General features: G+C 42.7%; 4 protein-coding genes and 1 pseudogene across 5 annotated transcripts; 2 read left to right on the plus strand and 3 right to left on the minus strand.

Moving 5' to 3' along the window:
• Positions 1 to 11,571: 11,571 nt before the first annotated feature.
• LOC142945217 (ornithine decarboxylase-like) lies at positions 11,572 to 16,217 on the minus strand (annotated as a pseudogene).
• Positions 16,218 to 18,390: 2,173 nt separating this feature from the next.
• Positions 18,391 to 36,532, minus strand: LOC142945219 (synaptic vesicular amine transporter-like). Its single transcript, XM_076086637.1, has 10 exons — positions 36,394 to 36,532; positions 32,125 to 32,301; positions 30,093 to 30,414; positions 29,938 to 29,996; positions 27,135 to 27,218; positions 26,843 to 26,935; positions 23,784 to 23,873; positions 21,172 to 21,253; positions 21,010 to 21,061; positions 18,391 to 18,423 (listed from the first exon to the last, which is right to left on the minus strand). Exons 1-10 carry the CDS (start codon positions 36,530 to 36,532, stop codon positions 18,391 to 18,393), a joined length of 1,131 nt encoding a protein of 376 aa, XP_075942752.1.
• A 9,617-nt stretch (positions 36,533 to 46,149) lies between these two features.
• On the plus strand, positions 46,150 to 50,556 carry LOC142945220 (ornithine decarboxylase-like). The gene is made up of 9 exons (XM_076086638.1): positions 46,150 to 46,171; positions 46,360 to 46,496; positions 46,620 to 46,793; positions 46,890 to 47,062; positions 47,153 to 47,369; positions 47,813 to 47,896; positions 49,577 to 49,720; positions 49,987 to 50,142; positions 50,293 to 50,556. Exons 1-9 carry the CDS (start codon positions 46,150 to 46,152, stop codon positions 50,554 to 50,556), a joined length of 1,371 nt encoding a protein of 456 aa, XP_075942753.1.
• A 4,723-nt stretch (positions 50,557 to 55,279) lies between these two features.
• Positions 55,280 to 102,510, plus strand: LOC142939546 (protein TANC2-like). Of its 2 annotated transcripts, XM_076082753.1 has the most exons (30): positions 55,280 to 55,615; positions 67,407 to 67,483; positions 68,009 to 68,119; positions 68,317 to 68,424; positions 77,055 to 77,194; positions 78,004 to 78,172; positions 78,267 to 78,587; positions 81,183 to 81,308; positions 81,403 to 81,669; positions 84,072 to 84,199; positions 85,566 to 85,797; positions 85,905 to 86,077; positions 87,017 to 87,097; positions 87,173 to 87,373; positions 88,158 to 88,292; positions 89,004 to 89,200; positions 89,293 to 89,401; positions 90,397 to 90,519; positions 90,594 to 90,731; positions 90,840 to 90,938; positions 92,577 to 92,744; positions 92,858 to 92,951; positions 95,704 to 95,837; positions 95,946 to 96,069; positions 96,801 to 96,976; positions 97,229 to 97,361; positions 97,884 to 97,975; positions 98,061 to 98,195; positions 98,333 to 98,433; positions 99,620 to 102,510. In XM_076082753.1, exons 3-30 carry the CDS (start codon positions 68,062 to 68,064, stop codon positions 101,463 to 101,465), a joined length of 5,808 nt encoding a protein of 1,935 aa, XP_075938868.1. In that variant the 5' UTR covers positions 55,280 to 55,615; positions 67,407 to 67,483; positions 68,009 to 68,061; the 3' UTR covers positions 101,466 to 102,510. The 2 variants fall into 2 exon arrangements, with proteins under 2 accessions (XP_075938868.1, XP_075938861.1); XM_076082746.1 differs by lacking the exon at positions 67,407 to 67,483.
• A 7,210-nt stretch (positions 102,511 to 109,720) lies between these two features.
• cyb561 (cytochrome b561) lies at positions 109,721 to 119,318 on the minus strand. Its single transcript, XM_076082764.1, has 6 exons — positions 119,242 to 119,318; positions 118,195 to 118,402; positions 113,466 to 113,564; positions 112,781 to 112,884; positions 112,285 to 112,442; positions 109,721 to 112,119 (listed from the first exon to the last, which is right to left on the minus strand). Exons 2-6 carry the CDS (start codon positions 118,397 to 118,399, stop codon positions 111,927 to 111,929), a joined length of 759 nt encoding a protein of 252 aa, XP_075938879.1. The 5' UTR covers positions 118,400 to 118,402; positions 119,242 to 119,318; the 3' UTR covers positions 109,721 to 111,926.
• Positions 119,319 to 128,723: the final 9,405 nt, after the last annotated feature.

Consider the following 128,723-nt stretch of genomic DNA (forward strand, 5'->3'; position numbering starts at 1 on the left):
CACCAGCAGATGACATGGCACCCCAAACCATCACTGACTGTGGAAACTTTACACTGGACCTCAAGCAACGTGGATTGTGTGTCTCTCCTCTCTTCCTCCAGACTCTGGGACCCTGATTTCCAAAGGAAATGCAAAATTTACTTTCATCAGAGAACATAACTTTGGACCACTCAGCAGCAGTCCAGTCCTTTTTGTCTTTAGCCCAGGCGAGACGCTTCTGACGCTGTCTGTTGTTCAAGAGTGGCTTGACACAAGGAATGCGACAGCTGAAACCCATGTCTTGCATACGTCTGTGCGTAGTGGTTCTTGAAGCACTGACTCCAGCTGCAGTCCACTCTTTCTGAATCTCCCCCACATTTTTGAATCGGTTTTGTTTCACAATCCTCGCCAGGGTGCGGTTATCCCTATTGCTTGTACACTTTTTTCTACCACATCTTTTCCTTCCCTTCGCCTCTCTATTAATGTGGTTGGACACAGAGCTCTGTGAACAGCCAGCCTCTTTTGCAATGACCTTTTGTGTCTTGCCCTCCTTGTGCAAGGTGTCAATGGTCGTCTTTTGGACAACTGTGTTGGGATCTGACCCTGCTGTCCTGGCTGGCTGAGACCTTCACACGTGCTTTTCAAACAAAGGAGCAGCCATGTTCCTTCCTTTCACCAAAACGCCTGACATGGGGTCTGCAAGAAACCTCATGCCGGATGACCACACCCCCCAGCTCCAGCAGAAACCTGATGCTGGTCCCTCATTGGCCAAGAAAGGGCCCCCCACTGGTTGTGCCACCTGGTTTATAAGCCTGAGCACAGCTAGAATTCTTTCTCTTCCGTCCAGACACCGCTGGTGTAAGGAGATTCACAAGGCTCTATTCACCCCGGACACGCGCTGGTGTCAGGAGGTCCACAAGGCCTCTTCACTCCGGACTCGTCCAGGGGACAAGAAGATCCACGAGGAACCGCGGCCTCATCAAATCCTATCAGGTCACATGTAACATTCGCTGGTCGAACAGACTGTGTTCTATTTTGAGTTTTGGATCCTGTAGTGCGAGAACGGATAACTCCTATGCCCCGTTCTCCCACCCTTTTTGTGTACACACCGCCGGCAGGAGGTAACAATCTTTCCTCGCCGAAGATTTCCAGGAAGGACGACCCAAACCTCGTCCCTCAGCCGAAGTTAAAAAGCCCCTCTCTGCAGCGAGGAGGCCGAGTCTGCGCCAGCCAGCCCTGAGGCCGCGCCACCGGGAGCCCTCATCTCTCGAGGACTGACTGATCCCCACCACGGGAAACGTACCCTACCGAACGAAGCTTCTACAAGTAAGAGTTACTGGTATCTGGGCCTAGCTTAGCTTAGCATTAGCTTAATTTAGCCTATTCGTTATGTCGTTGTTATTCCTGTATCTTGTTACGTTAAGTTACTGTCGTGTTATGGCGCAAGCATCGCGGACCACGGAGTCTCGTTATATTGTGTATTTCCTGCTGTAACTGTTTGCATTAGATCCGTCGCTGCTAGTGGATGTGGAGGTTGTGATTTTATCACTTCAAAGACCAAAACCACGGTGGCGGAGCCTCGTCTCGCCGACCGAGTTTCGGGGTGATACGAGAGCAATACTCGCATCTCACCGCAGTGATAAAGATGTGTTTTGTTTTGGGGATTATTTTATTTTGTTTGGTTTTATTCTCTGTTCTTTAAATCGGCTCTGTGAGTGAGATCTAGAACCGCAACTATCACCGTACAAGCGTGACCGGTCGGTTCAGAATCCGACCGCAGAGTTTACGAGTGATCAGCTGTTCCTCACATTCTCACTGCAGCGCTGAGCACCGCGCTCAGAGTCTCTCTCTCTCTCTCTCTCTCTCTACTAACCCGCACACACATAGTTAGATTCACTGATTTTGGGTGAACCTCTCAGACACGTGGTCGCGTAATCTATTGTCCCAACCCACATTGTGCGCCGCCCCACGTGGTTACACGTAGCCACCTCTCAGCTATCTTGTCGCGGGTCAATAGACTCCGCCATCTTTGCTTGTAGGCTCACACGCCCCTTTTTAGGTTACGTACCATCACTGTTTGAGTAGCCCCCCCCCCCTTCGTTTCCTCACACTCACACTCACACATGTACATATATCTATATACATATCCTTACCCCACTTTATTCATTTGACTTTAGGTATTAGACATATAATTGTATGATAGTGTTTGTTGATTTTGATAGTACTTGATTTGATCATTTATTATTTTGATTTAATAAACTCTGTTATATTTTAAAGAGCAGTCGTCTGTGATTACTTGTGCATATGTGTGTAATAATAACTGGATGTAGTGGCCTGTGCTCGAACTTAAACCTTCGCTTTCACTCTGAATGTGTAATAGTACTCAGACTGTTAACATTATGAGTGAACGCTAATTATGAGACTTAGTTTTATTGTTTGGTTATTGGTCCCTGTTCGCAGGGTGGTGCCCCGTTATTATTAATAATCATTAATTGTTACTGACATTAATAATTCTATTGATGTCAAGAATTTAGTTTCTTAGATGCTGATAACCCAAACACGCTCCTCTACGTTCCCAACACAGTGTACGACAGCTACGAACACTTCACTTCTGTTGTGGACAAGGTGGAGCGATGAGCTGTAGACACCCTGTATATATCTGTAAATACTCATGCATTGTAAATAGTTTAGATCTTCATGTACATATTGTAGTCTTCTATTTTATGACTACACTGTTTTTTCTGATTGTTCTCCATTTCATGCACTGTATTCAATAAAGTGTTAAGTGTTACAGTAACATCGAGTTGTGGAATATCAATTAATGAATGCAACAACAGGGGTGCGTTTGTTTTCATCAACAACAGGGACACGGATATATAGAGTTCCAGATTACTTGCATGTCAGTGCACATGCCTATATTACAATGATATCAGATCATTTTGCAATAGAAACATTAAACAGCCTCAGAAAATATAAAACTGCTTCTAATTAACCTCCCAGGTGTCATAAGGGAATTTAAAAAGACAGTGACAAACGGCATTCTCTCACATGTATAATTTTGATTTGGAATAAGATGCATTTTATTGAAAAAAGACCTGAATAAATGACATGAATTATGTAGCATTATGTAGACACAAATGTACTTGAGATTCTCTATTTATAGCGTCATTCTATTATAGCTTCAACAGGTATCACAATAAATAGCTAATTACAATCTGAAATGGACACTTTTACACACATGGAATCAATCCAGATGATGACAACAGTGTCTGCAACATCTACTTTGAAAGGAGGTGAGGCGTGTTCTAGACTCCTCCTGTGGACTCCTTCATATTCCACACGTGGGAATCTTGTGTGCATATTTTTCTCTCCTGTAAACACAAAGAAAGTCTTAAAGATCTTTACGTATGAAGGGACACGTCGAGCAGCTGGTGGACCAATGTGCAGATTTCTGTTTCCAGATCTTGTGTATTGTGGTACATGTATGACAATAATCATGAAAGAAGTCATTGTGATACACAAACTAACATGTACTTGGAGTAAATAGTGGTACATGATTCTGCTGCTGATGCCACAGTTTGACAACATCAGGGAGCAAATATTCATTCTACATTACTGATTCCACCGATATAAATTGACCACTTGATGGCGACATTACACATTCTTCAATTAACGCAGACTTTACGCATGCTTTGACCGCTGGGGGCGCAAATGTTTCACTTTCGCACAGTAGACTGTCGGCCAATAACGATTCGGGAGATTGCACTACGGTACGGCTCATCCCCACCAGCGGGGATGAGCTGTGTGGGCACATATTCCATCAGAGGGTAGAGTGGTGAAGGGAGGACTGCCGGCTGGTGTGGTGCTGGAGGGAGGTCAGCAGATGAGATGGAGGTGGTTTTCGTTACAGTGGAGGGCTGTTTGGTGGCATGCAGATTAAGAAGGCGCTCTTGACGTTGGATGAAGTCCCGTACTGTCTTGATGTTTATTTTAGGGAGAGGAATGCCTGCTTTGCAGAGGATTGGATCCTCCACCAGAATCCGATGCTGGATCCTCTCATAGGCCTTCAAGATGGTGCTCTTCTCAGGAGAGCTGCGAGACCCTTGAGGTGAGCGCAACCACAGCAGTTTCACCAGCGTGTACATCAGCCGGTTGTGGTGAGCACTGATGTCTTGTTGTGCTGGTGCGTATCGCTTAGCCATCTTTAGCCTCTGTATCACAGTAGCTTCAACAAGATCATCCCTCTTTGTGCGGCAGTAGAGGGTGTTGCCCCAGTGTGTCCTGTACAGCTGGTTGAACTGCTGCGGCTGCTTGTCGTGCTCCTCCACTTTATTCCAGGCTTCAAGGACCTTGTTCCTCTGCTCAGTGGTGAGAGTCAGCTTGTCCTCTGTCAGGCTGATTTCCACCAGAGCAGAACGTTTCCAACTTTTCGAAGCCAGGAAGGGGGTTTGGACTGCAGGCATCCTCCTGTTGAAAAGTTGACATATAAAGGCGGTAAGTTCAAATGTGCACATTGTCCAGCAATCAACGCATTGCATTTAATTCTACCAGATTTCACTCACAAAGGCCGGAGGGTGAACAGTGGAGGTTTCGTCGCTGGTGAGCATAATGTGGGGCACGGTGGCATCCAACACATCCACACGTGCCTCCCCGTCGCTCTGGTACGCCTCGTCGGCCTCTGGATCTGGATCGGGCTGCCCATGCTGAACCACTTCCTCCTCTGGACCAGGTCCATCGTTGACTAGGTCCTTGAGTGAGAAGGGTTCAGATTCACCCGTGCTCTGGCTGAACAGGTATTCCAACCCGAGCAGCTCGTTGGACGGAATATTGGCAGGGGGCCGGAAATTCTCCTCCACAGTCTCTCCAAACAGCTGCTGACAGCGGGTGTTGAGTCGGTCGATGAGCGGTGCAGAGTAGGTCTTGTGGTGCCGTCCTTTGCCACCGAACACGGCATCTGAGCTCCTGTCGGAATTCCACCGAGCAATGCCACTGATCAGGTAAACCTGATAGGGCCGTGCTGCACAATGGGGACCTGAGTCGAGTAGAACAGAGCAAAGTTAAGCTTTAATGTCCCCGAGGGGCAATTTGTATTGCAGACTACACATAAACATAAGTACACAGGTAGTACACATCACCTCTATGAAAGGATGAAGTGTTCCTTTATGTTTCATTAGTTAATTTGTCCCTTGTGCATTTAGTCTGTGCGTTCTCTCTTTCAGTGGTCAGGTTGTTGTTTGTTGAACGTCACAATGGGAGGTATTAGAATAATGACAAAGTCACATGATATGTTTGTTACAAGTATACAGACAGCACTTGGAATCACCTGGGATCATGTGTGGCAGAGATTTATGGAATCCCTCCAGACTGTTGCTTCCACGCAGACATTTGTAATAGGGCACATCCACAGTGTTGATGGTTGTGGTACGTGCCACCCTATACATGCTCATGCCTGGTGGATCCTGGATGCACTCCAGGTGTCGCTGCTGGCCTGCCCACATCTCATCCATGGCCTCTGTATATACACATGCATAAAGTGTGTTATGTTCACTTTGTATGCTACACTATCTGTATTAATGTTGTAATAACTATTTTTGTATAAGGTCTTTTGTACCAGGTGTTTTGAAGAGGCTCACTCCGCTCTCGTCCAGCCCAGCGGGACCTTTCAGCTCCTCAATGGTCAGGTGGATGAGTCGAAATGTCTCCTGAGCCCCGAGTGTGACCCTCCTCACGTGGTGTTTGAGCTGCTCCCTGGATATGTAGCAGCGCACCACATCCTTGTCTGAGACAGTCTTCAGAGTTGCCGGGTCCTTTGCTCTGACTGCTTTGATGAGCAGCTCCAGGTTGTCGGCCAGCACGGCACCAGCTAGAGCAGACTTGAACATAGCATACTTGCAGTGAGACTCTGTCCGTATGGCTGCGTCAAACCGGTGGATCCAGTGGAAAATGTCCAGGCGCACAACCATCCCATTGTCCACCCAAGGCTGGAACAAAGTCTCCACTGATGTTGGTCCCTGAGCCCGGCAACACCCACGGTCCACATAGAGGATCTCAGGGACAGGTTGATTGGCCAGCCGGAACCTCTCCATGACTCCATGGCACATCGGTTTCAGCTTCTGAGTTGACTCCTCACAGGTCAGCACAAACGAAACAATTTGTGAGTGCTCGTTCCCGATGCTGGTGAACCACTCAGCTGAGCCTCGACCTTCCCCAGAAAGCTTCTTCACCACCTGAAAACATATGTTGAGTTTGCATAATGTGATTAACTGTTAGATTCTATTGATATTGTGATTTTTCTGAATCATTTTACATCATACAGTACGGCATTATGGCATGTGTTTTGATTTACATACTTTCTTGGTGGAATCCATTTTCAGCACGGTGCCAAAAGTGGAGAGGATCTGGCTGCGGTAGTCCTGCACATTGTTGGCCTCCCCCATCAGGAAGGCGTGGCGCAAGAGCCACGCGGAGGGAAGCTCTCTTGGAGGAGGTGGGGCCTGGAATGAGTGTCCTAATGCGGAGACGATCCCTCCCGGTTCCACTATAGTCATGAGGAGTGTGGTGTACAGGTCCTTGCGTTGAAGGTACTCCTCAACGTGATTTTCCTGTACCTGCCTCCACACCTTGACCATAGTGTTCCCTTCGGTCCGGTCCCTCAGAAGGCGCACAACACTCCTATCCACACCACGCCTGTGAGTGTGAGGAGATTCACAATCAATATGGTGAGGTTGATAGAATACTTTCAAGTTGGTCTGTTAAATGCACATAATGTTCAGTAAACTCACCTGCTGGTGAGGATGGCAGGGAACTGAGCTTGATGAGCCTCGCTAAGTTGTGTTAAAATAGCGGGATCCCACGCAAGCCACCGGCCCACTGTTCCACCTTCTCCACTCCTGGCTGCCTTTGTGCAGGCTCCACAGCACAGGACCTCGGTGATCATTGTGTACCAGCTGGATCACAGATGTGACGTACCTAAAGTACATATTATATTATTATTATTATTATATATATATATATATTTATATATATATATATATCAAATCAATTAAGCGCCAATAGCAGCATTTTACTTTCTCTTTTTTCATGTTTACCTACACAGTAATAATGAAATGTAATGACACAAGTGAAGTGAGTTATACCCGGGTGTGGTAGCCAGACTTGTAGAGGTGAACGTTCCGTCCTTGACCCACACAGTCATCACCTCGAGGACACTTCAGGGAGTATCTCCAAACTCCAACAGGGCGCCACACAAAGACGCGGCTCCGAAAAAAGAGCTGTGGAGTTGGCAGAGCACCCTTGACGTAGCCAGGAGGTTCTGGTGGATAAAACCACATACGGTCTGATTTTATCACCCGTCGCCTCTTTAACTGACCAGTGATGTTCTTAAAGATTTGAACGGGGGTGAACAGGCCTCGTTCTGTGTCCTCTTTCAGCCAGGAAATGTCTGCAGATGGGACGCCATTGGGGTCTTCCCACGAACGCACCCAACCCTCCAGCTCCACCTGCAACACACATACAAAACTTTTGGTTATTATTGTGTACAAAATATTGTTAAAACATGAAACCAATTTAACAAACATGTAAAACTTTACATTGTTTGCATATAATGTCACTATCACTTACAGGAGAGTAATCAGGACCCCTGGTTGTGGACGGGGTATCTGTGGGCTGGCTAGTTGTCTCTGGCTGTTTTGGCCGGACGGTGGTCTCCGGCTGTTTTGGCCGGACGGTGGTCTCTGGCTGTTTTGGCCAGACGGTGGTCTCTGGCTGTTTTGGCCGGACGGTGGCCGTGGTCTCTGGCTGTTTCGGCCGGAAAAAGGTCCCTGGCTGTTTCGGCCGGAAAAAGGTCCCTGGCTGTTTCGGCCGGACGGTTGTCTCTGGCTGATTCCGCTGCTTGGTCCTGTCTGTGGGCCGGGAGCCCTGGGACTGGCTGCTAGTCTTGGGACATGCGGGCTCTTGGGACTTGAGCAAGTCTAAGAATTTACCAAACAAAGTAGTTTTGTATTGTATTGTATTATATTTTCTATTAAATGTTTTGCTGTCTATTAATTGTGTATCTAACTGACCTTCCACAGTCTGGCTTGCAGCAACCAGCTCAGCATCATCACCTGACCATGATGAGGGATCACACCTGGTGCTAGCCTGCTGGACAACAAATGTAAAGTTACTATCTACATATTATGACGTACTAGTTTTTAATGACCAAAAGCCAAGAAACACATTTTGCAGAGGTGGATAAAATATCAGTCATTTGAACAATTTTCCTTTATTATGCTATTCTGCTCTTCATAACATATGAATAATCAAATCAACACTCACTTGCTCCTTCTCCTTGATGTACTTTCTGAACCTCTTCATCTGTACACTTGTGATGTGGGTCACCGGTGTGTTCAGCCACCTCCTCACAGAACTGGAGGCCTTCTGTATGAGCTCCCTCTGCTCAGCACTGAACTGCTCTGGCCTGTCTTTTTGGGTGAGGTGCTGGCTGTAGAGCTCCCACATCTCCAGAAAGGTGTGGTGCTCAAACCCTCTCTGGCCATAGATACACCTGTCGATGTTGGCCTCAAGGAGACTGGAGACTTGTGGGAAGCTCTCTGCGTACTCATTCAGGTAGTCCTTCACCCACTGGTTCCCCACCTTCCCCTTTCTCTGTGGGTTTGTTACCTCCGCTCTGTGTTTGTCGAGCATGCTGAAATCATACACATCAACTTAGTATTGATGTCATTAATATCACTGCACTGGAGATAATGAGTAAAGAAACTTTGCAAAGATGAATAATAAACACTGATAGTTTTTGTGCAAACAGATATACAGGCCCATAAACATTGTATTTAAACTGCATAGCCTACAATGGTATTGATATAATAATGATAATATAACATGCTTACTACTTCATGTAGCCCACATCATTTGCCACAAGCCAGTGGAATGGAGCATTTTCATACTGGCCAAACGGAACCACCAGCTTTCCCAGACACAGCTAACGCGATGGTGCAGGGACACCCTCTGCTCGAAGGAGCTTCTCTGCGTGGGCCAGAGAAGAGGTCTCGTACAGCAGCTCCAGTGGAGGTTTAGGGAAGACCGCTCTCTTCTTTACATTACATTACATTACAGTCATTTAGCAGACGCTTTTATCCAAAGCGACTTACAATAAGTGTATTCAACATCGGTTTTCGAGAGAACAACTAGTCACCAGAAGTAATAAGTGCATGTCCCTACCTCAAACAAGCATCTAAGAGCATAAACCAGAGCCAACGTACAGTGCAGAAACAAAGGAATGCAATAAGTGCCACAAGCTAATATAAAAACAATAAGTGCAATAAGCTAGTATGAATACAGTAGATGCTAGGTAAGTGCTAAGCGGAAGGGTAGGCCTTCTTGAAGAGGTGAGTTTTCAGCCTGCGCCGAAAGATGGGCAGCGACTCTGCCGTCCTGACGTCAGTGGGGAGTTCATTCCACCACTGTGGGGCCAGGACAGAAAACAGCCGCGACCGGGTCGATCGGCCGCAGGGACCTCTGAGCGACGGGGCAACCAGTCGCCCCGAGGTAGCAGAGCGAAGTGGTCGGGCCGGGGTGTAGGGCTTGACCATGGCCTGAAGATAGGAAGGAGCTGTTCCTTTCACTGCCCTGTAGGCTAGCACCAGAGTCTTAAACTGGATGCGGGCTCTTACAGGTAGCCAGTGTAGAGAACGGAGAAGGCAAGTTGTGTGGGAGAACTTGGGGCGATTGAACACCAGGCGAGCTGCAGCTTTCTGGACAAGCTCCAGAGGTCTGATGGCCAGCGCCGGGGCTCCGGCAAGTAGTGAGTTGCAGTAGTCCAGGCGGGAGATGACAAGAGCCTGGATTAGCACCTGCGCCGTCTCATCAGTGAGGAAGGGGCGAATCCTCCTGATGTTGTAGAGCAGAAATCTGCAGGAGCGTGTAACCGATGCAATGTTTGCTGAGAACGACAGTTGGTCATCCAGGGTCACACCCAGGTTTCTCGCAGTCTGAGTTGGCGTCACCACGGTATCATCAATGGTGATGGACAGGTCTCGGTGCGGGCAACCCTTCCCCGGGAGGAACAGTAGCTCGGTTTTGTCCAGGTTGAGCTTGAGGTGGTGTGTCGTCATCCTCTTCTCCCTGTAGTCACGGGCTTCTTTGGTCGCTGTCACTACGGCCTGCTGACGATTCCCAGGGGCATCTGGGTTGATGATGCGGATTACGGGGGTCGCCATCTTCAAATGTAGCTGAAATACACTTGTAGAGTAACACCACAACAACAAAATATTATTATTATAATATTAGATATTGTTATATTATAATAATACTAATTACTAATGTAACAATGAACGTACAACGTATTCCTCTGATATTTGATCAATCGTTTGATCAACTATTTTGATCAACTAAGAGTATACATGTCATCGTGCCAGTAAGACATCAGAAATATGGATCTTCTATTATTCCATATTCCGTACCGTATACCAGTCATAACCACAGCAACGGAGACAAAAAACACGCTGACAGAAGTCATTGTAGTTCTTAAATTCTCTTGTCTTTGATAATATAACGTTAAATGGATAATAAACACACGAGCAAGAAGGTGTTTGTGACAGCACGTAAATTATTAGAAGAACGAATTTAAACTCTCAAAAACACTGTCTCTGGAACACTGGCTAATAGTTGGTTATCTATTGATGAATGAGTGACTGACTGGCTGTTTTTGGATGCAAAGAATAATTGGCATTCGTAATAATGATTTAAGAGGTTATATTTAGAGACGCTAGATAACGTTAACGTTATCTTACCGGACCCGGCCCGTACTCGAGCATCATGATTTGAACCGTATGCAAGGGTTAACGGGTTAACACAAGATAAAATGCATAATGACAAATCATTTTCAGTAGTGGTAACGTTATAACAAATGCGTTATAGTTTCAAAGAAGTCTCGCTGAGCGATGTCGACCGTTAGCCTTAGCTGAACACGTAAAGTTACCTGACCCAGCCGCACACTCCGAACACTTGCTGTTGTGTTGTGTTCGGATTTGAACAGTATTTAAAGGTTAACACAAGATAAAATAGATATTGACAGTAATACAATTTCAAAGAGATGTTATTGAGAGCTGCTAACCGTGAACTAGCGGCGAAGTCACCTAACCTGTTGAAGGAAGTCTTAGCTAGCTAGCTAACGTTAACACTATGTCCATTTTTTTCCAAACGACCAAAAGACAATTGTGCAGTATAAACAGTGTTTTGTAAAAATAATTATAAAGACAAAAATATTTCAGTCTTACCAGAATTACTGCAAGGTCAACGCTGTGGGTAGATTCGCAACTCTAACGTGACGTAGTCAAGATTTGCAGGTCCACTTGTGATTGGTGGTCTGCAGTCGGTTCCTCCGATCCAATTGGTAGTCCACAGTCAAACTGACCAATGAGGACGCGTAAATGTCTACAGTCACTGTAGACATTGCACGACTGTAGACTCGAGCTCTTCTGGTCAGTGGAAAGAATGCAAGTTTCCGACACCTCCGCATTGGCTTCGCTTTTCAGAAGCAGAGGTTGCTTCCACATCTTTTTTTAACAATCAATTCTTAGTTACTGTGTATGACGATGATATCAGGTTGGGTCATTAATATACAACCAAGTATCCCAAGCAATTATGTTAGTATGGAACAATTCCACAACTCAAGATTTATGTCCAACGCTAGTGCTCAGTGCTAATGCATGCACTGAAGTAGTGTCCTCTTTAGGTGGACAATAAGCATGTGGAGGTTGCAGCCTGACTGTCTGTCACAGACCTACAATTCATGTTGCCTTTCTATCAACCATAACCACAATCTTTCCCTTGTCATAACAAAGTGTGTTACTTGCCTAACCACAGATTATTTATACAACCACAATGGTTAGCTTGCTCAGATACTGTGGAACGCGAGGATTTTAAATCATTGGCATTGGACATAAAAATCCTAATCTAGTGTTTTGAAAAATCGTCCCATATTGATGTTCTTATGGGGTTGATATTTACCCTGTTAAGGTATGGTTCAACCTGGGTGTGGGCAGCATCATTGATAACGCAACTCAGGGAGCCATACACTCCATCATTAAGGTAGTACATCATTGTTCTGTCAGTTGTCCTTACCATCTGAAAAAAAAAATACAAGCAAAATAATTAAAGTCAATAAAATGGCAACTATGCAGGAATTTACAATGATGTTGAAAATAATAGAAAATGTATAATAAAAATGGTGCTTTTCTCTGTCCTTCCACCACATGCAACCAGGTGGTGGTTGCATGTGGTGCATGCAACCACCATGCACGTGGTCTTTTGTGAATGAACAAAATGAGTATTCATAACCCTGCAAGTCACTGCACCCACTCTGAGGCTTAGCATGGATGTCTCCTGAAGATGCTTCTCGATGTAGTGGTGCTTTGCCATGTGGTGCCATCAGACTCATCTGATAGCTGTCACCTAAACATTTAGTTTTGTTTTTCATCAAGAACATTTAAATACAATCGCACATTGTATAATTCTGTGTTAATACTGAACAGCCAGAGCGATATATCTATACATTTCCGTTATGTTCATCCATTACTCTTCATCCATTACTCTTCGCGATTACTCTTTTGGCAATGACATTCGCTGCAAGTGTGAAGGCTGAATCCACGTAGTAGCGGCCTGGTTCTGCAATAATCTGCACCCCTCGGGAAGAATTCCTCCAGTGCTCCGTTAATAACTTCTGAAAACTAGGAGAGGAAATCATGATGGGTTAATAGCATATTTCACAGGTATTACACCTCTAATGACCTCCATTCACCTTCTATCTGATACTTTATTACAAAGTGACCTACAGTAACCATTGTGGCTGGCATTACAGGCAACACAGGTAAGGTTTCTGCATGTGTTTCTATGAAGTACGAGCCTTGTAATTGGACGGAAAACCGGACACGTATTGAGAAAATAGTTTACATAATTAACATTAACTAACACTGAATATTTTCTTTCTTGTACCTCTTCAAATGCGACTTGACAGTCCTCTCTCCCAGAGAACCCTCCGCCAATATCCAAGAGACTCATCTGGGGGCCCAACAAATTCTGAAAAACACTGTCTAATAAGGCACGATTTATAAAGGTTTTACAAGTTTGGACGCACCGTCTAGGGGACTGCCCATTGTTCCGACGGCCCATTATTAACAAAAACCCAATAGTCCGAAAAGCCCATTTGTCCAAAGGCTGTTGTCCCAAAAACAAATGACCATTGTTTCTGAGGCCCACTGCCTATTGTAACAAACAGAAGCACATGGCTAATTATTACGCATAATGCCCATATCCTTTTTTCCTGCCATCAAAGGCATGACCCATTGTACTCTTCCTCTGATTACTCGTTGCCTTTGTTGGTTGGGTTGGTTAGGTTTAGGGTTAGAATATCTGGGTAGGATAACCAGAGGCAGTAGAGCGGGTCATCCCTTCGCCGTCAATCTACATATTAATTAGCCATGTGCTTCTTTTCGGTGCAGATGGGTGTGTACTTTTGGAGCAATGGGCCTTCAGAACACTGAGCGTTTGTTTTCGGGACAACGTGCAGTTGGACAGAATAAAGTTCTAACTAAAGAAAATGTACCAAAACAGAGGACTATAAAAGATTGTAGCCCATGCTAAAGCTAAAGCTAACAAGCAGCAAATGTTGATACAAGCTATTAGCATGCCTGACAACGAGATAACGGCCAAGACTGTAATGAAAAAAAACCTGTAATGGGCCAGTCATAAGAACATCACAAGCAGATGGACCACCTTCGGGCTAAATCTATCAAAAATGTGATTTTGTAATTTGTATTGTAAATGTTTAATTCAGCTTCAGGAATATATATGCTATAACATATTAAATACAACTCTGTAAAAGTAATTCATGTAAAATACAGTTGAACAATCACCTTTAAAGTTGATTAGCAAATTGGTTTTGAGACCTGTTTCTTGCCACCTGACAAATACAAGTCCGGTTATCCGTCTCCCTGATGCTCTGGTTTGATCTTAACCACCTCCTGATGAAAATATCTGTCTCTTTAGCTGCTAAATGCTCCACTATGTTCACCAGCTAGTCGCCATCTTTGTATATTTATTCCCACAGATCCTTACCAAGTGTAGCTTTCAATTTGTCACAAACCATTCTCATCTGTCCTCTGTCCTCCAGTTGGCTCAGAGGAAGATCCGGGACATCCTGACCCAGGTCAAACAGCCACAGAAAGGCGGGATGGGCTCGGGCCCCAGCCCTAACCCCCAGGGCTTCACAGAGATGGGCAGCCCCACGCAGGGAGTGACTCAGGACCACCAGCCGCGCAGGAAGTGAGGATCCCCCTGCCATCCTCCTCACATGCCGCGGGGCCCCCCACCGCCTGACAGAGAGACAGACAGACAGACAGACAGACAGACAGACAGACAGACAGACAGACAGACAGACGCACGCACGGATTGACAGACGGACAGACGGATACAGGAGAGCGACACATGGACCCAGCGATAGACAGGGAGAGACATAAAGAGGGAGGGAGTACGCCCGATAGCCGGAGAGAAAGATGTTTAAAATCAGAAAATGAAATGAATAAAAAAAAAAAATGAAGATTATTAAGATAAAATGTAACGCGAGAACAGAAACCAGATGCCAGGCCAGAAGAGAGACTGAGTGAGGATGGAGGGATGAAGGAAAGGAGGGATGGAGAGAGGGAGGAGGCGCCGTCCTCCTAGTGTGCCTCAGTAGGGCTCCAGCCAGCTCCTCACCCGCTGCAGCTTTCACAGATCCTGCATCGGACGGGTTTAACACTCGTCCGCCTGGGTCCACATGCACTGCGGAGACACACTAGCAGGGGCCCCGTTCGCTCCTCCGTTGTCCCCTACCGACCTCTCCTTTTTTCCCTTAAAAAAACATTTACATTACATCTAGATTTACAAATGTAATAGTATTTTGTTAGAAGGTTTGGTTACCTTTTCAATATCTTTACCTACCTTAGGAAATACAATGCAAACAAGCTACAACAAGCTACAACAGCTGTCTGATCTGATGGCCCATGAGCAGCTCTGTTGAAACAGTGCTGTCCCTTGTATTGACAATCAGACTCATACTCAGATTTTGTCTGGCCAACACTGCTTTGTTGAGATCGTTTTCATTCCTATTTTAATGCATCGCAACAAACCTGATAAATGGCTCTACCTCTATGTAAATGTAACTGTAGTTTTATAATATTCTATTGCTGTGACGATGACTTACCCCCATGTCAAAGACACGTCGAGCGTCTGCGATGGCCTGCTTGAACGGCAAACTTCCAGTGCACCCGCTGCCCACATGAAAGCTGACCCCAATGAGCTGACCCCAATGACCTCCAAGCCAAGCTCTCCAGCACGTCCCAGCAGCTTACCAACTGACTCCAGTCTGGCACCAAACTATCTTGGATGCAGAGTCATTCACTGCGATGCGGACTACCAATCTGGAAAAAGTGATTCAAAAGTATTAATCTGTAATTTGACAATAATCAACTAAACAAAGGAGCAAAAAATATCAGTAGTTGTTCACTCACTTGGCTTTGGCGTGACTAAGAGATATTTTTAGGAGTTCTTCCTCACTATCAAAAGTCATCATATCGACTCCATGAGTACAGGCATATTTGATGTGCGACAGTGGTTTGGTTGTGTGTGCGTAAATGATCTTGTCAGGTGTCACTCCGAGGGACAGCATCTGCTGGATCTCGACCTGTGATCGACCAAAGCGTGTTTCAAATGAGCAAACTGCTTCTCCACAATAAAGAAAACATAGAGCTGGATTCTCTTTGAAATACTTCATCGGTACCTTGCTTGCACAGTCGAAACCGGTGTCCAGAGCACTCATCATCCTCAAAACTGATGCATCGTTGTTGCACTTCACTGCATAGAAAGGCTTGACTCGAGGTAAGTTAGTACGCCACCTGAGGTGCCTTTCAAATATACTATCCAGACTTGCCACATAGAATGGCTCTTCATTGTCCTGAACAAATAGAGCAAAGTCAACATTTAGTTCACATCTCAAGAAAGCTCAACTATCACACGATACATGGACACAATTACACAGAGATTCAAAGTTAGGAAAGCTTAGGTGACATGATGTCTCTGATACTCACCGCTGAACCACGCTCTTTTATTTTATTGTCTAGGAAGTCTCTGATGGTCCTTCCATTGTCTAGAATGTCAATGCAACAGTTCTCAGGGGACAAAACATGCACAACTGATCCCTTCATAGTTACTGGTGCTGGGATGACTAGCAGGAAAATACTTATTTGTAGCTGTTTGTCTACATATTATAACACGCTAATACAGTTGTCAAAAGCCCAAACTGTAGGCACATATGAATATTATCATCACAGATTAAACATCTTACCATGGCCGATATGCGCCTCCATATGTTCCACCCTGGAAAAGTTAGTGTTATCGTAGCAATCCTGAGACAGACCTATTCATTTCCCTGTGAGAAATAAGAGTGATGAGAAATCTGTCAAATGCCTTTAAGTATTATGTTGAACAGACACTTGGAATAATTCAGCTGAACAGATAGAGCTCTTTCCTAACGGACGGTTCAGAGGTCTAATCAAGTCAAAGGTTTTACAGAGTATATATGCTTCACACAAACTGGAGCACATTATCTCGTCTGCCTGCAGGTGTCCTTTTTTCGGATGGCGTTGGGGAGGGTAGGTGCTGCTGTTTTCATGGAAGAGGGTTAGATGTGAGGTCAGGATGACACTAGTCAGACATGAGATACATTTATTGTTTGGGTTCGATCCCCGATCCCAGGTGGTCCTTCTGTTTGCACGTTCTCCCCGTTGCAGTGTGGGTTCCCTCCGGGTTCTCCGGCTTCCTCCCACAGTCCAAAGACATTCAGCTTAGGTTATTTGGAGACTCGAAATTGCCCGTAGGTGTGAATGTGAGCGTGAATGTTTGTCTGTCTCTATATGTGCCCTGCGATGAACTGGCGACCTGTCCAGGGTGAACCCTGCCTTCGCGCAATGTCAGCTGGGATCGGCTCCAGCGCCCCGCTACCCTGAACAGGATATGCGGTTTGGATAATGAATGAATGAATGAATGAATAAAGGTGTGACCTCTTACAGGGAGTGCCTGAGCTCAATTATACACCAAAAGGTTTCATCTGACAGGTTTGTCAATCAATGTAAAATAGTTGGCAACTTCATGAAGTTGGACGGCATGGGTCTTTGATGGGCAAAGCCATCAGGTTTGGAGGCCTCTGTTGGTGCCTTGAGGAATGAATCGACACACAATTAATAGTTTGTAGAATTTGGGCCATGTTCGGCCTGTGTGCTCGTCAGGCTGTGACAAGAGTTTGTAGAGATAGACTTGTCCTGTGTCTTGTCTGTTGATGAGGGAGAATGGCATGTGAAGTGAGACTGGCTCTTATCAATTGAAGCAGATGTCATCATGATTCTGTTGACTTATGTGCATAATATCAAGGAGCCGCAGGAGCAGTGATCCTGTCACAAGGGACATCACTGATTGTAGTTCAAGGATTCATGGATCATTTATTGTCGTTATGCAACACAGGGATGCACAATGCAATGCAGATGGAGCCCATTTGTAACACAACAAACACGTGACGAACAAAATAAAAACAGTAGTAAATTCCTGTAGTGCATTTTTTTAATTTTGCATCATAAGGAACGTAAACAGCAGGAGCAAAAACAATTCTCTGGGCAGATTATATGGCCGACATCTTCACAAAAGTTCAAACAGGAGGAAAATCATTGTCGATCATGTTTGACTGTGTTTGAGCACCGAGCATCATGATGTAAACACAGAGTCCACCTCCTCTTGTCCCACCGGAATCCCGCGCTCCGTCCTGCTGTCCGCCGGTCCAGCGCAGCTTGATCCTGGATGAGCGATGGAGCCGGGTCTCTGTGAAGATGTGGGCTCCACTGCCAACATCCTGCCGATAACGCCATATTGTTGAAGAAAGATTTCTTTCGGGTCCAATTCTGTGGCTGGTTCAAATGAGTTTCATTCACCGCGCAGCGGAGACAGAAGTTCACAACAATGCTGTAGAATTCTCTCTGACCAAAGTGAGTTCTGGCCATGATTATAAACAGGGTTACAGGAAATAACAAAAGGGACCTTTAAACTATCAGCACCGATGATACTCATGGGGAAAACACTTAATTTTAGGAAAATAACACTTGCCAAATACAAATATGGCAGAGCAGAACAAGTGCTTCAGACTCGTGGCTGTGTTGTTCTTAAATATAACGTCAGTTGTCAAGACATTCACTCTGCACCAAAGTGTTGAGCCAATGCTGTCATCAATAGGGCCTTGACGCTAGTGTGGGTCTTTCTCATGAAGAGGGAGGTAAAGGTGGAGATGGTAAGAATACTTGAAATGAAATCTGCATACAGTGGGATTCCAAGTTCTCAGGCTGAGCTTTCATTTTCTTTCACTATCGACTGGAACACAAGACACAACGATTGCATTAAGTACAACATCTACTTCTTTTAAGCAATTGTCACTGTTGTATGTGTAAGAAACAACCCAGTCACCGGAAAAAATGTTGGCATTGTATGCGTCTCCAAACCTTGGATACAATGAATGTTGATGTTTCTGAACCATGAATACGTTTCTCATCAGCCTCATATCGCTCTGAGATGCACAACACCACCTCGTTAGCATCGAGAAACAATTGGTTAGGTTTAGGCAATGGAATTGCTTGGTTGGGGTTTGAAAAAATGATCATGGTTTGTGTTAAAATAGTAAGGTAACGATGTAACGTAACAGCTGAAAAATTATTGTAAATAAATACAGTAAGCGCAACAATGCTTAGTCTTAAGTCTTAAGTGAACGCTTAGTTTTGGTTTAACACAGGATACACACAGCGGTCTCCTGGGTGAAAGTCCTGTGTTTGTTCGACCCCCTCCATAGTGGACTTTCTCACTCGTTATAGTCATTATTATACCACGTAACTGTCATATACGTTCGCTCAATAAACTATGTCACTTGCTTTGTCTCGTTGCACTACGTCACCGTCTCTGACCGAATGTAATAACGTAAATACATTGAATATGTATATGTATAATATCACTGGTTTGTGGAAACATACAATGCCAATATTTCTTCACTCGACTGGGCTGTAACAAATGTGTTTTTCAGTTGTTTTTTTCTCCCCAGCTCTCACCAAATGTTCCTCCTGCCGAGATGGACTGTAAAGGAAGATGCAGAGCGGAGCGAAGATTATGTTTACTGTTCCAATCATGGCCATGAGCCAGGGGAAGCCAATCGATGCCACTGTAGGACCTGCAATAGCTGGACCTTTGGGCAGAAGAGACAATATTCAACACATCGATAGAAAAGAAACAAACTTTCAGGCTTGTCGGGCTGTTGCTCATTAGCATAGCGGCAGTTTACTGCTTAATTAAGGTGGGTATGAACCTGTGTTGTTAGGACCAAATAAAATGGTCTATTAAACCCCAGTGCTGACCTGACCTACAGACATATTTCGACTGAGTTTTAAGATCATATATCTCAATATAAAGGCATATTTATAAATCTCAAATGTTATTAATATCTATCAAGGCAATAGTTTAACATTTTGAAAAAGGCTTTGCTTTCTTGCCGAGAAAGATGAGAAATGAAAGATGAGATGATCAATGCAACTATTATGTCTGTACGGCAAATACAAAGCTACCACCAACACATGGTTAGCCTAGCTTAGCACAAGTACTGGAAACGGAGACACAGCTGGCCTGGATTTTTTGTCCAGAGCTAACAAACTCCACGTATCAGCACGTCTAAAGGCCGTTAAACCATAAGTTACTTAAAAGAAGCTCTAAATCTCTTGAGTTTGTGGGGACGGCAGAGTCCGATAAATATTCTATGTGGCAACTGTGCTTACCCACGGAGTATCCGATGCAGATTGCAACATCAGCAATAGCATAAACTGTACCATATACCGGCACATATCTCAGATCTACCAAGTTACCCATGAGAGGCATCATTGACGAGTCCACTGTGCCTGATAGAAACAAGATAATCATTCATTATTTCAACCAACAAGAAATGAGTTAGTTAAAAAGACAATATTAGGCATGACTTATCAACTGAAAAGCCAATAATTGCATTCAGAACAAGCACATGATAGATGTTCTTGGAAAATCCAAACTGAAATTTAAAGAAAGACATTTAAAGTAAATCATGGATTGAAGCCTGATAAGATCTTAGACAGACGTTTCAACATTCACCACTCACATCTGGTAACTTTTTTACTGGTTTCAATGTCTTATTTGTTATGCGTACAAACACGTTTATGGTACAGCCTGTAAATTACAATCTAATTATCAAGTATACAGGGTGTCAATAAAATTTAAAAAAATACTGAGAGGTTAGGTGATAAGAGGGAAACGCATTAAATGTGTACATTTCAGGGTACATTTTTAATTTGATGCAAAATATCAGGGTAAACCAGGGAAGAACGGTGTACCTCTATAACTGTAGCTATAAAATAGTCTAATAGAATGTAAATGTGTTGTTCCTTCTACTTATTCACTTGTAGGTAGCAGTAGGTGCCCATGGTGGTATTTCTATCTCATTAGAATGTACTCACATTCGGGATCTGCAATCTAAAGCAGTCATTCCTAAAGACTGGGTCAGGACCCACCGGTGGGTAGCAGGAGATTTTTATCTCTACAGTATACCTTTAAGCCACCCGGGGGAGCCTGAATGTTCGTCTTATTCTGATAATTGTAGTCTACTTAGAACATTAAATCTAATATGAAAGGATAGCGTACATTCTGTTTGTTTTACTGATGAGAGGGAAAAAAAGAAAATGTTTGGTTTACCTATTCAAGATAATATGAGGTGATGGCAGTAAAAATGGTCAAGAACAATCATATGCGTACAAAATTTGCCCTTCTCACAATTTATAGACAAGGCCTACTGTGAATCGGGTGGAATGGATTGTCATTTTTTAAAACAGGGTCCCCAGAAAAAAAGTTTTAGAAACACTGATCTAAAGCGTTTACTTAATCTATGCAACTCACAGAAATGGTGGTTATTCCCGCCAGGATCATTCCAATACATGCACATAGCCAACTGTGAGAAGAGATTAGCAGATTAACAACATAGTATCACAGGTATATCTGGGAGCAAAACCATGAAGAAACTTAACAGGCCACTTAATCTTCAGACTGAGGTCAACATACCTTCCATTGTATTTTTGCGACAGGTAACCAAAGATGGTGGATGCAATGAGGTAGGATATGCTGTCCGTCAAGAAGACCGTCCCTGATACAAAGATACAGATTGTTTTAATAGCAAACGTCTTCACAGGAAAATAACTGACAAATACATGTCATGATGATATTAAATGATTGGTGAAAAGCTTCAGCTACACCCTGATAAACTCGTTGCAGCATCAATGCAAATACCTAGCTGCCATTTGCTTGCACACATGGTCTTCATCATCCAGATAGGAAGGGCTGCCTCTATTATGGCAATAACCAGAGTTGTCAAACATATGGCTCATGGAAAGCAGAGCAAATAGAATATATTTATTATTATGTCATTTAGTATGCTCCCAACTCTCATACCATTCCACAGAGCAACACAAGTATGTCATCGCCTACTTTTATTGTTATCAAACCAAAGTATTGTGTGGTGAGATTTTTTAAAGGGACAGTAGGATTTGGTGGCTTCTAGCGGTGTTGGTTGAATATCCGTCCGCTCACTCCTCGCTTTCCATGACTGCAGAAACGTCGGCAGCCGTGTGCAAAACTGTGGTAACGTCATTCGCTATGGAGTCATAGGAGAGGCACAACAAATAATACATCTGTAAAAGAATAAGAAAGTAAATGTGGAAATATAAAGAGGAATATAATTGCGGCTTTGGTGCGAGGTGTCCAAACTACGTTTCGAGGATGGTGTAAGACATCATGTAAAAAGCCCCAAGTTCAGTTAAGTTGGAAACATCTTCACACCTTCAAATAGAAGCGTTTAACAGATTTATTGAAGGTAAACGTAATTGAGATGCGAGGCTTGAGCTTCGTGTAGCTCGAATGAGTTGTGGGAAGCTTCGATAGGGAATCTGCCGTAGCACCCAGGCACGGCGAACCCCTTCAGAACCTCAGAGTGGTCCTGCTCCTACAATTCTGATAAGTATCTTCAATTCAAACTTCCAGGATCAACAACTTTTAACATTTATTTTGGAAAAAACATAAACAATTTTCGTTTTTTTCCCATTTTTTTTGGAAAACATTAAATCACGTCACTATTGAACAGTGTAGTCTCACCAAAACCACTCCACACATCAATGATGTTCTGGTTATACCACAGCGCTTTATTTGGAAAAATGTGCTTTTGAATAATTTTGGGGAATATATATTGCGGAAAGAAGTTGAATGTTTTATTCTTTGACAGATTTATTATTTGTTATGGCACTCCTATGACTCCTTAGCTTCAGGCCTCCGGAGCTGTCAATATGCAGCCCACATGGTTATGGACCGTTGGTGGTTTAAGACATTAGGGAAGACCCATTTTGTCACTCAGAAAGTGGAAGCTAACGAGCCTAGCTTCACTTTTTTCTTCACTGACAAGTTTAAGACAAAACCAAGCTATTCTCTCACTTACGGAGGAGTGGAGGGCTGAGTTTGGTATTGGAAAACCAGGCACAGTCAATACATGTCTGTGATGCGGAGACGAGCATGGAAGGCTCAGAACATACCAGTTGACATCATGGATGAGAAGTGGATACTCCCAGCCCTCGGTCTAGTCTCGGGCTCTTTCACATTAACGGAGGAAAGAAAATAACTCTGGATTCGACTATTAGTACATTTTATAACTTTTAGGACCTAATGTTTTAAATAGGGGCTATTCATGTGATGATACTGGGAATTTGATTTACCTAAAAAAAAAAAAGATCTGCTTAGTCACAGAAGTCTATTTCCCAATGCAAGTCTATGGGAAGTAGTCTTTTTGGACCCAATGGCATCACGTGACGGATGTATGTAAAATCTGCTTCAAAGCTTGGTGCTCTTCCTTGGGGCTTGGGGTTGACATACAAACTTTGTTTTATTTGTAAGCCATTGGCCATTTCTATAATTGAAAATACCAGCAGCAATGAGAATGTGCGGATCCTTCAGGAGAGTCAGCAGTGGAGTCCCTTTTTCCATCTGTATAGAAACATAAAACATCTTTTTAGAGAAGTAACAGTTCTAATGATAAACATTGTACTTATTAGCTTTTAAGACAAATTTAAATGAAATGATAATGAAATTAGCAACATACTGGTACTTCTACTACATTATCAAGGCTCATCAGAATCTTTTTTAAATAAAATGTATTTGTTTATTTATTCACCAATTTTCAGTTAAGTTATTTTACTTTGGCCTTTGTTTTGCCTTCTTATGAATAATTGTGCCAAGTTTCTATGGTTCAATGTTTACTTGGGTTGCCAATGGAAACAATTCATTTTCAGTTTTGCAATCCAACTGTTGATCGTTGACAGTTGGTAGAAAATGTTTTAAACATGTGTGAAAATGTTAATTGTATTTTTTAAAGTAGAATTTAACTGAGAAATTGTACACAGATCTTTCAAGAGTTCAATGTTTGATTTTCAAAACACAGGTGAGGTATTTCTTTGAATCAATATGTCACTGTACCTCTGTTTGCAGACATGATGGTTTAAAGATGAGGGCATGTAAACCTGTGTGGATAGGGATACAGGATAATCTGATGGACAAACAACACCACGTTCAACTGTTTCACTCTCTTTGAGGAGGATTAAATGTTTCATCTTATGTACAATATTCCACAGTACCTCCAGCCAACACAGCAATGACAGCCAGGACCAGGAATGGAGCCATTTTGCCAACAAACTGATACATCACACTGCCGAATGGAGCTCCCGCTTCGGCATACGAAAGAAATAATTGATAATTACAATGAAAAAGTTAAACAATGGAGTAGAAGCATGATTCGGTGTCTATGATTCAGACCGCCATGCTGGTAAATGCTCCATCCGTCTGAGTTGGAGGCTATCCCAGCATTAGAACTTTGTGGGCATGCTGCCAATCAATGCTTTTTGTCAATAATGTATTTTATTATTGTTATGGCATCAATGTGATGAAGTACCTTGTGATTTTTCCCAACATTCACTATATGACGATGTACAGTATATTTACTGTACATTGAAATATAAAATCACATTTACTGGAGTAGAATTTTATTCATATTGCCAATCCGAAATGTTTACAACTCTCTGGTTTTGTACATGTGCTTTAATACAGATCTCTTTAGTTTTGTCAATATATGTGGTTACATATGATTGGATAGATGCCATTTCAAGTTACTCGCCCTGCCTCATTTCCGCAACGCATCATTTGATTGTACAGATCACCTAAAAAGTGTTTAAAATGTCATGGTGTTTCAACCCGAGGTGGAAGAAAATAATGAAAATCTGTCATTCTGCAGACATTGTAGGAAAGGTTGTCATTTTCTGGGGCTTTTAGCAAATTATCTGCTAGTTCATCAGTGCAACCCATGTAAAAAGTTAGTCTGCAGCCCTGTTCAGCATTGTAATTTAAGTGGTCTGAGGGTAAACTAGACCTCCTTGCACCTCCTCATTGGCCAATCACAAGTTATTTCAGGGAGAGAGCGTTCCTGTTTCAATGGCGGAATTTGCAGAAGATTTGCTATACCAGCAGTGGCACTGCTAAACAGCCCCAAAAAGGAAGGCAAACTTATCAAAAAGAGTCTGACAGTATTGGTTTCAGTAAAGGAAGAGAAAATGTTCAAATGTTAATCGTAGCTCTGAGCGGTGAGCGAGCAGCAGCCGACTCAGCGGCGGCTAAGCAGCGGGCTAAATTATCAACAACCATATCTGACAGGCTTCAATGATATTGCAGCTCGCTAGAGCCTCAAATCACAGAATGTCATCTCAAAGGGCTTTACAGGGCCACGCATTTGCAAGGTATGACAGCCTCAGAGGCCTGTGGCCTTGGTCCCGCTGCCCTGGTACTGTGTGTATGTGCTTGTGTGTGTTGTAAATCCTTGGCTGGGTGGAGCTGAGGTACCATCACCCTAATCGGGCCTGTGTTCCTACAGCACTTCACCCCGCCTGCCCAGACGCCAGTGTCTCTTTCGGTCTACCAACCTGTTGCGTTCTTTTGACTTGTTTTAAATAAATTATTAGATTGTTACTGCAGGTCTGGTGTGCGTCTCAGGAGCCGGGTGTAACAAATTCCAGCGAGGGGAGTGAGGCGGAGGGACCGGGAGGGAGATATTTTTGTCTCATTTGTAGTCTGATAAACAGTAAATCCATCAAATTCAGTGCCCCATGCTATTTCGCTATTTCCAATTTACTGTAGCTACTTGTCATAATCTCTGAAGAAGTGTGCAGCTGGCTTCTAATTGCTGAAGCCTTAAGCCCTTTCTTTCTTCAGACCTTTCATCAATAATAAAATGTTTATTTTTACTATGAATGTCATTTCTATTTATTTTAGACAGAAAACGGTTGAGAAGCATATGCTCTTTTGTAAATAATAATAACCCATGATTATAGGCAGGTAGGCCTACTATGTTTAATTAATGGGGTCGTGCAAGTCACTGCATTTTTCACTGTACAGCAAATATTTCAGAATAAAAGCCTTGGGTTTACAATTGAAGGGATTCTTCAACAGAAATAATCTAGAGAGCTTCTACTTTGAAACAGAAATTGTAAGTGTTGAGTTAAAAATAAATAACTTTTTTTCATGTCCATGACATCTTCTACAGCAGGGGTCACCAACCTTTTTGAAATGGAGAGCTACTTCAAGGGTACTGAGTAGTACGAAGGGCTACTTGTTTGATACAAACTTCATGAATAACAAAGTTGCACAGATCACTTTTTAATAATAATAATAATATATGTGAAGAGACTGATCACATGTCAATGTTAATTATTCCTCACAATAATTATTAACAATGATTGTGTATTTTGTTCAAAATCGCACCCGTTATATTTTTGTAAAAAATAAATTAGGAAAATATTAACTATATCATATCTTCACATCAGGACTCGTTTGAACCACTACCTTCGTAACATTTTTGAACAAATCATGAACTCTGTCCCATGTTTATACAAATTATCAGTTATGTAGAATAAAAAAAATCAACTCTTTCACATGTTTAATTAAATGAATCCTATTACATTCGTACTAATCACCACATTTTGGGAAATCTGGGTCAACTTTGCATTGCGCAATGAAGCCTGCATGCCGGCCTGTAGTCTGTAGTCACCAGCTTTTTTTTGGGTACCTTTTTCTCCACGAAGAAACTAGTAAAAAGTCTCGTCTATAGCCGAGGGGGGATCCAACCCTCCGAGGCACGCGAGCGTCTTTGGTCGCCTGCGTTCAAACCTCTAGTCTGGGCCTTTTCGATCGTACTGCGTTGCCTTGCCTCTACCCCCGCCACCCACGAGTTGTTGCCCCGCGGCCTGTTCCGAGGACTGACGGACCTGACGACGGTGTGCGATCGCGGCGGGGGCTGCGCGTCCGGTGCCAACGGGAAGCGCCCGCCATTCGAAACCTGAAAACCTAGTGCGGTGCGGCGGCCTCTTCCTTTTAAAATCGACATGAATGCAAGCGTTTTTGATTAAAAAAAGAACAGAAACCACACTTTTTAGACGGAGCTCCATGGGGACCTAGTGCTATTTTTAGAACATGCCTTGCGGGCGACTCGCATGGTCCCTGCGGGCAACCAGGTGCCCGCGGGCACCGTGTTGGCTACCTCTGTTCTACAGATATAGACATCAAATGTGCATGTATAATCAAGCAGATTTAAAACACATTCACCCAAAAGCTCTTTATTTTTGAGTGTGCAATCGGATGCTCTACATACCCATCAATCCTAAAGCCAATCCAGAGAACGATATACCCATTGCACGCCCTCTCTCCTTGTCGTCTTTGTACTCATCAGCCAGCATACTCATTCCTGAAAAACAAAAGTAATACTACTAATATTAATAATAATATCATTAGTCGGATGATTAATGGGATCAATTTTTTTTTCTTTTCAAATCTTTTTGAACATGAACACTAAAGTCCTAATTAAAACCTTCAGTCGAATGTATCTGTTGTTTTTGTGTATTCAAGTCAATATTGTAAAATATTCAAAAATAAATATATCTGACCTGCCACAGACAAGCAGGATCCACCCACACCTTGCACTGATCTGGCCAGCAGCAGTAAGATGAAGCTAGATGAAAAGGCAAACACTTCCAAGGAACAAGTGAAGATTAGATTGATAATACCCAAGAAATAACTTTCTGTCTTTGTGGGAAAAACAATGTGTTCAGTTTTGACATTTTTGACTCTGTAGAAAGAATCAAATGTTTCTATCCATTCAAAAACTATATATATATATATATATATATATATATATATATATATATATTTTGGGGGGCCTTGATGAAATTGACCCTGGACAAGACGTCCAAAATATCTGGTTCAGAAGTTTATTTACCTTCTTGACCTGTTGCATTGATAAGCAGCATTGTATTTATTGTAGATACATTTATTTAGCTGAATTTCAGGAGCAGGACCACGCCTCAGCCACTCGCCCGCTTCCGGCCACACTCCTACAAATACCTACCCACTCTAAGCCTCAGCTTGCTCACGCTTTCCGCACTAGCAACCGGAACGCCACGCAGAGAAAACAAAACAAAAAACCTTACCTCGCCTAAAACATGGACCTGCCGTTCATCAGGCCATCCGACGACGACGACGACCAATTCGCCTCCCCAGAGGCCACCCGTACAGCCCAGGGAAGCACTCGACCTGCCGCCCACGAGACGCCGCCAACCGCCATCGAGAGGGTCCAGGCAGCTCAACGCAGCCAAACCCGCCGATCTCCACCACGCCGACCAGCTGCATCCACCCTCTAGAATCCGACAATACGAAGATTCAGACCCACGGCCGTCCTCCAATAACTCACATCTCCGTGGCAGAGGGAGACCTGCCACCTCCAGACGTAGACAACGGAAACGTAAATCTAGCTCTCTCCTTCGCTCGCTCCAAACCCAGCTCTCGGGAACGAGTCTCCGACGACTCCGGCTACCCGACACGCCACGCTGAAAGATGCCGCCACCGCTCCCGCGCTCCAGCCAGGTCCCCCATCGAAGACGCACCAGCTAAGATCTCCAACTGGACCATAGTCCGCCTGCTAAGAGCATCGAAAGAGATTCCTCACCACCGCTCCGACAACAAAGCAAAACTGTGCCAACTCCTCACAACTTTCCTAAAGTCACATCAGGCTAAAAAACACAAACGTACCTACATCCAAAACACACCGGCGTAACGCCAACGACCGTGATGCCACCACGCACCCCCAAGCTCCGCCCTCCAACCCACAAAGTTCCGGGTCGCCAGGTTGCAGCGCGTCACCTCTCATCCCCCTCCACTACCGCAACGAGATGCAGACTCTCTCTTCCTCCCTTCAATTTCCAGTATTCCATCGCACCTTCTGGCCGGATTCACCCGTCTGTCCCTTCGCTGTTCCCTTACACCACCCTTCTTCTGCCTATACCCAGGCACCGGGTTGCCAGGTCTTCTTTCCCTTGTCCCCCTCTCTAAGCGCCAACGGAACGCAACAACGGAACGCAGCAACGAATCGCAGCAACACAGCAACGCAACGACGCAGCCACAGAACGCAACAACGCAATGGAACGCATGAATGAATCACAGCAACGCAACGCAGTAATGCTAATGGTACTGGTTCTAAGTCTTTGCTAACATTACTGGTTCTTAAGTCTGCCAGTAATGCAGCTTTTTCACTTTCATATATACCAGCAACTGGTTCGATTAGTCTTTTGCCCCTATACCCAGGTCGGGCGACCGATTTGCACGTCAGGACCGCTACGGGCCTCCACCAGAGTTTCCTCTTGCTTCTCCCTGCCCAGGTGTAGTTCAACATCTTTCGGGTCCTATCGCACAAACTCACGCTCCACCTCCCCGACTGTGCGGGCGAGACGGGCCGGTGGTGTGCCCGACCCCACGGGGCAGGTATCCCATCTCACCGGGGCTTCACCCTCGTCGCAGACCCCTGACGCCTTTTACTTGAGCCGATCCCCGCCCAGGTGACGGGGCTGGGGCGCACTGAGGACAGTCTGCCCCGGTCGACAGTTGCGCCGGGAGCAGAGGGCCCCGTCCCTCCCCGCAGGGAGAGAGGGCGCAGTGAGCACTTAGTCCACGGCCCCGGGAAGTGGCGAGCCGTGAGCCTTTCCAAGCCGACCTAGAGCCGGTCGCAGCGCACTGCCACGGAGGATATGCGTCCGTCTTGAAACACGGACCAAGGAGTCTAACGCACGCGCGAATCAGAGGGTGAAGCAAACCCCGTGGCACCCTCTCAGTTGATGCCACGCCCCCCACGCCAGATCAGGGTCAAAAGTCTGAACTGAAAAAAATGATCTGAAAGTGAAAAAAAGATTTGAAACCGAAAAAAATAAGATTTGAATCTGAAAATATAAAATCTGAAAGTGAAAAATGTAAGACCTCAAATATCAAAATATATATGAAAGTGAAAAATGAAAAAAAATAATGTATTCCAAAAAATTCCAGAGCTGAATCATAATTACATTCAACCCAAAAAAACTTTTCATTCACTTATTTTTATTTTGAATACATTGCTATATTTTTCAATGTTCAAGACCACAACTTGAACTTCAGGTTCAAATTTTTTTTCAAATGATCAAAACTATTAACCTGGATTTGGCTCCATACATTTGTGGGGGCGTGTTATGTCACGTAGCCATTAGACAATGAAATACAATCCAGGAAGTCAAGTTTAACCAAAACCAAAAGACACCAGAACTCTGCACAGCTGTTTATATTACTGTTACTCAGGGTTTTACAAATCACTGCTGTAATATCTTTGTCTTTGAAGTGTTCACACAGTTTTTTACATGCAGAGCTGTTGCCCTCTAATGCAATACTTACAGGTAGTCGCAAAGAAGATTATGCAGAAACCAGCACACACTGGGATGTGATATCCAATCCTGTAAAATGTACAGTGCATAGGTAGGGCAAAGTGAGTCATGTATTTTGGAGCTTGATACAATTCTGCGTATTTCCCACAGATCAAAGTCACTCACCTGTCAGTAAGTGGCCCCATGAAGGGGTTAATGATGAGCTGTATGGTGGACTTGGAGGCCAACAGCAGTCCTACTTTGATGTTGACTTCATCCAGATGAGCATTTGAATAAGAGCAGTTTGACTTGGGGAATTTCTGGGCCTCGGTGGAATCACTGGAGAGAGCTGGGGTCTGGTGCGGAGGTGCAGATGTGGAGCCCAAAATCACTGATCTATTATTCAGTGACTGGTTGACGGGAGGATTCACTGTTAAGTCGGTGCTGTTCCCAGGAGTGATGGTGGGAGCCTGGCCAATCATGTACAGGTAACTTGGAAGGATGGGTACTGTCAACAAATAAATACACAACAAAATCTTCAACTCGCGGTTTGATACCTTCAGCAGCATTCCCAATAAATGACATGCAGCGTTGTTATCTCTGCCAGGCATAAACCTTGGGTGAGGTTCTATATTCGGTTGTGTGTGTGACTGTGTGAGTCTGATTGTCCGTTCGTGCACCTCCGTGTCTGTCCACGGCTAATCTTGCATTCTACTGTGGCAAACTGCATAATATTTGGGGGCCGCGTTATGGCTGCATGCTCAAGGACCTCTCGTGGTTTTGGTGACTTTGGCACTTTTTCAAAACACCCCTTATTAAAAGCTACCTGTTGGCTAACCGCTAATGGTACTCCCAGTGCACACACTGCTGCACCTCGCCGCCACTCAGCCACTGCTCAGCGGGCTTTACAGTTGGGTAAGTTTATTGTATGAAGTATATTATACGACGACTTCAAGCCCACTGCTTGTATAACGCCGCTGCTTGTTTTTTAGTTTAAATGAAATCTGTTTGACGATGCGTTGGTCGTTGCAGACACACCTGACAGAGATCTTCACTCTACTGAAGGCACCTTTCTTGTTCAGTACTGTTTTTTTAAAGGTGCCCATGACCCGTTTTACCTAGTTTGAATTAAATTGTTGAGTTTATGCAGGTAAGTCCCCTTTTATCCATCAACACATTATTCTACATCAATTTACAGGTATAGCAAGCTTCAAAATAATATAAATTATTAAGAATAAGCCATTGTCGTGGGAAAATACTGTATCCTTTACCTATTTATTGAACTAAAGGTAGTCAGATTTAAATATATTGAATCAAAGTATCCTGGAATTAACTCAAACTAAAAAACATATTTAATTTAAGTAAAAGTATTATATTTGTATTATTAGCAAAATGTAAAAGTATCAATAATAGTATTCATGCAGATAAATGGTCCCTGTTGGTGTTATACCATTATATTGTATTATATTTTTATCACCGCATCTCCTCACTGATACAATAATGTTTATACATGACATTTTGCATGTACCACCTAAATATGGAAAAGTAACTTCAGCTGTCGGATAGATGTAGAGGACTGGAGGAGAAGAGACAAAAAGTCAAAAGACAAAACAACAACAAAATTGAACTGTATCGGCCGTGATGGCTCATCGACAATTGGCAGTTGATATCGCTGTCATAAAAACAATCGGGGGCATCTCTAAAAGTTATAACATTATGTTTTATGCTGATCTGATCAGTGATTCAAAACAATGATAGCTCAGTGAAAGTGGAAATTAAAATTAATACATACAGTATTTTTATAGCAGTTTAAGGGAAAAATTAAGGTTTCAAGTTTAAGAGTTTTCTTTCAAATCTGCCACAGCACAAAAAATTTAAATACATTAAAATCATGTTTAGTATACAAGAAATAAAATCATTTTTTCATAAAGAAACAACAATGGCATTTTGTAAACAAGCTGGAATTAAAAGGTTAAATTTCTGAAAACAGATGAATTTTGGTGATGATTAAATATTTAACGTAATGGAAAATAATATTCATGCATATTATTTGGTAGCATTTTTTGACACTGACATTCTTGTCTACTAAGGACATGAGAAAATCATTTGTAAAGGAATGCACAAGGGTTAAGTACTGTAGGTATACTTAGCCACATTCCACCATTGGTTGGGTAAGTGTTGAGATTTATTGCACAACAGGCTGTATGTCTGAACCTACCAACCACTGACAGTAGCATATTATCCAGGAACAAGGTGAGGAAGACAATAACCAGGATCATCTTCTTCAGCTGGGCCTCCTGTCTCAGCCAGGTTAGTAAGTCTAGTTTAGACAACAAACAGTATTTGTCATTGTATTTCAGCTTCAAATTCCAATTCACTGTTGAAATCTTCTGAACTGGTAAGAGTCATTTATATAAATATGTGGTGTAATAATGTCCAGCGTGAATAAAGGTTCAAAAATCTGCCAGGTAATCGTGGTTTTCAGTTTTCTTTGGTATCAAAGTAATCCAGTGATAGCTTTCTTTACATCCATGAGTACATTGCAAATAGGAACTGCTTTTAAAGTCTTTGCTTTATTTCTTCCATCTAACACCCACACTCAATTTCTAGATAGAGATTTCAACAGTCAAATCTCTGTGTTAAAATAGGGTTAAGACACACTACAAAATATATATTTTACAACACTTAAATCAATTTCCCATCAAATTTTCACAAATAGGAAAGAAACAATAAATCTTCAAGGGGAAAATAATGTACTTATTTATTTGTGTAAGTAGAATACATCACAGACAACAATTTCAATAATAAAGCCCAGAAAGAAAAGTATAAGAGAATATAGTAGCGAAAACTTACCCAGTTTTACTTACTCAGTTTTCACAAAAGGTAGAGAACAAGATTTTAGTGTGTGACGAGCTTGCGATGTGTAGTCGGACAGCAAACTGAGATATCCTGTTGCATAGGCGTGACAAAAAACATTGGCATTAAAGCTTGACTGACCTGTTTCACTGTGTTTTAGAGACAGATTTTGACTCAGGCTTAGACAAAAATAATATTAATTAAAGCTGCAAGCAGCGATGTACGGGCCCTCGCACCTTCCCGCATCTCGGGGGTACTGGCGGGACGCCGGCAGAAGCGGCCATAAATATCTGCGACCATCAGACAGCATGCCCACAAGTTAGACGTATTTTTAATGCGTGGACTGTGATGCTGGAAATTATGTAGTTCAAATATTCCACCAGTTCCTGTATCCACTATGTGGCGCTAGAGAACACGCGCAAACATGCATTATGTTGCTCTACATCAAGTATAGACCACATCATGTAAATGTCATGTAAATCGGATTCCGTTTTTCACATAACGCTGTCTTCCTGTTGCCAGTAGGTGGCGCTATGACTTTGAGTGACAATTGGCTTGTAGACATCCTCAAGCCATGACTGTTATCAAGTATGGCAAGTTTGGGACAGATTTGAGCAAGTCCAGCGGAGTTACATCAGCTTGTTGTTTATCGGCGAATCACGTAAAATGGCCGCCACACCACGGCAACAGCGTTCCACGAAACATCAAAAGCTTCATGAACTGGCATTATGAACTTCTTACATTTGTGTGGAACTAATTTGATGTTGATCAGATTTACCTGCTAAGACAGGGGTCGGCAACCTTTTCTATCCAAAGAGCCATTTTGCTCTATTTTCCACCAAATAAAATTTGTCTGGAGCCGCAAAAGCTATTTGATATCACAGCTTATAAAGTTGTATATATAGTTATATTATATATACAAAAACTATAGTTTGTTGTATTTATGAAAATATAGAATAATAATAAAGACAATTCTTGACATTTTTTTGCAATTTTACCTGTTATAACAATATCAAACTCTGATGAAGAGGAGATTTTGCTGCAGCAGCTGAGTAATCGCTCTTTTTCACTCATCACCAGCGTGACACTTTTCAGCAAATGCTATGTGCTTGTTCTGGAAGCATACAGTAAGTCAGCATCATTGGCAGTGAAAGCAAATAAAGACGTCCACGCAGAGTTAAACTCTCTATTTTACTCCGTGACTTTTCTTTTTCTGAATTTATCTATTGATAGTTTACAGAGGGCGGGGGTCTGAAAATCATGATTGACCTGCAGGGAAAGGCACTTGACAGGGGTAGAGGATTTAACTGCCTGTGGCAATAATTAACATATAAGATTCTGTTCATTCTTGCTTATAAATATATTCTCTCTGAACACGTTTCTCTTTTTGGAGAGAGTCATGTGAGATAACTTCTTCGATTAGCGCAATTTCCCTGCTCTTCTTTCTATTTCCTCGTCTCAGCCCCGTGTGTCACGTGTGTGTAAACCTCGCTCGAGTGAGGAAACTTTTTCAGAATACCCATATTTGATTGGCTGAGCTGCATCACGTGATGTGATTTGCAATGCATTGGTCGGTGTGTTTCCTGCACCGCCGAACAAGTACCGTAACGGCTGAATAAGAGGCGCTGGTTAAAATTTAAACTCGGTGTCCAATATGTATAATTCCAAATTATCTATCGGTTTTTAGTTCCTGGGTCCTGATCCGGTGCGCCAGTTGTGGACCTCAGGGAGCCGCAACAGAGAGGCTAAAGAGCCACATGCAGCTCGCGAGCCGCATGTTGCCGACCCCTTTGCTAAGAGAAACAAGCCAAAGTATAAAGACTTTAACTTACTGTTACCAGTAAGTGGCGCTGTGACTATTATACAAAATTGACCTGTAGATGTCTTTAGGTCTGGAGTCTCATCAAACATGTGAAATCTGGAAAAGATCTGATGAGGTGGAGTCGAGTTACATCAGTTCATTTGTTCACGGCGAAGGATCAAAATTCGCCGAGCGACCACGAAATTCGCCGAGCCACCACAAAATTCGCCGAGCCGCCACGTCGCCGCCCTTCAACAAATACTTACAATCTTCACACTGAAGCATTATCAAGGTGTTAAGGCTTTTCTGACAAAATTTGAGAGGGATCTGAATAATCTGTGAGGAGCAGGATGTGAAAGTACACAACCTAGAACTTCCTGTTGCCACTAGGTGGCGCTATTACTATGATTCTAAATTGACTTATAGATGTCTTCAGGGTCAGGATGTTATGAGATATGAGAAATTTGGAGTAGATTAGACAATATATGGCCGAGTTACAACAACTTCCTGTTTCATGGCGAATAGTGTTTTTTTGCCACCAAGGATAAATAGTTCCATAACTTTTTGATCTTTGAGTAACTTTTCACTGCCACGGTCTCGAGAGCATACTGACCAAATCTGAAGTCAATCAGGTGAAATCTCTAGGAGGAGTTTGTTACAGTACGGCACCTTGAAATGGTGCAAAAATGTCATAAAATTAAAAATGGCCGACTTCCTGTTAGGTTTAGGGCATACCTCTTTGAGGCTTTTTTGTACATCCCATCACGTTACATATACCTACCAAATTTCATACAGCTAGGTGGAACCGAAAGTTGGGGCTGCACTCTAGGTGGCGCTATCGAGTCATTTTGTCCGACTTTAGCCCAACGGCCCAATTTCCTTGTTATTTTCAACAATCCTGAATTTTGTGCAAATTTTGAAGAATGGACGTGTAACCTAAGCACCTCTTTTTCCCCTTGAAAGATGTAGAATATGAATAAGAATAATAAACATTTGAAGAACAATAGGTCCTACGCTCCGACTACGTTGGTGCTCGGGCCCTAATAATTATTATAATAATGATAAGAACCACAACGAGATTTATATAGCACTGGAGCGATGATGAAACAAATAACAGACAATGTCACTCAGACATACGAGAAAGGATGGGGATGGAGAAGAGGTCAGGCATGGACTGTAGATTGAAAGTGGACGTAGTTGTCATGACGTCACCTTTTGGTTTGTGGACTGGAGTTTTGAAGGCGCCAGTTTGGCATTTTGGCCATTGCCATCTTCGTTTTTTGCAACCAGTGAACGGAAGTGACCATATATGGACTGCGGAGGAGTGGCGTAGAGACGCCGTATATGGCTCTGGAAGCAACCTGTCAATCACAAGGTTGGTCGCCCTAACACATACCACGCTACCAATAAAGCTGATTCTGATTCTGATTTATGGTCTTTTTGACTCTAAATGGGACCATAATTTACTGTATTGCAGAATAATTATAACTTGCGGTTGAGACCAAAATCTCATGTTCACAATGTTTACTGAAATCAAGTGAGAAGTAGAGTCATTTTCTAATAGTCTTCTATACAATCAGACTTCTTTTTCAAGCAGAGGAATCGCCCCCTGATGGCCAGTAGAGAGAATACAAGTTTTAGGGCACTTCCACATTGTCTTCACTTTTTGGAACTAGAGCTTGTCGCCTGGGGGGGAGGATGTGTGCAAGAAGTAGGGGGCCAGTTGGTGTGGGGCTTTGCAGGTGAAGACCAGGATTTTTTAGTTGATTCGGTTTTGACAATTTGGCGGATATGGGGGTCAAGGGAGGAGGGTGGGGTGAAGGATCACACCATGGTTGTGTGCCAGGGTGGAAGGGATGACAGAGGTGCCATCAATGGTGAGTATGTGGTTGTGGATTTTTTTGACCTTGGAGCCGATGAAGAGGAGTTCAGTTTTATCACCGTTGAGTTTGAGAAAATGTTGTTGCATCCAGGCTTTTATTGACGACAGGCACGAGTAAATATGGGAGAGGGGTGTTTTGTGGGGGGTATTGGTGCTGAGGTATATTTTATTTATTGGTTTATTTGATAAGGGACAGTGCATATTAATAAAAACATTGCTGTAAATGCGCCAGAGTTAGCCAAAAGGCTATTTTTCATCTGTAGTCCCAAGGCAGATGTTACAAAGTAAACCTAAAAACAAAGTTAACATAACAAAGATAACAAAGTTATGCAATATTGACCCTTTACAATGTGTGCAGAAACAATGAAAGAAGTGAGAATATTAATATAAGTAGTATCATCATTCAGGAGACTCTTATACTACATTGTCAAGTACTAACAAGACATGCAATACAGAGGCTCTCAAATTCAACACACACAAAGCAAATACAATGAGGAATAACAATGTTAAATAAAAACATGGACTAAAGACAATATTATGCTTCATTGTTACAAGATTATGTTGCATTGTTAGACACTATAAAATATCCATGTCAGAGGCACACAACATAAAAGCATGCAGAGTATGTTAAATTTAAAAGTCAGTCAGACACAGCTAAACAACAATAAGAGGCATGCGTGCAGGTAGATGAGGTCGACCAGCAATTTCAAGACAGACAGACAAGCGACAACACGAACAGATTGAGGACGGTAAGGAGCAGTTACATTCAAGTACTGACAGAGCTGGATACTAACTAACCATTTATTTAATTGAGCTTTAAATGAACTGTATGTTTGTAGTTCTCTAATGGTCACTGGAATGGAGTTCCAGTCTAGTGCAGCTTGTACAGAAAATGCAGACTGACGGTGAAAGTCATGGCGAGCAGAGGAAATTCAGAAGCCCCCGGCGTCATTTAAGTCGCATGTTTGGCTTCCCTGTTACTAATAATGATGGGATATGGGTGGTGGACAAAACCGTTACGGTATGTAGGCGTTGTTTTATTAAAGAGAAAGATAACGGCAAAACATCGGGCATGTCCACACATATGAAGCGCCACCATCCCAGTCTGTCAGCGACGGGTACCAAAGCACAACAACAACAACAGTAACTTATCACGGCAACATTTAAGAAAGCGTTTGTGGCAGAATCAGACCAGGCTATTACCAAATGTATTGGGGTCTTTATTGCTGCAGACATGAGGCCATCCAAAGGATTTCAAAATATGGTTAAAGTGCTTGAGCCACGTTCCGAAATCCCGTCACGCACCCACTTCAGTGTGAAGATCATTCTAGGCCTCTATGAAAAGGAAAACACTGTGACAGCTCAGTCATCATGGCGTAGTGGGAGATTCAAAGTCATGAGCCAATAAGAGAAGAGTCAGTTATCTGTGGAATGTTTTCTTATGGGAGTGCCTGTTTACCTTAAGCTATTACATGCAAGACAAATATTTGATGGCTGTAATTATCTGTGAGAAGTGGCCATAGTACTTGTTATAATAGTTTACTTCCTACCGCTGTATCTTAATCAGATTGACACGGTCATGATTTCACGAAGGGTCGAGTTCTTTAAATGTATTTGTTTGCTGCTTTGAGCACCATAAGCCAAGTGCCATATAGTCCCATTGTATTTGAGAGAAGGCAGACAGCTCTTCGGCCGATACCTTCAGAACTAGGCAACTCACACCAAAAATATCTAGATAAATAAAAGCACTTGTGAGGAATTTAAGTTTTAAAGCGCCCCTAGCGATGGATATTATGTGTTACAATATGTTTACTTGTAGAAGGTTTAAACTAAAGGTAGAGTTACTGAATTTGTTGTGCACTGTGAGAGAAACCAAAGAATTTATGACACCGCCATAAAGTCAGAGAGAGGGGGATGTTGCTAGTTTCTGAGCACAGCCTTCAAGAAGGGGGGTGAATTGGTCAAGGAAGTGGCTGACTGAAGTCCGAAGGGTTCAGCCAATCACTGAGCTGATCGATGGACTAAGGAATGTGTAATATGAGACATTTCAGAGACTTTGGAGAGACAAAGAAACTGTGAATCCCCGGAGAGAATCAGACCTCATCTGGACCATGAGGCGTACACACCAGTCTGTCGTGTGGTGCGGATGGGGCCTCTATTTCATGAAATATTACTATTGATAGTTAATTCAGTTTGTAACTGCATTTGCTTTTGTTAGTACATTAAATTCCTTTTGATTTAAACTTCAACCAGCTGATTTGGCCCTGCTTAATGATGGAAGAAAGAGAGCAAGGGGGGGGGGGGGGCTGCCTCTACTCCTCTTCATGCTTCTGCTCTGAACAAGGAGAGGGGGGCTTTTTCCTTTACATTTTGTTTGAGAAATTTTGAACATAACACACTACAGGTAAGAGGAAAAATATGTATTTTTGATTTTGGAGTGAATAATTCCTTTAAAGACAAAACCTGCTAGTAGAATCCATTCATTGTTGGTTTGGGTTTTTACATGGAAATTATACCATCCATCCATCCATCCATAACCAGATCCAATGGCTATTTGATTCCTGGAATGAGCCGAGCAGTTGATGCATGTTCGCCAGTGTGTGACTTGTTGCAGACTCAGGAGACCTCCAGAAGGTAAAAAAATTAGTGACCTTCCTGTAGAGCGTGTTGAGTCCTCCCCTCGACCCCTCACTGTGGATAACTTAAACAGTCCCGACAGCCTGGAACCACTCACCCCCAATCATCTGATCATCATGAAATCCGGAACAGCTCTTCCACCACCTGGAATGTTCCCCAGAGAGGACTTGTACGGAGTGAAAAGATGGGGTCGTGTACAGTATCTCGCCGAACAGTTCTGGAGTCGGTGGAAACGAGAATATCCTCACAACATCATGGCAAGGCAGCGCTGGCATCCACAAGAAATCTATGTGTGGGTGACATACTGATGGACATTGATGAACTGTTGCCCAGAGGTGAATGGAGAAAGGGTCTTAGAGACTCTCAGTGGTAAGGGAGGACTTGTAAGGAGAGTGAAAATGTCATTGGAAGATAAAGAACTGAACAAGGGTGAGCGCCTTGGAGGCCTCTCCATAATGGAGAGCCCAGTACAGAAGTTAGTTCTGTTGTTAGAGGCTTCTTCAAAAGGACATTGTCACTCCTAATGTGAAATTATTCATAGTTCATATGATGTAATATGAAACACTCATAATTTGGTGGGAGTGTAAGTAACCCAATTCCTGTATAGCAATCAATTTGTTGCCTTTGTTACATGTTTTTGCCTGTTTCCTATATTTGTTATGTTTTTCCTGTTTTTAGACGAAATGCTTGTATTTTGAAGGCAGCTTTCTGAGCTAAAAAAGGAAGTTCAACTGTGGGCATGGAAAAAACAGAAACAAAGTACGGAAAAGATAGTTTTAAATGTAAATGGTTAACGTATTAGCATCCCCCCTCACCGAGGTGACCAATTGCTTTTATAAAACAGTCATCATTCAAAGTTGTACTATTGTAAGTTCACATGAAAATAGGCCCTTCTTGGCTGGCTGCCTGCACATACCCAGATGGTTGCTATGGACGTTGCCTACACTAGCAGCTAGCACATTTCTTTTTTTCTTCACAAGTTAGCGTAACATTAATCTTATTATTTAGTTCTTTATTTGTATGTCGCCATTTATTGTGCAACCACTGAGAAACTGGCTCAGCAGCCTGAGCTTGATGCATGAGAATGTGAAAAATTGTCAATTGCGTGAGTCTCACCGTCAATGTGTGAGAGTTGGCAGCCCTGGAAACACAAAGATGTTCGAGATCTGCCTTTCAGAAACCACAAAGAAAGACAGGCGTTACTCAACAAGAGCTTAACTAACTGCCAACTAAAATGTGACCAACATAAGTCAGTTGTATGTGAAATGTTTGCCAATGGGTGTGCCAGTTATCTTAAGAAGCTATTGCGTGCCAGACAAATATTTGATAGCTGGAACTTTGTGAGAAGTTGACATAATAACTGATTGTTTACTTTTGAACCGTATTGTAGCACCCCGTTGCCACAGCGACCCGGTTCAAAACACCGTAAAGGCACGTACACACAGGAAGCAGTGTTATGAAAATATAAATCTTTTATTTGTACAAATATAACTATGTGGAGTAACAGCAGTGACAGCTGGTTTAGCAGGCAGGAGGAGTTCACAGACCAGGTGCCAACATAAGCATCACAAACAACTTAAAGCAAAAGAAAAGAAACAAAAGACCAAGGCAGTGTCTCACCAACTAGAAAAGAAATGAAAACAAAAGCATAAGTAATCACAAATAACTGCCAATAAACAGAAAACAAACCCAAAAGATTCTACTTCAACCCACCTACTGTTCAGCAAACCAGCCACCCCCACTTGGATTCCCCCCCAGCTACCATTGGGTGCACTGCTCAGGAAGCTCTAAAAAAACACGAATACAATATATGTCACGATCAGGCTTTGCCCTGTGTGTTCTGTGTCTGTTTCTTTCTGTAGCTCCTCACTCACCTAATCAGTTCATTCAGTGCACCTGCCAGTCACACTCACCTCATCAGCTCATTACTCTCACCTGTTCACTCTGCCTAGTCACTATTTAAACCCCTGCCTTTCACTCACTCACTGCCAGATCATTGTGTTTGTTTCCTACCTACCCGCCCGTTTTGCTCATCCTGTTCCCGGTTTCCCAGTCTGTCTGCTGTTGGGATCTGGCCCTAGTCTAGAAGCACCCATGCTCCTTCCTGTCATACAACGTCTGATGGAAAACTCCAAGATGAATGACTACACCTCCCAGCACAGCAGAAACTTGATCCTGGTCCCTCATTGGCCAAGAAAGGGCCCCCCACTGGTTGTGCCACCTGGTTTATAAGCCTGAGCACAGCTAGAATTCTTTCTCTTCCGTCCAGACACCGCTGGTGTAAGGAGATCCACAAGGCTCTCTTCACCCCGGACACACGCTGGTGTCAGGAGGTCCACAAGGCCTCTTCACTCCGGACTCGTCCAGGGGACAAGAAGATCCACGAGGAACCGCGGCCTCATAAAATCCTATCGGGTCACATGTAACATTCGCTGGTCGAACAGACTGTGTTTTATTTTGAGTTTTGGATCCTGTAGTGCGAGAACGGATAACTTCTATGCCCCGTTCTCCCACCCTTTTTGTGTACACACCGCCGGCAGAAGGTAACAATCGTTCCTCGCCGAAGATTTCCGGGAAGGACGACCCAAACCTCGTCCCTCAGCCGAAGTTAAAAAGCCCCTCTCTGCAGCGAGGAGGCCGAGTCTGCGCCAGCCAGCCCCGAGGCCGCGCCACCGAGAGCCAGCGGCTACTCGAGGACCGAGTGATCCCCACCACGGGAAACGTACCCTACCGAACAAAGCTTCTACAAGTAAGAGTTACTGGTATCTGGGCCTAGCTTAGCTTAGCTTAGCTTAGCATTAGCTTAATTTAGACTATTCGTTTATGTCGTTGTTATTCCTGTATCTTGTTGTGTTAAGTTACTGTCGTGTTATAACGTGTTATTACGCCAGCATCGCGGACCACGGAGTCCCGTTATATTGTGTATTTTCTGCTGTAACCGTTCGCATTTGATCCGTCGCTGTTAGTGGATGTGGAGCTTGTGATTCTATCACTTTAAAACTAAAACTACGGTGGCCGACTCTCGTCTGGCCGACCGAGTTTCGGGGTGATGGGGAGACAAACTCGCGTTTCACCGCAGTGACAAAGATCTGTTTGTTTTGGGGATTCTTTTATTGTGTTTTTGGTTTTATTCTCTCCTCTTTAAATCGGCTCTGCGAGTGAGATCTAGAACCGCAACTATCACCGCAAAAGCGTGCTGTTCCTCACTGCCTCACTACTGCGCAGAGCTCGATTTTCTCTCTCTCTCTCTCTCTACTAACCCGCACACACGTAGTTAGAGCTACTGATTTTGGGTGAACCTCTCAGACTCGTGATTACTTAATCTCTGACCCCTACCCACATGGTACACCGTCCCACGTGGTTCTAGCAGCCACCTCTCCGCCATTTTGGTCGCCGGTCTCTAGACTCACCATCTTGGCCTGTAGGCTCACATGCCCTATTGAGATTAACCACCATCACTGTTGAGTAGGCTCCCCCCTCCCCCTTTCTTTACACACACACACACACACACACACACACACACACCTACATGTGCATATATTGATACACATAGCCTTACCCCACTTTATTCATTTGACTTTAGGTATTAGATATATAATTGTATGATAGTGTTTGTTGATTTTGATAGTACTTGATTTGATCATTTATTGTTTTGATTTAATAAACTCTGTTATATTTTAAAGAGCAGTCGTCTGTGATTACTTGTGCATATGTGTGTAATAATAACTGGATGTAGTGGCCTGTGCTCGAACTTAAACCTTCACTTTCACTCTGAATGTGTAATAGTACTCAGACTATTGACATTGTGAGTGAACGCTAATTATGAGACTTAGTTTTATTGTTTGGTTATTGGTCCCTGTTCGCAGGGTGGTGCCCCGTTGTTATTAATAATCATTAATAATTGTTACTGACATTAATATTTCTATTAATGTCAAGAATTTAGTTTCTTAGATGCTGATAAACCAAACACGCTCCTCTACGTTCCCAACACTGCCCTGCCTTGTCCTGCCGGATTTTCCCCCTCGTCTTTTGTCTTGTCCTTGGATTACCTGTTTTTGTTTGTGAGCTATTAAAGACCTTTTTTCCCCTACTCTGACTGTCTGCGCTTGAGTCCTCATCATGCCCCGTGACAGAATGATCTGGCCCACAAGGGACTCAGCAGACCATGGGTTGGAGTGCCGTCTCCCTGAGTGGTATGAGCAGTTCATGGGAACCCGCCTGGCCTTTGGTGGGCCTCGGAGTGTCCAGAAGGCGAACCGCGACCTGATGGACTGCCAGCTCAACACTCGCAGGAGACAGACAAAGAAGGGTCAGACTTCCATCCCCGCTGGGCCGCAGCGATTCCCCGCTCCCGCTGGGCCGCAGCGATTCCCCGCTCCCGCTGGGCCGCAGCTAACTCCAGCTCCCCGTGTCCTGTCGGCGGTCCGACCGACTCCACCTCCCCGTGTCCGGTCGGCGATCCAGCCGACTCCAGCTGTCGCCTCGGAGCAGCAGCTATCCCCAGTCCGGGCCGCCGCCGTCTTCGAACCGCAGCGACCTCCAGTCCGGGCCGCCGCCGTCTCCGAACCGCAGCGACCTCCAGTCCGGGCCGCCGCCGTCTCCGAACCGCAGCGACCTCCAGTCCGGGCCGCCGCCGTCTCCGAACCGCAGCGACCTCCAGTCCGGGCCGCCGCCGTCTCCGAACCGCAGCGACCTCCAGTCCGGGCCGCCGCCGTCTCCGAACCGCAGCGACCTCCCGTCCGGGCCGCCGCCGTCTCCGAACCGCAGCGACCTCCAGTCCGGGCCGCCGCCGTCTCCGAACCGCAGCGACCTCCAGTCCGGGCCGCCGCCGTCTCCGAACCGCAGCGACCTCCAGTCCGGGCCGCCGCCGTCTCCGAACCGCAGCGACCTCCAGTCCCGGCCGCCGCCGTCTCCGAACCGCAGCGACCTCCAGTCCCGACCGCCGCCGAACCGCAGCGACCTCCAGTCCCGGCCGCTGCCGCCTCCGCGCTGCAACGACCTCCAGCCCTTTACCCCGCTGGGTCATCAGTCTATCCCCCTGAGCCCCAGTCTATGGACTCCGGTTGCCCGGAGCCTCATCTCCAGCCCCTGGAGACCTGTTCCCCGTCTGATCTCCAGCCCCTGGAGACCTGTTCCCCGTCTGATCTCCATCTTTATGTCTGGTGACATAAAAATAGTCGAAATATGCATCATACAAGAATCGAACCGTTGACCGACCCATGATGTCTAAGTGTCATCTGAACTACCACTGAGCCACGGAGCAAAGATAAATGTCGAAGTACTCATCGTGTAACATTCACATCATCACACAGTATCGCCATTCATTATGAACTGTGTTTCTTGTCACATTAACGTTAGTGCACGTAGCTCACGATAGGGAAATCTTAATTAAGTATTTGATTTGGGTCGGTCTAAATGATGATTTGGGTCGGTCTAAATGATGCAAGAAGAAAAGACAGCGAGTAGACTATATTGTAGATATATTACTATTTCCAAAGGTTACTATATTATATACGTAATCTGCTCAAGTTACAATTTTGTTATTGTGAAGCATTTACTAACTTTACACGATGAATACTTTGTCACGTATCTTTGCTCCGCTATTTTTATGTCACCAGACAACAAATCTTATTTTCGTAATGAAGATGGATAATTGGTCGTGGTAATGCTGTCGAAATCCTAAATTAATACTCCAACAAGCCTCTCCATCGTAATGTTTCAACAGACACCCTAACCCCTGCGTGTAGTTATTAAACCCTCTAGTAACAAAACGAGAGTTACCAGTCATGTCTAATCTGGATGAATGTGTGCTGCACAGTGTAGAATATAGTTAACATAAGATGCATGTCCGTAGTCTTTAATATAAAACATAAGCGATGTGAGAGCCTACAGAAGTTGAATCACAAGTTAATCTGGGTGGATCACAGCTTCCCACAGTTGACAGTCATCTGTACGCGGTGTTTGAGCTCATATGTTTAACTCACAGGCTGTATGGATGCACAGACAGGTACATCGGTCTCAAATCGACTTGACATGAGATTAATAACGATATATGATACAAATATAAGACGGACAACAGAGCGTTTCTTAAAGGATTTATTGACGTAAGTATTTTGTATTGACGTAAGTATTTTGAACAGGCATCGACACCTACCACCAACTTTGTCATTCACTCTGGTCCTCGTTATGCGAACGAGTAGTACATTTTCCAGCAAAGTGTTCCGTTTATATTCTATCAAAAGAAACCGTAGAAACTACGTGAAAGACAGAGGCGAAACGATCGAAATATTTATTTCCTGTTTATTCTACGTGGGTCCTGAAATGCCACTCCTACCACACATCTGCCTCAGGCACTCTCACATAAACCAGTTAATTCAAAACCAGTTAAACTCGCACACCGGCAAGACCGGCGGCGCGAATCATTCGCCTAATGTTGAGATGTGAACACAGCATTAGGGTTAGAAGTGTTCCCAGGCCAGACGAGATATATAATCTCACCAGCGTGTTCTGGGTCTACTCTGAGGTCTCTCACCAGTCGGGAATGCCCAGAAAACTTCTGAAGGGAGGCGCCCAAGAGGCCTGGGAGTCGGGGACATCATGGACAGGGGCCTCAGCTGGACATTCCCAGTACACCCTCAATACACGCTTGGTCCAGCAGCCTCTCCCTGCCATCTGATCCAACTCGCCACCATGTGATATAAAGAATGTAAGAATATATGCCGAAAAGTCCTATAACTTCCACACATAACGACTCAAATGATTAATAACCAGAATAAACAGCTTTTGTTCCACTCTGGCGTAATGCTGAACATATGATCTGTGTGTCATAGTATGAGTGGAGATTAACTATTCTAGAGAAATGTTTTCTTTAGGTAGAAAGTTTCTTGCTGGTATAGAAACCGTGGGAGGAGTAAAGTGAGGAGGGACGGAACAAGCATCCGTCCAAGCAGGTTCTTGTGAGTATAAATCAGATGTGTGTCAGTACATACTGTCAGACTTAATTCCAGGTCTGTTTCAGAGAAATACTGCGATCAACTCTAGTTTGAGACTTTTCCGACTTGCAAGAAATGGAGGAGCATATCAGCAATGGTAAGATGTTTAATGGGATCTGTGATGTTAATATTCATATGTGCTTACAGTTTGCACTTTTGACTACTGTATTAGTGTGGCACAATGTAGACAAACAGCTATAAACAAAGACAAAGCTGATTTCTATTGTGATCCAGCCTTATGTTATGTTTGTTAATTATTTTTATGCTTTTGTCTTTTCCTGCTAGTCATTCCAGCACCAGTAACTATGAAGGGATCAGTTGTGCATGTTTTGTCCCCTGAGAACTGTTGCATTGACATTCTAGACAATGGAAGGACCATCAGAGACTTCCTAGACAGTAAAATAAAAGAGCGTGGTTCAGCGGTGAGTATCAGAGACATCATGTCACCTAAGCTTTCCTAACTGTGTAATTGTGTCCATGTATCGTGTGATAGTTGAGCTTTCTTGAGATGTGAACTAAATGTTGACTTTGCTCTTTTTGTTCAGGACAATGAAGAGCCATTCTATGTGGCAAGTCTGGATAGTATATTTGAAAGGCACCTCAGGTGGCGTACTAACTTACCTCGAGTCAAGCCTTTCTATGCAGTGAAGTGCAACAACGATGCATCAGTTTTGAGGATGATGAGTGCTCTGGACACAGGTTTCGACTGTGCAAGCAAGGTACCGATGAAGTATTTCAAAGAGAATCCAGCTCTATGTTTTCTTTATTGTGGAGAAGCAGTTTGCTCATTTGAAACACGCTTTGGTCGATCACAGGTCGAGATCCAGCAGATGCTGTCCCTCGGAGTGACACCTGACAAGATCATTTACGCACACACAACCAAACCACTGTCGCACATCAAATATGCCTGTACTCATGGAGTCGATATGATGACTTTTGATAGTGAGGAAGAACTGCTAAAAATATCTCTTAGTCACGCCAAAGCCAAGTGAGTGAACAACTACTGATATTTTTTGCTCCTTTGTTTAGTTGATTATTGTTAGCTTACCGATTAACACTTTTGAATCACTTTTTCCAGATTGGTACTCCGCATCGCAGTGGATGACTCTGCATCCAAGATAAGACTCAGTTCAAAGTTTGGCGCCAGACTGGAGTCAGTTGGTAAGCTGCTGGGACGTGCTGGAGAGCTTGGCTTGGAGGTCATTGGGGTCAGCTTTCATGTGGGCAGCGGGTGCACTGGAAGTTTGCCGTTCAAGCAGGCCATCGCAGACGCTCGACGTGTCTTTGACATGGGGGTAAGTCATCGTCACAGCAATAGAACTCAAATTTAGTTATGTAGTTGGTCCAATAAATATTTCATTCATGAAAGCTTGATCATTTGATTTGTGTGTATATGAAATAATAAGTCACTGTACACCATGATAAGAACTCCATAGCAGCCCAGAGATTGAGACTTGAAGTTTTTCCTGTTTCCAAAATTGAGTATTGTCCTAAATTATTTTCTTTAAATTATTTTACTTGAACTCATTGTGTTTTATGGCTGAAGCCATAAAAGTGCCATGACTCTTTTTATACTAATTCATGGGTTTATGATTCATAATTAAGTTATTGATAACCATTATATTTGGATATTAATGAGTTATTATTTATTATTATTATATGCTACAAGCAATAGCACTACAGTAAGTACAGTATAACATTTTGAATTATATGACTGATTGATTAGAAACTTTTTCAGAATTTGCTGGGATTCCAGATGAGACTCTTGGATATCGGTGGAGGATTCTCTGCAATTGAGAGTTTTCAACAGAAATTTGAAGAGGTAACATTTTTCAAAAACATACAATACGAGTGCTCATTAATGGATGTCCTGCATCTCCATTGTCCTGGTAAAACAAGGAGCATAAACAACAAAATAGAATGACACGGATTACACAACCTTTTTCTTTCCATTTTTACCTGAAGGACTATGTAGACTGTCAAGGAACCTCTAAATGCATACTAAAGAGGCAAACTTAATAAGGAAATATTCGGAGTACTTGCACCTCGCTGCCCCTGAAGGAAGTCTCAGGTCCACAGTACACGTCGTTGCCCTTTCATTCACTCGCTGCTAGCACCACATTGTTTCTTTTGCCGTGTTCACACCTAATCGCGTCATTCACGCCGCCGGTCTCGCCGGGGACCATTTGTGTTCATTCGCGTGAATCGCGCTGGACGCGCCTGAGAGGGGGCATGGCTTATCGCCCTGAAAGCCGCCATCAACCATGGAAAAAATAACCTATATTTCTGCTTAGTACGTGTTGTGGAAGTCCCAGATATCACGGGAAACTAAACGCCGTCATGTCTTGGTTCATAACATTGTCCAGAGGAGCTCCGTCGATTTTATCGAGCTGTATTCACTGTTTCTAGCAAGCCACACGTCGGCTGTTTACTATAGCTGTATGAACACAAAATAAACTGATTTGGCTGTGATTTAACTACAATAAACCAACAAAGGGACTCCGAAATAACTACGTAATAATGCCGATTTGTAAAAAGTCTGAATTCATGTTTAGTTAGTTCTCTCCGCAAGACGACAAGCAAATAACTTTTAAAATACTTGTTTTCTCAATGGAGCTCGGATCGATCGGTGCTAGGCTAAGCTAACATTGTAGCAGCTCCTTCAACGCTCAAAATAACGTCATGTAGACGTAAATACGGCAGCGTCTATTCATTGTTTGTACCATATGGTTTACACACAGATGTATACATAGTTTGGTCGGGTCTCTATTGATATGAGGTATCATAGAGCTCTGTGTGAACACAGACGGCTACAGTATTTGTTTCCTGATTCAACAACGGCAGGACGTCAGTGATGACAGGAGAAACATCTCAACGCTGATAGGCTATCACGCCCTAGCGTCACGCCATTTTTCATATTTCATATTTTCATATTTAACCTTAATCTTTACTCACATACACATGTTGTTTGAAAGAGCAAAACTTCACGTTTCTATCTGTACCAATTATTAAAAAATTTCCAATATCACTGTTCTAACAGTTGCTCAGTTTCAACCTTGCTTTTAAAAATGCGACCATACATTTCTCAAAATACTGAATTGAGAATGCAGTTTAGTTGTATAATATGGAAATATAATTTAGTGTGAGTCATTTCCAAGCTGATGCACAAAAAGCTTGTTCAGGAATTATTAACTAACACTCCATAAAATCACATTATATGATGGATACCACTGCTTGAAGTGTCTGAAGCTTGATCTTTCAACCATTTATCCATTAGATTATATTATACACACCTGCATCCTTTCCATCATTAATGAGTGATATCTCTATCATCCTCTATTATCACCTCTTAAATTACACAGGTCGTACTTCAAAGAAACACATGCAGAAACCTTACCTTTGTTGCCTGTACTGCCAGTGATACTGACAACTGTAGGTCACTTTGTAAAAGGTGTATTTCATGTGAAAAATGCTATTAACCCATTGTGTTTTTTCCTACTAGTTTTCGGAGGTCATTAATAGAACACTGGATGAACTCTTCCCGCCTGACAGTGGGGTGCAAGTTATTGCAGAACCAGGCCGATACTACGTGGAATCAGCCTTCACATTGGCAGTGAATGTCATTGCCAAAAGAGTAATCGGTAATGTCTTTTGAAGCCACATGTATCCAGTAATAAGACATAACTTTGCTTGTATTTAAATGGATCTTGATTTTAAATACAAGGAGTGTAGGTGACAGCTATCAGAGGAGTCTGTTGGCACTACATGGCAATGCACCACTACATAAATATGTATCCTCAATAGACAGCCATGCTCTCTGCTCCTCTGAGTGAGCATAATGAGTTGCAGGGTTGTAGATAATCACTTTGTGCAGACCCACAGATACCAGGTTGCATCTTTATAAACATATAGCATATTTGCCATTTTATCATTTGCATTTTTTCAGATGATGAGGACCACTGCCCTGACAGAAAAATGACATACTACGTCAATGATGGAGTGTATGGCTCCCTGAGTTGCGTTGTCAATGATGCTGCTCACTGCAACCTTCAACCATATCTTCACCGGGTAACTATCAACCACATAATGTCACCACATAAGAAAGCAAATATTGGATGATTGCGCATGATTACGCCCAATGCCAACGGTGTATATACTGTGTATATATATTTATACATATGCATGTGAGCCTGCCTCACATTTTATATGGTTACACAGGTTGTTGAGAGCAGCGAGCAGAGATACCGGTCTGTTATCTGGGGTCCAACCTGCTCCAGCTATGACAAAGTAACCGACAGCTGCTGGATTCCTGAGCTACATGTGGGGGACTGGCTTCTCATCGACAACATGGGTGCTTACTCTGTTAGTTTGTCCAGCGAGTTCAACGGCTTTGAAAGAGCACACATTTACCCTGTTGTGACAGCCGAGACATGGCACACCTTAAACCTTTCGAGCTGTGGTCTGTTGTTTGATGTCATCTGACATGTCTTCAATTAGTGCCTAGTGTCATTTGACAGAGGTATATTTTTCAGTTCATCCTCTGCTGACATTAGCATTACAAGGCATTAACGCCAAATATTGTTAAGGAGTGTGAATAGACGGCACTCCGCTGCATAAAAAATCCCCTTCAAAATAAAAGCACAGAATTTTAAAAAAAATTCCCAGGCAAAGGCCTGCCACGTGGGTCGCGACCCACCAGTTGAGAATCACTGTTATAGAGAGAGGCTTAAAATTCTATTTTTTTTTATAAATACTCCATCTTTATCCTCAATGAATATTTTTAAGGCCGATAAGCATTTTTCTGTTGAAAAGATTTTTTAACCGACAATGTTGATTAAACGTTTTGACATATTTCACTGAAAGTTTTCATCCTTTACACTGTGCTAGTAATAACATATTGTCATTTTGGAGCTTCATTAAAAAAAAACACATTTCTTGATAGATGAAAGCCAGTATTGCAAATCTCGGTGAAATATGGTCTAAATGTGATGTTCAGTCTTCAAATAGCCGGAGAAAGAAAACGACAATTTTGAATAAGCTTTTCACCATAACCGTGTTTTAAATGCCTTTTAACCTGAAAAATGCTCACTCAACTTAGGAGATAAAGAAAACCATGTGACATAGACGGCAATTATTTTATTATTCTATTACGTGTTATGGCCACAGCCTCTCCCCACTAAAGAGTCACAAAGTGGGACACGTCATCGCTAACTGCTTAAGCCTCAAGAGCAAAGAGCAGCAGCAGTCTACACAAAGTGTGCCACCGCCAAAAGGTAAAGGATTGATTAAAGCCGAGCACTTGGCTACTGAAGTGACAATATTGATGCTTGTTTCCCTCCACCGCCGAGCAGGCTGCTTGTGGTTACGGGTTTGTATTTACGTGGTGGTGGATGGATTATACTCCCAGGCCAGTGCATCGTGTGCATATTTAAACTGGTCAATGGTTTCTTTCATTTTGCTGTTTCCCCCATTATTGTTAAATAAAGGTGTTACTCTTTTAATGCGCAATGACATTGCTGGTGGTAAAGTACGAAAGCACAGTGAAGCGTCTTGCTCAAAGCTGTTAATGAAACAGCTTCTTTTATTAAGTAAATGATGTTCCCTGACCAAGAATCGAACGCGATGGTGAGACCGCCGAATCCTAACCTTAAGACTACCAGGGAATGTGGTAACGGTTGTCCCGGTAACAGCCTTTCGACCTCTGTGCTCCGGTCTTGTGGTGTGTACGTGTGTGTGATGCCTTTCAAGTAAATTGTGGGTTTGAAGACTCGAAAGCTGATTGGTCCAGGTTCCTCCAGCCAGTGTCCTGATTGGGGGAAATGTTTTTGTTTTAGATAAGTGAAAGCCCAAACTTTTCATACCGTCTCTTTTGGTTATATTGGTATCTTTGATTGGACAACGGGTACTCTTTAACCCCTGTTGTCCCTGTTATATCTAATTCACTTATGTTTAACCAAAGAGCTCCTTTTATCTTGAATAAATGACTCTGTAAACCTTTAAACATCTGGTTTTATGTTACCTCCTTTTACTTAAACAAGCCGGGTGTAACATTAAGCAGCAATTTCAGCACAACATAAACAATGTTATTTGAATACAATTACAATAAATAGAAAAATACATGCTCGTTGACAGTCTTTCTTTAATTGTTTTGTCAAAGCCATCCAGGAGCCTGTTTCAAATGGTCTGGATTTCTGTCTTAATGTCTTGTAAAACTACTTTAATCCTCGGCCCACATTAACTTTTAAAGTGATCAGTTTTATGAAACATAAAGCACAAATCCATAACTTCCAACTAAACCCATTGGTCCCGACTGACTATGAAAATAATAAGACCATTCGTGATCCATCCTGAAACATTTAAGAATGGGTCATGTATGGTAATTATTATTATTTGAAAAGCTTCAGAAATATCCTAAAACAGCTGGGCTCTGTAGTTTGTTTACCAAACATTACTCTGTAGGATTACAAGTGTTTTTTGGGGAACTATTTTCAGATGTGGATTGATAAATAATTAGAGCACCAGTGAGTATTTACGGTAGCTAGATGGTTTATGTGGGATTAAGTCACAACTCGAGCTGTGACTATTGGTGAATTAATTGACTGGACGAACACAAAATGAATCAAACTATTTCAATAGACGATTAATCGTTTCCAGCTAGGGTGGGAAATGTATTTTCGCAAAAAAAAGAAAATGTGTTGAGATTCTCTTTACATCCCAACAGCAGTCAATAAAACAAACGTTCTGACATGTAAATGAATAAATCTGGGATCTGTCGCAGGACTGTAATAAGACCGTCCAAATAATGACAAAGATCACCCATGTCAATCGCACAAGCCTCTTGAGAACAAATCTGTTCGTACGGGTGTCTCTTGCATGAACCTGCAGTGTGCAGTATTTAGAGGGATCCACTGGCAGAAATGATATGTTTCCATTAATGTGCTTTTTCGTTACCTTAGAATGAGCCGTTTACATCTACATACGGAGTGGGGTCCTCTTCACAAAGCCGGCGGCCATTCCTCTGCTGTAGCCCACAGCGGACAAACCAAACACCTGCTCTAGATAGCGCCATGTGTGTGTTTCTACACACTTAGTACACAGGACATTTCGGTTGGTCGCAATCTGCGGCCTCAACCCATAGGTGTCGCAAAACCCATACTCACTAGACCTTTAAGAGAGTTTTCAATCAAAAAAGGCCAAAAATAATCACAATCAGAAACGGTTTATTGTCAAGTACGTTACACATTCAAGGAATTTGGCTTGGTGATTGGTGCATAACAATGAACACGGTGCAATAGTAAAATACATCATCTAAAATAGAAACATTTGCAATAAAATATGGTCAAAAATAGTCATAGGGTACTTCTCGTGTCTCTTAATTGCATCCCCGTTTCCCTCACTTGGGTCCTTTCCTTGCGTCTTAGTCCCTCCCACCAGGGATGCATGGAGGAAACCATGTGAGGAGAGAGGAACGAGGAAATATGTTTTAAGATACATGAGACGTCCTTTCCTCAGTTGCGTCACGTGAAGCGACGTCTGTTTCTGATGACGGAGGATCAGCTGATCACAGCTGGATCAGCTGTCAGTCGGCTTTAACAGCTGGAGAGACTTTTGTGTCTGTTCACATGATCACTGTACTTAATAATAGTAACTAATAATACTAATAACTAATAAAGACACAAAGTAATCATCAGTGTAGAGGTGTTTTCTTTCTGTAGTCTGTTAACAAACTGTGTCCTGTGTTCTGTTTATAAGCGCAGGATCCATTTCTACCGGCGGAATGCGATCGTCTTATTTATGAATTATTTGCGTCTGTACCTTTGAAATTGTGACTGTGGCGTCATTATTAAACAACCCAGAATATGATTATTGTTTCTCTTAAATGATAAAACTCAGCAAACACTCAGGAATGATGTAAAAAGTGTTTCGTCTCTCCAGCTCTCTCTGACTTTGTTTCCATAATAAAAGTTCAGATCACGAAAACACAATTCTTTCTAATAAATGAAGAAAGTTGTTTGTGGTCCTTTTGTTGTTCAGACTACAATGAACATTTATTTAAACCAGATGGTGAATCAGAAACCTAATCAAATATAAAGCTTGAGTTTATTCTGTGATCCGTCTTCACTCAAACTCCAGTCAGTCAGTCCGATCGGCTGCAGCGTCCAATCACATGACTGATGAACAATGAGGGGGCGTGTCGGCCGGTAAAAGACTTCCTGGAAGTCTGTTCTCGTGGTTCCTCGCTCATGGCTCCTCAGAGGTCCCTCCTCCGTCCTCGATCCTCGCTCCTCCGAGCTACATTAGAGCTTTGGGACGGCCGTCAATATGGCGGGGAAGAAACAACTTCCGGTTCAAGCGAGGATCGAGGAGCGAGGAAACGACAATTAAGAGACTTGAGAAGTACCCAGAGACGTGTTTCCCCGGCATCACATTCTGCTTCCTGTCCTGACAGGAAGTCTGTGCCCAGATGTCCAGATGCTGGAGGATGAAGTGATTGGCCATGTCGACTGAATCGCGCTCAAAAGACGACTAAAATATGATGTGAAGCCAGGGAACTGTGCCGCGATGGTTCCGGCTTCTTAATTGTAAAAATGTGCTGAGTTCCTATATCGTAGTAACTTGACAGTCTTTAGACAGGTTTTAGATTGGTAATTGGACAAAATGAGACATTCGATAAAATCACCTTGGGCTGTACGAAATAATAATAGACCTTTTTTCGGGATGTCACCCAGTGCAACAGTGTGGCTCATTGATGTGTTTTTGGACAACAATAGAAAAGGAATAAGATTTACCAGGCTTTGTATACACTTTATTTAGGAGGGATCAGTTGTTGTTGTTTTGGTCTTTTAATACGAGTTGACTGTCTGAAAAACATAGAATGTGACCAGACTTATTCTTTAACTGTAGTATTTTTTATTTGATTCACCTTTATTCAACCTCACTCCTTAGTCGTGTCATCTTCATTTTCTTTTTATTAATATTTGACGTCATTTAGCCCAGGCCTACGTAACACAGTACTTGTACTCCGATTCTTGCTGCGAATACTAGGTGCGAGTTGTCTTCTGTCCACTAGATGTCCTCCTGCATTTGGTGACCGCTTCATCATGACAGTTGCTGTGTGGCCGGGGCATTCTGTTGTTGTCTGTAGCATGCTCACACACACACTCACACGCGCATAAGCACATTGAGTTTATTGGCCACGCCCCTCACGTGAATTATGCATCACCTCCCGTCGACCGGAGGAGACTCGTGCCTCCCGGAGCAGCTCGGACGTCAGCTCGTGCTCACCGGTGGAAGGAGAATAACGGTCACAATATCGCCACTGTCTGATAAAGGAGCTACCGATAACCCGGTAATGAATGGGGGATTGGGGAGAGTCGGAATCCGCCTCGCGCACGACGACTCCGTTGGTTTCTACCGGGGATTTGACGGAGGAGGACACACCGAGGGCTTAGAATCAACCCGGCCGTGACCGACCCATTATCTGCCGGCCTGGCGTTGTTCTCATCGCCGGTGATATTTGAGGGTGAAAGAAACAGCCAAGGTACGTTTGTCGTGTTTCCCGTGTGTATTCGTGTGTGTGTGTGTGTGTGTGTGTGTGTGTGTGTGAATGCGTATGCTCGCGCGCGCGCGTGTTTGTGTGTGAGCAAGGGAAGAAGAGATAGATGCTGTAGTAAGATGGTTTGTGTGTGTACGTGTGTGAAGGATCACTAATCGATCTCCTACCAGCCATATCAAAGAAATCAATAATATATATATATATATATTATAATATCATTATCTCCTACCAGCACAGCCATATCAAAGAAAGTAATGGATGTCCTCTTATAATGACTTTACTGCAGAAATATTGTGGTGACACCATAAAACATCACTTAAAAATCTTCCTTAAATACCACAGAGACGCTTTTCCATCTCGTCTTGATAATGTCACAGGCACCGCTGTATGACGCAGTTCACTAGTGATCGTAAGTCAGACACCTGCACGGCGTTGTGGTCATACTAGGATGAGTGGGAAAAAGACAAGTTAGAACATAACAATATAGTAAAGGGAGCGTGGTTGTAGGAGAGGAACAGAATCCCTGTGTGTGTGTGTGTGTGTGTGTGTGTGTGTGTGTGTGTGTGTGTGTGTGTGTGTGTGTGTGTGTGTGTGTGTGTAAGGATTTCATTCTTACTGCCCCTCTCTGTCTGTCTCCCCCTTCTCGTTTCTGCTCCGTTTTCACCCACATTTTGGTCCCATTTCAAATTCCCACCGTCTGTTGGTTAACAGTTGTTTTGTCAAGAAAAACCGAAATCCTTTGTGTGGGAATGATGGGATTATCTCTCACAATACTGCGTCCATTATTAATCTGTCGTTGGGCCAGATTTGCATGTGTTTGTAGAGGCTGTAGTAAAGTCAAATCTGTCCGTCTATCTATCTGAGCTAGCTACAGTTCAGGCTTCCGGAGGCCTGAAGTACAGATCTTTCTTCTGAAAACTTTGAACGTGTTTGTTCAGTTTGTGTCACTCTGACCAAGTCGTTTCTTTGTCATATTTTGTTCCCAACCCCCCCCCCCCCCCCCCCTCGTGGCTTCTTTTCCTAGACGGTGGCGGTGCAGATGGGTGTAATCCCATGTTTAATCTGCCTAACCCTGTAGTCATAGTCGGGGTTTAACACTGCTCTGATTAGAATACCCCTGCCCCCTCACCAATACAGTCATTAGGTTAATGAGATCACTCACACGGCATCGCTAGTGCTAATTAAAGGAATACAACACATAAGCAGCATCTTTTTGCCCGTTCCACAGATTCTGTATTCATTCTGACACTTTGTACATTCACTTGCCAATTCAAATAAATCAGTTTTTCACTCCCATCTCGACCCAATAGTGATAGGGTATTCATCTCAAAATAATCCTGTGTTCATGTGAGCACAGTTCATCATTCGGACTTGCTGTGGGAAGGAAGTGTCCCGGAAATGGGCAGTGCATGATTTAATGCAGCCTTATTGTTTTCCATGCGGCCGGAGTGAGAAGAGCGAGCGTGGAGCGCCTGGCTGGTGTTCTTGATGATTCTTTCTTTTGTGCTCTCCATTTAGCAGAGGGCAACGCACCGATCCTGCAAGCAGTCCGGTTTGCAATGCGTTGTAATGGGTATGTGGTAATGCTCCCGGTGTGGCAGTGATAAAGGCCCACCTTTTGGTGACAATTAACGGTTTTAGTGTAAACTAGCTCATTCACAAAGAGTTTTCCTTTTTAATGAACACGAGAATGGTTGTCCGTGGCATGCGAGATTTTGCCGCGAGTCAGGGTTGATCACTTGGAGCCAAATAAAATACAGAATAACGAGACGTTAATAACTTCTTAAAGCCACTTTCCTGATATTTAACGTTAGCTAAACTAGCTAGCGTTAGCTAACTTTGTATATTTCTATTTTTTGCTACTTTATGCTTCTAATCTCATACATCATAGAGGCAAATACTGTACTTTTGTTTTTATCAGACAGCATTAGTGACTTGTTTCTTTGCATATTCAGATTAACAATACAAAATATAATCGATAAATATATTATGGTATTTGTATATCTGTACGGCCCCCAGAGAGGAAATTCACAAGCTGCCTAGTGGCATGTAAAGTAATCTTTTAAGATACATATGAATACATTTGCAATCATTAATAATAATCCAAAATATAACATATATTGTTGTGCAATACAAATTATTTGTTCATTAAAACAAGACGGTTGCTATGGAATGTATCCTAGCTGCTAGCATATTTATTTTTACATTACAGGCTTGCGCTATATTGATTTTGCTCTTCATTTACATTATTTGTTTGTTTCCATATATTTTGCAACCACTGAAAACGTTTCAGCGTCAGTAGGAGGACTTCTGCTTGTACTAGGCTTGCCCTTATTTTTCAAGTGGAGCTGTGTTGCTTGGCGTGGCGAGGATGTTGCTCCACTTTCTCCGGTCCCCGAGTTTTGTTTGCCAATAGCTGTGGTGAGAGGTTTCACACTTGTGGCCTCTTAATGGTAATAATCTCTCTTGTGTCAAGACCCGCATCCCTTGGTTTGTGAATCGCGGTGCTGCGGAGGCAGTGGTCACCTCTCAGATTATGTTTCCTCATGTTAAACCAGCCAAATGGCTGTCCAGCCATTGGGGACTGCTATTGATTGAAAAGGTGTGCTAAGTGCTAAAATAATTGTTCCTCCATCCTGGTGACAACGCCCATCATGTGTACATAAGTGAATACATGTGCTTGCGAATGGACATGCAGTACATTTAAGAGTCCCGGTTTGGGTGTTTTGGAAAATATGGTCACTTTACAAAATGTAGCCCAGTATGCTAAAGCCAGCAGTCGGGTCCAGTTGAGTGTCGACAAATGGCTAACGCTAGTATATAGTACAACACAGTTTCACGGCAGTTTGTTAAATAGTCACAATTGCAATCTATGGGTGTTGTTTACAGGGACACAAATTGTCTATTTTTTGTGTCTGGGAAAAAGCTGGGTGTGCAGTTTTCACAGTTGTGACCCCAATAACAAAGTACCACTGGGCCCATTTGACCAGACTATCCCGGCTCAAACACTGATTTATGCTGAGGCGGCAGTTTCCACTTGCAGCCTGCAGGGGCCGCCATGTGTGAGTCGGCCTCACGACAGCTTTACACGAAGAGTGTAAAAGTGCAACAAGTTTACAGAAAGAAGAAAGGGGTAAAAGTTGATCATATCAGCTGGTCCTTTTGTTTGTGAAGTTTTTTTTTGGCTTTGTTTTTCCACGCGCACACACTCTTCCTTCCTGTATGCGGGCAAGCTGAGGGAGTCCTTAGCGATTACAGGAAGTTAGCGTTGACTTCTCTGGGGAAGAGAGATAAGAGTCTGGCAGAGTGTGTTCGTGTGTGTGTATGTGTGTGTGGATTCAGCTGAAAGCAAGGCCATCTGCACTCAGCTATTGCTAATAACAAAACACACGTACAGTCACACAACCAAGCCTATAGTCAAACAAACCAACCCTGGGTGTGTGTGTGTGTGCTCTGGGTTTAGTGTGTGTAAGTGTGTTTCTGAATGTTGTGTGAATGACAACAGCCATTCCTCTGCTGATGATGGCAAGCAGCAAATTCTTTGTGTGGTTTGTTAAAAGGAGAAGTGAGCTGCGCACACACACACACACACACACACACATAGATAATAGATATTTACCTGGGAGCAGGTGGAACAGGTAGTATCATTTAAATAAAATGTGCATGTTGTTCATGTCTACTGAAGTTAGTACTGCAGATTATAGTCATCCCACCTACAAACCAACCTGAAGGGTTGATCACACGATGACGCGTTGCTACAGGTGCGACCGCTTCAAAAAAACCTTGGCAAAGCAGTTAAAGGCAAAACAGCGTAATGCGCCTGTGGAGCGGGGCCGCGTGCACCCGATCCTGTGTGATTAACGGGAAATGGACTGGACATGAAACTATCACAACATGAGATATGAATTCCCCCTTCTTTCTCACGTACTCCATAGCTGTCTCACAGCCCAACAGCTAACTAGCTAGCTAGCCCTACCACATCTACCAGCCACAAAACAGGAAGTAAGTGGTAAAGTAGCAAAGCCCGCCTCTTGCTTGATTTGATTGAAATGTGCTACCTCGGGACTGGCGCTTAAAAGTTGAGAAAATTTTAACTTTTGTGCACGTCTAAAAAGCTGCTAGGAAAATGCGGCGCAAGAGAAGTGAACGGCAGGTGCAGCCTACGCGTTGCTAGTGACGGATCCCATTCATTTTCTATGTAGAGCAAGAGAGCCGGCCGCGAGTTGCACGATGGATATGACGCGGCGACTTTTACATCAAATTCTTCAACAGATATTCAACAAAGTTGTTTTGAGTGATGGAATTACTGTTTTTTTGTAAGTAGGGAAAAAAGTAAATTTGAACTGATGTTTAGGTATACGTATGATAACAATAGTAGCCTAATGATATGAGAAGTTAATATTAAAAAGGAGTAATTGGGTTGTCCATCTGTGCTGTTTATGCGTGTCCTCTTGTGGAAATATAATGGAGCCCAGGCAGCAACCTCCGGTCCTGCCGACTGAAGCCGATGCAGAAGTGTCTTAAAACCTGCACTCTCTCTACTGACCAGCAGGGGGCGACCCCTCTGGTTGCAAAAAGAAGTCAGATTGTATAGAAGTCTATGAGAAAATAACTTACTTCTCTCTTGATTTATTCCTTCAGTAAACATTGTAAACATGAGTTTATGGTCTCAATCACTAGTTTCAAGTCTTCTTCAATACAGCATGATGTTCATTTAGTAAATGATTGTCCATTTAGAGTCAAATAGACCATAAAGAGGGAGGAGTATGCTTTAGGGCGGGGCTACCTTGTGATTGACAGGTCTCTACCAGAGCCGTATACGACGACTTTACATCACTCCTCTGCATTTCAACTATAGTAACTTCCGTTAATTGGTTGCCAAAAAACAACATGGCGATGGCCGCAATCCAAGATGGCGATCGGGGAATCGACGAACTTGAATCTTCAAAACGGCAGTCCACAAACCAATGAGGTCACGACGACTACGTCCACTTCTTATATATATATATATACACAGCCTGTGATGGAGCTACTATTCTGTCGGTGAATGTGCTAGCATGATAGCAGTGGTACGTTTAGGTTTTAATAATTCTAGCTTCCAACATGGCTGCTACCGTACCTAAACTTTGTGTTCTGCTGGACCGATGCATGGACTATATAGTATTCATTTGTTTTAGGTACAGCCAAAAGAGTATGTAAAATAAATACTGTAGAGATACAAAGGTTTAGTTTTCTTCATCAACAGGTAGTTCTGCTCAACAGTAAATAACACTAAGCTAAACACAGGATGTGGGATTTAGCCAAACTGAATACCCTGTATCTTTCATGCTGTTTTGAGTGTTTACGACATAAAAAGTTAGAGGAGGTCAGATGGAGCTGTAACTGGTGACAGATGGTGTGTGTGTGTGTGTGTGTGAGTGAGAGAGCGTAAGAGTGTGTGAGAAAGAGAGAGAACGAGAGAGTCATGCAAACACCACACTTACTGTATCTCTCTATCACCACGTCAGCGCTGAGTCACGTTTACCGGCTGCAGACTGCCATGAGTCAGTTTCTTCATCATTTCCCACATCTCTTTTCATTTTGTATGTTTGAGGAATTTAAAACTTGAGTGATAAAAAGAAAGAGAGACATGGACGCCATAAACATATGCAGTAAGGTACACACCGGTGTGGTGCCCTGTTGTATTATGTGAAATGTGAAATCAGTTGCGCATAGTGATGAACCCACAGTCAAATAATCACCCAGCTCTGCACCTCCCCTCAGCTCTACTTTATAGCTTTCAGCTTGATGAGCCTCATTCACAAACGGTACGTACACAAAAATCTGTACTTAAAGAGCGTGTACAAAGGTTTTATGCAAAAATCCGGGTTTCATCAAGACCATGTGTACGCAAAAATGATGATGGCCTGGCCGGCTCTCTTAATGTAAACACACACCTTTTAACTAAATGCATCTCGTATTAAAATTGCATTAATTAAAAATGCTTTAACAGACGGTAACATTTAAAACCGTTAACTTACTAATGCATCGTCCAAATGTATTAAATCACTATGAAATTGATGCCCTTTCATCCTCATCAATTATTATCTTAATAAAATGTATTATAGGCTATTTTTCGAAGCTTTTATTGAGGTTTTTGAATGAAGCTTTCAACATAAATCTAATCTCTCAAACTAACAAGAAGAATATGTTTTGATGTTATTGTGGTTATATAGATGTAATGTATGGTGCTGTTAGATTGCAGCTCGACCGGCCCGTTAATAACGCAGTGTGGCGGCAAGCGGGAGAGCAAACTGCTAAATGCCGACGAATATGGACTGAAGAAGAACATATTTTATATGTTTGATAAATACATGTTGTGGATTTTGAAAATGAGTACATTCATCTTTTTTTCTATATTTTTACACTTTTAAACTTTACAACGCTCTGATGTAACAACTCAGCCCATTCTACAAATAATATAATACTTATAATTATAGTGTGGCCTGTTCTTTATCTGTAAGTGTGCAGAAATAGAGAATGAATAATATCTCTCTCTCTCTCTCTCAAGACAAAAGCTGCACAGCATTCAAACGTTGATTTAGAATTTGAATGACAACGTTATGAATGAAACTCTGAGATATCCCGAACAGCCTGAATACAATTCTGAAATAAATCACGTTCCCCCTCATTTTTTTGGACACGTCCCACTTATAGATGTTGGTCCAATAATTGTGGAGAGTCTTGGGTGGTGGAGGAGGTCCACGTCCTCCTCCACCCGTTTCCTTCTTTTTCTTCTTGTCTTTTTTATCATCGTGTCTCCCGTGGAAACACTGAAAAAATGTGTCTTTTCTGCCTTCCACCTCGATTGCATCTAGTCTCTGTTACTAGGAGTCACTTAATATTGATTTTCTAAATGTTTCCTGATCACCACCATGCTAAAAGTAAAACTGCGCTTCATATAACATTCACTTGAACAGCCATGTATGAGTGAGAGAGTGGCGTTAACAAGACTAGTCTGTAAATCGTTTGCATTACTTCACTTTGCCCACACTGATGCAAGAAAATACATTTGCCAGTGATTATCTTATTTGCATATTACTCCAGTGGTGAAATAAATCCATGTCACAAGAGTTTTAAGTCAAGTACTTGACTTAAATCCTGATTCTCTAGTCCAGGGAAAGGATTTCTATGGCACACAGTGATTGAATTTTATTGACGTGTCACAGTAATCCTTTTCAATTTGAGGTATTTTTCTCTTTTTCTTTCTTCAAATAGGGTCTATTATCTTGTTGTTTGTATTTAAGAGGAGATAAGTACGTTTTTAATATTTGTTTTGGGTAATTTAATTATATTAATCGGGAATTTAAGAAATAATCTTTGGGCTCTTCGAGTCACCCCATCACTCTCTCTCTCCCCCTCCCCCAACCAACCCAAAGCAGCCTTGCTCTATTTCCCCGGCGTCCGTCTAATTTGTCTCCGGTGCATTTACATACAACTCTTCCGGACACGCGTGCATATGTCATATCAATGCACGCGCCGCCGCTTGGTCATGCGTGGCGGCCTTGGTTTTCTAGACTCGATCCCCGTCGCTCGTCATCGAGGATTAGCACACTGACACACATTACTCAGCTAGCCTCTGTCGTGTGTTTGTCGCGTCTACAAAAACAAGATGACATGGAACTGCTGCCACTAGGAGCCTTCTCAGACAGAAACGACACGTATTCCTCGACTGACCGGGCTTCTGCTGAGACACGTTGTGCCAGGAAGGAATATTCGTCCTCTTGAATTAGTTTTGATGCAATGTTTCTCTTCAAGAATTACTGTAAACTCAGAAATGAAGAATCTTGTATAACCGATCTCACTCACTCTCACACTCTCTCTCACACACACACACACACACACACACACACACGTAGCATCTCGGCATGGCGGAGTCACCTCTCTTCTCTCTCGCTCACTCTGCACCTGGTGCTTGAGTTTTCAAAGCACCTGATCTACTCTCCTGTGGATACACACACACACACACACACACACACACACACACACACACACACACACACACACACACACACACACACACACACACACACACACACACACACGAGATTGTTTCTCCCAGGGGGAAATGTTGGTGTTGAAAGAGAGAGAAACGAAGAAGAGAGTAGGAGAACACACATGATCTACCTCATCTATCATGTACCTGTGTCTTTGCAGTGTGTGTGCGTGCGCATATGTCCATACCTGTCTGCGCAGCCAGTGTTATAAAGCAGCAAAAAACAGTAGCAGAAACCTCCAACATGAGCTTAATAGTGCAAAAAATCGTTGGGAAACTATACAAAGGGTACGTTAGGCGTAGAAATCAGTATTGACATAAAAAGATTGGTCAAGACGCTGAGACTCAAACCAGCAGATTGCAGTAGAAGTGGCTGTTGCGTATATATGGCACCACATTTCATATCAGCTCCACGATGTTGGAAAAAAAGACATTGCAACTGCAATAATTTTTCCTGCGAGATATAGGCAATGATACATGCAATAGGAATGATTAAATATATAGACCACTCAACGTGAAATTAAAGTGAAAGTCATGAGCACCAGGCTCAATGTCAGTGTGATTGAGGGTGCAGCAGATGGCGGTTTCATTATAACATTATACATATTTATAAATACATAAAAAATTATGTGTTGTTACTGTAATGGCAATATCATGAAATTATTGGACAAAGAAATAATGTGTGGCCTGAGGCAGAGGTCCCCAACCTGTTTAGCACCACGGACCGGTTTCATATAAGACAATATTTTCACGGACCGGCCTTCAAGGTGTGGCGGAAAAACACGACGAAATAAAATGATACGATCGGGATGAAAACAAATATAAAATGCATAAATAAATACAACTCACAATAACGCTGAATCAGTGGGAGCCCTGAGCTTGTTTCTCTGCAACGAGACGGTCCCATCTGGGGTAATGGGAGACAATGACACCCGAAGTGTGTTCCTGATGTCCAGTCTACTCCGTCATTTTGTTTTGATTGCTGTCACTGCAGAACATCCCGCTTTACAAGGAGGATGTTGTTAATGGAAGCAGGGTTTTCAGTGCTTTAGTGGCGATCTCAGGATATTCAGCCTTGATTTTAATCCAAAACACCAGCAGAGTTGTTGTCTCAAACATACTTTTAATGCCACCGTCATTTACAATCTCCAGCAGCTGATCCTTTGTCGCCACATATACTGCAGAGCGGGTTTGGCTCGTCAGAATTACTCCTGATATTTAATCAGACTCCTGATATTGTCTGTTAAATGAAGCTTTCATATACTTGGAAGTTGTAGGTTCTTCTTCTGTCTCCTTAGTGGCCTTTCCCCTTTGCAAAGAAGCTCTCCAAAAGTTATTTACTCATTTTCGCTAGTTTGCGGGCTTAACTTTTGAGGTAACGTATCACGTGACCGAGACAAGCGTCTTTGACATGTTAAGAGGCACAGGCGGATGAAATTGCGAGAGAATCCGGTCACTTTTCAAAATAAAACTTCTTTCAGACTCTGATAATCAATAAAACGGAAATAATATAATATTTATTCTTTCTGTGCGGCTCGGTAGCAAATGATCCACGGCCCGATACCGGTCCGCGGCCCGGTGGTTGGGGACCACTGGCCTAAGGCACCAGAACAGAGGAGCAGAAACAGAGACAGGGAATGGAGGTTAACCATGCTGCAGTGATCAGCGGTGGTCGACAGAGGGGGACAGAGGTCAGCGGTTACTGCACCAACACCTGATACTCTTTACCCTGATCGATGTGTGTTAGCTCATCTCTATTTATTGTATTTTTTGTGAATTTAGAAACATTTTACACTAAAATAAAATAACTTATAAAACTTATTTTATCTTTCATATTATATTATCGTTTTTTTTGTATTTGTCAAGGATTTATGTGTTTATGCTGGGACAACATTCCAAGAATATTTTTGTTGATTTCCTGATTTGTTCTGTTAAAAAAAAAGTAAGTGGGCAAAAGAACAGACAAAAAACCAAGGAAGCTTATTGTAACTGGGATTTCCTACATTATTAATGTCTCTCATATATTTGACTCTTCTCTCTCTCTCACACACACAATTGTTTCTGTCATTGAGGACGACATTGTATTCACTTACATTAATAACTGATGAGAATTACCCTGACCGTAACCCTTACCGGCCTTAAACCAAGTTTAACCCTAAAATATAGTGTGATGCTAATGTTAAACACTAGCCACCCTGACCTTAACCCTTAACCCACAACCTTAAACTAAGTCTTAATCCTGAAAGATAGCGTTATGCTAACGTTAAACATTTGCCAGCTAACGTTTATACGTTTGAAAAGGGAATTTACAACTATCTCCACCAAAAAGTGTAAGGCTGTGTGTGCGTGTGTTCTCCCTGTGTGAATTAGAAAGAAGGAAGTGTTTGTGCTACTTTAATCTGCCATCTGCTCACGGCTCCAAACGGTCGTTTTAAAATCGGCTCAACGTGACAGACGAGAAGACAGACAGAGCAGCATAGACGTATCAGTGACAGACGGATACTAAATAATATCACTCGCTGCATCTTTGTGTGTGTGTGTGTGTGTGTGTGTGTGTGTGTGTGTGTGTGTGTGTGTGTGTGTGTGTGTGTGTGTGTGTGTGTGTGTGTGTGTGTGTGTGTGTGTGTGTGTGTGTGTGTGTGTGTGTGTGTGTGTGTGTGTGTGTGTTAGATATACTGTCAACTGAAAGGGTTGTATGACAGAATTAAAAGCTTTTAAATTGGGGGTTAACACACACAAACACACACATACAGAAGCAAACACCAGCAGCCTCAGTGGTTTATATTCTAATACGCATACTCATTAATGCATCGCTTAGCAACAGCAGACGGTTGCCTAGCAACAACATTACCAGCCAGCGTGTTGGGTGTGTTCAAAAGTCACACTGTAGTAAAAGAAGAGAGGGGGAGTGTGTGTGTGCGTCGTGTGTGTGTGTGAATAATAATTCCACTGCCAGTCGGGAAAATTAAGCATTCTGCAGAATCAGCTATTTATAAGCAGAATACTCATAAAGTACGTAATTACAACAAGCATGGTTATGCACACACACACACACACACACACACATATAATAGCAGACTGTGCCTCTGTAAGAACCAGTGTAGATTCTAGCCCACAATTAAAATGATTAGGAAATAAAATAATGTATTTCTATTGATAAAAAATCTTGGAACTAGCAGTTTCAATGATGTATTATAAGCTGCTTAAAGCTTGTGTTAGGACTATAAAATAGTCATGATTCATCTCTAATATCTATTTTATATTGCTGTGAAAACATCTCCTTCAAACAACTGCATTCATTCAAGTTTCTCATCAAAAAACTAAATTTTGACAAGAACACATCATGATAACTAATTTTTACTGAACAGAGCCTGAACGCATCATAATGTAACTGAATGGAACCTGTGTACGTTAGCAGTGCTGCCACCGTGGGGCGGCTGGGGCTCAGTGGTCCTTCAATCTGAAAATGTGCGGTTCGATTCCCGGCTCCTCCAGTCCATGCTGATGTGTCGTTGGGCAAGACACTGAAGACACTGAACCCCAAATTCTGTAGTTCCTGCCATCAGTGTATGAATGGGGGTGAATGGGTTTTGACACGTAGTGTAAAAGCACTTTGAGTGGTACATTTACCACTTACCGTTACTAGCTCTGCTCCTGTCAATTTCAACACAGATTTGTTGTTCACAATGTAGCATTATCATGGATCTGCGAAAGCATTTAATGGCGACTTCATTATTGCAGATTTTTTACCGGATATTGGCCGATGACGATTGGCAGTAAAAAAAACAGCGACGCAGGCTCCGTCCGAAGGTCACGAGGTTCGTCAAATTTGTGAAACCAAAAAAATCTGGACGTGTGTAGTAAGAAAGAAGCGATCAATTTACCAGAACCCCTGTTGCCTCCTACTCATAGCTGCTTGAGGCTCAAGGCTACATCAGATGCCACCAGCATAATGCACCGGAGTCTCTGACCGAACTATTAGTCGAGTGAAGGTGCTAGGTTTTTGACTCCAAGAAGGCATGGCATGAAAAAAAAAAGATATCTCTGGTTCCGCTGCATCAATTCTGAGGACCATAGGAGCTCTTAAAAATGATGAGCAGCAACAAGGGTGTCGCTGGGAGAACAAATTCTCCACAAAGACTTCACATCTTGGTTAAATCAACAATACCAGGAGGAGGACAAACTGGTGCGGCAGCAAATAGCTTCGGCATGAGGGTATCAGTAGAGTTAAAGTGAGAACTCTTAAGGGTATTGTGGCACCTGTATAAATATGATCAGTCATTACCAATCAGCTGGAATGAAAACGATCAATTTTATTTATTTCTCTCTTTCTCCTTCCCCAGGGTGTGTTGACAGAAGGCGTCTGTGTGTTCGTGACTTGTTGTCGTGAGCAAACATGTTCCGAAACAGCCTGAAGATGTTGCTGGGAGGTAAAACCCGCAAGAACAACGTTGGTCAGTACTTCATTTGTCATTATGTATATAGTGGACCCCGTCACAGTCATGTCAGAACTGTGTTTTACAGAAATGCACCTCTATTCTGATGTCTAGTTGGCAGTTTGCAGATATGGTCTTCTGGTGGTTTCCAGGATTTCATACGACAACGTCTTTCTATCTCCAAATTTTCTTTGATTTCCTCTCTCTTTCAACAGGCAGCGGTGGCATAGAGTCAGAGGGGTCAGAGGTCAGGATGATGGAGGGATTCAGCCGCTCGCTCCCCTCTTCTCCCCTCCTCAACCTTCGTCTGGTAAAAAGAGCTGGTAGGAGCATCTATCTTATCTGAGTCCATCTATCACTTACATGAGTCCAAAATGGGAATACACATTGACACAAGACAAACAACACAGCACGCTCATCAAACAGAGGGAGAAACGGATCTCCAGCTGAACTGTTGTGTAGCTACAACACTAACATTAGCAGAACAAACATGGCTGCGTGCCAATGTCGCACATGGATGTGTAAAGACAACTGGATACAGCGTGAGAGGTGTAAACCTGGTTCATTCCTATGAAAGTTGCTCACTGGGGCATGAGGCCAAAAAAATTTCCTGGGTGTGTCATAAACCGGATCTTCCAGCAATCCTCCGCACCCATTGGCCCACAGAGCAAGTGCATTAGCACTACCTTTAAACTCGCCTCCCAACTGCTCGGGCTCAGTCACACGAATAGAGGACGGATAATAACTCTGGATTCGGCTATTGTTGAATTTTACAGCATTTCAAACCTGATGATTTAGACAAGGGCTGTTCAAGCATCCGTAATGAAAAGTTGGTTTATCTGGAGAAAAGAATATTTGCTGACTTTCAGACGTCTCTTTCTCAATGCAAGTGTATGGGGGGAAAGTCTTTTTGGGCTGATCATGTGATCCTACATAAATACACTATTTTCGTGCCAATGTTTGGATTGGTTTCGGTAATTTTACACGAGAGATTTCCTGTATTTTCTCCGTTCTTCTCACTGGTTTGAAGTGGGTGGGCTCAGTTGGAAAACAGATGATGTCACGCATTTCTCTGCACCAATCAGGATACGAGGTGTGGTTACACCAAACGCAAAGCACATTTTTTTGCCTTGCATTACTCGAGTCCCACTTCATTTATCATTTATGTATTTTTTGTTTTATTTGTTTCACCCACACTAGAAACCCTAGAAAGGAGGGGAGGCTTAACCCCACCGAGCTGTATTCACTGTATCTAGCAAGGCACACGTCGGCGTCAGTGGTATGGACCTAAAATAAACTGATTTTTGCATCGATTTCATTGCAGTTAACAGATAAAAAGGGATGCCAAAATAACTACAAAATTATGCTGGTTTGTAAAAAGTCTGACTTCATGCTTTTTCAGGTTCGTCCGCAAGACGACAAGCAAACAACTGTTAAAATGCTTGTTTTCTGAATGGAGTTCGGATGGATCGGTGCTAGGCTATGCTAACGTTGTAGCTGCTCCATCGACACTCAAAATCACGACATTTTGGCTTAAATACGGCAGCGACATTATTGTTTCTACAATTTAGACAGTCTGTGGTTTATGCACGTAGGTTTATACACATCGAGTTTTGTACGATATTCTAGGAATAGAAGTACATTTTCCCGCTTTTGCGTCGCGTCATTCGCAACTTGGAAAGGAAGGAAAGAGGGCAAGAGAGAATCAAGGAGAAACCACAACCAGGGCTAGAATAGTTTATTTTTGCCTTTCTGTCACACATACACACACACACACACACACAGCTGTGACCTGTTACACTGTGTCTGGCAGCAGAGGGGGGGGGGGGGGGGGGACCTTTGACCCTGCATTTGATCGTCCCTCGGTGCCTTAGTGAGAGAGAAAACACAAGTGTAACCCAAGCCTCTACCAACCTCTCCTCTCCTCCTCACGGTTGATCTGACACTTCTCCTAAACATAACCATGTGGAGTCTCTCTCCGACCCTCTTTCTGTGTCTCGCACTCTTTCAAAACAGGAACGCTATGAGCCGAGGCAACTTCCCTAAAGTCAGCACACCATGCCCACATACACACACGCTCTGATTTCAGTTTATTTCTCTTCACCCCTTTACCTCTTCTCTGTGTTTTTGAACTCCCCCTCCATTTTGTCTTCCTTCTCCTGACTCCTGTCATTGCTGTAACTGCACATCTGATTGAGTTAAGACCTGAATCTTGACATCTGATTTTCTATATGAAGAATTCTCATTATGGAGCAGCACTAGCGTTCATTTAGAGTCATGTTTCTGGCCACCTGGTGAAGTCCAATATTTGATGAGGAAGTCTCTTAAAACATTCGCTCTACTGACCATCAGGGGGCAACTCCTCTGGTAGTCTGATTGTATAGAAGTCTATGAGAAAATGACTCTACTTCTCTCTTGATTTATTACCTCAGTAAACATTGTAAACATGAGTTTATGGTCTCAATCTCTAGTTTCAAGTTTTCTTCAATACAGCATGATGTTCATTTAGTAAATGATGGTCCATTTAGAGTCAAATAGACCATAAAGCAGAGTATGCTTTAGGGCAGGCCACCTTTTGATTGGCAGGTCGCTATCACAGCGTTGTCCAGTCTGGGAGATGTCCGTGTTTCCGTCTTAGAAGTTTAACCCCTTTCAGTCGTGTTTTTAGTTCATGAAAGCCAATTGTAACAAATTGGTCACCTGAAAATGTCTTATTCAGCGTTCGGTTGTACCTGGCTCCACCCTCTCTCTTCACTTCTGGTTGCAAAAAACCAAGATGGCAAAGGCCATAAACCAAGATGGTGAAGGCCAAAAACCAACATGGCGAAGGCCAAAATGTGTCGAACCCGAAGCTTCAAAACAGCAGTCTGCAAACCAATGGGTGACGTCACGGTGACTACGTCCACCTCTCATATACAGTCGATGGTGGATGGCGCAATTTGTCAGCCAGCCTGAAAACTTGAAACCTTTTCTTTTTTTTTGCACAACTGCACCTCTCCTGTTACTGCTCTCTGCTTTTGTTGGCCAGATTTGCGTCTGCCCCCCTTACTTATCTGTTTTTCAAGGACAGCAGGATGACTGTAAATCTTTCTATCTTTCCTCTTGTTATTGAAAAAAAGTTTTCTGTTGGTTGAAAACAACTCTGATTTTATAACAGTTTTTTTTTGGAGCAGATTTTTATCCAGCAACATGGTGTTTAATTCAATCAGACTCTTTGTTCGAACTTTTCTTTCAGCATTTTTCACATTTTCTGGGCTAAAGTGGATTACACCCTTCCATCGTCACTGTGATTTGTGGTCAGACGCTCCTCTGTTCTTGGATCCTTGGAGGAGTTTAATTGCAGCATTTCTTTGGTCTGCCGAGTCTTCCTTCAGGGTTTTCTCTCCGGCTGTGTTTTTCCTCCATTAGAAGAAAGAAGTCTGAGCTGTCTTCCCCAAACTCTCCTCGCGCTCCTCGACATGTAACAGATTACTCTCCCTGTTCAGCTCCTCCTGCAGTCTTTCCCTTTCTCTCCTGTGTGTGTGTGTGTGTGTGTGTGTGTGTGTGTGTGTGTGTGGTTTCTTTTGGGTTGGAGGAGGGGAGGTTTTGATTTGCCGTGCAGTCGAACGAGGGAGGTCGTCTTTCAGACCAGATATGGAGGCTGAAAGGAAAACTCTTCACAACACTTGGAAACTTTACTTATTGTGCTCCTGATCAAAGAGGATATCAACTCGGGAGGAGATCTACTCTTTCCGTGTCATGCTTGAGAAGCTGTTTGCTCTTTTTAGCACGGTTTTGAGGAGGCTCTACCTGTGAATGAATTGCATGGATTGTTTTTTTCGGCTACAAAGAACAAATAACCAGATGATTACATCTTCAGGATCTGCTGTGTTTGAGCTTAAAAGCGCGTGGATTCTGGGTTCACCTCCGAAAGTAACAACATACCTTCACTGAACATATGAGGAGTTTGGCTTTCTACCACAGCATTCGCATGTTTGACTATCCTGCTTACTAACGGCAGTCATTCCGTTAGTATTTAGAGAACTTGTTGTTGTTGTTTTTTTCTCCTGAAGAGTCTCTTCCTCCTCTTATCTCGTCATTCATCCTTCATCTTCCTCTCCTTTGTGTTCTCTGGAGAAGGAGGAGCTCAGGACCAAAAAGAAGATATTGACTTGTTTTTTTGGGGGTAAAAACAGCCCTTTTGATTTGTTGACTCCGTCCTCTACATGGAACCACTCTGAACCAATCAGAACCCCACCGCCAGCCAGCAATGGACTGCACGGCGGCTATTCTGAAAGCGTGTGCCCGCTCCAGGACCAAGTGGTGTCGGCATGAGCGGTCTTCCGTCCATCGACCGGGGAGACCGGCGGGCGGCTGCGGCGGGGACGTCGTGGCGGCGAGGGTCGTCGGCCGTGCCTCTTCCCTCCTGCGGCGCTTGCTGTTTTACGCCTGCTGTTGTCTGTCCCACGAGGACGTCCCTGACCGATGTCGGGAACGGTACGATCGTCCCGGTGTTGCACAGAGAGGAAGAAGAAGTGAGGAAGAAGGTGAGAGTGAAGGACTCTCTCTCTCGATGTTCTTGTTTCAAGCAGACGGCTTTCCACCAGGGTCAAAACTTACTATATTAGTGTCAGTATTTTTCATATTTACTAATGATATAAATTATATTTTGGGTTGTATATTTCAGGGAAATGTATGTTGTGAGTGTGGACAGCGAGAATCCAGAGAAAGTGGATGTTAGCCTATGTTTCATTATTGTTCGTTGCCCAATGTAATTTTTCACAAGGCGTGTTTCCATTTACACATTTTTATGAACATTTTGAAGTATTGCATTAGAAAAGCCGTATGGAAATGGCAAAATTTGATAAAACTTCCAGAATACATTCTAATGTAGCACACATCTAACTCACATGACCGAGCAGCTGTTTCTGCTGTCGGCGTCTTGTCAGATATTCCCATAACGCGCAAATGCTTATCTTCGTCTCCGGACATCATGAAACATGGCCAATACTAGCTGACATGAATAAACAATAAAACTTTCCTAATGGAAAGAAATTCCCGAAGACCTCTCTCCATTTTTCTCTCGTAGATGGTTAGATGGCCAAGGCGACTCTTTTGGTTTCCGCTTGACAACTTCTTCTACTCTGTTCACTGGCAGATTATAGCCAAGCGTAGCCTAAAGCCCCATCCTCTGACCAAACTACGCTGTAGCCAAGTTTATTTGCTCCAAACCAGCTTGGAAACGCGCATAACTCACATTCCTTTTTTGCGTCATTTCAAAAGTTGGTTTAAAATTTGTTTGACAATTAAATGGAAATACGGCTATAGAGGGGTTCTTCCATCAGTCTCCCTGAATAGCTGAAACATTTCCCCGTGAGAAACAACTACTGGCGCCACAATATGCAACCAAGGACCAAAATCCTAACAAAAAGCCTGTTTACTAGCTACAGCATGTTATGTCAGCATATCAAAGGATTATTTTAGCATGGATGATGAAGTTAGTCATAAGCATGCTAATGAAAGCTATGTATAAGCAAGTTACAGTAGTTAGCTTACGCACTTGCAAACATTATACTGCATAGCTTTCTGATGTATCCACATTCCACTATAACACAAGTCACTTACTGTCAAAATGCGTTAGCTTAATTTACAAAATGGTTACTTGAAAAGTCCAGGCAGTCAATGTGGTTGTTGAACGATGTTGTATCAGCCTGGTCATGCCAGAAAAGTGCCACAGCCAAATTTATCCACGCTTGGTGAGGTATGAAATACTTGCAGGACTAGTTGGTGAACTACGGTAGCTGGCGAGCAAACAGCTAACATGCTAGCCAGCTGACGGTCACATGTTCTGGGATTTTCTTTGTTTTCTCTACTGGGCTGTTTACTGCCCCCTGATATTTTGCTCTCAGGAAGCTCTCTGAGCTAGCAAGCGTTCCGACTGTTAGCAAGATAGTTAGCTGTCAGCGATAAGTGCTGTGAAGACATCTTGCTGTTGGTCATTGGCTTGCACGTCAAAGTTCACTTGTTTAACTTGACGTAAAAATATCCACTTAGTTAGCAAGTCCATTAATTATGACAGTTACATTGGCATTGATTTATTTCTCTGCAAATGGTAGCTGTTTTAAATGCTAGTGGGCTGATTTATTACCAGAGGTCTGACAATTCTGTAGCTGTAGTTTAAAAACAGCTGCAAAGACACAGTGCATGTAAATTTACGGCACGTAACCAGTACTTATACTGGTATTGTATAGATTTTCATTAATTACATTACACAAAACTATAATTTGTCTCCTTCTAATTTCACATCAAAGTCAAAACAGTGTTAAGGAGAGCAGACTACCACCAAAGTCAACCAGCTTTTATAGAGATCCTACCTGTTCATAGTCCGACTTGGGTGGCCTTCATTGCCACTAAGGAATTTCCAAGTGTCAGGTTGCTTGAAGGAAAAAAAATTGCCTTTCTTGCCTAGTTATTGGCGACAGTTGTCCTTGTCTTAGATGCTGTATACATCTTCAATAGCTGTGAGGAGGTACCGTGTCCCACGGAAAACCAGATATAAGGTTTGATATTCTTGCCTTTACTTCAATCGATTATTCATATAAAGAAATGGCAATGTGTCATTTTAACATCAAATACAGAAACATTAAACTAAAGTTAAGAGAAACGTGATTCAATCAAAACACAGTGGCATACTGTAGGTTTCTGAGTGTAGCAAAACAAGGAACATAATGAAAGTTTGTCAAAGTTTGAAGACAATCTGAGCGTCTTTGTTGCTGTAAACGTATATTTGAGCTTTTAGCTTCAAAGCCACCAGAAAGTGGGGCAACACCAATTTTATGTGCATCCTCGTGAAATATATGGTGCTGGAAGCTTGGGGACTTAGCTATTACTTAAATGGCAGGATGAGTAGAATTTGTCGGTCGGGGTCAACTAACCCGAGATTCACTCGTTTTGGATCGAGACTTGTCCGCTTGGCCTTTCGCCTCACTATAGTCCCGTTTTTTCCCGTTTTTAATACCCACCTACTTGATCCGTTATGAGAGCCAATAAGCACCGCCCAACCCACAAAAATATGTGTTTGTTTGTAAATTGTGTTATTAATAACCTACTCTGAATGCTGCTTTGTCACTTTTTGACCCACCCGCCAAAACCTGTGATATTAGGTAAGCGGTATCTTTCAGCAGCCAGTCGGCTTTAGCGGGTGAGTCAAGCTAGCTAGCTGGCTTCAGCTAGCCGGTCTAGCTTCACTCACCTTTTCTCCGTGCTCTCTAAGGTCAGCGCTTTAGCTCACCATTGGCGAACAAATTGACAAGCAAATTCACAGAATCCTGAATCAGTTTATTTTAGAGCATTTTTTGGATTCTTTTTTTTAGCTGGTTTTAGAGTCGCGACCACATCTGCTGTTTTTTGTTTTTGTTTTGTCGTGTGTCACAAACAACACATTTCTTCGTTACATACCATTGCCCCTGCCGGGGTTCAAACCCACATCTATCACGCGGTTGTGCTCCTTTGCGGTGCTTTTTCACACTAGACTGTCTTCAGAGCTGAAAACAACCAGAGATAAAGGCAGCTACGCTTGAAACTAACAAGTTTGTTCAACGTGTTGTCCAACCATGTCTGAAAACCAAAGTGTTCATAGCTGTTCAGAGTGGCCAAACTAAATGGCATAGAGAGGGAAGGGACGGGATAATCAGATATGGGGATGAAAGAAGGAAAGAAGGAAGGAAGGACAGAGGGATCAGAAGCTACAGTAGTTAAAGAGACAGAAATGTTAAAGTCTCCGCTCTCCGTATCTGATCTTTCCATTTTATTTTTCTTCTTCTAAAAATGACTCACACACCCTGTTATTGGCTAACCACACACACGTGCAAGTATGTGCGTGTGTGCACACACAGTGTGCTCCTCAGTGTGTTTTGTGTTTGGTTGGTTTTATTTTCAGTGTGTGTGTGTCTGTTTTTCTAGTATTTAGTCCTACAGTCAGCAATTTATAGCTGTAATTACAGACTGTTAGAGAAAGAGACAGAGTACGAGCTTTCATGCTGTGGCTTACAGCCTTGTGTGTGTGTGTGTGTGTGTGTGTGTGTGTGTCTGTGTGTCTGTGTGTGTGTGTGTGTGTGTGTGTGTGTGTGTGTGTGTGTGTGTGTGTGTGTCCTTGGCAAATATGTCATAATAGTAAATATGTTAATATGGAGATCAATTACTGTTCCCCACAAAATCTTCCCTGTGCCATTTGCATTCATGCTTTTTATGTGTTTTAAGTTCTTTTTACATTTCCTATATATATATATATATATATATATACATATATATATATATATATATATATACATACATATATATATATATATATATATATATATATATATATATATATATATATATATATATATATATATATATATATACATATATACAGTATGTATATGTAGTGTAGGCAGAGCGGATATATCACTGAGGTCTCTACTTTTTGGGTTGTTCCAGTGGTCAAGTCTGCATTTCTGTCAGTGTGTTTCCACCACTGCAAATTCAATTTGTGTGGCTTCATTTCTATTTGTACTTGGCAGCAAGGCCTTTTTGGGCTGTAATACAAAGCTGGTATTAAAGGGATAGTGCACTTTAGCGTTAAATGACAAGATTGATGCTGCTCTCAATGTCTGCTTAGCATAGCATAAAGACTGGAAACAAAGTCGATGAGTCGAATACTCCGGATGTGGCCACTCAGTCGACTGGAGAGTCTTCAAGGTCCGCCCCTTTTACCTTTTACCAAGTTGATCTAGAGCTGGTCACTTTCTACCGCCTCGGAGGAAATGCGCCCGCTATGTGCGCTACGTGAAAAAAAGAGAAAGAGATGTTGTATCTTCGTATTGAACAGCCAAATCCAATTTGACACAAACATTTCTAAATCAGGTACGGGCCTGGTGCAATTGTGTTGAAGAAAGACCCAATAAAAAAATCCTTTCTTCGCTTTCGCCAGGTGAGGAGCAGGAATTGGGACCCCCACCCTCAGTGGACGAGGCGGCTGATGCTCTAATGACCAGACTTGGCTTCCTGCTGGGGGAAAAGATAGTCGGCGGAGAGCCGGGGTCCTCTTACCACGCCCAGGATGATGAACAGGTAATCAAACACTTACAAACATTTAGGTTGTTTTTAGTCCTGCTTTACCTGTACAACAATTTTAAACAGAAAAGCTTCTGTGCCATGTAGCAAATTCAGATTTTCAGTAATTTCAACCATATTGTAATTTTTGGAGGTGTTGTATTGCTTAATGTATGTAAAGTGTTCCTGTTATTTTGTCTGTTCGTTTCACAAATTGTTTATACCAACTAAATATACAGTATGTACTAGAGATATTCCCAAAATCTGAATTGAGTATTTGGCAAAGGACACATAATAATATAACTTAAAACTCACCTTTTCCAGCTTTATTTTAACAAGAAATGTTTGATATATTGAGCAATCCTGTCTTTTTCACCTTTTATGATTTTAATAGGTAGAAGTAATTCTTTATAACATTGACATGCAAAGTAACTCGGAATTGTGACTGTCAAATGTACTCAAGTCCCTTAACATTTTACTACAATACATTACTCTAGTAGATTTAGGTAGTTCCTTTCAACCACAAAGAGTCAGTACAAATAGCAATTAGTCTTTTGCAAAACTGATGTGATCTGTATGTTAGATACTGTATCTAAGATACTCATTATACTGCATGAATATATTGTTTGTACATTTCTTAGCCCATAACTTGAATATAAAGTAAAATGTTTATTTGTTCTTTAAATTGCATATTTTGTCCTTTCTGTCTCTTTTAAATTTAAATTTAAAAATGCTTTTTCGGTATACATGACTAAAGACATTGTTGCATATACAGACTGTATACATACAAGAAAGTGAGGATGAAACCTCATCTTTTCCCCCCACAGAGGATCTCTCCTTCCTCCAGTCTGGCCAGTAGCAGCACCTCCCCTTGCTCCACACTGCAGCCGCCTGCAGGAGGGGAGGGAAACAACAACGACAAGCACGCCTCCCCCAACCACGCCTCCGTTACCTCCCCCACCTCAACACTGGAGAGCAGAGACAGCGGCATCATAGGTGACATGCCGTAGATACAGCTTCTTAAAAAAAAAAAACCCTTCCACTGCTAAATTATTCACTTTTTCTGTCTTTCTCTCACTCTCTCTTTCAGCCACGTTGACCAGCTATTCTGCTGAGTCGGCAGCAGAGCGGGACGACAGCTGCAAGTACCCTGTGGACGGTTACCGCGGCAGCAGCCTGAATCTCTGGCAGCAAGGGGGCCGACCGGTGGTGGCCTCCAACTCCTCTTCCTGTATGGTAGCAGGAGGAAGCGCAAATGACGGCTTCCTGTACAGGGTGGAGGACATCATGGCCGCCTCCACTTACAGCCTCAACAAACTCCACCCAGACCGAGGCCCTGGCTCCGCCCGCTCGTCAGGCTCCACCCACTCCATCCCGCTCTACCTCATGCCCCGCCCTAATTCAGTTGCTGGTAAGATTTCAAATGGATGACGCATAGAAATAGAATTAGATAAAAGAGCTCGTTCCCATTTACATCAACGTAGCAGTTTGGTCAGAGTGGCAGCCATTATTATGTGTAATGTTGCCATTTTGACTGTTGTTGAGGTGAGGTTTTGCAGTAACAACTAAAACGAGCAGTGCAGTATTACTGTTACAAAGCATAGGAAAGCTAATTTCTACTGACAGATGAGTGACAACTAGCTAGCTAACTAGTGGACAGCTGGCTAGCTAGCTAGCTCGCCAATTCCGCCCTACTTTATTTATTACTACACTGCTTACAGAAAATGAGCCGAACAGTAGACTTGTGGCCAGCGGCAGTGCCGGGTCTGAAGGGCCTTTTTACACAGGATGCAGTTTGAGCTGCACTCGCGCTTGACTTGACGCAGCGAGATACACGTCGTACGTCACATTACAGAAGCTAAAGATACCCTATCTTCTCTTACCGCAGCAGCTACAGGCCACACAGCTGGAATTGCCTGCATACGGCTCTCAAGGTGAAGATGTCTGAGCCGGTGGCGAGAAGCTAACGGTCTTAACAGCGCAAACAATGCTGACAACACTAACAGTGCTGACAGAGCTATCAGTAAGCTGAGGGGAAACCGGAGGGTGGGTTTTACAGGCATCTGGCTGGACGTGGTAATCAGTATCCGTATGAGCACTGTGCAGAGCGGCAGCGATTAGCTAGTCAGTGGGGCACACACCCAGCTTCCATTCACATGATTGGTATCAAATGAAGTGCTCTATTGTTATCGGTATCACTTTACTGGTATTACTACTGGCATCGTCATTTTTTTAAACGATACCCAGCCCTGTTTTTCATATACTTGACCTATCTGTAGTTTTCTTTCCTTTTAGCTTTAGCAACACATACAGCTCTGTTCTTCATGAGACAAAAAAGCACAGATATCCCAGATTTATTTTCTATATTCACCCTAACCTTAAAGGAATAGTTCAACATTTTGGAAATACACTTATTTGGTGCTGCAGTCAAGATGTCGTTAGCCTAGCTTAGCATTAAGACTGGAAGCAGGGGGAAACAGTAAGCCTGGCTCTGTTCAGATTGCGTACTAACATCTCTAAAAATAGTTATGAGCTCCTTGTTTGTAGGTCGTAATGTGCAGATACAAAACAACCAGGCTGAAAGACACAGACAGTGCCTCAGAACTCATCCTCCCTTTCCTCTTTTTCCTCTCTCTGTGTCTCATAAAATCTAAAAAGGAAGGAAATGACATGTATGACGTTCCTCAAAACACACACACACACACACACACACACACACACACACACACACACACACAGGATACAAGGCACAGCCTGCACTGACATTCTCTTTGGCTGTAGCGGATTGTAACTGGATTGAGTGGATCAAACTTTGGGTAGGTGTCTGTCTGTCTTTGTCTGGAGTCGAGACAACTCAAAGTTAACAATATTCATGCATGTTTTGTTAGATTTCAAATCAGCTGTGGCTTTAATGGAAATCACGACACAGCACTCCATGGAACAATGTCCTACAAATCCTGCCTGTTCCTCCCTTCACTAACGATAGATCAGAAAAGGAATACGTTTCTTATCTGCAATTTTTAAAACTCCTTCTAAAAATCCTTTCAGTGTGTCAAAACCCTGTTTGTGTTTGTATTTAGATATTAGCTTGTTTTATGTCCTCATGCAGTTGTTCCTACAGGTTGTGGGTTTATTTGTTGTGGTTGACCACTGGGCAGTGTGAAGCAATGAGTTCAGCAAATTGCAAGTTAACCTGGGAAGTCACCACTGAAGGCCATGGAACTAGTCCGTCACATACCCCCCACCCCCCTTAAAACCACCACTTGATGTTTTTACTTTTGGACAGAACCAGGCTAGCTGTTTCTCTGTCCTTGTGCTAAGCTAAGCTAACCATCTCACATTTGTCGTACAGACACAAGAGTGGTTTCAATCTTCTCATCTAACTCTCACCAAAATGCCATGAAGTATATTTCCCGAAAACTGTTACTTTAAGAACAGAGTTGGATCATGGCATTGGGTCCTAGTATGTTCACACCTTTAAAGCTTACTGGTTATGTATCTTTTTTTGTCCACACAAAAACAGCTACTTATCAGAAATGTTAGTTTATCTAATGGGATTGTTGTAAATATATATAATATAATAATATTTATATAATATTGGACAATATATTATCATATATTATATAATTTTAGTTTAAACTTGAATTTACTAAACAGAGATTCGTTTTTAATTGCTTGATTTTAAACCTGGATTTAATCATTTTCACTACTCAGAACTCAGAACATTACTCATAGGTGCAACCCAGCCCAAGTGTATAATAACGTCTCTACAATGTTTAAACTTAAACTTCCTCGCCATAAGCAGCCCAGGCAACATATTTTAATAAAGTTGTTGATGTTTTATACAAAATCCCCTTGCATTTTTTATGTAGCATTGTGTAGACATTTTTATCAAAGAACAAGATAAGATTTTCTAGTACTTATGATTCAACCAGAAGGGTTATTTGCCCATCTAAAACTTTGTTTATGCAGAAAACAAACTTTCTCCATCATTCTCTCACTGCAGCCACCAGTTCTGCCCACCTTGAAGATCTAGCCTATCTGGATGAGCAGCAGAGACACGTCCCTTCAAGGACGTCCCTCAGAATGCCCAGGCAGAATTCTGGGAGTCGTAGTCAACAGGACCACAGAGGTAAACACACACACAAACAAACACGTAAACACAACGAAGCCATACTATTTTACAACCAGTATTACAATGATCCTCCTCACCTCTTCTCCCGCAGTTTGTTTCACTCCCTCCCTCAACCTGAAGCCCCTCCACTTTGAGGTTCCGGGTCTCTCGTCTGATTGGCTGTTCACCGGCAGGGAGTGGCTCTTCCAAGAAGTGGACGCTTGTCTCCGCAGTGGCGACCCGGCAACCAGTCGGGGCGTGGTGATCGTCGGCAACATGGGCTTCGGCAAAACGGCTATCGTCGCCCGTCTGGTGGCGCTCAGTTGTCATGGAAACCGCATGTCGCCAACCGCCACCAGCAAACAGACCGCAGTTAAACGTAAGCAGATAGAGAGTTTTATATATATATATATATTAGTGCTGGGCAAGTTAACGCGTTAATTTCGCATTAACGCATTCATTAATTAACGCCGACAATTATTTTATCGCGTGTTAACGCATTTTTAAAATTTATTATTATTATTTTTAATTTTATTTTTATTGAAAGACAAGAGACAATACATAGACATAACAACAAGAGGATGACAAGAACAGTGGGATAAAAGCCAGCAAACAAAAGCAGTGTGTGTGTGTGTGTATGTCCTTGAGCCTTTTGAGATGGGGAAAAAATATATAATAATAATAATAATAAAACAACAACAACAACAAAAAAAACAGGTAAGTATTTTTAATTTATTATTATTGTAACAGACTGTCTCATGTTTATCGTTTTGTATTGGAGATATGATGTCCCTTCAGGGTTGCCGTAGAGAAAAGGTGACTTCCGCTTCTGGTCGAGGGGGGGGCAGAAATAAAGAGAGAAGCTGCACCAGCTGTTGCTCTCCCTGGAGACTACTGGACATCGCTGCGGTAAAGTCAGCAGACACTCAGATCTCCGTGGTCAACTCAGCAGACACTTACATTTTAGTGCACCTATATGCTGAAATTCACGGTAAACGCATTTAAACGGCACAGATCGGGAGCGAGCGAAGGACTTTGAAAGTTAGCGGAAACATTAACGTGAGACAACATCCGGTTTCTTCAGACGAACATCCAGTTTTCAGAATAAGATGCCAACAAAGTATGAATTATATTCACATGAAGTATAAAACATGCTACCTGCATCTCGTGAACCAAATGTTATTGCCCTTTTGTTCATATAGCAGTACTTTTAAAATAAAAGTGCGCAATACACTACTTTTGAATTCGTTATTGAACTTTGCCATAACAATGCGATGAATCGCAAAAAATCCATGCGATTAAATATTTTAATCGTTGCCCAGCACTAATATATATATATATATAGTGTTATACCAATCGAGCTATCTGTTATAAACAATCATATTATGTTAATTACATTGTCATATTGCTCATTACTAATGTAATATAAGTGTAGTAACGTGTATAATGACAAATGTCTGTTTGGTTTAAGCTCGTACACCAGACCGGATCGTCAATACCGGAAATCTATCCAACTCTATTACCATCATCTTTTTAAAATACGTTTTACAGCTGGTGGATACAGAAATATACAAGAGAATCATAAATTATCATGTATTTAAAACTCACAATATTAATATGTCGTACCAAATACAATCTTTCATCTTAATCAATCAATGGGTAAAAAGGTTTTATTTCCTTTTTTTCCAGTAGAAAACGGCAAATTATGTACGCTTTCAGCCGTACTTTTAAAAATAATTTGTAGTGTTTCTTTTTTTAAACACAGTATACTCAGACTGTTTCATCTCATGACATTTATGAAGAATATTACCTAATTGAAGTCATTCTGAGGTTGACCTCAACACATCACATTCATCCTTCAACTACAATAATATTTTGGCACTGCTGACAACTAACTCTGGCACTTTTACAATTGTTTGAAATTTGTTTTATGTACTAGTTAAATTATTGTTAAAAAAAGGGGGATTCAAACCAATAACCTTTGCTAAACTGCGGGCTGCCCACCTGGGCGACTGCGGCTCAGTGGTAGGGCAGGGTCGTCCTTTAATCAGAGGGTCGGCGGTTTGATTGCTCCATGGTCCATGTCGATGTGTCCTTGGGCAAGACACTTAATTCACACCCTGTGTTTGAATGGGTGTGAAACGTTAGTTAGACTAACTGATGGACAGGTGGCACCTTGCATGGTAGACCCTGCCATCAGTGTATGAATGTGTGTGAATTGGTGAATGATGACATGTAGTGTTAAAGCGCTTTGAGTGGTCGGAACACTAGAAAAGTGCTATACAAGTGCATTTATCATTTGCCATCTATTATTTCTACCAGCCCACCCTAATACAGCAGGCTAAAACCGGCCCTGATTTACAGTCAGATTAGACTCTACGTGTAGGCAAATCTGTAAGAACATGTACATTAGAAAATAGAATAGAAAAAAATAGAATCATTTTTACAACGAATGAAGGGGACATAGTGAATTGTTGGCAGGAGCCGACGTCGCATGCTTGCCAAAGGACCCCCGGTGAGTTATTCCAGCCATGAAGACGACCTCGATCAGTCTGTAGGAGAAGGCTGAGTCATCGTGCAGAACCCAATAAAATCATTCAAGACCAGCAACCACACTCACGGCCGAGCCAAGCAGCAGGAAAACCCATTAAATCATGCAGTGGATAAAAAAAATAGCGTAAAGATGCCAGCAGCCAGAGAGAAAGACAGAGCTGGTTTGTGTCTTTACATCTTTACTGAGATTTTAAAATGTACAAATATTCTATTATTCCCTCACTCCAGATGCAGAGGCCGTTTCTTTCTCCCACGACTCTCTGGGAAGAGGAGGAGGGGGAGACGAAGGAAGCTGTCCGGGGACTCCAGAGATGAGGAGGAGACAAGAGGAGGCGCTGAGGAGACTTGCAGCACAGGTACCATCCCCACTTCACTTAATGTAGATCTACTGTATCACGCAACAGATTACTAGAAAGCAGTAACCGACACATTAACTCAAGTACTGCACTTAAGTACACTTTTTAGGTATTTGTACTCAACTTGAGTATTTGCATTTTATGCTACTTTGAATGTGATGCACTACATTTCCTTCAGTAAAATTATTTGCTTTCTTGTCGAAAATTAGAAGAGAAGATTGATGCCCCTCTTTAGCCTGTGTGTTAAATGTGTACCTGGAGTTTGAGGGTGGCTAGCTTAGGTTAGCATAAAGACTGCAGAAACAGCTAGCCTGTTTTTTTCCAATGGTAACACGATCCACCCGCCAGCACCTCTAAAATTTCCAAATTAACACGTCATTACTCACATCTAGGTCTTGTCATCGTTTTCAGGTTGCCAGGCAACCAGCGAACACACTAGGAGGTCACTGCACCCGGCCAAGAAATAGTCTGGTGCACAACCCCCCCGTAAAAAAACTTCAGCTAGCTGTATCCCCCTGTTTCCTTTCTCTGTGCTAAGCTAAGCTAAGTAGCTGCTAGCTCCAGCTACATATTCATTCAAGGATCATTTATTGTCATTATGCAACACAGGGCTGCATAACAAAATGCAGTTGTAGCCCATTCGCTACACAAGTAAAAACGTGACAAACGACATCTTTACATTAATAATTCGGCTTGAGCACCAAGAGTCAGATGCCCGTTTCTGGGTTTGCCTGAGTTTTTCTGCGACCGGACATTATCCAGGAGCAGATTGGGGGGTGGAATAGCCTCAGGTCCTAGCTGTGTTATCTTAGCTTCAGACTCGGCTCTACTCCGTAGCTCAGTAGCGTTTGGTCCGGCAGGTCTGGCTGGGTGCTCGGCCGCGGGTGGTGATCGTCTCAAGGTCCGCTCCCCACGAATGAATCCAATGCCTACGCTCCCTTCTCCGATGTTGATGAGTTTTTCTGTCATATTCCACAAGCGCTCAAGTTATAAAGACAAAAAGACAAGAAATTATGACAAAAATGTAACAAAATTCATGGGAGCTACCGGCCACAGCATGTACATGCGCCGCCATTGCCGTTGATTTCCGTAAAGAAATGAAAGTGTATCAATCTCATTACTTAAGTAAGCATGTATATTTTGGAAAATGAGAAAGTTTTCCTTTTGACCCCATCTAAAATATTTTAGATCTTATGGAGTTTTGAGCCACTATACTGTAGTTAGCATAGTTAACCTGCTGCTGCGTGCAAACTGTTGTTGGTCCGGTGGAAACTTAAAAGGCTGGTAAAGAAATCAGCAACAACAAGCTCAAAGGTCTTGCTAAAATCCACAAACTATGCAAATATCTTCCTGTCTGACCTCGCAGGTAGTCGCGTATCATTTCTGTCAAGCTGATAACTGTCACACCTGCCTGGTCCCGGAGTTCGTCCACAACATGGCGGCGATGCTCAGTGACGCCCCCCAGCTGTCGGCCTATCGGGAGCTGCTGCACCGCACGCCACAGCTACAGAGCACGCTCAGTCTGCGCTCCTGCATCCAGGATCCGAGCTCCGCCCTCCAGAGAGGAATACTAGAACCACTGGACGCTCTCTACAGAGGTACACCAGGGATGCTCTGTATTATTGATGCTTGCTTCTCTTCTGTAAAAGTCAAGGATATAATACTCAATGTGTTCTGTTCTATATTGGGTTTTTTTTTTTTCCAGAGAGGAAGTTGCACGTGGATGGGGCGGGGCTTATTATACTGATTGATGGGCTGAATGAGGCAGAGTTCCACCGGCCGGACTACGGCGACGCACTGACTTCATTCCTTTCCCGAAACGTCCAGAAATTTCCTTCCTGGTTGAAGGTCATAACCACTGTCAGGACCGGTCAGCAGGTATACACACACACAAAAACAGAACTCAGACAACAGCTGTTGGATGTTCTGTTGAACTATGCATTTATTAAAGCTGCATGTAAGTTCACCATATGTGGTGATCATCAAATTCTCTTCAAAAATCAAACAAGAATTACAGCAAAAATACTGTAACAGTGTGCACAGGGCTGTAGTGAACAAAACTTGGTATCACAAGAGTTTGGAGCATGTTAGATTCATGTTTTTTTTATCCTTTCCAAAACTAAAACGTGACACAAAGAGCAAAAAACTAAACACGATTCAAAGACTTTCAGTGTAAGGAATGCTTTGAACTGTGTGTTTATCTGCGCTAACGTTAGCTGCCAACATTAGCATAACGAGCTTACAGTAGTAAAGTAAAGCCAACATTAGTATAACTAGCTTACAGTGGAAAAGTAAAGCCAACATTAGCATAACGAGCTTACAGTAGTAAAGTAAAGCCAACATTAGTACAACTAGCTTACAGTGGAAAAGTAAAGCGTTTGTCACATTACATTAGTTTATAGGGTTACGGGTTACATTAAAAAAGTACATGGTATTTTCCCCACTGTGTGGAAGCTCGTTGTAGATGCTATCAGAGATTAAGATAACGTGAGGGGCTGTGTCCTGCTCTTTATTGGATTCTGGAAAGCTGACACTCAAGCAGCCTTAGCCAACGTTACCGGAGATAGCGTTGCATTTGCCAAACATGTCGGTTACATGTCGGCCCTTTTTTCCCCGCAACATTTAAAGTAACATTTAAAGTATATTCAACAGCCAGCAGGGTTATGACAGATAGGAATAAATCTTTTTCTTATCATACTTAAAGTAGCAAATATTTAAGACTTAAACAGGGTTCTTGTTTTAACACGACACTTTCAACAAACTCATGGAGCTAAACAACCTAAACTAAATCTTTTTTTCTGTGTTTTTGTCAATCAGGACATCGCTCGTTCTCTACCTTTTCACTGCATCTCTCTGGACAGGATGGAGGAGAACAACGCCATAGACCAGGACCTGCAGGTAACATGCACACAGTGTGTCTCTCTATCTATCTGTACATCTATGCACGTCTTTATTTTTTATTTTCTTTCTCAGGGTTACCTGATGCAGCGTATCCACAGCAGTGCGGAGATCCAGAGCAACGTGTCGCTGAGCAATGGTCGCCTCGACAACACGGCGCTGGCCAAGCTGATCGGCCACCTGAAGAGCCTGAGCAAGGGCTCGTACCTCTACCTGAAACTGACCCTGGATCTGATAGAGGGGGGATACCTGGTCCTAAAGAGTTCCAGCTTCAAGGTGAGGAATGGGTGGGTTGGAGGTGAAATGAAACAAAGATTGTAGGAAAATAACATTACTCAGGTTAGTCAGTTATAATGGACAATTACTTACTTTGTATTTGTTTTGGTTATGTTACTTTGTTTCTTATTCAATCATAGTTGAAGTAGCAGTGGCTAAATCTTCTGGGAAAAAGTGTGCTAGCTTACTTAAAAAATTCTAAAAACTCTAAACATAACAAAAGATTAATACAATTTCATAAAACTTTGTTTGCATGTGAGCTCTTGTATGTGAGTTGCAGTTTAAGCATGAAAAGCAGTTGAAGAGGCTGTTAAAGTTGAGCCACTAAAAGGGTTTGAAGTGTCAGATGAAGTGCAAGAAAAATTGTTAGGCTTATGGCGGTTGAAATGTTATCTGACGAGTAAGTGCTGAAAGCTGTTTTTCCACCAAAAATAGCGCATATATGCAGGCTTTTTTAAACACAATACGCTAAAAATAATGGCAAGTGATCGAAATGTCATTTGACGAGGAAGCGCAAAAAGCAATTGAACTGTTACTCAATTAATTATTTATTTGTTTCAACACAAATAAAATAATACATTACTGTCTCATTTAGATGTGTGTATGTCATTTAGTTATGTACCAGTATAGTCTCTTAATTATTAGCTTTTTGCCTAGGCAGACATTCCCAGGATTAAGTTTGATATACACTCTACAGGAAGACTAAATCTCTCTGCGTGTATGTGTGTGTGTGTGTGTGTGTGTGTGTGTGTGTGTGTGTGTGTGTGTGTGTGTGTGTGTGTAGGTGGTCCCCGTGAGTCTAGCAGAAGTCTACCTGCTGCAGCTCAACATGCGGTTTCCCACCCAGTCGTCTTTTCAGAGAGTTCTGCCGCTGCTCAACGTTAATGTGGCGTCGCTGCACCCACTGACCGACCAGCAGGTACGCACCGTCACTGTGTGTGTGTGTGTGTGTGTGTGTGTATTACATTGCTATAACCTTAACTTTTCCTCCAGCGCCATCATCTGGTCAAACTTTTTATTTGTCCAATTTGTTTCAGACCCAATGCCTGCCAAACGAATGACATTCCCATCAGCACTTAACATTAAACCTGCTAAACATCAGCATGCAAGTATTGTCATCGGAAGCGTGCTAGCATGCTGATGTTAGCATTGAGCTGAAAGCATTGCTTTGCCAGAGTACAGCCTCACAGATCTGCTAGCATGGCTGTAGACTTTTGGTTAAAGTTGGTCTGACCCGTTCTGATTCAACAATGTCAGGACTTCAGGGACAACAGGATTCAATTCAATTTATTTTGTATATCACAAATTTGCCTCACAGGGCTTTATAATCTGTACACAAGTGACATCCTCTTCTTTTTTTTTTTATTGACTTTGTATGTAATCACGCCACGTGAAAAGTTCCTCTTCCCGTTAAGTGTGAACACACCATAAGCCTTGTTGACATATCTTCGAGATATTGAAAATGGAATATGAATACACTTGAAATGTGACTGCAAATTCCAAAAATGCACTCCTGTTTTCATTTTGTTTTCTTTGTCATGCTTTTCTTGTGTTGCAAATGGGCTACAACTTTGTTGTGTGACCCCTGTGTTGCATAATGACAACAAATGATCCTTGAATCCTCCTCCAGCTGTTTGAGGTGGTGAACGCGGGCGCTCTGACCGGAGGGACGCTGCACTGGGGGGAGTTTACGCACCGTCTGGAGCAGCTCTCATCCTTCCTGCTGCGGCGGTGCGACGGCAGCAGGATGCTGAACCACGCCTCCTTCAGGGAGTGGCTGATGTGGAGAGAGGAGGGTCAGGAAGACAGGTTCCTCTGCGACCCCAGGTACACCGACAGACAGCGTGAGAGAGAGAGAGTGGAAAAAGAAAAGAGGACGTCTTCACCTAAGCTGTCTGTTTTGTCTCTCCTCTCTCCAGGAGCGGTCACACTCTCCTGGCCTTCTGGCTCTGCCGGCAAGAAGGAAAGTTGAACCGACAGGAGACACTGGAGCTGGGACATCACATCCTGAAGGCTCACATCTACAAGGTGAGCACACACACACACACAGTCTTTAAGTGGCTCAGCATCAGGTGGCAACCTTCGATTCTGCCGAGTGAAGCCGATGCCGAAGTGTCTTCAAACATGCATTTTATCGACGGGGAAAAAAAAGTCAGATTGTATAGAAGTCTATGAGAAAATGACTCTACTTCTCTCTTGATTTATTACCTCAGTAAACATGAGTTTATGGTCTCTATCATTAGTTTCAAGTCTTCTTCAATACAGCATGATGTTCATTTAGTAAATTATGGTCCATTTAGAGTCAAATAGATCATAAAGCAGAGTATGCTTTAGGGCGGGGCTACTGTGATTGACAGGTCGCTGCTGCTACCAGAGCCGTATACGGTGTCTCTACGTCACTCCTCCGCATTCCAAATATGGTAACTTCTGTTCATTGGTTGTGAAAAAAACCAACATGGCGACAGCCTAATCGAAGATGGCAACGCACATTATCAGAGATCGCCAACTAGAAAAACATAAATGCCAATTTCCTGTTTGCATGAACGATCGTCGGTAAAACTTAGGTGTTTATATGCTGTTTATAAATGTACACACGGGGGTTGAAATACCATTAAATCTCGTAATGATATACAGTAGCATCCAGAATGAGTTGGCTTCTGTGCATCTAACTTCAGTCATGCTAACGTTACATTGTTTATTTCTTTATGCTAACGTGACTTATATGCTAGCGTTACTGATTTTTAAGATAACGTTAAAAATTTTGTTTTTATGCTAATATTACTTATTTTTATGACATTCCTCTCAGGAATTCCATGTGTCGTGTTAGCTAGCTAGAGCCGTGTGTATGTCATGTGTGGTAAAAACAATTGTGAAGCGAGTGCCACATACAAGTTAACCTCTGAACAGTTTGTCAGCAAGTTGCTTTATTTATTAACACAGAAAATATCCATATACAGTAAATCTACCAGTCAATTATCCATCTAATAATTTTGTTTCTGTGGCATCTATTCTCGTCTCCTCAGGGTCTGAGTAAGAAGCTTGGGGTTTCCTCCTCAGTTCTGCAGGGGCTGTGGCTGTCCTACAGCACGGAGAGCCTGAGCCCTGCTCTCTCGTCGCTGCGCAACCTTTACACCCCCAACATCAAGGTAACATTTTACACACACATCCACACACACTTGCTAGTACGTGTGGAATGTAACTTGAATCCCTACTCGTACAGGTGAGCAGGTTGCTGATTATGGGCGGGGCTGATGTGGATTTCCGTAGCGATGTCCTCAACAACGCCCCCCTGCTGTGTGTCCACGCTCACCTGGGCCACAGCGATGCTGTGGCGCTGCTGCTCGACCTCGGAGCTAAGGTACAAAAATATATATTTATATTTTTTTACGTTTTTGTATGGAAACATTGTGATCGGAAGTTTGTGCCAGTATCGCAACCAAACGTGTTGCTTCTGTGTTCTTTCCAGGTGGATGCTCAGTCACAGGACGGTTTGACCGCACTGGGATTCGCTGCAGCGGCTGGACATCTGGACATCGTCAGCATGCTGAGTCAGCACAAAGCTAAGGTGCCTGTCTACCTTTCTAGATGTTGTGACTTAGAAGATTTAAAGCCACCATGTGCAGAGTTTACACTTTGAAATGTAAAATGTGTACTTCAGTGTCATCCAGTGGTCGTATCAAGAATGACAGCGTCTCCGAAAATGTTTTTGTCTTTTCTTTTTTCTTCCTCTTTATTTGTATTTATATGAAGAGATCAGTTGCAGCAGAGGTATAAACATTACTTATGACAAATTTAGAACAGCCATTACCAACAACCCCCTACATCTCCATAAACAAATAAAAACACCAACAATAATATGACATAGTGTTATAATACAGGTTCGTCAGCACACAATCAATTTAAAAGTACATCAAGTACATGCCAAGAAATGGAAAGTGAACAGTTTGGATTTCTTTGCATTTTTTCATAATTTATTTACGGTCTGATATTCCTCAAAGTCACAATAATGGACCACCTATGTCTGCCTGAAATAGTAGCATAAAAAAATGCATGTTTTGGATTATTTGAACATTCATGCAAGTTTGGAAAAAGCACGCGTTGATGTGCCGAGCAGCCGTGAGCCTCGGGTTAGCAGGAGGCTAAACTGTTAGCAACGTTTTCTCTCCATCTCTGAAATGCTCTTCGCTACAATAAGCTGAAAGGTTAGTATAGAATTTTTCCCCAATGAGGCCAAAATAAAACTACCCCAGCTTTAGCTGTAACCCAAGGATTCTCATCCACCTTTTTGAACCTTTCTTTGCCCTCTCGCTTCATCTGAAGAAGCCCATGTGAATGTGTCAATAACCAATATTGTTCATGTGTTTTGTACAGAACAAAGCACAACTAACCATTTACTACTAAGTTCAAGTCTTTGATGAAAATACCTGACTTTTTTTAGTCACTGCAGTCATCTAATATGAGCTTTTTGCATCATAACAGCAGGATTTTCATACACGCTGACGCTGCTAATATAGCATCCAGAATGAGTGGGCTTCTGTGCTGCTATACTTGTATGGCAGGCAAACATCAAGAATTTCATTCATGCCAACATTATTTTAGTTATTCATAAGATAACGTTACTTAATTTCATGCTAACCTGACTTGTTTTTATGCTAGCATTATTTTTTTAATGCTAACATTTCTTATTTTACGACATTACTTATTTTTTGCTAACCTTACTCATTTTTATGCTAACCTTACTCATTTTACGACAACATTCTTTATTGTAATGCTAACATTACTTTGTGGTTACCTAGTAAACTTATTGTTTCCCATTTCAATTTCTAATATTGAGATTATTTGAGAAATATGCCAATATAGAAGACCATTATTTGAATCCCTATAGTAGAATTAACCACATTTAGAATAATGAAATAATAAAACAAATGGACTTCATGTCTTCAAAAACAGGTCTTGGTGCCCTAAGAGTCTTAATACGACTCGTAAATAACTTGCCGTGTTGGATGAGTTCAAACAGAACGGTGCGACAGATTTCCATTGTCTCTCAACAATTCTGCATCCCGTTAGCCCAGCCCGTCAGTACCGCAGTTTATTGTAGGTGTTTAGGTAGAATACCCAACTTGCAAACAAGCTTTCCATGTCTCAGGTGCACAGGGCGCCTCCTCTAAGCCTCTCTCTCTCTCTCTCTCCCCGCGCCCTGTAGGCGGGCCACGTGGACAGCTCGGGCCAGTGCGTGCTGGTGCACGCGGCTCAGCGAGGCCGCCTCGAGGTGCTGCGCTTCCTGCTGAGGCGCGTGGACTGGAGCTGCGCGAGCCGGTGCCAGGCGGTGCAGCAGGCTCTGATCGCGGCGGCTAGCACGGGCCACGCCGAGGTCACCTACACACGCACCACACACTTTAATAACATGGTGTTAACATGGTGTGAATCATGATCTTCTATTCGTGATGTGTTTGTAACAGTCGTTACTGTGCCGTGTGTGTGTAGATCGTGTCGTACCTCCTGGATCTTCCGGAGGAAGACGAGGAAGAGGAGGAGAGACCTGAGATCAACACACCCGACAGTCTGTGGGGAGAGACAGGTACTGCAAGAACTGTCTACAGCAAATGTTCACGCTGCACGAATACTACGCCACTAGTCTGTACTACTAATATTTTGATACCATGGGTATTTTCATACTTCAGGACTGTTGCTAATACTGCAATAATACTACTGATTTGATCAGATTTTTACTAATTTACTGATCTGTATATTTATTACAAATGTATTAAACATAATAGCTATAAAGATCCGATATATATACATAATAAAGTGCTGCAGTTTATCTTACTTAAGGGGAGTGGTGGATTACAGTGTTCACAAAGCCCTAGGCCACAACAGGCAGCAACTTCAGGTTCGGAAAAGTCAAGCCAATGCTGAAGTGTCGTAAACCTGCATTCTCTCTAATGTCCATCAGGGGGCGACTCCTCCGGTTGTATAGAAGTCTATGAGAAAATGACTCTACTTCTCTCTTGATTTATTACCTCAGTAAACATTGTAAACATGAGTTTATGGTCTCAATCTCTAGTTTCAAGTATTCTTCAATACAGCATGATGTTCATTTAGTAAATTATGGTCCATTTAGAGACAGACCATGAAGCGGGTTAGGGTTAGGCCAAAAACCAAGATGGTGACGACCAAAAACCAAAATGGCGACGGCCAAAATGCTTGAGGCATCAAAACTGTAGTCCTCTGCCTTTCTTCCCCCTTGTCGTTCTGTCCCTGGTGCTTCCGGGTGGGGTTCATGTCAAGCATTTGTTCAAGTGCTCTAACCTGATGTCCTGACATTTCTTTTGTAGAAGTAAGATTACATTAATTCGAGGGTGATTTTTTTATCACTTTATCGTCATGCTAAAATCAACTGTAAATCCACATTTCAAAACTGATACTTCAAAAATAAAAAAACATCAGGACTCCCCGAGTGGGTTCAAATCTTTGTCGCCTTTTTCTCTCCTGATGAGTTTGCACCACTGCACATATACAACTATAGCCTGTAATAACCTATGTATCCTGCACTACAACAGTGTAAAGATGAGACAAAACTAAACCCACTTGTACATCACTAGTACAAGTACAAGTACATCACTGCAGGACTCCGAACGATTCGCTGGAAGTCAACTGAATCAAAGCCGAAGTCACATGTAATGTTACATATTTGTATATATCTTGCAACACAATACAGTCAGTGAAAGGTTGACTTGCATTGTCAGGGTTGACTGGATCACCTTTGGCATTTTTGGCATTCACAGTACTACCACAAAGTAAGTATACTTTTAGTCAGTTGCTGCTGTGCTACCCTTCAATGTCCTCTAGTGGTGTCATGCGCGCACCCTGCAGCGGCAGCGTCAAAGAAAGTTCTGTCTGCAGTCGACTCCGGTATTAGTAGAAGAGTAGAGAGACAGACAACAGAACAGACGGTCACGGGTGTCGTGTGAAAGGTAAATCAAATGTCAGGATCATCATCCGTTGTCTGGAAGTTTTTTAGATTTAGGCCAAGTGATGTTAACCAAGAACAAATCATATGACAGAGTGCGTTAGAGTTGTGTCTGCGCCGCATAGCAATACAACTAACTTGTTCAACCACCTGAAAAACCACCACAACGACGAATGCATTAAGGCCAAAGCTAAAGTTACTTCACTGAATCTCCGTCCATGTCCAACGTCAACCCAGAAAACCATAACAGCGACCCTGCACAGCGCGACAGCGTATCCATCCACCTCCCAAAGACACGCTGAAATAACGGATGCAATCGCATTTCATTTGGCCAAAGACATGTGTCCAATAAATACTGTGAGCAACACACATATTTATTTTTAGTTAGCCCTTTATTTTTGGTAAAAATGTTATTTATATTTTGCTTTAGGTGATCAGGTGATATGTTTTATTTTGATGCAGAGACGTGTACATTAGCTGGAATGTAGCACAACATGGAAGTGAAAGCAGTGCTCTGTTGATTTAATTTTGGGTAAAAAGTGTTGATACTATTTTATTTATATTTTCCTTCTACGAGATGCACTGTGATCAGGACCAGTCTGATGCAAAGATTTGTACATTAGCCAGAATGTAGCACAACAATGGAAGTGGAAGCAGTGTTGTTGTTCATTTAAACGTGAAAGTGCAATAAAAAGATGTTGTCCCTAAAATTAATGAATAATCGTGATAAATAATCGTGATCTCAATATTGATCAAAATAATCGCGATTATGATTTTGGCCATAATCGTGCAGCCCTACCAGGTTCAGAACAAAAATAATCAATCTTTGTATTGGTCTTACAGAAGCTGTAAAAACTTACTTGAGAATAATGAAATATATCAAGTCCAACTTAAATTAACGGGCAACTAAATCTAGTGTTATACTTAGGAAAGTAAGTCATTTGGTTGTCTTCAAGCCCTTCTATACATCTGTCCTTCTCATAGTGCAACATATTATGGAGTCCTCTATGTCTCCCCATCGTCTCACAACATTTTTCTCTTCTTCAGAATTGCGACTCACTCAAGTTACACACACCATTGTCTCCTTTATTTCTGGAACATCAATTTCTTATATTATATTATATTTGTGTTTTTTGTCTTATTTGGTTGAAATAAAATCTACCTTAAAGAATATATTTGTAATAGTTCTTCTCATGCTGTAACACAGTGGTGCCCAAGTGCTTTTCACCTCAAAGGACCCCTAAACTGAAATAAATTAGAGCACGGACCCCCATTTGATAGGGTTTTGATAAGATCGTGCATGTGTGCATATAGGAAACCTGTCTCCAACTGTGTGTGTCTGTCTGTGTCTCTGTGTCAGCTCTGACGGCAGCGGCAGGAAGCGGCAGGCTGGCTGTCTGCCGGTTGTTGTTGGATCAGGGGGCTGCCGTTGAGCAATGCAACAGGCGGGGTATGGCTCCCCTCTTCAGCGCTGTGAGACGTGGCCACTTGCAGGTACAGTGGAGCACACAGAACACATACAGTACACACACACATAGAATAAACACGTTTTAATGTTCCAGAAATGCTGAGTGTCCGTCTCCGTTTGTGTCTCTTGCTCAGGTGGTGGAGCTCTTATTGAGTCACGGGGTGGAGGTGAACATGGTGGACCAGCAGGGTAGAACAGCCCTGATGACGGCAGCCTCGGAGGGACATATGAACACAGCCCAGCTGCTACTGGATCATGGTAACCCCCTAGCATTGACAGTATTAACAATCGCATCAACAATAGGTGCAACCAGAGTCGGCCCTAGGTGTTGGTGCTGTAGTGAAATGCTAGGGGTGCCATCCTTCCATAGGGGATGCCATCCATCCATAGGGGGTGCCATCCATCCATAGGGGGTGCCATCCATCCATAGGGGGTGCCATCCTTCCATAGGGGATGCCATCCATCCATAGGGGGTGCCATCCTTCCATATGGGGTGCCATCCTTCCATAGGGGGTGCCATCCCTCCATAGGGGATGCCATCCATCCATAGGGGGTGCCATCCATCCATAGAGGCTCCATCAATCCATAAGGGCCCCATCCATCCATAGGGGATGCCATCCCTCCATAGGGGGTGCCATCCTTCCATAGGGGGTGCCATCCAGCCATAGGGGCCCCATCGATCTATAAGGGCCCCATCCATCCATAGGGGGTGCCATCCATCCATAGGGGCCCCATCAATCCATAGGGGCCCCATCGATCTATAAGGGCCCCATCCATCCATAGGGGGTGCCATCCATCCATAGAGGCTCCATCCATGCATAGGGGCGCCATCCGGTCATAAGGGTGCCATCCATGAATAGGGCCGCCAACCATGCATAAGGGCGCAATCCATCCATCATTAGCGGCTTCATCCATCCATAGGGGCGCCATCCATGCATACGACTCTAATGTACACTGAGATTAATCTCTCTCGCTCTCTCTGTCTCCAGGAGCCTCTCTCGACCAGACTGACAGGGAAGGCTTAACTCCGCTGAGCTGGGCGTGTCTGAAAGGCCAGCTCCCATTGGTCAGAGAGCTGGTGGAGCGAGGTGCAGCCACAACCCACGTCGACCGCAGTGGACGGACACCTCTGGATCTGGCTGCGTTCCGCGGTGACCCAGAAGTGGTGTGTAAAACTGCAGTTTTCATATTTACCAGATTATAAAATGAATGTGTCGGCCCCTGCCTTACCTGTCCTGCAGAGTCTGTGATGTGTCCATATTCTAAGCCAAATGGGTGCTTTCCTCTTATTATTATTATTACTAATATTTATTGATAACATAAGCAAAAAAATATTTTAGCTAAGAAATCTGAACATCACAAGCCTTTTTACATCACTAAAACATGTTGCCTTTCTTTGTGTCCTGTTCTGCATCAGGTGCAGCACCTGGTGGATCACGGTGCGTCGGTGGAGCATGTGGACTGCAGCGGGATGCGTCCTCTCGACCGGGCGGTCGGCTGCAGAAACACTTCGGCAGTCATCGCTCTGCTCAAAAAGGGAGCCAAGATAGGTAGATACATGACTCAGCTAACTGGCGGTAGCTTCATATTTACCATACAGTGTAGAGTGTAGAGAATGGTATCCATCTTCTCACCTCACTTTTAGAGAGAAAGCAAATGAAAAAAGTCAAGATGGTGGTAAATGTGTTAAGAGGAATAAGGGCATGGATCTTGCTGATTTGTGTGGAACCAAGGAATCCACTTTTGCTTTTGACCGTCAGTGGTTAAAAGCCAAAACATAAAATGTTATATATGAATGAATAACATGTTTTCAATTAAAGTGTTTTACCGCCAACTCATAGAAATAGGAGTGAACACCTACAGTAATCTTCTTTGCAGAGGTAATAATGTGTGTGTGTGTGTGTGTGTGTGTGTGTGTGTGTGTGTGTGTGTGTGTGTGTGTGTGTGTGTGTGTGTGTGTGTGTGTGTGTGTGTGTGTGTGTGTGTGTGTGTGTGTGTGTGTGTGTGTGTGTGTGTGTGTGTGTGTGTGTGTGTGTGTGTGTGTGTGTGTGTGTGTGTGTGTGCGTGTGTAGGACCAGCCACCTGGGCCATGGCAACCTCTAAACCAGACATCTTAATGGTTCTGCTCAGTAAACTGATCCAAGAGGGAGACCGACTGTACAAGGTAACACACACAGCAAACTCACATTTAATCAGATGTACACACACATTTATCTGATATTGTAAGTATTCTGTGTGTGTATTTGTAGCAAGGTAAAGTGAGGGAAGCTGCTCACTCCTATCAGTCGGCTCTCCAGAAGTTTCCCGGGGACGAGCTGAAGTCGTCCAGACAGCTGAGGGTGTGCGTGCTGCTCAACCTGTCTCGCTGCCACCGCAAGATGAACGTGAGTCTCTTTCCATCTCTCTCCTACACACAGAGGCACACACTGGAGATGAATCATCACATCATTTGTAGTTCGTGGTCTAAAAATGACCCGACCTTCTGACATATTGTCGTGAATTCTCTTCTATCTACTTGCAGGATTTTGGCCTGGCGGAGGATTTTGCCACCAGAGCTCTCGAGCTGAAAGCTAAATCCTACGAAGCCTTTTATGCCCGAGCCCGCGCCAAACGTGGACGCAGGTAACCATAGCGACATAAGGACAAACCAACCCTAACAAAATCATGAACTGCTCCCTTTAGATGAACTGTGCATTCATGTAATAGGCGGGTTTTTTTAATCAACATCCAGCTGAAGGATATGAATGTTTTGGGCAGTTGTCCTGAGGAAACTGACTACCTCAGTCATGCTAAACTACAAAACTACTAAACATTAGTGTGTAATTGCCTTTTGACTAGGCAGCAAACCTCCTCTTCTGAAGATAAAACCCCTGTGGAAGGCATTCCTTCAAATAGCTTCAATGACCAGAACAAGAGTGATTGTATAGAAGTCTACGAGAAAATGACTCTACTTCTCTCTTGATTTATTACCTCAGTAAACATTGTAAACATGAGTTTATGGTCTCAATCTCTAGTTTCAAGTCTTCTTCAATACAGCATGATGTTCATTTAGTAAATTATGATCAATTTACAGTCAAATAGACCATAAAGCAGGGTATGCTTTTAGGGCGGGGCTACCTTGCGATTGACAGGTCGCCACTGCTGCCAGAGCCCTGTCTACACAGTGTCTCTACGTCACTCCTCAATAGTCCAAATCTGATAACTTCCGATCACTGGTTGCAAAAAGTTAAGATGGCGATGACCGTAATCCAAGATGGCGACCACCGCAATGCCGAACTCGAGGCTTCAAAACGGCACTCAAACCAATGGGTGATGTCATGACAACTACGTCCACTTCTTATATACTGTCTATGGTTATGGCCAAAAACATGTTTTGTGAGGTCACAGTCACCTTTGACCACCAAATCCCAATCAGTTCATCCTTGAGTACAAAGTTTGTGCCACATTTGAAGAAATTCGCTCAATGCTTTTTTGAGGTATCACAAGAATGAAACGGACGTGAGATCACTGTGACCTTTGGTCTTGACAGCAACAACTTGTAGCAAAGAAATGAAAGAAAACACGGACAAATGGACCGACAGTGAAGTCCGGAAGTTAACTCGCCCATCTCCCAGCTGTGTGCGAGCGGCGCCGGCCGGCTTACGTCACTTTAGCGTTGCTATTGGTGTGGTGAGCAGAGAAAGAGCACTTAAAAGTATGTAGGGGGAGCTCCCCAGTTGGCAGTTCCTCTCAGGGAGTCCCCAGAACTGTTTGGTCATCTTCTGAAATCTTATTCCTCTCAATGCTTGTGCTCTCTCTCACCATTCAGACATTTCCACGCTGCCCTGGAGGACTTGATTGAGGCCAGCCGCCTGAGCCCATCCAACCGGGAGATCCAGCGCCTGCTGTCCCGGGTCAAGGATGAGTGTCGGCAGGTCGCACAGCAACAGGACTCTCCACCTTCTTCGTCACATCCCGTTTATCAACAAAATGCGGCCATGTCCATCAACGAGGCCAGGTGCAGAGACTCAGGTTGTCTGCAGGTGCAGGACAGGGAGGGGCTTACTGAGGAAGAGGAGGAAGAAGAAGAGGAGAGTCAAAGTGAAGGAGATGCTCATCGTCACCCCTCCTCCTTCCACCCTCCACCTGTGGTTCTCGACACCCACTGCCGCCCTGGCGTGCCATCCCCCTCCTCCCTCTCCCCCACTCACCTGTATCGTCACCTCCCGAGCCCCGCGCACTCCCCCTCCTCCTCTTCCCTCTGTCACCCTGCGCCTCCTCCTCAGTCCACCTCCTACCACCATTTCATCCCGCCACAGCGACCCAGCCAAATGTCAGAAAGTATGCCTGCATTGTCAGGAAATGGAGGCCTGCACTACCATCCGCAGTCCGTCTCAGCACACCACCACTCAGACCAGATCCAGGGGGTGCAGCAGCAACACCACCACCTGTCCAATCAAAGATCCTTCCAAAAGCAGATCCCCGTTCAAGGCCAGTGGCTCCAAGCAGCCCAAGTCCAGGTTGTCCGAACCAGTCAGCCCAGTTCCGCTTCCCATTCCAGCATGCTTTTGGGAAGTTCTCCTTACTCCCAGTTTGGCCAACTGCCACAAGAACTGGCCGAGCTGGGGGAAGGCATTTGCCCGAGCCCCTTGGATGTCAGGCCTAGCCTGCAGGTCCAGGCTGGTCTGAGCTCTGGATCGTATCCCCGGGATGATGTAGACGTTGACTTTGTTTGCCAGGCAAGACTTGCATCTGCCTATGGGAGAGAAGGAGGAGGGGAGAGGGCGGGGATGAATCGGTTTGGTCAGGCCCGTCACTTCAGTCGCAACCAATCCAAAGCAGCATACTACCCAATAGAAGTTACCGAGGCGTCAATGGGGACTCCTGATAGCCTTCCACTATCGCACGATTACCAATACCACCATCAGGGGGGACTACAACGCCCACTCAGTGCCCACCCAACCTCCTCCCCCGCTCTTCCCCCAAGGCCTCTTGTCCACTCCCAGAGTATCAGCGTCCGTTTCTCCACCAGCAGTGGCAGCCTTGCTGGCGGGCAGCCCGCCAATCACGGCCCAAGCTTCAGGACGTCAGCCTCAGTCCAGCACATGGAAGCACCAGCAAATCTGGCCTCCGCGGGAGGGGTTACTGGCTACCACGACGACCTCTTTCTGATCTCCTCTCCCCAGTCAGAAACATACATGGCCGGAGGCGGGACTTATCCCGGAGAGGCAGGCCGGTCATCGAGGAACACTCCTTTTATGGGCGTCAGCGACAGGACCGCGAGGGGCCACCAGCAGTATCAACAACAAGCTCCCTCCAGCTCTGCGTCCTGCCTCAGCCCTTCTCGCTCCTGGGCCGTGTCTTCAGTGGACACGGTCGTCACCTCGCCCAGCAAAACCCCCACCAGTCAAGGAGGCTTCGGTCCACCCCAGCCATCCTCCATCGCCTACCACAACCGCAGCAACAACAACGCCCACAACGACAACCAGCCGGACTACTATCCTCAGGGTGAACGTTCAGTGCAAGTTGCCAGTCAGAACCCCTCCTACCTGGATGTGAAGCTGGCCAGAACGCTGCCGGTGATCCACAGCTGCTCGGACAGACCAAGTGACAGAAAGCCGGGACCCACCTCTCCTGTCAAACCAAAAAGACCCTTCGTAGAGTCCAATGTGTAGAGAAAGGTTTAAACGTTAAGTAAAGACAACGGAGGAGGGTTAATAAAGTGGTTAAAAAGAAATGAGTGCACTCATATATTCCAGTAGTCACCGGGGCTATTGAATTAAGATCGGGCTACGCTTGAATGAAGCAGTTTGTACCACATGCAGTTCATATGAAGGTCAGAGGGGAAAAGCGCAATAAACAGCACACACTCTCCTTGAAGGAAGTCCCGGTGTTTTGGTTGCATGCCCTCATACACACAAAATGTGACTGAAGGAAAAGGTAGCTTGAGATAGAATTTCAAATCCTGCGTACGTTTTCACTTCCGCACACCTGACCAATGGCCGCGCTAAGATTGTCAGCAGACGTACTGACTCCTTTATTGTTCAGGAGAGTTAAGAGGAAAGCAGAAGTTAAACATACATGTTTGATAAGGAACATATCGCAAGGACAAAGGGAGTAAGGGAAGGACGAGAGTGCTCCTGCCATTACAAAGCACAATAAGGGAAGAGGAAGATTTGGGAGAATTTAGAAGTAAACTCAAAAAAAGACAGTAAGCACAAAAATATAAACTTTCCCTCCCTCAGTGTACATCTCTGGCTTACAGTATATTTCAAAACTGAAGTCTCTGAATTGCCCTCACTGCACTAGAGGTGCGGATACTCTACTCTAGACACAAATCCACCGTTACCACCTTTTGTCTGCTGCGTAAATGAAGCGCTAACATGGAAATGACTCAACACTTTAAAACTCGTGCCACTGAGGTTCCGGCCCCAAGCCATAGTTTGAGAAACTAGAATGATGCTGTCGTTGCATAAGCACTGGCTTGCTGTATATAAAACAAAAACTAAGTGATATTTATCTTTTTTAAGTTATATCTGTATTAAGCTGTACAAATATTGTTTCTCTAACTGTATATTCCTTTTGGATTTTATATGTTCATTTTGAGGGTCTTTCACAGAGAACATTTCAAAGAGATAAAAAATAAAAAGCAAAGTCAGTTCAACTTTGCTCAGTTTTGGGTTTACATGTTTTCCAATAAAAGTCCTGTAAAAAAAAAAATCCTTTTTAAGGTTATTGAATTTTTTTCAGTTCTTTTAGTTTTTTTGTATTATGTAGTCATAAAGGTCCTTTATGCAAACTACAAGGATGCCAACTGATACAACACGTTGGCTCGGTTGGCTCCTTCTACTGTCTGTAACTCAATAAACTCACCTTTGGTTTTAACCCCTCCCCCCAAAACAGTGATTGTCCAATCAGAGTTCAGCAACTGTTGCTAGGCACAGCAAAGCTCTGGATGTGTCTGTTCTGTTGAAGTGCTGCTGGAGAATCCATACTTGAACAGTGCGTCTGTCAGTTGTGACATCATGCCCGGCTAACTACCACTGCAGTAGCGTTACGTCCTCAACCAAGCAGCATTTCATAACTACATCAGTTTGTAGAGTTAAAACTAAACCAAATGCCTAGTTTTTTTAGCACCATATCACGTATGCAGCAGTTTAGTGCAGATTTACCATCGCTTTTGCAGGAGTCTCGTTTTAGAAAGATTTCGCTGGTAAAAGGTGTGATGGAGTTAATGTTTGCTTGATTGAGGCACTTTGAGGCACAATGCGGCGCCACTGCGCTCTGCATCACATTCTTTCTAATGGCTTGCGTCGCGCCACGGCGGCTTCTAGCTGCATTGAGCAAAATAAGGGTTTTACTTTGAAGTCTGAGCTTGTATCGAGACGCATTTATCTACCTCTGCAATTAAAGACCCATCGTTACAAATATTACAAACATATTCAAGTGGTTAATATGTGTGAGAATGGAAAGATGACGTCTGTCTGTACCAAGGGGAGGAGGTTAGCTAACAATTTACAGGGGCCAGTTTTTGAGTCTGGGTTCGACAAAGATGGAAATTCAGAAAGTGGGACGAAGCTTTCTTTTTTATTTTAATGTATTTGATGCACATGAATGCCTGTTTTTGTACATTTTCTTTTTATGTTTCTAATGACTCAGCAGCTTGGTTTCAGAGTTGCTGATGAAGACCTTGACATCTGGCTGTGAGCTGCCTTTATTCTGCTCAGGGGCCTCCAGCTGTGAGAGGATGTGGAAACTGCTGGCTGTGGCATCTAACCCTGGCTATAGTTAGAGAGAAATTAGATGTTAAAAAATAGTTTAAAATTTTAAATGAATACAGTGTGGTAAACGGCTCGTCATAGTGCTTGATTTGCCCGATGACAGCTGTGTTTTCTCACAATAAAACAATGTGTTGTGCTTTACATGTAGAATGTAACCCCTCGACCTGCTGATGGGCCCCGGGGCCCCGGGTTTTTAAACACACAGGTAACTGATCACTGGGAGCAGTGTGTGTGGTCCCTGCTAGCTGGTTCACTGGGGGCTTTTTTTCACTGTGTGTAAAATAAGTTCATATTTAAAACCCAGGACGGTTACAGCAACAAGAACATGATTTTTAAACATTTAAAACGACGGGAATGTGTCAGCTCATGTGAACATTACAAAGAGGAATAAAACAGATGTGTAAACAGATGTGTAAATCTGTCTCCCCCCCCCCCCCCCCCCCCCCCTCTGGTGGTTTCTACCGTGGATGCATCATCTTTTGCGGTCATGCACTAATTGGAAATACAGCTTATTTATGTATCTGCCATTTGGGGACAGTGAAATAAGCTGTTGACATGTTTATGATCCAATTCAGGAATATGCAGCATGTAATCCTAAAAACTGGAGGAGTTGAAACCTCACGGTCTGATAACAAAGCAGCACCCTCCGTATATGTAACATATAAAATATGTTATATATAATATAACATATTATTTACATAAAAAAATATAAAGGTGCAAGTACTTTATAGTTGAGAGCCTATTGTTAATTGGCTATATTTAAACATCCAATATCAAAGCTTGGAGCTGATTGCTATGAATTTCTGATAAGAATTATTTGATAAAAGACATATAATAATATAATATGATAAAACATTATAGTAAGTCGGGCAGTGATTTGAATGTATTTGACTAGATGAACTGAGTCGGTAGTAGTCTACTTGATCCATTAGCCAAACAGTGTGCATCATTACCAGCGTCTCCTACAATGTTTAATAACGATAATATGAATCATATTAATAATATGAATTAGTTTTGTCCTTTTGTCTCAGTTATCCCAACATTTATATCGAGAACCTCTTCATGCAAAGAGCCAAACTGATTTCCACACGCGTCTTCTTCAGAGGCCGAGCAGCAACTTTAAGTTACAAACCACTTTATATACATTTCCAAACATAACAAGGCATCTTATAATAATAGAATCACATCACTGGTGATCACAAGATCACATGTATCACCTGCATTAATGGTGCATTAATGTGTGTGCTTCACATATCATGGCGCCATCTTGTGGTTGAAATAAGAAATACAACAAGTTGTATCCAAACTAAACAGTAACAGTTAAACTTAACATGTTGTTTGATGATTTTCAGAGATTTTCTTTAGTTTTGATGAGTCCTTTTTAAAATGGATTGTCTTTAACACAATAACCTCTGTGGTCATTACATCACAGTTTGGGACTGATATGTTGACATTTGTCTTGACTTCAGTTAGAAAAGCTGGAAGAATTCAAAATGTATTTGAACAGTTTGACACAAAGTTCTGGATCATTCAACTTCACCACTAAACCCACCGACAGGAACACTCTGATGACTGCAGGCAGTGTTAATCCGAGACCACTGAAAGAAGGTCTTCCTGATAACTACACATTGTGAAGAATTGAAAGAGACTTTGATATCAAATCAGTGGATCGTAAAAAAAAAAGTTCCAATCAAACGAGTTTCCTTCTCAATAGACTGATTGTTCTTACAACACGACCAGCGAAAGATCCAGAATATCTACTGAAAGCAGCCAGAAAGAAAAAGATCTTGAAGACGTTTCTTCAGATTTGGTCTCACAACTTAATGCAGGAGACACATGATGACTTGATACCAGTGATGAGATTATCCTATAGATGCCTTGTTATGAAGATTTATAGATACATTATGTTACAATTGTGCTTATAGAGCATTATAGACACCACCTTCATAGAATGTGTAACAGAATTCTTTATTAATGATTTATTAAATATTATTCTGGTTGGCTGATGGCTCATTAGGAATTGAGAAACTCCAGACCATTTATTAATGACTACTGATGTTTCTAACTGCAGACATGATTTGTGAAGCATTTTTAACCAATAAATGATTCATATCAACTCATTTATCAGAAAGTAAAAAGTAAGTAAATATATCTGCTGGCAAACTGAAGTTAAAAACAAAGAAACCGACTATGATCTCTAATATGAACGTGTCTGTTTTATGTGGACTCAATCGACTGATCCGATGACTAAACAGAATGATGGACTTTAATTAGAAACATGTACACAGTAACAGAGCCAGCTAACTGGCCGTCTTTATTTAGCGAGCACGGCTGGAAGCGTGAGGCTCTAAAGTCTCCGGTGGAGCGTCTCTGCATCCTTCAGACTTCCACTAATCTGGCGGTGGTGGAAATGAGACAGGGAGGGGCTGGGCTTCCTCAGTCTGGGAGAGGAGCAGCAGGAGTCGGTGGTGAATGTGCAGGATGTGGAGGAGGAAGGAGCATCTCTGGTACACAGCTCTGGTAGAAGGGATCCTCCTCGTCGGCTCTGGATCAGCTCCTGGTAGATCTGGAAGTCTGTGAAGTCCAACAGGGTCTGGAGGAAACCACAAAGAACACGTGTTGTATTGAAGTAACACGCATCAACAAGCCTCCATTAAAACAATCAGATGAACTGAAGAAGCACGACTACACACTGAGACACTACCAAATATCTCACACTGCTGAAGATCCGGATGATCAACTCTACCTTGAGTTGAGTGGGAGGAAGAAGAGCTCTCTCTGGTCCATGAAGTTCAGCATCACAATCAGTCAACATGTGGAAATAGCTATGAGGAGAAAGAGAATGTCAAGAGAATGTCAAGGGAACCTAAAGGGAACGTAAAGGGAACGTAAACAGAACGTGAACAGAACGTCAACGTAAACAGAACGTAAAGAGAACGTAAACAGAATGCAGCTTTACTTCATCAGCCCAGACATGTTATGACACAGCTATGTTTCTGGTTGTTATCTGAGAGGTGATATTTACGAGTGTGTCTCTGGTCCCTGCTGTTCCTCTCAGGTCTTCACATGGCGATAGGAGAGGAGGCAGCGGTGCAGGTTGATGGAGGAGGCTCCAGGTGGAGCTAGAGTCATCTGGCAGCGTCTTTGGGTGGAGGCCGAGGTTGATGGCTGCAGGTGAAGGTGCAGGTGTCTGCGAGGATCTGCAGGTGGAGGCAGCGGTGATGGTTGTTGGGAGAGTCTGGAGGTGGAGATTAAGATGGCAGCTGTCTGCCAGCACCTGCAGGTGGAGGCGGCAGCAGCTCAAGGTGGATTATTTAGTTTGTAGGCGGATGTTGGAGGTTGTAGGTGGAGGAAGGTGCTTCAGCTGGTTTTCAGAGGCTGTTTGTGTTTTACTTAACTTAAATCATTATACTTAAACTTAACTTATACTCCAATTCTTTAACTTAACTTCCAATTCTTTAACTTAAACTACAATTCTTTAACTTAAACTACAATTCTTTAACTTAAACTACAATTCTTTAACTTAAACTACAATTCTTTAACTTAAACTACAATTCTTTAACTTAAACTACAATTCTTTAACTTAAACTACAATTCTTTAACTTAAACTACAATTCTTTAACTTAAACTACAATTCTTTAACTTAACATTTTTTTATTTAACTTAAACTACAATTCTTTAACTTAACATTTTTTAACTTAACTTAAACTACAATTCTTTAACTTAACTTAAACTACAATTCTTTAACATTTCCAACAATAATATTTACAGTTATGATCTTATTTGATCATTATTTTGTCTTAGCTCTTGGTTCTTACGAAGTGTCCACAAAATATTGCGGAGGATGAACTCCGACCCAGTATGAGACGTCCACGTGCACCCGTTCGTCTTCGTCTACTGTCTCTGTAAACGTGGGACGGTCCAGTCTCTCCCAGAGCTTCTGCTTGATGAGACGTCCCAGGTTTAAGCTGTGCAGACACAGATGGTGTAGCTGGTACTCTTCCTCAGAGCAGTTGTGGATCAGAGGGCCATCGTGGTGCAGTAGAGTCGAGGAGGGCCGGGGGCCACGCTGAAGGCAACCGGCAGGTCCGGTTCAACACCTCTGGAGTCTCAGCAGGTTTAGAAGGACGGGCCACGGAGCTCCGCCTCCTCTTCTGGGGACGGTCTCCAGTAGCAGCGGAGCGCCGGCGCTTGTGGGTCAAAGTCTGCACCTGGTGAGCAGCACATGAGAGGATGTCAAACTAAAAGCTGTCTAATACTCTCTGGAGGATTCACACTGTGAACTATTTGAATATGAGGATCTAAATGTGTCACCTGCAGCATGGACACTGTCTGCGAGCGGAGACTCCTTCCTCTCTGGTTGTCCTGCAGGTGGACGGGAACATCACACTGCAACGACACACTCATGTTAGAATGAGGCTTCGCTAGCACAGCATTAGATGCGTTATGATTTGTAATAGAGTAGCTTTGGTTATATTGCAATATTGGCATATATTACAATAATGGATTAATACAGCGGTGAGGACAAGATTACAGGTAGATACTGCTACCAGTCAAGAAATGGTCCTGCACATAATTCCCCATAAAACCGCAACTTGATGTTTTTCGCATTGTTTTTTTAACTGTCCATGTGATCTACATCACAGTTGGCCGGTGTGTGGCTGGGGTATAGTTGTTGCAATTTGGACACGTGACACGTTATTCTGATACAATATTAACAAACGGCCACATGCCCCGACAAGCTACGTGGCGCCAAGAACGGGGTGCCATGACACAAACAGTCACTGCGTTAGTAACATGCTAATGATTGAGCTTTAAAAGTAGCTGTTGTTACAGGTCCCAGCTTGACGGAGCCTGATAACAGATTTATGCCTGAGAAATGATTGAGACAGGCAAATGTGTGGCTTCTTCATTCAACGTCTTCTCAAGCTATATTTATTTCAGACTTTTCCAAGTGAAAATCTCCTGTATATGTTCCTTCAGTATTGCATATACAGGAAAAATACATTAAATTGTCTCAAACAAGATAATCAAAGTTTACACCACTATCATTACATTAACAAGTTACATTACTGTTTAATCAACACATTTGTTGTCGCTTGGGACAAAACCCTTCCTAACTGCACTTTTGCAACGTGCTCACAGCTACTGTGGCGTACGTGAGGAAGACACTGTTTAAAATGGCGGCGCTGCTCCAACAGCATAGCGAACCGCTAACGAATGCTAACTAACATGCACAACACCCATATACATCCTTCAGTCACATAAACGACCTACCAGAACATAAAGTCGATTCGCTTTACTATAAACAAAAAGTACAACGTGTAGGAGCCAGAAAGAAACAAGGGAACGTAATGCAAGGCTACTATCAGTTTAGCTAGCGTTAGCACTCGACAGTCAAGTCTTAAAACAACGTAGCAACTAAACAACCACATGAAACACAAAGTAATATATAAACATGTGCACTGAACATTGGTCCCCAATTCATTTGTCACATTTGGTGCACTTTACAAGGTACTAACCTGAGAAAACAGTAAATGATTGAGACGGGCAAACAGGTGGCTTCTTCATTCAACGTCTTCTCAAGCTATGAGGAGACGCTGCACGCGCACCGTACAAGTCTAGGGCCGCGAGGCAAAACCACAGCGCTGCACTGCCACCTACTGGGCATAGATAGTAATACACTTCAAAATAAGTTGTATTATGATTAGCAAATCACAGAAATTAGTTCTATCAAATATTCAACGAATAAACAAAAATGTGACCATACATTTCGTGTGCGTCACACTGTCCTCTCTTTCCAGACTTTAACCTAAGCTAAGCTAAACTACTGCGAGCTGTAGCTTCATATTTAACAGACAGACGTTGAGGAGTGGCATCGATCTTCTCTAAATCTCAGGAGGAAAGTGAATTTTTCAACATTGTCAAACTTGTAATGTTACAGCTGGTTGAGGTGGGTCTATTTTTTGCACTGTGTTGATAGTTTAATGTTATGCACCATCCACCATGTAAAATTATTTGTATGTGCAACATACTCTGGTGAAATAAACGGAACTGATTCTGATTCAGATTCTAATTTTATTTAATTTATTTAATTTGCTTATATCTGAAGTTTGAGTCAGGTGAAAAACACAACTGGACCAAAACACTTCAAGCCGCTACACACATATTTATTTACTTCAGGTTACATTACCTTTCATTAAGACTTCCCTTTCAAAGATGACACTATCAAGAAGTACATTAGACAGAAAACATTCAGCAAAGTTCAGTCAGAGCTTTGTATTAGGCACTAGTGCGGAGTCCTGAACTCAAGCCAAAAAAAACCCCCCAAAAACTGTAGATACTTGTAATATTTAATTTTGATAAACACAGTAAAGATATGAATTTAACATCCTTAGGTCAAAGTGCATCAAGTAACCAAACTCTTATCACATACAACTGAATACACACTGTACAGATGTTAACTTGGCAGTCCATTTAAATAGAAACAGCTTACTAATGGACAAATGGAATATATTTTGCTTATGCATCTTGCGTTGTGGACAAACAGTGCTACTGACTTCACTTAGATCTGGGACAGATATAGATACCGTGGGAAAAATCAAATGAGGACAGACTTTGTTTTTCGAGATCAAGAAATAAAGTACAAAAGTAGTGTGATGTAAATGATTTTCCAAAAAAGCTTGTTTTACTAATAAATATTATTATGCTCCGTGACTTATCAAAATTGGGAAAATCAAGATGGCAGATGTGAGTGGTTCCAAATTGGAATGTGTAGTTCAAAGAGAAGGTCAAATTCGAGCGCGATGTTTGGCATCAGTTTGACTTCTGGTGTGTAATAGAGTCAAACTGTACAAAAGCGGGGATATCCGCATCAAGGCTTCTTCGCCCTCCAATCAAATACTTATATTTACCTAGATGACACAGCCTACCAGTGCACACTCAAGCAACAACTTAATGCAGTCGAAAAGACATTGTTGTGCCAAGGATGCTCGATATACAACATTTGGCACACCTGATTCTTCAGGAGCTACTTGATCCAAATACTACAGAAGCACTGAGCGGCAAGTAAGTGATTTTCTGGTGATCCATTTTCTAAGACGTATTTCTAAGTGTTTATGGCTTAAGAACAAGTAAAAAAAAGGTTTTGCCAGGATCATTTTCCAAAGTTGAATTAACTCTTTTTTTTTCATTTGTGAAACAGGTGAAAAAAAAGTTTTGGCCGGTGAGTTGAAGGGACTTTTGTCTAGATTAGTGTGTGATTATTGTAATACTCGTTTTGACCACAAGAGGCTGACATGCACCACTACCCCATTCTTTTTTTAACTCTAAAACACGAGGTTCATATATTGTAATATAGTGTTATCAAGTTATGAACACTAAAACTCACCTGCAAGAAAACATACATGCTTTTAGTCTCTGCTAAAACCTGTTTTCACAGATGCAAAGAAAGTAACTATTGTTCTTGGCAAAACTTGTTTCCCCCCCACCTGTTTCAAAGATGGAAAAGAAAATGAAAGGAACAATTGGAAAGATTATTCTGGCAAAACCTCTTTTTCTCATTTGCCTCGCAGGGCTTCTATAAAATACTGAAGGTCCTGGATTGGAAGTATTACATTGATAAACTTAAATAATCAATATGATGTGCATGAATGTTAAACTCCTAACATCGATCAGCTGGATTTATTTTTACCGGAGAAGACGTATCACTCTGTTGATGTTGTTGGGACTACGAAAACATTCATCCCACAGTAGCGATACTACCGAAGATACTGTAGGACCAAAAGCAGCAACTCCAGGACAAACAGTTTCTGAGCTGCAGGCACTCTTTTTATATATTTATACTTCTGCGTGGCAGCTGTAGGCACGGCGCCGCCTCAAAAATGTAGCTTCCCATTGGGGCTCAATGTGGAGACAACTAGGAACTGTGATTGGTAAGTCTGGGCTTCTTGGGTTCTCGATTGAGGGCAGACGAAGTGAGGAGGCGCCAGACCCCTTGCTATTTCTCTATCAAATATCGTATATTAAATCTGATTTGTTGCGATGCTATTTTCCTTTTACTGCATTGCACCTTTACATTTACAATTGTCTTATTCTATTCATTCTGAAATAGAATAAATCAAGTGTAAATAAATCCTTTTGGGTGAAAGTTGACTGGTCTGTTCAGCAATCTGAGATCAGATGGATCGGATTTGTCATTAATGCTTGTCCGTGATTTTATTGATTTTACTGAACCAAACCTAAACTTTTATTTTCTGTAACTAGGTAATAACAGAGACTTGTAACACCAGCTAGTCTGCTGGCAGCACACTGTATCAAGATGAGGGGGGCGGTGTTAAGACGTCAGCCTCAGGTTTAAGGCGTGGTGGGCGACCCCCCCTCGGTCAGGGTCTTGAAGTGGACGGACAGAGACTCCTCCTCTGGGTTCGGCGGACGCCGGTACTCCTCCCTGGTGATGATGTAGCCCAGCAGCACTCCGAAGCACAGCAGCAGGATCCCCAAGACGTTGGCCAGCACCCCCTCAGGGGTGAACAGAGAGTAGGTTGACCTGGGTACACGGAGAGAGATGTACACAATGAGGAAACCCCATTCACCTCCGTTGTATCGCTGTGCTGGTAGAATGCTCAGAGACAATTATCACAAAACAATTATTATAAATTATAAAATTATCTTTTTTTTGTTTTGTTTGAATGACATGATTGAAGACACATACATGATGCTGAAGAGGAGTTTCTCCGTGATGCCGATCAGGCTGCTCCCTATGGCCATAACCAGCAGCACCACACCGCAGAACCCATGGATGGGGAGGTACGAGGCTCGTAACCATGACGACGCAACAGGAAACAGGAAGAACAGCAAACCCATCACCCACTGGGGGGGAAATGGAGGGATGAAAAGTTAGTGTTTACTGTTTTAATCTATATTACACTTTGTGTGTGTTTGTGGGTTCGTATTACTCATGTTATGGGGACCTATTGACACAACAACATTGTGGGGACTCGCCTTCTTTTTGGGGACAAAGTGCAAGTCCCAATAATGTAAATCCTTATATTTTAGGGTCAAGACTTGGTTTAAGGTTAGGCTAAGGTTAGGATAAGGCAAGTAGCCGTTATGGTTAGGGTTAGAGAAAGTCTCCAGGAAATGAATGCAAGTCAATGTAATGTCCTCTAAAGTGATGGAAACATGACTGTGTGTGAGTGTGTGTGTACCTGTACGCAGAATAAGACCATGGTAGCCATGCCGCACCAGCTGTGTAGAGAGTACATGTCTGGGATCTTTGCTGATCTGTGGGAATCAAACACAGCTACAAAACCTACACACAGACAGAGAGAAACAATGATTAGGGTATCTTTTTCTCTCCATCTCTCTCTCTCAAGATCTCTCACACAGAAATACACACTGGAATTAGCTTCTTCACATTCACAGACGCACATTCCTACGATGCCACATTAAAACCATTGTAGGCTTTTTTGAAATTACAGAGCTTGGGGAGGGGAAAGATATTCCGAGAGATAAAATCTGAAATCTGAGATTATAAAGTCATACATTTACAAGACAAAAATCTTAAATTGTCTGTGATTAAAGTCACAAATTTTCAAGAAAAAAAAAACATGCTTTTCTGTCAAAGAACCATATTGCTTTACTTTACAAGGTTGGATCAACACAACGGAATGTATGCATTTATAATCTCAGAGAATATTAGAGATTTTTTTCTCATAAATCTGTGGGTATTTTCTCGTAAATTAACCACTTAAATCTCAGAGAATATCAAATTTCTTTTTCTTGTATATTTTTTCTCAGAATAATATCCCTCTCTCCAGACTCTGTAATTCGTTTTTTGTTATTGTTTTATCTACAATGACCCTCATACACCGTCGTACAGCTCTCTCTTACCTATGATGCTGATGATGAGGGCCAGCAGGTGAATGATGCCATGAAGCATCTTAACGTTCCTCTTGGTCTCATTTCGAAATACTCTGTAGACCAGGATGGCTGCAGAGAGGGGGAGAAAGAGAGAGGTGAATTTACCAATAATTCAATGAACTTTGTCTTCAGAAAACACCGTCAGCACTGTTTTTATGTGAGACGCAGTGTTTCAGTACCGGCCCTTCGCCATTGAATTCACAATGTGAAACAACACATCTTTATACAAAAGCCACAGGCTGTAACAACCAATCAAAGAGGGGAACCAAAACACAGAAGACAACTCACATATCATGATTGATTTTTAAAAAAGACAAAGACAAACAGTACATCAGAAATAGAGTAATACAGATAATAACAGACCAAAAGAAAGTTCCTTAATACAAGATTATATGGGGAATGCAAAAGAGTGATTTTGAGTGACACCAACAAATAAGTTTGATCACACTGGGAAAATTGAAAAATTAAGTGAATATTATTACTAATATTACACAAAATATCAAGTCAATATTTCAAGTGAAAACTATCAAGTAAAGAGTATAACATCCACAATATCCTCAACATATGGCCAGTATCTTTAATTATATTAATTAAAATATATAAAGAGCAGCAGAAGGAAAACACCGTATAAAAAACCTCTTTAAATTAGTAAAAAACAACGTAACTGAAAACGGGGAACATGAAAGTTTGCAGAGGCACTGTCTATATATTTATATATTTCTAGTAAATATGCAAGATATGAATGATATAATAATGAATGAGACATGAACATAGACGAACATTATGTGATTACAGCATATATAAAAGGTGTAAAGATGTGCCAATAGGCCTACAGAACACAATTGTTAATTGTGTCCTTTTTAAAATCCTTTCTTTAAGCTACTAAGCCGCTTTAAGCAGTTTTCAATGTGATTCAGTGCTTTCAGAGCGAGCAGACTGCAGTATATCTGATTCCAAAAATAAATGATCACATGACAATTACAGTATATGTGAGGTCTTTCAGAAAATAATCTTTTAGCCATGTCCACTCTTCATGATTCAGGTGTTAAAATATAGAGAGCTGTAGACGTGACGCAATTCTGAGGGCTAACTCAGGAAGTTAGTTCCCTCGACAAAAAGCCAATGGGATTTTTCCATCGGATCATTGCAGAAAATAACCTCGGTGGCCAACAAATGTTTATGATACTCACATTTTCTCCAGCAACATAATCTTCACAAATGAACACCACTTTTATGATTTTTTTGGAGCGTGAATGCAATCTGCAGAAGTAGAAAGCTAACGTTAGGCTGTAAAACAACTACACCATGGTCGCATGAGCGAGTGTTAACGCAACGAGGCTGTGAAGGCAGACTAGTCAGGGTGATGACGTTTAGCCACTTGTTAGAAACTGTCTTTTCTAAGACACCTAAAAGCTTAAAAATTCACAAGACAGGTATCTACTGTTGTAGTTTATGTCTGAGAACAAAACATGAAAATCTCTTAAGCTTGCTTGCTACATTTATCTGGCAAGCTAACCGCTAACCATGCTAACAATCGAGCCTCTTTCTATTTTCTCTGTCCGCTTTGTTTTCAGGACTGTACATAACTTCATTCAATTGAGAACTACCGAAGAGAGAAAAAAAACTCTCAAAGCTAACACGCTTGTTAACTGTTGCTAACTGTCGGCAAGAAAGCTCGTTAGCTCGGTTGCTGCGGGAAAATTTTTTTTTGACTCTCGGGCTCTGTCCTCTGCTTTTCAGAGTTCTTGTTAACATATTATGAACCTTTTCTGTCACATTGACCACAAACCACGCCTTTTTTAATTCCCAAAAGAGGTATTTACTGTTGAAATTAATGTTTTTAGAACAAAACGTTAAAATCTCTTTGGCTTGTGTAAACCACAGACATTATTTCAGGCATCTAACCAAAAACCCATTGACTTTGAGATGACGGAACCTGAAGTGCTAAATATCATATTTTAAGAAGCCAGAGATGCTGATTAAGTGTGTATACTGTCAAATGTATCCACATTAGCGTGGAAGTAGCTTGAGGCAACAAACACAGACTTAATCACAGGGAATCAGCTTTGAGGTGTATTTTTGTGAGTGTGTGTTAGGACCCCCCCCTGGGTATTTCCATAACCCGCCTTGTCCCCGTCTAATGTCCAGCTGACCTTTTCGCTTTTATCGCACTAATGCAATCCAGCTCTGCAACAGACAGCTGTGAACCAGTTGAACTAATCTGGTTACTGTCATTAGCAAAAGTACCCAAGGGCTGCAGGCACGAAGCGGAGAGCAGGAAAGACGGCGATATCTCGCTTTGTCTTTATTTCCGGGACCGCAGAGGTCACTGGGGATTTGCTGCGGTGTGTATCATAAGACAGATCATAACTTAGCTGAGTTACAGTTTCCTCCCACATGTTCCAAGTTATCAAAGAGAAAGAAATAGAGAGGGGCAAAACACAAAAGGCTAATTGTGAAAGCACACTTTTGGACAGTCTTCATGGTGTTATAGCTGATAAATGGTGCTTAAATTGCCTGGTCACACCAGGAAGTAGCACAGTAAATTTCCTCCGCTCATGCTGGTGAATTATTTGGTTCTAGAGGCTTGGTGACGCGGGGGCTACTCACGAGGCTAGTTGGAGAACTACTGTAGCTGGCAAGTGCTAGCCGGTCGCAACAGCTCTTCACGTTACTTCCTATTTTCTCTGTCTGTCTCTTGTTTTCACGACTGTACGTCACTTCATTCAGTTGAGAACTACTGAAAAAAGATTTTAAAGCTCACAAGCTTGCTAACAGTTGCTAATTGTCAGTTAGCAAGCTTGTTATCTCGGTCCTTAAGGGAACAATGAGTTCACTAATTTTGTTTTTGAAATATGTTGTTTTTTTTATCATCGACCGCTGTCTCAGAACTGTAGCAGTTTATACTGCGACAAGAGAAGGTTAAACAAAGTTGCCACACTGCTAATGAGATATACGTTAGCGTCCTCCATTTTGGACTCCTTTGGTTTTCAGAGTTCCTGTTGATTTTTTACATATTATAAATCGTTTGTCAGATTGACCACAAACCTAAAAGGTCCAAATGGTCTCTAAAGCTTTCATCATCCTCAGGGTGGCAGCATGTATGCTAAATAAATAATAAAAAAACACGCAAATAACCATCAAAACTAGGACCTCTAGTTTGTGATGTGGTTATATTCTTAACGTTAGCATATGTTAGCATACATGCTCCTCTGGACCCCTTCAGCTCTTAAGCTGAAGAAGAGGCTGCTCAGTTTGCTGACTGTCTCTTCCTGGGCCTGCGGGTTCCATTCCCGGATGGGCCAATCTTGTCAAAGCTTCACTGGATACGTCCCATAAACACACACACACACACACACAGACACAGACAGACAGACACAAAACCGGCATGTTCAATGATTCAAACCATTTCTGCTTATCTCTGTTTAAATCAAACTTGCTGGGTGGGGGTGGGGGACTGATGGATGTCTGGGTAGCGTTAGCTTAATGCAACAGGTCAGCAACACGGCGCCCGAGGCTAAGACACACATGCGGACACTCATAAGCAGAGACACACCAACAGAGTGACTACAGCGTCCATGTAAAGCTGACCTCTGCTTCCAGTTTCACTCAATTTCACAAAAATTACGTGGTGTAACCATGATTACAAACTGATGTAAAACCAGCCGGGCTAATCTGACTTTACGGGTGTCATTCCTGCATTACCTGCTATCCCGCAATGCTTTAAAAACAAGAGTGTAACGACTGGCCTTGTGTGGCCACCATAGACTATATGAAATATGGACGTAGTCTCCGTGACGTCATTTGGGATTGACTCGCTTTTGGAGCCAGCCATATCTGACATGGTTCTCGGAGGCCCCCTAATATATTTTAAAGTTGAAGCCATCTCCTTTGGATTATTAAACTCCAACTCCAGTGTCACATCTTAAATTGCTAATTGGACTGTAAACATCGAGCAGCGCACAGAAAAAGGAAGTCTTGTCCCCGGGTATGCGCTGGCTACACTGAAAACCCTTGTCCCAATAGAGGCTTATCTGTCGTCACACATAGCCGATGGGTTCCGAGATTAGATAATTGGTAATTGGCCCGTTGCTGTATGTTGAAGAAAGAGTTTTATTTTCAGCCGTCTTTCATCACTGTGAAAGGGTTTTGTGAGAAGAATCCACGGAAAACACTCAAACTGGATAACGCCATGGTAGCGAACAAGGTAGCCACGCCCTAAAACATACCCTGCTTTATTGTGTATTTATATTTAAATGGGACCATAACTTACTCAATAAACATCATGCTGTCTTGAAGAAGACTTGAAACTAGCGATTGAGACCATAAACTCATGTTTACTGAGGTAATACTATGAGAAGTAGAGTCATTTTCTCATAGACTTCTATACAATCTAACTTTTTTTTGCGACTCAAGGAGTCGCTCCCTGCTGGCCATTAGAAAGAATGCAAGTTCATGGCACTTCTGCATTGGCTTCTTGCTTGCTCCAAACTACATTGAAAAGTTAGAAGTCCTGTAATGAAAGATATCCTTAAAGATGTTAAGAAAATAAATGAGATGATGAAACAGGAATGAAAATCATACCCCATATGGCACTCTCGACACAATCTAGCAGACCTAGGTAATGTGGCCTAACCTAGGTAACTCTACATTTTCCTCATGGAGCGACAGCGGTCGCGCCGATCGGTGGCCAACTCACCGTCGCCCTGCAGGAAGACCAGCCCCAACACCATGCACAGAGGGTGCAGGTTAAACTCCAGCTGCGAGCCATCCCAGGCGAAGCCGCCGCGGAAGTGGCCCATCCACACGCCGGTCAGCACCACCGCCGCCAGACCCACCACCTGCGACGCTCCCACCAGCCATGGGAACACAGAGTGAGCATGACGCGGGGCCGCTTCATCCATGATCTGAGAAAGATTAACAGGAAGGTTACTGAGTATCTATTTAAAAAAGAAAAATAATAATAATTTACAATACATTGAATTCTGAAGCTAAGGCTGAAGTAATCCAGTTTATTTAGCAGAAATTTAGATATGACTTTATTTTTTTTACCGCCCTCTTTTAATGAGAGTTGTACAAGTAGCCAAGCCTACTGAGAATAACTTGAGTACTTAGCCTACTTTCAACTCAAAATCAAGTTGACTGGATGTCACAAGTTACAGAACAAACAAATTGCAAAAAGTACAATTAGGCCCACGACTACTTAACCGCAGAAAACAATTTCACAATAATAAGTCCATTTTCAGTGAAATACAATGCGCAGAGCCACTTCAAAATAAAACTATTGAGTGGGGAAAACACACACACACACACGCACACACACTGCATTATGCTGCTTTTATCTCGTTTTCCAGCAGCCGAAAAGTCCGACAATACAAACGCGACGTCGAGAGAACGCGGCAGGAAGTGTCGAACATCACTGACGGGAGTTACACGGGGACACGGGCAGAAATTACCCAAAACCGAACGGACATCCGTCCGGCTCGCCATAAGCTTCTGGTGGCAAACACCACACGGCACAGCCCGATGTAAAAGTCGTTATTTGCATTAATTATCATGAATGCAACCATACGTTAAGGGGTATTAAAGGAAAAATGACAGTGACATGACAAGCCACCGTGACGTTTACGCCGTCACCTGTTACCTGTCACTTTAATTTGACTCTGTTGTTTAACTTGTGACGGTAGTTCCATTAAAAAAAGAAGAGGGGTAAATGAGTAGGAATAATAAGGAGTGAGGTACTTACTGCGCTGTGTCTCTGCTCTGCTGAGGAAGTCCTGACTGTTTCTATCTGCAGATCCGCCTTCCTTCTCCCTCTGACCGTGCAAGACTGTATGCGTGCGTGCAGGCGTGCGTGCAGGCGCGCGTTTGTTTGTGTGTTTTGGATGCCGTCCCGAACAAGCCCAACCCATGTGACAGCGGGACTAAGTAGGAAATGACAAAGTGCAGTGTTGTACAGCCTATTACTATTATTATTTATTTATTTTATCATTATCATCAATATTTTCATTATAATTTTGTATTATTATAGCCCTCTTTTAGGTTGCTACGTTCTTATAAACAATTACTTTGTTGCAGTGAAATTCATATATATATAGAAACACTTGAAACCATAAATAAATGTAATAATGACCAAGGGCCCTTGAGTCCGACTCGTGATGAAACGTCACAATAACATCGAGAGAGAGCGACAGATAGAGGAGAGATAGAGAAGGGGGGGGTTGGCTACGTGGATTGATGACTAACGGCTCCAGTGTAAAGGGTTGTTGCCTTGACAACGCTGGATGGGAGGGGAGAGGATGGGGGGGGGGGACTGTGGAGGAGAGCGAAAGGAGGATGGGAGTGTCTGTGAGTCGGCTGCTCAGAGGAGGACAATCAGCGGCTGAGTGAATATGTTGCCAAGACACTGCTTATACAACACCTCCTCATACCATTAGTATTACCGCAACAACCACCACTGCTCACGAGACCACCGACCACAGGCATTTGAAAATTTTAAATTACATGATTTTTAAACAAAATATTGAAAAATAGTTGAGGGGAAAAAAATCTATATATTTATATGTATTTATTTTCTAAAATCTTTTGTTAAATATATTTTATAGATATTGTGCAGATTATATATCTATATATAATATATATAGATATATAATATATTAAAAATAAAATATATATATATAAATTTGTAAAAAATATTAAAAAAACAACAACATTTGAATAAATACCCCAAAAATCTTATGGTTCCCAATCCTCCCAAATTAATTAAGATATATCCTTATACAAAACGTGTCCATAAAAGAGGCATTAAGTACATCCTCTGCTGTTTGAATACCACGACTACTGCTATACTCTCACTGTTACTATACCTCCACAGATAATGCTCATTATGAAATCCGCCTGTTTCCATTTATTCTCCATTGAATTGTAAAGCCTATATGGAGCTGGATAATCAAAGCAGACTGATATGGGGACCCACGAGATGGAAAAGTTTTAAGATGCCGCTTAAATTGTTTTCCCTTCAAATAACTTTTGTGCACATCATGCACACTGATGAGAGTTTCAGTCCCTCCGGATTTTCCTGAAATTCTACACCACGTGTCCATAACAGCATATTGTTTGGTGCTGTATATTTGGGAAGCTATGCTGATATGTTGCTTGTAAAGTTGATATCAACTGTATATTTTTGCCTCCAGAACATTTTTCAGCTCATTAAACTGTCATGCGTCATATTTTATTTGGTATATGCTGTCTTGCGTCTGTTAAATCTGAATCTGCACAATAACCACTGACCCTATCAGTAAACAAGTCCAAATTGTGTTCATTTATCTATTTACAAGTTATTTGACAGGGACTACATATAATAAACACACATTTGAATACATAAAATCTGATGCATTATACAGAGATATATAGCAAAAAGAACATCATATACATAACTACTGCTCACAATGGACATAGTCATTGTTAAAATATTAAAAATGAAATCAAAATGTATGCTTGCATTCCAGATCCTCCCACACCGTAAAGAAAAACAGTAAACATTTGAGGGAAGTTTTGATTTTGGAATATGTTTTTGTGGCTTTGATGTGCTCTATGTGAGGGCAGTTGGGGTAACAGCATCCCAGCATCCCATGACAGCATCCCAGCATCCTCCCTTCCTCTCCTCTTGGGGGCACTGTGGTCTTGGACAACTCGCTCCGAGAGCAGCGTGAAGTGCAGCCATTCAGTGCAGCAGCAGCAGCAGCAGAAGCAGCAGCAGCAGAAGCAGCAGCGTGGGATCAGCGGTATTCACCCTACGGTCCGGGGACCCGTTGGGGGACTCGAGGTTCAACGCAGGATGATGGAGAAATGAGTCAGATGCTCATCTAAAGCCTGCGGAGGTAACGCGTGCTGATGCTGTTCCTGAGAATGTGTCGGAAGAAGCGCGTTTGGTGAAAAATTGATTTGTGTGTTACAGATTTGAGAATGTGGTGGGACGGCGAGCTCAGTGTGTGTGTGTGTGTGTGTGTGTGTGTGTGTGTGTGTGTGTGTGTGTGTGTGTGTCAAGCCTTACACTCGTACTGTAACTCCGTAGGTGGGAGGAGAACAGTTGTCAAGGTTATCTTCATTAATGTCAGAAAACTTGTGACCATGTGTGTGTGTGCGTGTGTGTGTGTCTGTGTGTGTGTGTGTATGCTTGTGTGTCTGTGTGCATGCATGTGTGTGTGCACTCTTTTTCTGTCTGACATCTCTGAATTCTCCTGTGACTCACAGCAGGAGGTTGACTCACCGCTACTCCTTTTGCTGCGTGTGTGTTCTACATATTGACATGTTATTGGTTCACCCCATTCTCTCTCTCTCTCTTTCTCTCTCTGTCTGTCTCTTTATTGTCTCAATGACACCAATGAGCTTGTTTTCGCCACAGTCTTTCCAGTATATTTATCAAGTCTCTAAATATGACTTGACACATTTCTACCTGTGTGGGTTTTGGACCCTGGTGGTCTGAGATTCATTTCCCTCCCACTGGTGCAGCATGAGGTCACAATGACAAAAACACTGCCTTCAGGATGGAACCACAGACTGTATATAAGAAGTGGTTTGTGGAATGACATTTTTTAAGCATCTAGTTTGCCGATTTCGCCGTCGCCATCTTGGATTACGGCCGTCACCATGTTGTTTTTTTTTGCAACCAACATACGGAGGTTACCATTTTTATACTATCTTGTGAATCGCAGTCAATCACAGTGAGAACGCCCTAAAGCATACCCTGCTTTATGGTCTGTTTGACTCTAAATGGACCATAATTTACTAAATGAACATCATGCTGTATTGAAGAAGACTTGAAACTAAAGATTGAGACCATAAACTCATATTTACAATGTTTACTGAGGTAATAAAACAAGTGAGAAGTAGAGTCATTTTCTCATAGACTTCTATACAATCACACTTCTTTTTGCCACCGGAAGAGTCGCCCCCTGATGGCCAGTAGAGAGAATGCAAGTTTTAAGACACTTCCGCATCGGCTTCACTCGGCAGAACCTGAGGTTACTGTCTTGAAGGACCCAAACGGTGTACAATTTTGTGAATTTCCATTTGAATTTCCATTTTGTTCCACAGCTACCCACTAATGTTAGCTGTTTGGTTGTTTGGTGTTGAGGTCGATAGAGTGCGGTGGGTTTTTAAAGCCAATTTACAAAAGTATAGACATTATTTGTCAACTCATTATTCAGAATAAATCTAAAAGGCATAATAAATCTCTGGAGTATGGGTTGTCACACCTACCGTGAGTAAAGGGCAACAGCATTCATTGTTAAACATTCGTTAGTGCATACGCCTGAGGTTTTAGTAGCACATCACAACTGTGAAATATTTTATAGCATAATTACTTAAGAGATACCTCAGGATGTCAAATGTAAAGCTTTGTTGACAAGTACTGTATCCCCATATGTACCCAATGGTTACAAATACACTAAAAGTATCTATAAAACACCCCATACCCAGTTGTGGTGACATTAAGTCCTGTACTTTAGCCGCTACTGGCTGCTAATTGATCTGAATTGTTTAGACGTGTGTTCTGACCAAAATGATACACAACGCATGCCAATACTTTATATATCATTGCATACATTTTCCCCTTTCGTGTCCACAAGAGACCGTCACTTCCAAGAAGCTCAATCACAAAGTTTAAACAGATAACGCCGCAGCAAACGGCTAAACAATTCAGATCAGTTAGCAGCCGTTAGCGGCTAAAGTGGAGGACTTTTAGTCACTGCAATTAGGTCAAAAAAACGTTTGCTTCTTTTCCCATTCAATCACACCTTTAATTACTGACATATTACACAATTCATATTAAACACAAATCAAATACATGGCTCCTACACCAATAATTATTAAAATACTTAAATACAACTTATTTCTCCTTTCCCCGAAAATTCCGAAATCTTACTCCCTTGATACGCAATACCTTTTGACACGGTGAACCACCAGATCCTCTCTCTCCAACCTCGAGGGGATGGGCGTCTCAGGCTCTACACTCTCCCTGTTTGCATCCTACCTGACAGGTCGATCCTACCAGGTGACATGGAGGGGGGCCGTGTCGGAACCACGCATGCTGACTACGGGGGTTCCACAAGGTTCAGTCCTGGGCCAGTTCAGTCTCGCTCTACACAACATCTCTGGGTTCTGTTATTCGCTCGCATGACTTCTCCTACCATTGTTATGCCGATGACACCCAACTGGTCTTGTCATTTCGCCCCGGTGACACTCAGACCTCTGGAGCTTGTCCAGAAAGCTGCAGCTCGCCTGGTGTTCAATCGCCCCAAGTTCTCCCACACAACTACCCTTCTCCGTTCTCTACACTGGCTACCTGTAAGAGCTCGCATCCAGTTTAAGACTCTGGTGCTAGCCTACAGGGCAGTGAAAGGAACAGCTCCTTCCTATCTCCAGGCCATGGTCAAGCCCTACACCCCGGCCCGACCACTTCGCTCTGCTGCCTCGCGGCGATTGGTTGCCCCGTCGCTCAGAGGTCCCTGCGGCCGATCGACCCGGTCACGGTTTTTTTCTGTCCTGGCCTCACAGTGGTGGAATGAACTCCCCACTGACGTCAGGACAGCAGAGTCGCTGCCCATCTTTCGGCGCAGGCTGAAAACTCATCTCTTCAAGAAGTACTGCCCTGAGCCTTCCACTTAGCACTTATTGTATTCATATTCGTTTTTTCCACATATTATATTTGTATTAGTTTGTTTCTGCACTGTACTTCTGCTCTGGTTTATGCTCTTAGATGCTTGTTTACAAAAGGAGATTCACTTATGACTTCTGGTAACTAGCAGTTCTCTTGAATACCTATGTTGAATACACTTATTGTAAGTCGCTTTGGATAAAAGCGTCTGCTAAATGACTGTAATGTAATATAATGTAATGTACCGTCATTTAGGGACCAGCAAGAACCGAAAGTATTTTTTCATGTACTGATTCACACGACGATGTAACACCACAAGTTAAGTAACAATTAACGCTGTAAATGTGTACGCTGTGAATCACCAGCAGCGTTATAAAGTGTGACCAAAATTCTGAGCATGGCCCCTTTAAAGTTACAATCGAGAAGATCTCCGTTTCGCTCTCTTCGGTGCCCCTATGGCGAAAAGCAGCAACTGCAGGCGTGTTTTTGGGATCTCACTTCCCAGAGATTCCAAACGGTGTCGCCTTTTCTCTGGGAATGTCGCTACAGATGCCAACTTTGTTATACTGCGAATGCATCGGTGGGCCACAGACTCAATCACCATTGTGTTTTGGGAGCTAGATATGACTTAACAGATATTTATCTAAATGAAAACAAAGGTCTCTTGCTCTTGAAGGTTGCAAAGGGCTTTCCTTTAAACAGAAAACAGTGCGTAGGTGTAACGTTCAAGACGTGTGTTTGGCATTGGTCACCATTTTATTTTTAGCTTTATGTGAATTGAGACAGAGATTCACAAGCAATGGAATGAGGAAGTAGAGAAGAAGGGGGGAGATGAGGATAATGCAATGTGATGACCTTTGACCTTCACCTATGTCAACAAATCAATAGTGCTCCGTTTCAAAAGGCCTCCGCCAATCAGTGACGCGCTTTTAAAAATACCCACGGGGCACCTGTGGAGTAGTCTGACTGAGCGCAGCATCTCCATGGCAACAACATCATTACCAGAATAGCTCTTTCTTTCTCTCTTTCTCTCTATTTCTGTCTCTCACTCTCCCTTTCATTCCACCTCCAGCCCTCTCTCCATCGTTTCTACCTTGTTCTCTTCCTTCGTGCAGAATATTTCCCAGCTCTTTTTTTTCTACCCTCGTGTTTCCTTAATTTTTTCCCTTCTTTCCCCATCCTTCCTTCTCTTCCCTCCCTCCATCTCTCTCCATCTTTCCTCCAATCCCCCTGCTCTGTCACATTCTCTTACCTTCTCTCCTCCCTCATTTTCCCAATCTCCATCTTTTCTATTCCCTCCACCTCCTCCGCAGTCACTTTGTGCTAAGAGTGGAGATATTTATAGCCCTCTCCTCTCCTTAAATTGTAAACAACGATGAATAAAAGGAAGATTTTTGCCTTTTTCCCATCTCAAACCTTGTCGCTGTTAATTCTGACAGTTAATTTGTATGCATCATGATTCCAGATATATCAGTTTTGACAAACATCACAGACTTATTCCAAAATTAAGCTGAAGTCCCACCACAGTTCTGTTATGCTATGGACTCCACAATGTTGCTGTTTCACAATGTAATTTGTATTTTTCTTCCGTAGCAAAGACTGTTTGGTACACAGTTGCTAAAGATAATACAGCGTTGCTAAGATTCAGGGGCATCTGAGTGTCCGAAATGCTAAAATTGTACAGTAAAACAAGACTAAGAGTCAGCTACAGCCATGCTTGTAGCTCTGTGATGCTGTACTTGACCTAAAGGCTAATGTCAGTGAGCTAACATGCTAGGAAACTGAGATTCTGACCTGATGATGGCGCTGCAGGTGAAAAGTCATTGATTGCCAAAGTAATTACGATTCATCCTGAGGGGAACATGAATGCCAAAAATCCTACACACATACCGGCAGTATATCCCATAGCCATTTACATAACTTGTAAAATGTTGCGTTATTATATAAATGTTACGGTATATTGCTATTACTGTTCATTCAAACATCTAACACCCTAGTAGGTGCAACAACAGCAATCAAAGAAAATCAATAGCTGGATAAACCTGATAGGGGGCCTTGGGGCAAAAATGACCCACTGGGCCCCTTTTAACACCTCAGTTATTTTCATAAAGGTTTTATTGGGATGTAAATCGGCCTTACATTTTCTGTGTAGTGAATGTGTTAAACACATTAATTTTGCATTGTAAAAGATTTGAGAACAAAACTAGAACAATGAAGCTCACAAAATTTGATAGAGGGATCCTCATGCAGTTACAGCTGATAACGCCGCCCGACAGCATTGTTGTGGCAGGGTAGCGCCAACCCTCCGGCTCCCCCTCAGATAAACACTGTAACCTCTGTCGGCACGTTCGCCCTAGTTTGCACTGTTAGCGCTGTTAGTAGCGTAAGCTACGTGCCGCTGGCTTGCGGGTCGCCATGTTGAGAGCCGTTGAGAGGCAATCGAAGTGCTCCAAATCTCGTGTCTTGTACCTTAAAGATCGGGTAGCAAAACAGGCTCCTTCATAAGGCCCTTCATGTCAGATGATATATTGCTTTAGTGGTACATATGCCCATATTTCCAAAAAATGTATCAAATCACCAAAAAAACTATTTGCACACAGTAAAACTGTGGCTTTTGGAGGCCCCCGGGGGCCTGGAGCCCTGAGGCAGGTTGTGATCTTTTACGTCACTCAATATTACCTTTACATTCTAGCATCCAAGGGAATATTTATTCATCCAGATGGTTTAAAGAGACTTCGAGGATTCTGAAAATACCCTCAAATTAGCATAGTGTTGTTAAATGACCATCTGGGTATTTGCAAAGATTGCGCGGGTATTTATATTTTTTCTGTAAAATCTGATGCTTGGCTCTGTGACTCAAATGTAAATACATTAAAAGGAGCAAACATGTAAAACCAACCTAGAGAAAAGCAGAAGACTGTCACAACTGAGGGGCTGAAGTGTGATGTTGGCCATTTTGCATAATAAATTATTTTAAAAATATATATATATATGAATTGTTTTTAATAGTTTTACAATATTTTCTTTTGACTGACCAGTTGATTAATAAACGACTTGCTTCAACAATACTTGTACTGCTCAACTCACATGAACACATTATTTGATGGTCTTTCAGTGTCTTTCAGTGTGCGCTCATGTTACCTTCAGGTCCCACAGCAGCTAGGCCCAGGCATGGGCAAACTACGGCCCGCGGGCCAAACTATAACAAAGACTAGGGCTGGGCAGTATACCGTTTTTTTCCCCCCCGTATGATATGAATTCTTCACACACCATTATACCGGTGCATAGCCGAAACAACTGCAGTCTGCTTTCAAAAGGTATCTAAATGTATTCTTTGCCGCTATTGCTCTGCGGTCAGCGCTAGTTCTCTTATATGTATTGAGAGGGAACCCTAGTCATGGTCATAACTTTATACCACAACAATTAACAACCCACAACTAACGTTCTTTAACAGAGACAAACACAACAGCACACAACAGTCTGTGACACATAAACAATTTGTAACACTAATAATTGTACATTTATAAAATTTCACCGCCGAACTGCATGCTGGGTACAGCTCACTCGCGAGCCTGCTTGCTAGCACAATAGTCTGCTAACAGCTGGGAGAGGCTCAGTCGCTCCAGTAACGTTACATTAAAGAACAGAACAGAGCGATGCAGGATGAACAAAGACAAAGAACAAAGACTAACCGGAGATGCACCGATAGAGTTTGACACATATGCAACGCTGATTACCGTGTAATATGTGTGATATTTGTAATAAATGTACGTTGGTACATATAAGCTGTACAGGGAGGGGCTTAGGACCCAGGGGAATGTAAGTGAAGGAAACAGGAAGAGACGTAAGACACGCCACACAAACAGCTGTTCACCGCTCGTCACGATCCTGTAAACCAGTGATTCTCAACTAGTGGTTCGTCGGGGACCCGTTTTCAGTGGGTCGCGGGCCTTTGCTTTATGCAGCGGAGTTATTCACGCTCATTTCCAGCATTTACGGCACTTGTTCAGCGGTGCAGGAAAAACACCGACCAATGCGTTGTAAATCATGTCACGTGATGCAGTTTAGCCAATAAAATAAGGGTATTCTGATACGTTTCCTGACTCTAGTGAGATGTACCCACACCATGACACAGGGGAGAGAGACAAGGAAAGACATTACAGAGCAGAACTCTGATAATGTTAGATGTGACAGTCAAATATTTGTATGATCCATCAAAGAATCAAACTGCTAGAAAGACCACAGGTATTAACCTTTACACTAAAAACACTGTGTCAAAAATGACTGCTTAATAATAATTAAGTGCACGATTAAATATGCATTAATGTGATAAAAAAATACTGTGTAAGATCCCAGCTAACTGATGAACACCTCAGATCTGTTCTGAGAATTGCCACAACCAAACTGACACCAAATGTTGACGCACTGGTTAAAAAGGGTGACCAACAACACTGTACCCACTGAAATTAAAAGCAAGTTACTTTTTACTTGTAATTTATATTAGTTCACACAAACACTCTCCATTCATCTGCTACTGGCCCGGCCAGTCTGTCAAATTTTAAAACTCAATG

This window comes from Anarhichas minor, unplaced genomic scaffold (assembly GCF_050575085.1).
Source record: "Anarhichas minor isolate MPS153535 unplaced genomic scaffold, ASM5057508v1 ptg000007l, whole genome shotgun sequence".
NCBI lineage: Eukaryota > Metazoa > Chordata > Actinopteri > Perciformes > Anarhichadidae > Anarhichas > Anarhichas minor.

What these genes read in the sequence shown, in the direction of transcription:
- cyb561 (XM_076082764.1), bottom strand. Translation starts at nt 118,399, where the DNA reads ATGGATGAAGCGGCCCCGCGTCATGCTCACTCTGTGTTCCCATGGCTG. An exon ending in TGGTCTTATTCTGCGTACAG is followed by an intron (nt 112,443 to 112,780) that starts GTACACACACAC and finishes TTTCCCCCCCAG; the next exon opens with TGGGTGATGGGTTTGCTGTT. An exon ending in AAACTCCTCTTCAGCATCAT is followed by an intron (nt 112,120 to 112,284) that starts GTATGTGTCTTC and finishes CCGTGTACCCAG; the next exon opens with GTCAACCTACTCTCTGTTCA.
- LOC142939546 (XM_076082753.1), top strand. Translation starts at nt 68,062, where the DNA reads ATGTTCCGAAACAGCCTGAAGATGTTGCTGGGAGGTAAAACCCGCAAG. An exon ending in CCATAGACCAGGACCTGCAG is followed by an intron (nt 87,098 to 87,172) that starts GTAACATGCACA and finishes TTTCTTTCTCAG; the next exon opens with GGTTACCTGATGCAGCGTAT. An exon ending in TCCGCGGTGACCCAGAAGTG is followed by an intron (nt 96,977 to 97,228) that starts GTGTGTAAAACT and finishes GTTCTGCATCAG; the next exon opens with GTGCAGCACCTGGTGGATCA.
- LOC142945220 (XM_076086638.1), top strand. Translation starts at nt 46,150, where the DNA reads ATGGAGGAGCATATCAGCAATG. An exon ending in GACGTGTCTTTGACATGGGG is followed by an intron (nt 47,370 to 47,812) that starts GTAAGTCATCGT and finishes AAACTTTTTCAG; the next exon opens with AATTTGCTGGGATTCCAGAT. An exon ending in CCAAAAGAGTAATCGGTAAT is followed by an intron (nt 49,721 to 49,986) that starts GTCTTTTGAAGC and finishes ATAAACATATAG; the next exon opens with CATATTTGCCATTTTATCAT.
- LOC142945219 (XM_076086637.1), bottom strand. Translation starts at nt 36,532, where the DNA reads ATGCAACAACATTTTCTCAAACTCAACGGTGATAAAACTGAACTCCTC. An exon ending in ATTGGCTTTAGGATTGATGG is followed by an intron (nt 23,874 to 26,842) that starts GTATGTAGAGCA and finishes CGTATGCCGAAG; the next exon opens with CGGGAGCTCCATTCGGCAGT. An exon ending in CATTGCTGTGTTGGCTGGAG is followed by an intron (nt 21,254 to 23,783) that starts GTACTGTGGAAT and finishes TCTTTGTATCAG; the next exon opens with GGACGGTCTTCTTGACGGAC.